The sequence below is a fragment of the Trachypithecus francoisi genome, unplaced genomic scaffold (genome assembly GCF_009764315.1).
Source record: "Trachypithecus francoisi isolate TF-2019V2 unplaced genomic scaffold, Tfra_2.0 Lachesis_group1, whole genome shotgun sequence".
In the NCBI taxonomy this organism is placed as follows: Eukaryota; Metazoa; Chordata; class Mammalia; order Primates; family Cercopithecidae; genus Trachypithecus; species Trachypithecus francoisi.
The window spans coordinates 151,538,841-151,683,019 of NW_022681454.1; the positions used below are offsets into that span (position 1 = coordinate 151,538,841).

General features: G+C 38.0%; 1 protein-coding gene and 2 long non-coding RNA genes across 3 annotated transcripts; 2 read left to right on the top strand and 1 right to left on the bottom strand.

Moving 5' to 3' along the window:
- Window positions 1–626: 626 nt before the first annotated feature.
- LOC117086056 lies at window positions 627–77,898 on the top strand. The gene is made up of 4 exons (XR_004438190.1): window positions 627–838; window positions 10,172–10,239; window positions 21,036–21,111; window positions 77,621–77,898. It is a non-coding gene; the product is annotated as an uncharacterized LOC117086056 (long non-coding RNA).
- On the bottom strand, window positions 51,907–69,340 carry LOC117086057. Its single transcript, XR_004438191.1, has 4 exons — window positions 69,278–69,340; window positions 64,650–64,757; window positions 57,675–57,915; window positions 51,907–51,979 (listed from the first exon to the last, which is right to left on the bottom strand). It is a non-coding gene; the product is annotated as an uncharacterized LOC117086057 (long non-coding RNA).
- A 47,241-nt stretch (window positions 77,899–125,139) lies between the features above and the next one.
- LRAT (lecithin retinol acyltransferase) lies at window positions 125,140–133,170 on the top strand. Its single transcript, XM_033215541.1, has 2 exons — window positions 125,140–126,489; window positions 130,610–133,170. The coding sequence occupies exons 1-2, from the start codon at window positions 125,950–125,952 to the stop codon at window positions 130,760–130,762; spliced, it is 693 nt and encodes a 230-aa protein (XP_033071432.1). The 5' UTR covers window positions 125,140–125,949; the 3' UTR covers window positions 130,763–133,170.
- Window positions 133,171–144,179: the final 11,009 nt, after the last annotated feature.

Consider the following 144,179-nt stretch of genomic DNA (forward strand, 5'->3'; position numbering starts at 1 on the left):
CAGTGGTCCTCATGTCCACAGCAGGCTTTGCTCCGATGGTTTTGCAGAGTAGGAAGTGAAAATTTCCAAAAGGCGGAAGAGCGGGATAAGAGAAGAAAAAGAGATAGATAAGCTAGCACAGGAACAAGGCGCAGAGCAGGAAAGTTACCAGGACAGAACAGGGAGGGACTGACTGTCACAGGGCAGGGAGCAGGAGGAAAGAAGCCACTTTTCAGTGAAAGGCATTTGTAATTACAAGAAAGCCAGGTTCTTCAGGGTCCTAGAGAAACAGAAATACAATTCCCTGGCGTCTGGGGAGAGCACTTAGGGGCTCCTATATACCCATCTTTTTGAATTTTCCCTTCTCAAACGCCAGAATTTGGAAAAAGATGGGGAGGGTCTTTAAATTATTTGGCACAAACTCCAAAAAAGTGGAGAAACTGTGAGCCAGCAACCCTCGACTAGGTTTTGCTGTGATGGCTGCTGAAATCACTTGCTCACAGGATGACATGAGCTGGGAACCTTAAGGTAGGTGAGGCTGCCAAGACGCGGGTCCGGGACTCGGCTGGGGCGCAGATGGAACCCGCCCGGTAGGGGGCGTGCGGGGCCATGTTTCCTGGGTTCCGGCCCCCAGCCCAGCCGCCGTAGGAGCGCGCGGCCAGTAGGTGTCCTTGCTCCTCGAGCGGCCTTGAACAGTGCCCAGCGTTGAGGGTGAGGCTCGTGCTCCGGGTCTCGCGGACGGCCGCCTCGGGCGTCGGGTCCCGGAGACTGGACAGACACCAGAGCCCGAGGACCGCGGAGTGACCGAGTGGGGCTGGAGGGCGGCGCCGCGCCTTCTGGGGAGACACGGAGGTATCAGGTAACCCCCGGCTGCCTGCGTCCCGGGATCATGCCCACCCGAGCCCGGGGACCCTTTTTACTTCCTCTTTCCAGGGAGGAAAGGCGGCAAAGGAGGCGTGAGGAGTTAGTTGCAGCCCCAGAGGCAGACATCGAACACCAGGCGATGCCATTTGGACTCTGGAAGTGGGCTCTTCTCTACCACGCGAACCAGCTGGGCTCTTCTCTAACACGCTAACCAGCTTTGCTTTTTCCTTCTCTTCAGAGGTAGAGAGGGCCCGGTGCCAACTCTTTGCTCAACTTCTCCCTGGAAACAACTTCTCCCTGGGAAAGTGGCTGCCTTCCTTCTTCTCCCTCCCCTGTGACAGTCCCTCCCTGCCCTGTCCTCGTAACTTTCCTATTCTGCACCTTCCCTTTGCTAGCTTGTCTATGTCCTCTTCTTGGCTCTTCCTCCCACTGGAAATCTTCACTTCCTAGTCTGCAAAACCGTCCAGCGGAGGTTTGCAACAGAGTCGGCTCTTAGTTTGGTGATGGTTGTGGATTTGAGGGCAGCAATAGGGACGATTAAAACTAGTTTTTAATACTTAAATTGTTTAGGGCTTACTTGTGCCTTTTTTTCTGCCTAAACATTAGTTTGATTTACTAAAATCCTCCCCTACCCCATTTTTGGCAACTTAGTAAAGAAACCAAGTGAAGGTAATCAGGCCTCGGTTATTTATGTAGAAACCATCTAGCAAAATAGAATGAATAGATCATTTCTTTTGAGGGGCCGTAAACTTTTTTGTATGTTGACGTGTGTTTTGACACTTGGGCATGCCCTGGTTGCCGTGGCTGCCTGTTTCATTTGATTTGAGGGTCTTAGAGCATTGTCTGCCATTGACATTCTGCTACTGAAGTTTATTCCTTTTGTTTAAAGTCTTAATATTCTTTTCCAGTCCCCCTAATGAATCACAGTTACCGTGAGAAGGATGACATCATGTTATTGAAGGAAAGTCCTGGTCTGGGATTCAGGAAACAGGATTCAGATGGCCTGTGTTCAGTGTTTAGTTCTGGACTCAGTTCTGCTGCTAATTGGCTATGTGATTTTGGTTGTTCAATTTATTTAACTTCTCGGAACCTTGGTTTTCTCATTTCAGGGAATCTGGGACCAATAACCTCCATCCATTGTCCTGTGACTGCTAAATTCAGTCTTCAATTCTTGGCTGTCTTCTTCCTCGATTACCAGTGGCATTTAAACAAAGTGATCATTGTCTCCTTGAAATGCTTTTTTCTTGAAGTCTCATGAGGTTTTCCTCCTTCCTCCTTGCCCACTACTTCTCAGTCTCCTTGACTGGTTCCTCCTCAACTCTAAAAGCTAAAGTTTGATGTGTACTAGGCCTCTTCTCTGACTCTGTCCTCTCTAAGTGCTCTCCATCTATGATATTTAACATCACCACCTTGGAAGAATCCCACACTTATACCTCCAACATGGATTTGTCCACCTCTAAAATCCATACTCAGGTATCCAACTGCCTTCTTGACATCTTCATAGGCATATCAAAAGTGACATGTTCAAAACGGAACTCCTGGTCTTTACCCCAAATCTGATTCTTCCCAAGTCTTGTTCACCTCATTAAATGGAATCCCTATCTTTCCATGCTCAAGCCAAAATCTTTGCAGTCAAACTTGATGTCCACCATCATCCTAGTCCACGCCACCATCTCCCTAGTTGATCTATATCAATAGCCTCTGATCTAGTCATCCTAGTTGCTCTCTCGCACTCCCAAAGTTTTTTTTCTCCACACAGCTGCAAGAGTACCCATGCAGGAGAATCATGTCCCTCATTGGATGAAAACTTCCCAATGGTTTATCTCATTTAGAGATCTGCAAGACTGTGATTTAGTTTCATCTTCCTTTCTGGTCTTATCTCTTTCTACTCTCTCCTTTGCTCACCAACACTGAAGGCACGTCATGTGGAACACTCTTTCCACAGAGTGCGTGGCAAGCACTTCACTTCCTTAAGGTCTCTACTCATTCAAATATTATCTTATCAAAGACGCTGTCCCCTGACCAATCTACATCCAATAGCTACAATTCTATGGGATTCTTCTTGGTATTATTTTTTTAACTGAGACGGGGTCTTGCTTTGTCACCCAGGCTGGAGTGCAATAGCGTGAACATAGTTCAAGGCAGCCTCAAACTCCCGTCTAAAGCAATCCTCCTGCCTCAGTCTCCCAAGTAGCTGGGACTACAGGTGTATGCCACCACACTTGGCTAATTTTAAGATTTTTTTCTTTTCTTTCCTTTTTTTTCTGGGTAGAGATTTTGTCTTGCTATGTTGCTCAGGCTGGTCTCAACCTCCTGGGCTCAAGTGATCCTCCCACTTGGCCTCCAAAAGTGTTGAGATTACAGGTGTGAGAGACACTGTGCCCAGCCTTCTTGGTACTTCCTAACCCCTTACCTGGCTTAAGTTTTCTCCACAGTACTTGACAGCTGACAAATATTTTGTTGTTGTTTCTTTTCCTACCTACACTCCAGAAAGTGAACTCCAAGGAGGGCAGAGATTGTGTCCATTTTGATCACTGCATTGTCTCCAGTGCCTAGAACAGTGCTTGGTGTGCAAGATTACCAATGTATCCTTATTGAATAAATTATATTCATAATATTTATACCATAGGGCCAAAGTGAAGATCACATTGGGAGGCCAATTTGTATACTGGAAAAAACCTTGGCTTTACAATTAGTGAAACCTGATTTCCAGTCATGGTTGCACACTCACTGGTAGTGTGAACTTCTCAGAAGGTCCATTTTCCACACTTTTGTGATAGATATAGTATCTTGAAGGTTTATTTTAGGCATAAGGTGGAACAAAAATGTTCATAAATGACTCAGCTATGAGGAGGCTAGAAAATGAACAGCTTTGAGAATATATGTGTGAATCTATTTTGTAAGCTACAAAGCCACATTTATATGTATAGAACTAATATTACTGGGGATAGTTGTGTGAAATGTACTGTGCAAAGCATTTCAGGGTGAATGGTTTCAGTGCTTGTAGCATACTGAAAATTAGAAAATGAATAATGGCTAGGATCTATACCTACATTTACACATTCTAATGGAACTGAATGTCTGACTTCCTATTGTTTCTGCATAATTTTCTGTAGTCCTGTTGTGCCTGAGAAGGCAATACATTATCTTATTGTATCTTATCTTATTATCTCAATCTGTCAAAAAAAAAGTGTGCACAAATTCAGCCACTTAACATACTCACATGAAACCCAAATAATTAGCTGGTGACAAGCTGCCAGTCACTACTTCCTCAGCATGGTCCTGCTAGATGAGTACTGACTGGTCTATTTTAGTTCAGCACACATTGCTAGGTTTTGGGGATTCAAAGGAAATATGTCCTTATTTTCAGGGTACTCATAGTCTCTTGCTGTAGTCTAGCCTAGCTTTACAAGGGGTATACAGTTCAGGCTCTTTGAGGACAGGAAGGAGGTCAGCTAGCATATAGGTACGTGTGAGCTTTTAACTGCCACGGTTTGAAGACAGCAGGAAGGCAGATAAATGCTATGCTGATTCCCCTTTTCATCTTGAGGTTTTCCACAAAAACTTCAAGGTATAGGCCATATTCTTTAGACTCTGAGTTAGATTTGAAGCCTTAGGACACAAAGAGTTGTGAGTTGAGGGTCCCTGAAATTCAGGTTCAGTTCTGTATTCTTGTTTGTGGAAGTTTAAGAATCATAGACTACAGGACTCCTAGGTAAATGCGGACAGCTTCAGAACCCAAGTCGTCTTGTCTTGGTTGTGATGTACCCTTTCCCTGGTTTGCAATCCCTTCCCCAATGACCACACAGGCTCAAAACAGGACTTAAAGAACCCAGATACATTGCTGATCTATCTTATGTCCACCTGCTCCCCAAACCCTTCTCACCAGCTGCCTCCCCAGCAGCCCCACCTCCCCAAATACTGTTGTGTTTCTTCCAGATGTGGAGGTTAAGGAGAAAATGGTGCAAGGTCACCAGAAGATGATCCCCACGTATGAGGGCTCAACCAGGGTAGAGTTGTTCTAGATCTGGATAGCAGAACAGCTTGCTTGACCGTGAGACAGTACACTTGAAGTTAAAAGAAATTCTTCAATGAAGAAGTTGGCTGTGGCCGGTAAATGCCTTAATTTCCCTATCAAGTAAAACAGCCTTGTAAGCACTCTTAGGACTGGGACCAGGATTTATTCATCCTTGCCTGGCACAGTATTATCAACTGTACAAAGATTCATTCTCCAGGAATATTCATTGCCTCACATTTATTCACCAGGAATTCAGATACAACTACATAATTTGAAATACGTAGATATTGTTTTGGCCTCACATTTACTTGGCAATAAATATTTCTTGAGCACTGTGCTAAATCTTGGGAGTACAAACTAGAATACGACCTATTTTCTGAACCCGGGATACTGTCTTGGTATATTTTTGTTTCCAGATTTATACCAAAATTAACACAATTTTTACCTTTTTAAAATCCATGGCTGGTGTACATATAAACCATAGAGAAATACTTTAAGATGATTACTTCTGTTATCTTCTCATCTTTATTTTTTAAAGCTCTGATGAACACAGCATATAAGCACATTCGTTCATTGGATTCTTTAGAAACCTTCAACCCCACAGTTGGAGTGAGACAGAGTTCAGCTGTGCTCCCCAGGGCTCCATACTTTGTAGAGAATGACTTGCTTTAGGGAGGGCACAGTGCAGCCCTTGGGAGAGGGTTGTCTAGCTAGACCTGTGCTGCTGCTGTATCCTTGAACCTTAATGGCTTGGCTTTGGACTGCTTGCCAATTCTTGCACACTGAAGGGAAGGAAGACTGACAGCCCATTTGACTGCTTTTTGAGTTTTCCACTGTGTCTTCAACTTATTCAAATACCTTTCCTGAAGAAAGCAGATTTCATGGACAACTCCGTTTGCTTCTGGACTGTTGAGACACTGGTAGATATGATTTAAGAATCTGAGCATGGAAACATTTAAAAATACATGACACTAATTTGCAGTGCAGTTTACATCTTCGTCTCAGATTTTACATTGTTTCTGGAACCTACAGCAGTCATTTGAATTATCCATCATTCACAAAGCCAGCTTTGTCTGATTTTTGTGGCATCCATTTGTTCTTGTCTTTCTTTTCTTCCTTTCCACAATATTCCCACGATCACTGACACAACTGCTGGTTGTGCCCTGTTTGAATTTCGCACTTGCATCCCTTTTACTAAACATCTGAATGTCAAATCCCAAAGTGAAATTTTTCTTCCTTCGCTGAAGCCTTTGAGGAAAAGTTACTGTTTTGCGTGCAGTTTGTAGAATTGCTTAGTTGGAGATTGTCAGAGTTTCACTGGAGGGTATTGCATCTCATTGTGAAATAGTTGATGTTGATTTTTCTGAGTTCAAGTGCTCTAAAAACAGATGAGCTATTTTTAAGTTATCGTTATCCATGAGAAGTAATGTATAATTCATTACTGGACCATTTATCTTTCAGTATTTCCCTTATTATATCTTAATGGTTTTCCATATGCATATTACATCATGTCTGAGTTTACTCTTTTATGATTGTAAAAACCATCCGTCTTATAGGGTATTGTGGTTGCATTATACAGAAAAAATTTGTAAATGTATATTTCAGTAATTAAAAAATACTTTTAATGCTGCATTTATTTTATGTATTTACGTAAGACTGCTATGCCAATGCCTCTGACCTAGTGGAAAATATTTCCATCTTTGGTAAATCTTTACCTAAAATCTTTCTGGTAGGTTTTAGGAATTCCAACATTTCAAAATAAAAGATTCTTTGGTAGTCAATAAGAAATTAGAGAAAAGGAATCTTGGAGTATGCCATGAGAGCTTATGAAAAGTGAGAGATATGAAATCAAGAAACTTAAGGTGAAGAGCTGTTTTAAAATATGCTTTCCTATTAATTCAACCATCATTCAGCCAACATCTGCTAAGTGCTCATCAGGTACAGTGAAAGAGACTGGGGACACACACGTCAAGACAAAGCTCCTACCTTTAAAAATACTGTCTTAGAAGAAAACACTGTCTTGTGATGGTACTTTTTCTTTAGGCTTTTATAGCCCTTTTTTTGTACTCTTGAAACTGCCTTTGCATAACATTTTTTAGTAAGGAAGTAACTTGAAGAAAACCAGTTATTTTAGGATTATGGAAAACTGGGAGTTTGGTAACAGCAAATCTTTCCTTTGAGGATGCTATTGACCCCTCATATTTACATCATATGTCAATAAGCAGGATCAATTTTTGCCTTAATTAATTATGAACTTGGAATAGCAAAGACAATTGTACATTGGGTAAAGGAAATATATGATTTGTTTTAAAATGAGACTTTTGCCATTGGAAGGAAATCATTCCTGGAGATCACCAGGAATAGGGAAATCTGTCACCACTGCTGTATTTTCCTTACTTGTCTGTTACCATATAGTAATTTACTTTTTGTCAGCATGATTAAGTATATGGATTACCACTCTAATACGCCAGTGGTTGAAATGTAAAGTACAGTGACAACTCATTAAGATAGAGAGGGTTGCCAGGAAGTACCTCCAAATGAATAGGAATATATCTACAACTTCTGTATTTGGATAAGGTACTGTAAAATAATGTTTTACTCATACATTATTTCAACTTTGATTAATTCATTGTTAAATTTAAATTTTAAAAAGTAAAATACACTTTGTGTTTTTCTTCCAGTTCCTCAGCTTCTGATATGGTTTGGCTTTGTGTCCACAACCAAATGGCATCTCGAATTATAATCCCCACATGCGTCCAGGAAGGGACCTGGTGGGAGGTGATTGGATCACCGGGGTGATTTCTCCCATACTGTTCTCTTGATAGTGAGGGAGTTCTCATATACTGTTCTCTTGATACTGTTCTCTTGATAGTGAGGGAGATCTGGTTGTTTGATAAGTGTCGGGTGTTTCCCCCTTCTCTTCTTTTCTCTCTCTCCTCCCACCATATAAGACATGTCTTGCTTCATCTTTGCCTTCCACCATGATTGTAAGTTTCTTGAGCTCTCCCCAGCCATGTGGAAATGTGACTCAATTAAACCTCCTTTGTTTATAAATTACCCAATCTCACAGAGCATCTTTACAGCAGCGTAAAAACGGACCAAGACAACTACTGTATGGAAAGAAGCTAGATTATTTTCTTTTCTTTTTTTTTTTTTTTTGTTTTTTTGTTTTTGATTCAAAATCTTGCTGTGTCACTCAAGCTGGAGTGCACTGGTGCTATCTCAACTCACTGCAGACTCTACCTCCCAGGCGATCCTCCCACCTCAGCCACCTGAGTAGCTGGGACTACAGTTATGAACCACCACACCTGGCTAATTTTTTTTTTTTTTTTTTTGTAGAGGTGGATTCTTTCTGTATTTCCCCAGGCTGGTCTCTAATTCCTGGGCTCAAGCAATCCGCCTGCCTTGGCCAGCCTGTTTGATTTTTTATTATCTCTCAGAGATAAACTGTTCCTGCTAACTGCTACAAAAGTAAAATCGCCTATAAGTTAACAATTGTAGTCACCTTAATAGCCCCCAGCCATACCGCTAAGGCTAGACCTTAAAGACAATACCTTAAAGGCTAATTATGCAAGGCGGTGTTTATGTAAGTGATTTATTGTAAAACTTTAAAAATATTAAGTGCTATTGTTGTTAGAAAAAAGGTAAGTAGTTTGGTTATTTATGATCTTTATATCAGAATATCTTAAGGAAATACAGCTAATTATAGAACTTTTGTTCACAGAGATGGATATGGTAGCCTTATTTATAACACACACACAAAAGGAAAGACCTAAATGCTTAACAATAAGGAAATGGTTAAATAAATGAGGAGAGAGTCAGGCAATAAAATCTTACATAGCCATTAAAATTTTATTTATGGAAAACCTTATTACCATGGAGAGCTACTTATGCTGTCACATATAGTACCTGATAAATGTCTTAGTCTTAATTTTGAAATATTTCAGTTGCTACAGATGGATTAAATTGTCTCATTTTAATATTTAAGGCCTAGAAATTGGCCTGAGGCATGGAATATCCCAGCAGAAATTCCATTTAGACAAGAGAACCATTCCAATTATTTAGCTTGTTAGAGAATATGTATTATTACAGCTATAGCATCAACTTTGTGATTTTTAGTCTATGTAAGAAGCTGCTTTGATTTGGTGAAATTAATTTAAAAAGTCCCCATCGTAACATACCTAGGTTAATTATCTAGTTTGTGCTTTAAAGGGCAGTTTGATCACAAAGGAGGTGCTTTTGAATAGCTGCATCACCTATGGTGACTCTTACTCCAATCTACCCTTTTGGTTTTCTGTATCTGTTTCTATAATCTATCAACTAAAGTGAAATCACTGGTTTTTCTAAGGAATAGTGTAGGCTTTTAGTAATAAGTGTTTAGGGTATTTATAATATTGGTAACTTTAGGTTTTAGTGAAACTTTGGAGTTAAAACTGCGGCTAGTTGGGTGTGATGGCTCAGGCCTGTAATCCCAGCACTTTGGGAAGCTGAGGTGGGAGGATCACTTGAGCCCAGGAGTTCAAGAGCAGCCTGGGCAACATAGTGAGACCCTGTCTCTACAAAACAATTTTTTAAAAAAATGAGGCGGGACGATCGCTTGAGCCTGGGAGGTTGGGGCTGCAATGAGCTGTGCTTGTGCCACTGAACTCCCTCCTGGGTGACACAGAGAGACCCTACCTCAAAAACAAGTGAACAAAAAAGCTGCTAATAGATCACAAAAGAGAAGTGGTTATTTTATTTAGTTGTTTTAAAGCCCAATTTTTTCACTTTGGTGATAATAAAAGTTTAGTGTGTCTTGAACATAATACTAGATCTTTCCATCAATTGATTTTATTTCAGATTCACATGGGATTAGTTCACATCAAGCAACATAAATATTACAATTTCTTTTTTTTTTTTTTTTTGAGGCGGAGTCTCGCTCTGTCACCCAGGCTGGAGTGCAGTGGCCGGATCTCAGCTCACTGCAAGCTCCGCCTCCCGGATTTACGCCATTCTCCTGCCTCAGCCTCCCGAGTAGCTGGGACTACAGGCGCCCGCCACCTCGCCCGGCTAGTTTTTGTATTTTTAGTAGAGACGGGGTTTCACCGTGTTAGCCAGGAATGGTCTCGATCTCCTGACCTCGTGATCCGCCCGTCTCGGCCTCCCAAAGTGCTGGGATTACAGGCTTAAGCCACCGCGCCCGGCCAATATTACAATTTCTTAATGTTCATTATAGCCTTGGAAACAATTAAAGGTTGACTAGTCTGCATTACTGCCTTTGATAGCCAAATATATCTAATAGTGAATAATACATTTCTTTTTATATTTTAGGACCTGGGCTATGCTCCTGATTTTATACAGACTGCCATGGCTCCAGATATAAAAGACCAAATAAAAAGGTAATTTGAAAAGTATTTTGTCATGTAGATTATCTTAATTTTTTTGTATTCAGTGGAATGTCAAATTTTAAGATGGAATCACACACACACACTTAGTAAAACTGTCTGACTTATAGAGTCACAAAAAGTAAATAACCTGATGAACATTTAAAAGGCCTTTAATAGACACATGCACACATATGTTTATTTTGGCACTATTTACAATGGCAAAGTCATGGAACCAACCCAAATGCCCATCAATGATAGACTGGATAAAGAAAATGTGGTACATATATACCATGGAATACTATGCAGCCATAAAAAGGAATGAGATCATGTCATTTGCAGGGACATGGATGAAGCTGGAAGCCATCATCCTCAGCAAACTAACACAGGAACAGAAAACCAAACACAGTGTGTTCTCACTCATAAGTGGGAGTTGAACAATGAAAACACATGGACACAGGGAGGGAAATGACACATGCTAGGCCCTATTGTTGGGGAAGGGGCAAGGGGAGGGAACTTAGAGGTCATGTCAATAGGTGCAGCAAACCACAATGGCACAGGTATACCTATGTGACAAACCTGTATGTTCCGCACATGTATCCTGGAACTTAAAGTAGAAATTTTTTTAAAAGGGCTTTATTGGCCAGGTGCGGTGACTCACGCCTGTAATCCCAGCACTTTGGGAGGCCAAGGCAGGAGGATCACAAGGTCAGGAAATCGAGACCATCCTGGCTAACACGGTGAAACCCCGTCTCTACTAAAAAAAAAAAAAAAAAAAAAAAATTAGCCAGGCGTGGTGGCGGGCGCCTGTAGTCCCAGCTACTCGGGAGGCTGAGGCAGGAGAATGGTGTGAACTGGGAGGCAGAGCTTGAAGTGAGCCGAGATTGTGCCACTGCACTCCAGCCTGGGCAACAGAACGAGACTCCGTCTCCAAAAAAAAAAGGGGTTTATTAGCCACCCTGTGGTTCTGATGAAAGAAGGCAGTTGCCATTGTGTGAAAGAATTTTTTTGTTTATTTATTTATTATTATTTTTTTGTTTCTTTTTTTTACTCTGTTATGTGAAAGAATTTTTAGAAATATAAAGCCACTTTTAATGCCCTAGCATTTTGGGGGGTGATTCCCAGTCAGAGAAAGTTAGAACTGAACTGTTTGTTTGCTCTCTGGCACTCGGGATATCCTGTGACTCAGGACAAATCATTTTATGATGACTCCCGGGAGTTAGTGTGAAACTTGAGGCTATGGAACCAATCAAAGCAGCTTCCCAAACTAGAACCAAATCCAGGACTCTGGCCTCATTATCACAGTGGTTTGATTTATTGAGCTAATGAAGAAAGTCTTTTGTAATTGAGTACTGAATATCAAATGATGTTACTGAATATCTCCTTTTGAAGTATTGAAAATATACTTCTGCTTAAGAAGGATCAATTCCTTAGAACGTGCTGTTGCTTTAGATCTACATGAGGAGCTTTGAATAATTAACTGTCTGGATGTTGTTGCTATGTATGACTTAGTTTTATTAATGACACATTTCAGAATGCACCATAGAGTTGGAAGGGCCGTCTTTAAAATATCGTTATCATCCATGAGGGGGAGCTGTACCCTCTTTTAAGAAATCACTTGCCCAGAAAAAAGAATAAAACTAGTTATAATATCTTGCAAAAAAAGAAAGCAAAGCTTCATTTGAAAAAGTAAATTTTGTTAAATTTGCAAAACTTCTTGTAACATCACCAGAATTGTTGCTAAATTTTCTATTTATATACCATCTTTCACTTTTTTTTCTATTTGTATGCTCTCTTCACTGAGATGTGAGAAAACCTTCACATGTCAGTTAATCCACATTTATACTTGCTATGTATGGATGTGCCAAATATAGAGCTGGACAATACAGGGCACAAGCTGTGTTCAAGTCACCAGTGCCTCATGGATGAGAGGGTGGAAATAGGAACAGGTTAGGGGGAGGAAATTATATTTAATAGAGGTACCTGTTGAAACTATTATTGGGAAGTATTTCTGTAAACAGGGTGAGAATGGTGTCAACCTAAACTGAGCAACAGGGATTAATTCTCAAGCTTATTAGGGAATAGCAAGGAACTGCAATCAACATAATACATAATATATGCCTGCTATGGAGGACCATAAGGGTATCTGAGGGAGTTGGGAAAAAAGGAAGCTTTTAAAGGCGAAGAGATATCCATGTACCTGTTTTGAAATAAAGAGCGCTGACTACAGGGTCTTGTTACATGCAGTCGCATTTGCTTATTGGTGGTACTGGCTGTTGGTAGGAGAGAGTTTTCATAGAAGTGGCTTAACTCGAAACTTCCAGTTGAGAAAGTCGTTTCTGGCAGTTCCTGGTACAGGCACACATGTGTTAGGGCCCTTCCTTCGTGGCCTCCCACTGCATTTTATTAGGGTTTGACGTAAGTGACTCCATTGTGGGTACTAACAATTTTCACAGAAGTTCTATTCAATAGAAGTAACAGTGAGAAGGTTGAGAATGGATATAAAGGAGAGTAGGATTGAGCTTTAGGGAACCCCTGGAGAGAGGAGAAATGGTAGCAGCTAAGGAGAGAGCAAATGGGAGAGGATACCAGGTGCAGGGGCTCGTGCCTGTAATCCCAACACTTTCAGGGGTGGAGGCAGGCTGATCGCTTGAGCCTAGGAGTTCAAGACCAGCTGGGAAACATAGCAAGACCCCTTCTCTACAAAAAATGAAAAACTTAGCTGGAACCGTGGTGCATGCCTATAGTCCCAGCTGCTAGAGAGGCTGAGGCGGGAGGATCTCATGAGTCCAGGAGTTTGAGGCTGCAGTGAGCTAGGATTGCATGACTGCACTCCATCCTGGGTGACAGAGCAAGACTTTGTCTCTTAAAAACACACACACACACACATGAAGGGAGGGAGGTGAACCCTGGAAGAAGTGGGAAGAATCTGAATGATCACAGGAACCCTGGAAGGAGGGAGTTTTAAGAAAGTGGTGGTGCTGGGGGAGGAGGCTAGGAGGATAGAGTGAGTTCACATGGACCTGAATAGGTTCAAGAGAGTAAACACAGAGAAGACGATTTTGTATTTGGTTAGAAAGAGGACTAGTGAGTATAAATTCTAATTATAGACACTTAGTAACTGTTCTTTGGCCAGTTGATAGGAGTGGTTTAGTAGAACATTTAAGTCCACATAGAGCCTGATGCAGCAGATGACAGCAGACAAGGAGCAGGAAAAGCAGGCTTTCCATCTCGCCTCTGTCACTAACAAGCTGCATGACCCTGGATGAGTCACTTTGTCTCTCTTCTCCTTAATTTCTTCATCTATAAATGAAGTTTCTTAAATTGATGTCCAAGGATGAGCTTCAGGGATTCTGAGATGTCTAAAGATTTTCCCTCTAGGGAGAAGGTCTATAGCTTTGATCAGATCCCCTAAAGTGATAATGCCTCCTAAAAAGTTAAGGACTGCTGAATTAGGTGATCATTAAAGTCCTGCTTAGTATAGAATATCAGGAATTTTTAATCTCTAACTTTCGTTTCTCTATTGTATTCCAAATGGCCTGTCTCCCAAATCACTCTCAGAGACCACTGTAAGATTAGATTTTCGGCCGGGCGCGGTGGCTCAAGCCTGTAATCCCAGCACTTTGGGAGGCCGAGGCGGGCGGATCACGAGGTCAGGAGATCGAGACCCTCCTGGCTAACACGGTGAAACCCCGTCTCTACTAAAAAAAAATACAAAAAACTAGCCGGGCGCAGTGGCGGGCGCCTGTAGTCCCAGCTACTCGGAGGCTGAGGCGGGAGAATGGCGGGAACCCGGGAGGCGGAGCTTGCAGTGAGCCGAGATCGCGCCACTGCACTCCAGCCTGGGCGACACAGCGAGACTCCGTCTCAAAAAAAAAAAAAAAAAAAAAAAAAAAGATTAGATTTTCTGAAATGTAATTGACTGTATCCGTCAGCCCCAAAGGATTATTTAGAAAATCCAGACAATTTTAAAAATTAAAGTTAATAATTTCTTTAATAGCCCACAGATATTTTTATTAGGACACAACCTTTGTATCACTATTTATATTATTTACTAGCCATGCATCTAATGATCATCAACACCAGAAGTGGCTGTAGCCACTTCAACATATGTGGATGTCATTGCCTTTAGTGTTTTCCCTCCAAAAGGAAAAAAAAAATTGGGAAGAAAAAGCAGTTTACTGAGTGTAAACTGGTGACTGAGCTCCCATCAGGGTGAGATCCAATCAGGGTGATTGCTCTTTGGTGGTTCTCTTCTGGCAGGCATGTAAGCTCTTAGCAGTGCAGGGGCACTGAGCCCCCAAGTATGCTACTGCCCTTCATAAGATGGCCAGGAAGGCTGGCATGGATTTGAATACAACAGTTGTCACTGTAGATAATGTCATGGGAGATGTTTTGACATTTATATTATATGCTCCTAAGCAAGAAGCCATCCTGCCATGCACCATATAATTATGATCATTCAATTTTGTGTAATTAATAGATAACTCTTAGGACTGAGCTCTAGAAATCCCTTTTTGGTCTCTTGTTACTTTATTCTATAAAATCTGGTATGTCAGCTGCCTTTACTGGTTAACAATTTATGTCTATAAACCACCTATGTGGATGGTATTCAAGATGTATTGTTTCACTGAAAGCAATGTTTAAAATAACCCTAGACATTTCTAATTCACACAGAAAATTAAGCTGAAATTGTGCTTCTTATAAATCATAAAATTATTTAGCACAATCCATTATCCACCTTTCTCATCTTACCTTGATTTGCTTCCATCTGATGGATTTTGCTGCAAGTGATACATTCTATGTGTCACAAGGCAAAGAGAAATGAAGTTAATAAATACTTTTGTTAACACTTCAGTTTGAAATGCTAAATGTTGAAGGCAAGTGTCATACTTTTCCTTGGAGCTGTTTCTTTAGCAACATCTTTAGCTCCCAGTGAAATGCAAGAGGTGGAAAATTCAACCTATGAAATCCAAACACAGTTCTTACTGGTCATGGATATTTGCAATATTGATACGAGCTGTCAGGTGCACAAAACACTAATTTGTTTGCGTGTAGACACAAGTGTTCTGCTAATTAATTTATCTTTCTAAAGCCATTGTCCTCCTTCACAGGGGCCTGCCAAATGTGCTGTTTATGCAGAAGGTTTAGATTTATGATTTGTGAAAATTGTTCTGGAGATAGCATTGTAGAGTTGTTCTGTTGCTGTGTAGATAGTGTATTTTGAGTTTATCTTTACCTTTCTTCTAAAAAGAGGTTCTTGTTTTTACACTACTGACATAGTAACTGGATGAGTGATTTCACTGCCATAGCTGCCTGTTGGTTTATTTTAAATATGGTGTTCATTAGCATGTGGCAGACTTCTGCTTTAATCATCACAATGTGTTGACAAAAATGCTAAATCTTATCCAGTGGAATTACAACGTGGGCCCATTTTTGCCTTATGGAAAGGAAAATAACCCTCAGAAATTTTAATTTGCTCATAAAAAGCAAATGTGGAAACAGTAACACCTTAAACAGAGAGGAGAAGTAGGAACCTGCCTGGGAATGTAGAATTTAATAGCTGAAATTCTATTTCCTGTTGTGATAGTAACTGAAGACAACATAAAATATACTTGTCAAAATAATAACACTCCTTAAAATTCCATATTGGTGACTTAAGGATGGAGCAGTTTCAGCTTTAATTTTTGGTAGGGAACTTGCTTTTTGACTTTGAGTGCTGTGGACAGGCGATCCACAGCAATCAGTCGATGCAGAGTAGCAGAAAATGTCCTTGGCAGCTATAATGGCTTGATAAGGTGATATGCAGTTTTTATGAATGGCTGTATCCAAGCAGCATCAGGTGATGCTACAGTGGCTTAGAAATTGTCAGGGGCTTTTACCTGTTTTCCATAACTCTAGCCATTGCCCTCCTTTTTGAGGCAATACAGAGATCATCCTTTATAAAAAGGTCCTCTCCAGTGCTTTGGCACTTAGCCTGGGAAAACATGCCTGCTTACCTCATAATTATAAGAGAGAACACTACAAAACTCATATATTTTCAGGAAATATATTGATAATGTTTATTCTTAACTTTGGCTTGATAGGAAGCATCATTCTTTACTAGACATAAACTACTAGCACCTTCGAAATATAGTAAATCACTTTGCAAGAGCAAGAAGAGATTATATCTACATGTTTATAACAACCCTATGAAACAGATACTGTCAGTATCCTACTTTAAAGATGAAGCAATTTCCTCCTTTTGTAGAGAGCTACAAAAAAAAAAAAGAAAGAAAGATGAAGAAACTTGGGTATAGGGAAGTCGGGTGAGTTGTCTAGGGTCCAGAGCCTATACTTTAAATCACCAGGCTTCACTTTGCATCATGTTTCTAAGGCCCTAACAACATGCTTATTGTTACTAGAGAATTGATGAACATTATGAAAGTGAAGTAGGAGACTGGCAGGACTTTTTTTCTGGTCGCAACCCTGCTGACCAAAACAGGATCTGATCCAGACAGGATAAAGTGAAGAAACTGGCAGGAACCAGCAGATGACAACAAAAGCCATCCCTAGCTGCTCTCATTGCTTATTGGCATAAGATACTTCCACCAGTGCCATCACAATGACTGGAAAGTGACCACTCATTTCCATGGCAATGACTCAGAAGTTACCACCCCTTTCTAGGAAGTTCTAATTTACCCATCCCTCAATTTACATTGACCCACTCCTTAATTTGCATGTAATTGAAATTGGGTTTACATGAATATAAATACAACTGACAGGAGCCCATGCATTGCTGACTCTGGACACACTTCCTATGTGTTAGCCCTGCTCTGTAACTGTTCAATAAAAGATTGCTGTCTAACACCACTGGCTTTCCCTTGAATTCTTTCCTGGGAGAAGCTAAGAACCCTCCTGGGTTAAGCCCCAGTGTTGGGGCTTCTCTGTCCTGCATCAAAAGGAAATGCTCAGAGAGCTTAGAAAATTTATAACTGGGGGTCCTACCCTGTTCTGAAGGGGATGAGGATGGTCTTTCAGCAGAAGTGATGTTGAAATCAAGACCTTCGGGGTGAATATAATTTGTTCTGGAAAAAAATAAAAGGTTTCCATTAGAAAAGACTACACTGCACATTTTAACCCCTGGAGGGAATATGCTGTTGGGATGCAGGAACTGAGAAGTCCAGAATGGTGACCTGCAGAGAAAGGAGGGTAGGAGATGAGCCTGGAGAGATAGGCGGGAGCCAGAGGGGAGAGAACTTCAAAGATCATGGTTCTGATTTTGTACTTTACTTTGAATACAAATAAAAAGTGACTAAAGAAAAGTAAAAGCAGATGAATTATATGATCAGATGTGAGTTCTGAAGGGATCGTTCTGGCTACAAAGTGATTGAGAGACAAGAGATGGAAATAAGGAGTCTACTGAAAGGCAATTGAGAGCTAGTAGCTTGGGCATGAGAAAGAACTGTGAGTAGTGTATTGATTAAATAAATTTTTAGGAGGTAGAACTGGCAAGATTTGATAGTAGAGGGAATATACAAGATTAGAGAAAAGTAGCTCCCAGTCTTGTACACCATGCTAAGCTTATTACATTTAATAAAGTAATATTAAAGAGACATAAACCCATACACACTTTAAAATCTCTAACAGTTAGGAAATGACTAAGCAAACTCTTTGCTCTGTTAAGTAATATGTCATCATTAATTAATATGTTTATAACAGTTATAAGACATACAAAAGATATATTATTTAATTTCAGATAAATAATAAGTGTATGATGATAAAAGTATTCCAGTAGTCTGATTTAAAATATGCTGCAAACATAAAGATATCAAAATCCTACACATAGGGAAGGATCAGGAAAGAATTTATACCAGTTGCTGTGGTTGATACTGGCTTCATGAATAATTTCTTCTTCTTTGCTTATTTATATTTATTTATTTATTTTTATTTTTGAGACATTCTGTCACGCAGGCTGTAGTGCAGTGGCATGATCTCAGCTCACTGCAACTTCCATCTCCTGGGTTCAAGAGATTCTCCTGTCTCAGCCTCCCAAGTAGCTGGGATTACAGGCATATGTCACCATACCCAGCTAATTTTGTGTATTTTTAGCAGAGAGTGAGTTTCACCTGTTGGCCAGGCTGATCTCAAACTCCTGACCTCAGATGATCCACCTGCCTCGGCCACCCAAGGTGCTTGGATTACAGGTGTGCGCAACTGTGCCTGGCCTTCTCTCCTTTTTCGAATTTTCACATTTTCTTTGATGACCAAGTATTACTTTTATAACAAGAAATTATTTTTACAATAAAATAGTACGGACAAGAGCAGCTACTTTAAAGAAAATTCATTTGTCATTTGCCGTTTGTTATTTGTATACTTCTGAATTTTTATTTGTAGCATGTTTAAAATGAGACAAGGCTGCATACCTTTTTTTAAGGAAAGTTTCATTATTCATTTCCTGCTTGTGTTACAATGTCTAAAAATAAGGAAATGGTTAAACCACCTGTTTGCTCTGTTAAGTAATATGCCATCATTAATTGTTATGTTTATAACAATTTTAAGACACAGGAAAATGACTTCTGCTAAGTGTTGAGAATTAACTGACTTTAGAACGTTTGAAATGGTTTTGGAATTGAACACCACTAGGCACCTCATATAATCCTCAACTGAATCCATGGAGGGCTGCTGCACATATTGTTCGTGAACCACACCATTTATACAAGCATGTGTGGAAGCCCTAAGAGATAGAGGAGTCTGGGAACCCAGGTCTACCAGGGTCTAGACCCATGCACGTTACCAGTGCACACTCAATGCTGTATCTCTATGGCCCTTCTGTACCAAAAGCTGTGTGCAGACAGTAGCTGTCTATTATTGTTCACTGCTGTGTCCTCAAGGCCTGAGCACATGGTAAGCTCTCAAGAAACTCTGTTGAACAAGTGAATATATTTGTATATCAGTATATACAATGATTTTCTTAGGTTAGTTTTAGAAATCAAATTAGTGTGTTAAAGGTTATGGACATTTTACATTTCTGAAGTCCTTATAATGTATTACCAAATTATTTTGTGGAAGGCCTGTACCAATTTATATTTATTCACCAGAAGTATTATTATGTTGGTTTAGCTATATCTTTACCAGCAGTAGGTATCTTTATTTTCTGAAGATTTTAAATGTTTTTGGTAAAAAACAGGTAAGGCCTGTTTTCTCAGTTTCTGAGTTTTAATCTAATTTTCATGGTTTATTTTATTTTATAAAACAAAAAATACATTTTGAATTTTTATTTGTAAAAGTAATGGAAGTTCATTTTAAAAATATGGTTAATAAAAAAGAAAATAAATGCATTAATGATCCAACTACACATAGCTACAGTCAACATTTTGGTATATATGGTTTCAACCATCTATATTTAGACTTATATACATATATTTCATATATAATCCATTATTATATATGTATAATAAAAAGTCAGACTCCATTTTTGATGTTTGACTGCTGGCAGTTTTCAAGCCCCACCACTCCCTCTTCCCCTGCTCCCCTACATTTGGGAAAGCAAGTAAGAAAGACCTGTTGCTTCCTCCTCTGGCTCCAGTGAGAGGTACACAACACACAAACCTTGGCCGACATCTGGGAGCCTTCACCCCAGCCTTACCCCTTCATTGCAATAAAATCTAAGCTGATCTCCTTTCTCTACTCTCTCAAATCATTTGTGAATCTGCTTGGGAGCCTTTCTTGCTTTCCCCAGAAAGCCTCATTATGCGAGTAGCAAATGTTTGCGTATCCTCTTGGTGTGTATGTAACATTATCATTAGTCTCTATATGTGACTCCAAGTCAGGTGTTTAGGCATGAAGGGAGTCTATCACATCTTCTTGTGGAGACCACAGCAATATGGATTATAAAAATGGAGTTTAACAAATATAACTCAAACAAGAATGAGATTATACTATGCATATTGTATAATAATTTGATTTTTATTTAATAATGTATTTTCAACAATATCATTAAATATTTTTCACCATACCATATTTAACAACAGTATATTATACCAGTATATGGTACAAATTATCTAACCAACTTATTATTGGATAGATATGTTGGTTCCAACTTTTTTTTGCTATTTTAAATAAGCTACAGTGAATAACCTTCCAGCTATACTTTTGTGTCTATTCTTGATGATTTCTGTAGGAGAGTTTTGCATTTAAGTATTAATGCATCATAAGCACATGAAGTAAACATTTATGGAGCATATGAAATGCACAATTTTTGGGAATCCTAAGCATAAAAGACATCACATTTTCTTGCAGAGAAGTCTCAATATAATAAGGGATCCAGAAAAATATTTACAAGTTAGAAAACTGAATTTTTGATTAAACCAATATTGATTTCAACTGTCTGCATTAAAAAAAATCACAATAGCTCTTTTATTTGAATAAAATTTTATTAGGTGTGAAGTTTACTACAGGGTGGCACTAATACATTTCTATTTGATTGTGGACATGTTAATGAGCAGTTTCTTCTCTGATCTATTTTTAGTGAGTTATAACTGGAAAAAAAGGTTTCATTTGACATTTTAAAAAATTAGATTACATTAAAATATAACCACAAAACAGGATTTTTATTTAACACTCAAGTATTACATATGTTTTTATAACCACAAATCCTGACAAGTGATTTGCTTTTTTGAAATCTGAACTCACATTACTGAACATAATGTGCATGTATGTGTGCAAATTTATGGACATATGAGGATGAAATAACTAATTTACAGAGTTAGGTTTACTTTCTGACCTAGTGTCTAACTGAAATTTCAGGTTCATATGTTTGTTTTTTTAAGAGATCAGTAAGAGGGAGGGACCAAGATGGCTGACCAGAAGCAGCTGCAGTTGGAGGCTCCCACTAAGAAGAAAAAGGTAAGTGAATCCTGCACTGACAACTGAGGTATCTAGGTTTTCTCACTGGGACTGACTAGGTGGTTGGTATGACCCACAGAGAGCGAGGAAAAGGAGGGCAGAGCAATGGTCCACCTGGTAGCCACATGGGGCAAGGGAAGCTCCCACCTCCAGCCAAGGTAGGCGGTTAGTGATTCTGCTACCCACCTTGGAAACCATGCTTATTCCAATGATCTGTGCAAACCACAGGTCAGGAGATCCCCTCATGAGCCCATGCCACCAGAGCCTTGGGTCCCAAGCACAGAACTGTGCAGATTCTCTATGGCTGCTCAGCTTGAGACTGTTTAAGGCTACCCAGTTCTCAGGGGGAGGGGCAACCATCATCACTGATGCCTAAGAAAATTGAGGAGACTGAGCAGTTTGGACCCAGGAGGAATTCCCCATAATACAGCACAGCAGTTGTGGCAGATTGTGGCCAGATTGCCTCTTTAGGCTAGACCCTGATCCATCCCTGCTCAATGGGTCGTGCCTCCCTGCAGGAATTTCAGCAACTCCAGCCAGGGATTTCCTGACAAAACTCTGATCTTTCTGGGACGGAATACCTGTGGGGAGGGGTAGCTGTGATCTCTACAGATCAGCAGACTTAGTCTTTCCTCCTGCTGGCTCTGAGGAATCCAGACAGTCTGGACAAGTGGGATTCCCCCCAGTATAGTGCACCCCCTCTGCCAAGGGGCAGCCAGAGTGCTTTGTTAAGTGGGTCCCTGATCCCATGCCTCTTGACTGGGTGAGACCCCTCAACAGGGTCACCAGACACTTTATACAGTAGCACTTCTGCTGGCATCAGGTTGGTGCCCTTCTAGGACAGAGCTCCTAGAGGAAGGAGCAGGCACCCATCTTTGTTGTTCTCCAGCCTCCTTGGGTGACACCTCCAGGTGTGGGAAGGACTCAGGTGAATAGGGTCTGGAGTGGACCCCCAGCAAACTGCAGTAGCCCTATGGAAGAGGGACTTGACTGTTAAAAGAAAAACAAACAGAAGGCAACAAAAACAACAGGGTCAAAAAATAGTCCCCACAAAAACCCCATCCAAAGGTCAGCAGCCTCAAAGATCGAAGCTAGATAAACTCATGAAGATGAGAAAGAATCAGTGAAAAGACTCTGCAAACTCAAAAAGCCAGAGTGCCTCTTCTTATCTGAGTGATCACGACACCTCTCCAGCAAGGGCACAGAACTGGGAGGAGGCTAAGATGGATGAATTGGCAGAAGTAAGCTTCAGGAGGTAGGTAAGAACGAAGTTTGCTGAGCTGAAGGAGCATGTTCTAACCCAATGCAAAGAAGCTAAGAATGATGATAAAACATTACAGGAACTGTTAACCAGAATAATCAGTTTGTAGAGGAACATAAATGACCTGATGGAACTGAAAAATACAACACAAGGACTTCACAATGCAACCACAAGTATCACTAGCTGAATAGACTAAGCAGAGGAAATAATTTCTTTTTTTTTTTTTTCTTTTTTTTTGAGACGGAGTCTTGCTCTGTCGCCTGGGCTGGAGTGCAGTGGCCGGATCTCAGCTCACTGCAAGCTCCGCCTTCCGGGTTTACGCCATTCTCCTGCCTCAGCCTCCTGAGTAGCTGGGACTACAGGCGCCCGCCACCTCGCCCGGCTAGCTTTTAGTATTTTTCAGTAGAGACGGGGTTTCACCATGTTAGCAAGGATGGTCTCAAACTCCTGACCTCGTGATCCGCCCGTCTCGGCCTCCCAAAGTGCTGGGATTACAGGCTTGAGCCACCGCGCCCGGCCAGAGGAAAGAATTTCAAAGCTTGAAGGCTGTCTTGCTGAAACAAGACAGTCAGACAAGACTAGAGAAAAAAGAATGAAAAGGAGCAAACAAAACCTCTGAGAACTATGGAATTATGTAAAAAGACCAAACTATGGCTGATTGAGGTATGTGAAAGAGACGGGGAGAATGAAACCAAGCTGGCAGGGAGTATGAAATCAAGTTGGAAAACATACTTCAGGATATCTTCCTTGGAGATACTTGGAGAACTTCCCCAACCTAACAAGACAGGCCAACATTCAAATTCAGGAAATCCAGGGAACCCCAGTAAAATACTCCATGAGAAGATTAGCCCCAAGACACATAATCATCAGATTCTGTAAGGTTGAAATGAAGGAAAAATGTTAAGGGCAGCCAGAGAGAAAGGCCAGGTCACCTGCAAAGGGAAACCCATCAGACTAACAGCAGACTTCTCAGCAGAAACCCTACAAGTCAGAAGAGATTGGGGGCCAATATTCAACATTCTTAAAGAAAAGAATTTCTAATCCTGAATTTCATATCTGGCCAAACTAAGCTTTATAAGAAAAGCAGAAATAAAATCCTTTTCAATTTATCACCACCAAGCCTGCCTTGCAAGAGCTCCTGAAGGAAGCACTAAATTTGGAAAGGAAAAACCATTACCAGCCACTACAAAAACACACTGAAGTACAAAGACCAATGACACTATGAAACAACTACGTTAACAATTCTTCAAAATAACCAGCTAGCATTATGATGACAGGATCAAATTCACACATAACAATATTAACCTTAAATGTAAATAGGCTAAATGCCCCAATTAAAAGACACAGAATAGCAATTGAGATAAGGAGTCAAGACTCATCGGTATGCTGTATTCAAGGGACCCATCTTAGTGCAAAGACACACATAGGCTCAAAATAAGGAATGGAGGAAAATTTACCAAGCAAACAGAGAAGATTAAAAAGCAGCAATTGCAATCCTAGTTTCTGACAAAACAGGCTTTAAACCAACAAAGATAAAAAAGACAAGGGCATTATGTGATAATAAAGGATTCAATTCAACAAGAAGCACTAACTATTATAAGTATATACGCACCCAATACAGAAGCACCCAGATTCATAAAACAAGTTCTTAGAGATCTACAAAGAAACTCAGACTCCCACACAATAATAGTGGGAGACTTTAACACCCACTGTCAATATTAGACAGATCAACGAGACAGAAAATTAACTGGATCAAGTGGACCTGATAGATATCTACAGAACTCTCCATCCCAAAACAGCAGAATGTACATTCTTTTCATTGTCACATGGCACCCTAAAATCAATCACATAATTGGAAGTCACATACTCCTTAGCAAATGCAAAAGACATGAAATCATAACAGTCTCTCAGACCACGGCACAAATTAGAACTCAAGATTAAGAAACTCACTCAGAACCACAGAACTACATGGAAATCGAACAATCTGCTCCTGAATGACTCCTGGGTAAATAATGAAATTAAGGCAGAATCAAAAGTTCTTTGAAACCAATGAGAACAAAGAGATAACATATCAGAATCTCTGGGATGCAGCTAATGCAGTGTTAAGAGGGAAATTTATAGCACTAAGTGTCCACATCAAAAAACTAGAAAGATCTTAAATTGATACTCTAACCTCATAACTAAAAGAACTAGAGAACCAAGAGCAAACAAACCCCAAAGACAGCAGTTGACAAGAAATAACCAAGATCAGAGCAGAACTGAAGGAAATAGAGACATGAAAAACCCTTCAAAAAAATCAATGAATCCAGGAGCTGTTTTTTGGAAAAAAATAAAATAAATAAACCACTAGCTGGACTAATAAAGAAGAAAAGTGGGAAGAATCAAGTAGATACAATAAAAATTGATAAATAGGATGTCATCACTGACCCCTGAAAACTAAACAACCATCAGAGAATACTATAAACACCTCTATGCAGATAAACTAGAAAATCCAGAAGAAATGGATAAATTCCTGGACACATGCCTTCTCCCAAGATTGAACCAGGAAGAAGTTGAATTCCTGAATAGACCTATAACAAGTTCTGAAATTGAGGCAGTAATAGATAGCCTACCAACCAAAAAAAGAGAAAAAAACAGCCCAGGACCAGATGGATTTACAGCTGAATTCTACCAGAGTTACAAAGAGGAGCTGATACCATTTCTTCTGAAACGATTCCAAGAAATTGAAAAGGAGGGACTCCTTCCTAGTTCACTTTATGAGGCCAGCATCATCCTGATACCAAAACCTGGCAGAGATCAACCAAAAAAGAAAACTTTAGGACAATATTCCTGCTGAACATTGATGCAGAAATCCTCAATAAAATAGTGGCAAACTGAATCCAGCAGCATATCAAAAAGCTTATCCAGCATGACAAGTCAGTTTCATCCCTGGGATGCAAGGCTGGTTCAACATATGCAAATCAATAAATGTGATTCATCACATAAACAGAACTAAAGACAAAAACCCTATCTCAATAGATGCAGAAAAGGCCTTTGAAAAAATTCAACATCCGTTCATGTTAAAAACTCTCAATAAACTAAGTATTGATGGAGCATACCTGAAGATAATAAGAGCCATCTGTGACAAACCTACAGCCAATATCATACTGAATGAACAAAAGCTGGATGCATTCCCCTTGAAAACTGGCACAAGGCAAGGATGCCCTTTCTTGCCACTTCTATTCAACATAGGCGTAAGTTCTGGCCAGGGCAATCAGGCAAGAGAAAGAAATAAAGCATATTCAGATAGGAAGAGGGGAAGTTAAACTGTCTGTGTTTGCAGATGACATGATCCTATATTTAGAAAATCTCATCATCTTAGCCCAAAAGCTTCTTAAGCTGATAAGCAACTTCAGCAAAGTCTCATGATACAAAATCATTTTGCAAAAATTACAAGCATTCCTATACACCAACAATAAACAAGCAGAGAGCCAAATGAATGAACTCCCATTCACAGTTGCTACAATGAGAATAAAATACCTATGAATACAGCTAACAAGGGACGTGAAGGACCTCCTCAAGGGGAACTACAAACCACTGCTCGAGGAAATCAGAGAAGACATAAACATTCCATGCTCATAGTTGGAAAGAATCAATATCATGAAAATGGCCATACTGCCTAAAGTAATTTATGGATTCAATGCTATTTCCATTAAACTACCATTGACATTCTTCACAGAATTAGAAAAATCTACTTCCAAATTTATATGGAACCAAAAAAGAGCCCATATAGCCAAGATAGTCCTAAACAAAAAGAACAAAGCTGGAGGCATCACGGTACTTGACTTCAAACTATACGACAAGGCTACAGTAACCAAAACAGCATGGTACTGGTACAAGAAAAGACATATAGACCAATGGAACAGAATAGGGACCTCAGAAATAAGGCCACACATCTATGAGCATCTGATCTTTGACAAACCTTATGAAAACAAGCAATAGGGAAAGGATTCCCTATGTAATAAATGGTTCTGGGAGAACTGGCTAGCCATATACAGAAAATTGAAAATGGACCCCTTCCTTACACCTTATACAAAAATTAACTCCAGATGGATTAATGGCTTAAATGTAAAACCCAAAACTATAAAAACCCAGAAGAAAATCTAGGTAATACCATTTAGGACATAGGCACAGGCAAAGATTTCATGAAGAAAAATGTCAAAAGCAATTGCAACAAAAGCAAAAATTGACAAGTGAGATCTAATTAAAACTGAAGAACTTCTGCACAGCAAAAGAAACTGTCATCTGAGTGAACAGACAACCTATAGAATGGGGAATGTTTTTTGCAATCTATCCGTCTGACAAAGGTCTAATATTAAGAGTCTACAAAGTACTTAAACAAATTTACAAGAAAAAAAAACCCATTAAAAAGTGGGCAAAGGACATGAACAGACACTTTTCAAAAGAAGACATTTATGTGGCCAACAAACATGAAAAAAAGCTCAACATCACTGACCATTAGAGAAATGCAAATCAAAACCGCAATGAGATACCATCTCATGCCAGTCAGTATGGCAATTATTAAAAAGTCAAGAAATAGATGCTGGCAAGGCTGTGGAGAAATAGAAATGCTTTTACACTCTTAGTGGGAATGTAAATTAGTTCAACCATTGTGGAAGACAGTGTTGTGATTCCTCAAAGACCTAGGACCAGAAATACCATTTGACCCAGGAATCCAGTTACTGGTTATATACCCAAAGAAATATAGATCATTCTATTATAAAGATACATGCATGCCTACGTTCACTGCAGCATTATTCACAATAGCAAAGACATGGAATTAACACAAATGCCCATCAATGATAGGCTTGATAAAGAAAATGTGGTACATGTACACCACGGAATACTATGCATCCCTAAAAAGGAATGAGATCATGCCCTTTGCAGGGACACGGATGGAGCTGGAAGCCATTATCTTCAGCAAACCAATGCAGAAACAGAAAACCAAACACTGCCTGTTCTCACTTATAAGTGGGAGCTGAACAGTGAGAATACATGGACACAGGGAGGGAGACAACACACAGCGGGACCTGTTTTGGGGTTGGGGAGAGCATCAGAAAAATAGCTAATGCATGCTGGACTTAAATACCTAGATGTTGGGTTGATAGGTGTAGCAAACCACCATGGCCCATGCTTACCTATGTACCAAACCTGCATGTCCTGCACTTGTATCTCAGAACTTAAAATTAAATTGTTATTATTATTATTTTTTTAAAGAGACTGGGGTCTGGGTATGTTGCCCAGGCTGGCCTGAAAGCACTCCTCTGGCCTTAGCTTCTTGAGCGACTTGGACTACAAGTGCTTACCACCACACCCGCTTTAATATTTCCTTAAATTAAGGATCCTCAGTAGTCCATTCTGGCTGTCTTATGCCCCATTAAAACCGCGGGGACAGGGAACTTTCAGCAAGTGTACTCTACCAGCTTCTTCCCACCCGTAAACATTCTGGTAATGCCCTTGTTGGCATTTCCTTACCTCCTGGGCAACCACTGGTCTAGGGGAGTGCCTGTTGACAGGGAGTGTCCTCTCCAGAGTGCCTGAATGAAAAAAAGGCTAAACGCCATCTCTTTTAGATATATCATTTGAAAATCATTTAAAGTGATTACCCTAAACAGTTACGGTATTTCATAAACTAATATTTAAAAACTAGTTAAAAAATTAAAAATATTTTTTAAAAATTGATGGTATATATAGACATAAATTCTTTAAATAGAATTGGATTACAAATTCTTCCTTTGCTTAATTTAAAGGAAATAAATCTTTCTGAAGTGGTTTTAACCTAGATATTTTATTAGCCCATCGTCAAGGATTAATTTTAAATGTCTTTAGAAACAAATTTGTTAATTCATTATTCTGTACTTTGCATTTCCTTTATTATAAGAAAAAATATGCCAAGAAAATGTTCATTGAGCTTTAAGTTAATGAATTGCACTGAAGGGTTATATTATTGGAGAGATGATTTTAGGTTAGTGCACATAATATTTTTTTCTTGATTGTCTTTTTTAAAAACAGCGTTGTTGACTGGGTGTGGTGGCTTACAACTGCAATCCCAACACTTTGGGAGGCTGAGGTGGGAGGATTTCTTGAGGCCAGAAGTTCAAGACCAGCTAGGACAACATAGGGAGACTGTCTCTACAAAAATTAGAAGTAAAAAAATTATCTGAGTGTGGTGGCTCACATCATTGGTCCCAGCTACTTGGGAGGCTGAGTCAGGAGGACTGCTTGGACCTGGGAGGTCGATGCTGCAGTGAGCTCTGATTGTGCACTGCACTTCAGGCTCAGTGACTGAGAGAGACCTTGTCTCAAAGATCAAACAAACAAAAAGCTCCCCAGCATTATTGAGGTATAACTGACATGCGGTAAACTATACATATTTAAAGTGTACAGTTTGAAAAGTTTGGACAGATGTATACACCATTTCCTCTAGTGACTTTTAAAAAGAAAGTTTTAAATTTTGATAAGAGGTTCGATTTATTAATTCTTTCTTTCGTAGATCATGCTTTTAGTGTTGTATCTAAAAAATCATTGCCTAACTCAAAATCACAAAGACTTTATCCTATGTTTTCTTCTGGAAATGTAATAGTTTTAGGCTTTACATTTGGGTGTTTGGTCCATTTTGATTAATTTTTGCATAAAGTGCAAGGTATGGATAAAATTTCTTTTTTTTCATGTGGATATTCAGTTGTTCTAGCAGTATTTTTAGAAAAAAAATCCTTTCTCCACTAAATTGCATTTCATCTTTGGGCAAAATCAGTTGACTATGGATTCTCTTTTGTGTTCCATTGATTTATTCATCATTGCAATGCAAATATTACACTGTCTTGATTAATGTAGCTTTATACTAAGTCCTGCAAGCACATAAGTCATCTTTGTCCTTTTTTAACATTGTGTTTGGTCTTTGCATTTCAATATGAATTTTAGAGTTGGATTGTTAATTTCTACAAAAAATGTTGATATTTTGTTTGAGATTGCCTGGAATCTGCAGATCTGTTTTTAAAGAATTGACATCTTAACAATATTGATTATTTGGGCCCTTGAACAGTGTGTACCTCTCCATTTATTTAGATCTTTAATTTCCCTCAGAAATATTTTGTAGTTTTCAGTGTACAAGACTTGCATATATTTTAATGGATTTTTCACCTTTTCATATTTTTATGTTATTGTTAATTATGTTGCTTTATGATTTCAGTATCTGCTTATTTATTACTACTATATAGAAATACAGTTGCTTTCTGAATATTGACCTTGTATCAGACCTGAATCATTGCTAAACTCACTGGTTAGTTTAGCAGTATTTTTGTAGATTTTGTGGAATTTTCTGCATAAATGATCATTGCCTGTGAATAAAGTGTTCTTTCTTTCTTTCCAATCTGAATGCCTTTTATTTTCTGTCTTGACTTATGACCTGGTTAGAACCTCCAGTACAATGTTTAATACAAATAGCTAAAGCAGTTATGTCAACAGATATGCTTTTCTTGTTTCTGATCTTAAGCTAAAGCGTTCTTATGTTTCATTATTAAGTATAATGCTAGCTGTAAAGTTTTTATCAGGTCGAGAGAGCTCCTTTCTATTCCTAATTTGCTAAGAATTTTTATCTTGAATGGATGTTTGGATTTTGTGAAATCTTTTAAAGTATCTGTTAAGATGAATATGTATTTTTTTGTTTTCAATCTGTTAATATGATGATTAATACTAATCGATTTTTCATCTTTTATTTTAAAATTTTAAATTATTTTTAATTGACAAATTAAAATTGTGTAAATTTATGGTATACAATATGATGTTTCAAAATATATATGCATTGTGAAATGGATAAATCAAGATAATTAACATATGCATTACTCACATACTTACCATTTATTTGTGTAGTCATTGAATTTTTTTCTTTTTTGTAGAGACAGCAGCTCCCTATATTGTACAGGCTGGCCTCAAGAGATCCTCTCACTTCGGCCACCCAAATTTTGGGGATTACAGGCATGAGTCACAATGCCTGGACTGTCATTGATTTTTGAATATTAAACTAATCTTCATGACTAGGATAAATCTCACTTGATTTGCCTTTCAAAAATTTGTATTATAATTTTTGTATCTATGTTCATGAGGGATACTGGTCTATATTTTTATTGAAATATCTTTGTCAAGATTTTGGTATCATGGTAATGCTTACATCAGAGACTTGGGAAGTATTCCCTCCTCTTTGATTTTCTGAGAGAGTTTTGTAGAATTGGTATTATTTCTTCCATAAGTGTTTGGTAGAATTTACAGTGAAGACACTTTGGCCTGGAGATTTCTTTGTGGGAAGGTTTCTAGCTACAAATTTAATTTTTAAAATAAAGTCATGGCTATTCAGATTATCTATTTCCTTTTTAGTAAACTTTGGTTACTTCTGTCTTTTAAGGAAATGTGTATATTGCATCTAGGTTGTCAAATTTATTAGCATGAGATCATATATATTTCCTTATTTTTCACCATCTGTAGAATCTTAGTTATATTATCTCTGTCACCCCCAGTATTGGTAATTTGTGTTTGCTCTCTTTTTTCCTACTCAGTTTGGCTAGAGGTTTACCAATTTTGTTGATCTTAGGAAATCAGCTTTGGGTTTCACTAATTTTCTCTTATATTTTTCTTTTTTCAACTTCATTGATTTCTGCTGTGATTTTTATATTTCCTTTTTTCTGCTTACTTTGGGTTTCATTTACTTTTCTTTTTCTAGTGTCTTAGAATGAAAACTGGAGGTCATTGACTTGAGATTTTCCTTCTTTTATAATAGCGGCCTTTGGATGCTATTTACCTCTAAATTTTACATTAGCAGTGTGGAGGCAGAATAATGCCCCTCCCCAGAGGGGTCTATACTATAATTCCCAGAAGCTGTGAATATATTACCTTACATGTCAAAAGGGATTTTGCAGAAATGATTAAGTTGAGGATTTTGAAATGAGGAGAGTATTCTGGATTCTCTAGGTGACGCCAATTTAATCTCAAAAGTTCTCAGTGGGAGGCAGAAGGGTCAGAGTAAGAGGAGACATGATGAAGGAAGCCGAGGTTAGGGGTGCAACTGCTGGTTTTCAAGATGGAAGAGAGACCCAAGATGAGACATGTGGGCAGCCTGTATAAGCTGGAAAAGACAAGGAAATGATTCTCACCTGGTGCCCCTGGAAGGGACACAGCCCATTTGACACTTTGATTTTAACCCAGCGAGACTTCTAATCTCTAGAAATGTATGACAATAAATTCATGTAGTTTTAAGCCACTATATTTGTGATAATTTGTTAGAGCAGCAATAGGAAACTCATATATGTGGCATCCCCCAAGTTTTGGTATGTTGTGTGTTTATCTTCAGTCAATTCAAAACACTTTGAAATTTCCCATTTGATTTCATCTGAACCCATTGATTATTTAGTAGTGGGTAGTTAGAGGGATTCTGTAGATTTTCCAGATATCTTTCTGTTACTGATTTCTTATCCAATTCCATTGTGGTCAGAGCACATATTTTGTATGACTTGAATCCTTTCAAACTTATTGGGACTCGTTTTATGACCCAGAACATAATTTGTTTTGGTAAAACATCAAGTATACTTGAAAGGAATGTGTGTTCTTTTGTTGTTAGGTGGAATATTCTATGCACATCAAGTTGGCTGAATTGCGTTGCTCAAATCTATATTCTTACTTATTTTCTGTCTACTGGTATCATTTATTGAGAGAGGGGTGTTAAAATCTCTGATTATAGTTTTAGATTTGCACAGTTATATTTACAACTATTTTATGTTTTCTGATTAAACGACCTCTTTATCAATATGAAATTACCTTCTTTATTCCTGGTAATTGTCTTTTCTCTGAAATCGACCCTGTTTGATACTAATGTAGCAATGTTAACTTTCTTCTGCGCTTACTTTTTTATCTAATCAGATAACCTCTCAATTGGGATATTTAGACCATTCGCTTTAATGTGACTGTTGATATTGTTAGGTTTAAATGTCATCTTGCTGTTTGTTTTCTATTTACCCTATTTATTCTTTGTTCCCCTTTTTCTGCCTTGTTTGGTTTTTTAAAAAATGATTCCATTTTATCTCAATTATTGGCTTATTAACTGTAACTCTTTATGTTCTTTTAGTTGTGGCTTTAGCATTTGTTGTCTATATCTTCAATGTAATAGTCTACTTTTCAAGTGATACTGCAATACTTCACATAGAGTATAAGAACTTTAAAATTGTATACTTCTCTTTCTCCCTTCTCATCTTTTGTGCCTTTGTTTTCATATATTCTGCCTCTACATAGGTTATAAATCCAACAATATGTTGTTTTTATTTAGTATTGCTATTTATAGTTTATTGGTATTATTATAATAAATTATCTTTTAAAATGACTTAAATGCTAAGAAAAAATCTTGTATATTTACCCTTGTGATGAACATTTATAGTGTTCTTCAGAAACCTGTGGATGAATATTTCCATTTGCTACCATTTTCCTTCTGCCCAAAGAGCTTCCTTTAACATATAACATAAAGGAAGTATTGTACATAGAATTTACATAATATATTTCTGCTGGTTTTAATTCTTTCAGCTTTGTATCCCTGGAAAAGTTTTTATTCCATCATTGTTTCTGAAAGATACTTTCACTGGGTATAGAATTCTAGGTTGATAGTTTTTTTTTCTTTCTTTCAGTACTTTAAAATTTTTGCTCTGGTGCCTTTTCACTTGCACTATTTCTGATGATAAATCTACTGTCATCCTTATCTTTGCACATATCTTCTTTTGTTTGGGCTGCTTTTGAGATTTTGTCTTTATCACTGGTGTTGAACATTTTATTATATGTGCCTTTTCTTCATGTTTATTCTTGTTGGTGTTTGTGAATCTCTTTGAATCTGAATTTATGGTTTTCATCAAATTTGAAAAAAAATTAGCTTTTATTCCTTCAAATATGTTTTCTTTTCCTTGTCCTTTCCTGGGACTCTAATTACACATTTTTATGTCACCTAAAGTTTTTGACAGCTCACTGATTCTCTTTTCATTTTAAAAATACATTTTTCTCCCAATGTTTCCTTTTGAGTAGTCTCTCTTGCTATGTGTTCAAGTTAACTGATCTTTTCTTCTGCTATTATGTATGTCTAATCTGCTATTATCACATTCCATGTTTTTTTCTTCTCAGAATTGTAGATTTCATCTTTGGCAGTTCACATTTGGATTTTTGAAATGAGATTTTGGTTTTGGATCTGTTTTATGGGTATGTTTTCAACTTATGGAATACAGTTATAGTAATGGTTTTAATGACCTTCTCTACTAATTCTAACATCTGTGTCAGATATGAGTGTATTGTAATTGATGGATTTCTTTTCCCTCAATGTGAGCCTCTTTTCCTGCTTTATTGCATACCTGCTAATTTTGGTTAGGAAGACAGACATTGTGAATTTTACCTTGTTAGTTGCTAGTTATGTTCATATCTTGAGCTTTGTTCTGGATTGTGATTAAATTACTTTGAAACTGGTCCATTTTGGTCGTGCTTTTAAGATATGTTAGGTAGGACCAGAGCAGCATTTAGTCTAGGACTAAATTCCCCACTTTTGAGGCAAAGCCTTCTGAGCATTCTGCCTATTTTCCTGTGAATGTGAGGTTTCCCTGCCTAGCTAGTGAGAATAGGCACTACTGTCAGACTTAGGTAGCTTCTTTAGACCCATGCACTGCTAGTTCTCTGCAGAATACTTCCGAGGAACCCTCTGTAGATATCCAGAATTATCTATCTGTATAGCAGATGTCTGTCTCTCTCCTGTAATCTGTCCTGTGAATTCCCTGCACTTTCTGGTAATCTGTTTGTGTTCTTTTTGGACTTTTAGTTCCTCAGCTCGGGGAATATGCCAGTCCCCACCTGAGTTCCTCCTCCTGGTGCATGACCTGGAAACTCAATCATATACACACTTCATTTGTTTTATATCTCTTAGGGATCACTGTTCTTGGTTTCTTGATGTGCAGTATCTTGAAAACTGTTGTTGTATATTCTTTGTCTGTTTGCTTGGTTATTTCAACCAGGAATATAAATTTGGTCCATGTGACTCCATCTTTTCCGGAGTGAAATTTCTACTTCAAGTGTTTATGAAAAGGTTTTTGTTAGTTTTGCCATATGATTTTCTATTTGAATTTAGGCAGTAATCTAAATTGTACTTTAGATTAAGAAGGGAATGAATTACTTTATGTCAAATACATATTTATATAAAGAAATATTTTACATACAAAAGGTGTATTGTAAATAAAATAATTAACTTTTGTATGTTTTCATAGTTTGGTTAGAAAAGTAATTATTTTGATTTATTAGCAGCTGTAAGTCTAATAATACTAGTAGCAGTAATTTTACACTTTTAACTATATTACAGTAAAAGTTATTTTTTGAAATTAAAATATATATGTCTGGAGGTCATGCTAAATACATTTTAAACTGAATATAATTATAGTTTTTTAATACTGCAGATTATTAAAACTAAATAAGCCTTATGCAAAGACTTAAGAAATTTTCTGAAACAAAGTAACTATCACTGAGTGTGTACTTTGTGACAGGTACTTCATAAAATTATTTTTTAGTCTCATAATGTATTTATTAAATAGATATCATTATCCTTATTTTAGAGATGAGGAAACTGATATCTAATAGGGTTATATAATTTACCAAAGTTACAGAGTAAGTTAAATGATAGAGCCTGGATTTAAACAGGTCAGATAACTAAAACCCAAAGTATTTTATTATGCCATACTGGTCAAAATTCTCAACTCTATAAAGAACTTCCAATTATTAAGATTAATTTTAAAAATGTGTTTTAATAATGAATTTGTTGGTTAGTTTTAGCTTATTAACATACCAAGCAGGAGAGTAATATTTTATAAATTTTATCTCCTGGAATGTAATGATCATTTAATGTCACACTTCAAGTCTGATTATAAGTCACGTTTTGAAACACTCTGCAGTTTCCATAGGGCTTCTGCATGGTTTTATGTATTAATTCTCATAGCCACATGGGTATGTCATTAACCTCATTTTGCTCAAACTTTACCACCTGGTCTAGGTTTCCATGATTCTTAGACGAGTGTTTTTTCTTTTTTTTTTTTTTTGAGACAGAGTCTTGCACTGTCACCCGGGCTGGAGTGCAGTGGCCGGATCTCAGCTCACTGCAAGCTCCACCTCCCGGGTTTACGCCATTCTCCTGCCTCAGCCTCCCAAGTAGCTGGGACTACAGGCGCCCGCCACCTCGCCCGGCTAGTTTTTTGTATTTTTTAGTAGAGACGGGGTTTCACCATGTTAGCCAGGATGGTCTCGATCTCCTGACCTCGTGATCCGCCCGCCTCGGCCTCCCAAAGTGCTGGGATTACAGGCTTGAGCCACCGCGCCCAGCCGAGTGTTTTTTCTATGACTCCAAGCTAGCCTTTTTATATCATTAACTTATTTTATTAAAACAAACAAGCAAAACCAAAATGACACTGATATAAAACCAAATCATTTTCCCTGCTTTGATCATAATACTTTTAAAAATAAACTTTTATTTGTAATATATTCTTTTTATATTTGAGCAGATATGAAAACATTTTTTCTTACTATAGTTATGCCAGGTTTTGATTTGCTTTGCAGTCTTGCAGACAATCTCACTGAATGTGGTACTCAGAGTACTGGTGGAATATTCACCAATTATCATTTGGTGCTAGACTGATAGGAAGCAATGAATATATATAATATATATGTATATACACACACATATATTTAATATCTACATTTTATAAATTTTATTGTTCATTTATTAAGCTGTATTTAAGTAGTGCCCATTTAAAAATATCTTTGTATTGTGAAACACAAGCAAATTTTATATCCTAGTCATTATTATCTAATTAGGATCCAGAACTAAGTTGTAGGAGAATTTTTTTTTTTTTTTTCCTTTGAGATGGAGTCTCACACTGCTGCCCAGGCTGGAGTGCAGTGGCATGATCTTGGCTCACTGCAACCTCCGACTCTCTGGTTCAAGCGATTCTCCTGCCTTAGCCTCCCGAGTAGCTGGGATTACAGACACGTGCCACCACGCCCAGCTAATGTTTGTATTTTTAGTAGAGATGGGGTTTTGCCATGTTGGCCAGGATGATCTTGATCTTCTGATCTCGTAATCTGCCCACCTTGGTCTCTCAAAGTGCTGGGATTACAGGCATGAGCCACTGCCCCTGGCCGTAGGAGAATCCTTTAAGGTGTCTTAAAGATCATACTTCCTCAAAATAATATGCAATGTTTTTGTATGCCTATTATAATATTATAATGTCTAACTTATTATCAGAGTTTATTGTTATTAGACCATTATTATATCTGTTATGGGTTGAATTGTGTCCCCCCAAAAGAATACAGTATGTTGAAGTCCTAACCCCCCAGTGCCTAAGAATATGACCTTATTTGGAGATAGGGTCTTTAAAGAGGTAATCAAGTTAAAATGAGGTCATTGGAGAGAGCTGTCATCCAATATGAACGGTGTCCTTATTAGAAGGGGATATTTGGACAGACAGAAGATGGGAGTGATGCATTTACAAACCAAGGAACACCAGAGATTGGTGGCAAACACCAGAAGCTGGGAAGGGGCAAGGAAGGATTCTTCCCTAAAACTGTCAGAGAGAGCATGGCCCTGCCTGCTGATACCTTGATTTTGAATTTCTAGCCTCCAGAACTGCGAGCCTATAAATTCATGTTGTTTTAAGTCACCCAGTTTTTGGTACTTTGTTATGGCTGCCCTAGGAAAGTAATGTAGTACCTGAAATAGAAATAGAACCTCTTGCTTTAAGGACTGAATACACTGAATATACTGAGACCTTAAATACCAGGACATGCTCATGATTTACTTTTTCTCTCACCCTATTCCATCCAAGGCTTCATTGTTAGAAGTAGCAGAAGGCCCTTGGTCCTAGAGGCTCCTTGCTCTCAAAAACTCCTGCAATATGCACCAGCAAAGTCTGGCTTCACTTACCGATATGAAGCTTACAATACACAGGCCTCTGCTTTAGTGTAAAACAGGAGCCTTTAGATGACATTCCAAACCGCTGTCAGTCTAGACAGTAGTTGCCTCCACTTTTACTCCATGAGCCTTGTCTATAGCCAAACAGGCACTGCTCACTCTTCTCTCTATCGTTTCTTCTTCCTCCTCCTTGGCTGTCATGTGGCGCCAGACTGGCAAGAAGCAATGAAAACACGAGTGTCATGGCACTGATGGGAAGTGTGGCTGGGGCCCTCTGCTGTTACGGTTCTGCATTGTCTCCCTCAGGGGGAGCATTTGCGGTCTCAGTGTGGAGAGCAGGTGGATCCCACACTTCACATCCAGTGTCCTGGCCTCTCACTGGAGATTCTCTGTCACAACTCCACTGGAAAGATCTGAATAGATTTGACTTTATTTATAATTTTATTCTTAACTCAAAATCATCCACCCCTGTTGAAGACATGTCCATTTCTGACAGTGACATGGTCAGTCTTCCACTAATCCAGACTCAGGCAATCTTTGTTCTCTTCCATGGTCTTCTTTGTCCCATCAATCACCAGATGAGATAAGTGTTTCAATCCCATAATATTTCTCATTTTGTTCCTTTCATATTCACTCACACTTGCCAGTTTCCTCATCTAGATTCTGCAGGCTACTATAATAGTCTCTTAATTGGTTTCCCTATCTCTTGTTTCTAGTGCAAGGGCTTTCCAACTCTGAAGTAGTTGATAGTCTTATCTATTCAACCATATTGTAAATTCTGTGAAGAGATGGATCTTTGCATATCTAGGAATTTATCATAATAGCATTGTCTCACTCAAAATAGCAATTAAAAACCATAAATTCTACAGACATTACCTGGAATCCTAGTTCTACCACTTATTAGCTCTGTGAGATGAGTCAAGCTACTTAACTTCTATTTGCCTCAATTCACCTATCTGTAGAATAAGGATAATCTATGCTCATCAGGTTGTAGAGTGGGAAGTTGGTGTGAATCAAATAATAAATGTAAAGCACTTAGGACAGTGCCAAAGATATGTAGTAAGTTTTCAGTAAAATGTTCACCTCTATTTTACTGTTTTGCACTTAGATGTTCATCAAATATTTGTAAATGAATCCAACTGATACTATATTAACACAAGAACAGACATGTGCTTTTACTGCATCTGAACATATGTTGCCTATCTTAATTATGGTGATGTAGTTCTGAGCTTTTTGAGATCCTCAAGCATAAAATTAGGATAACACCTACTCACAGGGTTGTTTAAAGATGAAAATAAATAAGCTGCCATTGGTAAGGGCTGAGTCTAGTGCCTGACATATAGTAAACACTAAATAAATGGCACCCAGTAGAAATAGAAATAATGGCAGTACTATTAGTAGTAAAGCAGTGGCAATAATAGTAGTGGCAATATATTAGTAGCAATAATAGTAGTAATGGAGTGGACAGCAGTATTTCATTTAGTTTCTTGTAACTGTGGGACATATAAGAAATTGAGAGCAGCTTGGGGAAATGTGAGGGAAAGACATCAAGATTTACTTGAGATTGGGTGAGCATTGATAGTTGAAGCCATGGAAGTGGATGAGGTGGTTTGGGGATGTAGAGGACCACAAGGGGAGAATCAAGGAATCAAGGGAAGGGAAGGACAAGGGGAAAGTTGAGTGTTTTGGGAGGTTGCGGGTTGGGTTTCAGTAAGTTCTTGTCCATCTGATTCAGAGGTAGTGGGAGGAAGCACATGAGTTCTAAGAGGGGCAGCTATGATAAGAAAGTTAAGGAAGACACCTAGGCCGGGCGCGGTGGCTCAAGCCTGTAATCCCAGCACTTTGGGAGGCCGAGACGGGCGGATCACGAGGTCAGGAGATCGAGACCATCCTGGCTAACATGGTGAAACCCCGTCTCTACTAAAAATACAAAAAACTAGCCGGGCGACGTGGCGGGCGCCTGTAGTCCCAGCTACTCGGGAGGCTGAGGCAGGAGAATGGCGGGAACCCGGGAGGCGGAGCTTGCAGTGAGCCGAGATCCGGCCACTGCACTCCAGCCTGGGCGGCAGAGCGAGACTCCGTCTCAAAAAAAAAAAAAAAAAAAAAAAAAAAGACACCTAGTAGGCTGTGCTGTAGTGCCTGCCCAGCCTGCATCTCCAGTCATTTCTCAACCATGTTCTCATCTTTCCACCCTTCTCTGACTTTGTCTCCTTTCCTTCTTAACATTTAAAGAATTAATTTCTTTATCCATATACCCATATAAAAGATTTATCATAAATGAATAAATCTGGTCATATTCCATCTGCTTTCTTTAATGTGGTTCTCTTATTATTTTTTGTTTGCCTCCTCTTTTCCCACTGTTCCTCTCTCCTACTTATAGGCACTGCTTCTGCCTATGTAATCATGCTATAGACCAAACACGTATTCTTTTGTACTTTATGTTAACCCTCAGATAATCATATATGGATGTGAATGCATATACACATATTAACATACTGGGGTATAATAAAATGTTCTCATATCTGATAAGCCAAGTCCTTCCTCATCCCCTTTTCTTAAAAAATATTTTTGTGACCGGGCACGGTGGCTCATGCCTGTAATCCCAGCACTTTGGGAAGCCGAGGCGAGCCGAGGATCACCTGACATTGGGAGTTCGAGACCAGCCTGACCAACATGGAGAAACCCCATCTCTACTAAAAATACAAAAAAATTAGCCAGGCGTAGTGGCTTATGCCTGTAATCCCACCTACTTGGGAGGCTGAGGTAGGAGAATCACTTGAACCTGCGAGACAGAGGTTGTGGTGAGCTGAGATCGTGCCATTGCACTTCAGCCTGGGCAACAAAAGCAAAACTCTGTCTTTATATATATATATATATATTTTGCTATTGTTTGGCATTTGTTCTTTCACATGAGCCTTAAGATTATCTTATCCAAAGGAGGAAGTTCTAATTGGATTTGTTTTGAGTATATAACTTGGTAGAATTGACATTTTTATTATAATGTCTTTCCATCTAAGAAAATGGTTTGGTTTTCCATTTTTATATATCTTGTTTTATTGTTCCATGTGCCATGGATCATATCACAGAATTGTCAACTTACTTCCACACTTTGCTTAGAAAGGATGGTATGAAGTTGGAAACAATTGCAGTTTTTTATGATAAAGACTGGAGTGTGTGTGCGTGTGTGTGTTTGTGTGTGTGTGTGTGTGTAGATGCAGCATTTAAGAACAAAACCATATTATTCATTGACCTGGAATTTCAGTAGGAGACACTTGGGAAGAGTCACAAATTACATCTGCTGAGGATCACCAACTTCATACGATAGCTGTTCAGCCACTGTACCAAAGGAGACAATCCCCTGAAAGTAGGGGGCTTGGGTATGAGGAACTGTCCATCAGAAAGCATTCCAGTATGAGAAATCATATATTGTGTATAGGTGAAAAACAGGGAAAACTATGGTTCAGAGTAGCCAGGAGGAAAACCAGAGGAAAAGTGACTACATTATACCAAATGATACATTTGATGAATAACAATTATCCAAAACTGTGTATTTTACATATTCAATTTCTATATTTAATATTACACCTCTTAAAATCGTATGATGACTTATCGGTGTGTGATAAGGACTAAATTCAGATGATGCCTGGGAGCCAAAGAGAGAGAAATCATACTGAGAGGAATGGATGTATTTAGTATAGAAATTCAGATAATGTTTTTCTAAACGCGGAAACGGCGTCTGACTCCTTGTAATGAGAATCCTAGCTGGATGGAGCAGGGATTCGAGGGAAGGAAGTCAGAGGAATAGGACTGCATGAGCTGTGAGGCCTGACAAGGGCTATGCATGATTGTTTCCTGCCCAAATTGAGGCAGGAGAGGAGTCTGGAGGCTGGGAACCTAAGGCTGTTTCACGCCGACTGCCTATAACTAATTGAAAGGAAAATCCTAACTTTCCAAGCCTAAGTAACAAAAGGACCAGAGGCTACTCCCTTTGTAAACTCCCCACCTTTTCTGCACTGGCAGATGGGAAATTGGCTGTCCACAGCAAATCAGACTGATTGCTGGTGGAGTCTTTGTTTGCAACTTTGTAACTTCACTCCAGCCTCTGAATGGTTGCTGTCCACAACCAATCAGACTGATTGCCAGCTGAGTCTTCATTTGCATAGAAGTATAACTTTGTAACTTCACCCTAGCGTCTGATTGGTTGCTTTGTGCAACTTCACTTCAGCCTGTGGTTGGCTGTTTTCTGCAACCAATCAGGCTGACTGCCGGCTACCACTTCATTTACATGAGGTGAGCATGAAGTGGCCAATGGGAAATTTCTAGGGGGTATTTGAACCCAAGACGATTCTGTATCTGGGCCCTTGAGCTGTTGCTCAGGTTGGCTCCCACACTGTGGAGTGTACTTTCGTTTTCAGTAAATCCCTGTGTTCCTTCTTTTGTTGCTTCATTTTTTGTTTGCTTTGCTGGGAGTTTTGTTCAGTTCTTTATTCAAAACGCCAAGAACCTGGACAACTTGCAGTCACGACCCTCTATCAGTGACAGAATTCCTGTGGTCCCTGGTGACTTCAGACTGATTCCAGGGCTTACTGTGTTGGTGGTCAGATTGATTTCCCACTCTCCTCTTACTCCTTGCAGTAAAAGGAAGATGGTTACGAACTCAAGCTGGCAGGACTTAGCCTCAGTTTTCAAATACCCCCTGTGATGTACCAGTACTTTATAGAAAGAAACTATTTTTAATCGTTGAAGCCATAAATTATCCCCTAAATGTATATGTGTGTTCACTGTTATTTTCCTTGAAAAGCATTCTTCTAAATCTTAAAAAATATTATGGTTTTATCCAAAAGAAACATTTTAATTTTTGCCTCAGTGATTCAAATCATATTGACGAATGCTGTGTGGTTTAGGTTTTTTCTTAATGATTCAGTGATTTATTCCAAATGAGACATATTTCTCCTGGCTGCCTACTTTTACTATAAATATCTCACAAATATTGTACCTTAAATAGCATTCTTAGCAACTGCGAATTAAAAATCATCTCTATTCAGCTAAATAGTAAGATGATATCCACTTATTATTTCTTATGTTTCCTCTTTTTTCTATGTCTCTATATTTCTGCATTTAAATGTGTGGTTTAAACAAAACATTCAATACAAAATGTAAAATATGACAGCTATTTTATTTTAAATAATATCTATAACAACCAAGATTTATCTATAATTTCTTCTCTAAGGATAGTCCCAAGGAATAGTATCTTTATCATCTTCTGTAGGGTCATTTTAATTGTAATTATGCATAGCATGTGGCCTTTTAAAATTTGTAATTTTTATGATGCTTAAAAATGTGGTGGTCATAATATAAAATAGCTTCAATTAGTATATTTATTCTTTTTCCACTGCAGTCTTTAAAAACGAATAATAAACTCCCAGTGAACTTTTACCCTGTGAATGACCTGATATGACACATTTGAACTTGCAGTGAACTTACACATGAACTTTCAGTTATCCTCTGAGAAATATAGCAGATGGAAAATAGGCAGATTTTTCAAATATTTTCAGATGCAGGACTTTGACATGCTCAACAGAGGCAACAAGGCTGGTTATCTCTTGGTAGTGTTTACTTTGCTGGCTTTGTTGTACTGCAGGCTGTTTAGTTACATTATAGGCCTGAACAGAGAGGTTCAGTTATATTTGTGTTTGACTGGCACCTTAATTTTAAACCAGTTCTTGCGTATATATTTAAAGACAAAATTAACTTTGGTAGGCCGAGGTGGGTGGATCACGAGGTGAGGAGGTCAAGAACAGCCTGGCCAAGGTGGTGAAATCCCATCTCTACTAAAAATAGAAAAATTAACTGGGCGCAGTGACAGGCGCCTGTATTCGTAGCTACTGGGGAGGCTGAGGCAGGAGAATTGCTTGAACCCAGGGGGCAGAGGTTGCAGCGAGCCAACATCGTGCCACTGCACTCCAGCCTGGGTGAGAGTGAGACTTTATCTCAAAAAAAAAAAAAAAAAAAAGGACAAAACTAATTGGGTCATAAAACATAACAAATTCTAAGAGAACTTTATTGAATCAATTGAAATAATATTGTTTCAAATCATTTAGATATTAGGGGGTTTTAAAGGTTCATTTCAGATTTTAGAATATGAATCAGCTATAATGTCTTTTATTTGAATAGTTTTCAGCTAGAAATTCATGTCAAAATGTATGTGGTTTCTGAAAGGTCACTTGGGAAAAGCAGAGGAGAATTAACTAACTATGCTACTATTACTGCTATGGTGTGAGATAGGCTTCTTAGAGTTACTTAATCCTGACAACTTTCTTCCAGTGTAGTTCATTTTACAGAAGACAAAATCATGCTCATTTTACAGAGAAGGGAGACAAAGATTGAGTAACTTGCCCGAGAAAACACAGCTAACTAGTATTCAACTTCAGTTCTCTCAGACACTCAAACCCTTGCTCCTTGAACAATTTCATGCTCCCAGAAACAAAATATTTTGTTTGATCAAATAACTGCTAAAGATCCAAGTGTGATAAACTGTAATATTTTTATAATCTTCATTTTGAGAATATAAAGAGTTTCTTTATAATATCTTTAAATAACTTAGATTGAATAAATTATTTCAGAAAACTCTCAGTGGTTTAAAGATAGTAGCTAAGATTTCTGCTTCTCTTGACAAAAAAACTATACATCTATTACATTTACCAAATAATGCAGTTGTATATACTATTTTCTGATATGCATCTCTTTCCTTAGAATCAATTATTTTTAACACCCACTTTATTCTCAGACCATAATTTATTCATTCTAAGTAGTGTTTTAGATGTTATTTAGTTGACAGAGATTATATTTAATGGACATAGATGTGTAAAATGGCACATAACTGCATTTATAAGATCAGAATGTGAACTGTGTTAAGCTATCATTAGTCTAGCTTTTTTGACGTTTGACTTAGTAATGACATTATCATTGGTCAGGCAGATAAATATCTTTCCATTGTACAAGGATGTGCTCACAAGCTTAAAAGACCTGTTGTGATCTTGTCAGTGATGAATTTAAATGTATAACAAGTTAAAATAAGTTATTATTCATTTTAAGGGACTTTCTAGTATTCTTCATTCTTTAATTTTTAGATTTATTCATTTATTTTTAAAAACAATTTTTTTCATTAAAAGTAGAAACAGATTTTACGTTAAAATAAGTGATGCTGTTTTTCTCTCCAATGTTTAGCTTTTGAAGGTAGAGCAGTGTAGGCTGAAAGAGCAAAGAGGGCCGGGCGCGGTGGCTCAAGCCTGTAATCCCAGCACTTTGGGAGGCCGAGACGGGCGGATCACAAGGTCAGGAGATCGAGACCATCCTGGCTAACACGGTGAAACCCCGTCTCTACTAAAAGATACAAAAAACTAGCCGGGCGAGGTGGCGGGCGCCTGTAGTCCCAGCTACTTGGGAGGCTGAGGCAGGAGAATGGCGTAAACCCGGGAGGCGGAGCTTGCAGTGAGCTGAGATCCGGCCACTGTACTCCAGCCTGGGAGACAGAGCCAGACTCCGTCTCAAAAAAAAAAAAAAAAAAAAAAGAAAGAGCAAAGAGGTCTACTCCTTCTTCCTTCCTTTATTTATTTATTTATTTATCCTAGAGATGTGATCTCTCTTTGTTGTGCAGGTTGGACTTGAACTCCTAGGCTCTGGCCTTAGCTGCCCAAACAGCTGGGACTACAGTCATGCGCCATTGTACCTAGCTCCGTCTTTCATTAATAAGATCTTCTATCCTGTTAAGAGTTGAGGGAGGAGCACACTAATTTCCCTATGTATAATACATAGGGAGACTTAGTTAGGGGTTAAATATTAATTTCCCATAGAAAGTAGGGAGAAACCTTACTTGGGGGATAAGTCCACAGACTATCTTTGGTTTCATGACATTAAGATTAATTGGTATATATAAACTCCAGATTTTATAGTTACTTACTCTTCCAAGATTTCTTAAAATATTACTTACTCTTTCAAATTTCTTAAATTTGAGGTTTTCATTGTTTATGTTGAACTACAGGTGTATACTTTGGCACTACAATTATAAAGCATCATAGAGGGGAAGTTTAGTTTGGATTTTGAAATTTTAATACAGGAATATATCTGCATAATACTCAAAATGATGTATTTTTTAGACATGATATGGAAATGGCAGAAAACATCAAATTTAAGCATTTTTTAACACTGTAATGAAATTTTTTCTTTTGTCCTTTTACTTTAACACAGGCTTCTGAAAACTACAAAGCAATGTTGTTTCAAATAGTAAAGTGTCAGCTAAAAAAGCTGACTGTTAATAGAAAGTTAACATAAAATTTTATAAATTTTCTATTAATAATCTAAAAATATATTAGTTTGGACTTTTTTATTTCAAGTGACAAGTTTAAACTAGCATAAACAAAAAAAGAGTGGTAGTCATAGGTGAACGTAAATACATATAATATTTGGATCATAACGTATGCCATTTTTGCATCTTTTAAAAAATTTTAACATTAGGAGTATTTCTTCAAGATTACATGCTCTTTAACATTGTTTCAAAAGTGCTTCATAGCATTTCATTATCCACATATATCAAAGTGTATGTAACCATGCTATTCTTGTTAGACATTTAGATTGCTTCCAATACAGTTTCCAAATTCTCTGCCCAAGTAGAAAAAAAAGCGTGAAATTTAAAGCCACAAAATATTTGTCTGAATTTAGAAATAAAACTCAAAGTCAGCTATAATTAGTTATTTAGTATTCAGCTAGTGATTTTTTTTGTTGTTGTTTGTTTGTTTTTGAGACAGTCTCACTCTGTTGTCAGACTGAAGTTCAGTGGCACAATCTAGGCACACTGCAGCCTCTGCTTCCCTGGTTCAAGTGATTCTCCTGCCTCAGCCTCCCAAGTAACTGGGACTACAGGCGCCAGCAACCACGTCCAGCTAATTTTTTGTATTTTTAGTAGAGACAGGGTTTCACTGTGTTAGCCAGGATGGTTTCAATCTCCTGAGCTCATGATCCGCCTGCCTCGGCCTCTTACAGTGCTGGGATTACAGGTGTGAGCCACTGCGCCCAGCCACTGGTGAATATTTTTAATTGTTTATTAAATTCAGTGTGACTCAAAAATAGTTTTTAACACATTTCTTATAATGAACTTAAAGTCTCAATTTACTTTTGGTCTTTTTTTTTGGGGGGGGCTTTTGTCAGTTTGCACTGTGCCAGCCTTTCAAGTTTTCGGATTATGATTTTAACCAGTATCTGTAACATTTATGATACAGTTTGCAGTTACACTTTTAGAGCTGTGAGTTACTTGAAACTTTGTTTTAGACATATTCTCTATATATGCCTTTGTTAAAAAATAAAGCCACGTAGGGTTAAAACAGTTTTTAATTTTTTGGTGTTTTTCCAATTTTCTATAATGAAATTATGTTTCTATTATAATCTCCCCACAATTTTTTTCAAACCTATATTTTATCTTTATAAATATTATTATTATTTCATTAATAACATAATTACTGATTTATATATTTAGAATAGTTTTTGTTTATTTAAAAAAGCTTCTCATGTACAGTAGTATGATCCATTCTAGGGCATATTATTCCTATATAATCTCATTGTTTATGTTTGTAATCTTTGACAATTTTAAATTGTTTATCAAAGTTAGTTTTGACGCAAAAATGGTTCAGGTGAATGCTTGTTACCATGATGGTTTCAGAGCAACTGCAGTCTGCATGGTAGGAGGGCCCAAAGCAACCGAGAAGGAAATGAGAACAGTTGAAAGTATTTTTTAAAGGTTTGTATGTGAAGCAAAAGACAGAATGTCAGTGTAGCTAACACTTTTTTTATGGGCAAGGTCTTGCTGTGTTGCACAGGCTGCTTTCAAACTCCTGGGCTCAAATGATCCTCCCATCTAAGTCTTCTGAGTAGCTGGGACTAACTAAATTTAAAGTGTGATAGTGATCAAATTATTTGACAGAAGTCATTATTACGCTCAATGTTTTTTCCTAGAGTATTTACATATTCACTCAGCACATTATATATTAAGCAACAGGTACTATTAGCAATACAAATCAGCCCTGTACTAACAACTTTACAGTTTAGTAACACACAGACCTATAAAAAAGTTAAGTATTAGGAAAGTTTTATAGATGCCAAATTTTACCAGAAAACCTGTAAATTTTTTGTCTTGACTTAGAGATTATGTTCAGAAAGGTAATGTAATGTACACAGGTGGTAGAATCAGAAGTAACAGAACTTCTGGCCACTTATATGGTACATCCCACTGTTTGGTGTCTGGAGAGCACTTCATTTGTTCCAGAAACTTCTCTTTTCCTTAAAAATATCCAGATAACGAAATTTTGTATTATTTCTGTGACCAAATTGAATTATATCATGTATTTAAAGTATGTTATGGAGTTAATCAAGAAAACCTAGGTTTAAAAATGCAAGCCCTATTAATAAAAATAAGTGTTGGTGAGAGATATTTAAAAAATTCTGTTTTTTCTTTACATGAAAAGAGACTCATATCAAATCATGTCATTCTTTATCAAAAACGAACATCATAAAACATTTAATAATACAAAAAATGTAAACAGCAAAATAAATGAAAACAGTCTTTGATTTCATCACTCAACAGAGAATCAAAGTGTTTTTAAATCAAAGATAATCACAGTTGAATTTTTAAGACTATCTATATCGTTAATTCATACATTCAGCCATTTATTATTTTAACTAACATTTATTGAGTCCCTTGCTACATGGCAACCCCTTCTAGGCCCTTGGTATATAGTTGTGAGCAGGACACACAAAGTGCCTATCCTCTTGGGATGTAGTGAGTAGATAGAAATTATACTAATAACCCCACAAACAAAGAATTACAAAATACTTTGAGGAAAAAATAAAGGATGCTGTGAAAAAGAATAATAGGGGAACATAATTTAGCAGCTAAGGAAGTCTTTACCTAAATGATTAAAAAAAAAAAAAAAAAAAAAAACAGGCCGGGCGCGGTGGCTTATGCCTGTAATTCCAGCACTTTGGGAGGCCGAGGCAGGCAGATCACGAGGTCAGGAGATCGAGACCATCCTGGCTAACACTGTGAAACCCCGTCTCTACTAAAAATACAAAAAAATTAGCCGGGCGTGGTGGCGGGTGCCTGTAGTCCCAGCTACTCGGGAGGCTGAGTCAGGAGAATGGCTGAACCTGGGAGGCGGAGCTTGTAGTGAGCCGAGGTCGCGCCACTGCACTCCAGCCTGGGCGACAGAGCGAGACTCCTTCTCAAAAAAAAACAAAAACAAAAAAACCCGAGAAACCTGAAAGATGAGTATGAGTTACCTTCTTAGGCACTTAAAATAAAAGCAATGAAAACGCAGTTATATGTCACAATATATGACATTTATTCTTCAGTTAATATTGTTGAATCAATAAATGGCTCTTCCAAAACATGAGAAAACAATGTGTTAAAAGAGAAAGCATAAAACAAGATTTCTCAAGTTAAATCAAAATTATAGTAGTGGAAATAAACAAATACTATAATGCTGCAAGACAAGTAATGTCTTGCTGTTGATTAAAATCACAACCCAACTAAGTGCTGAGAAGCACACTGGAACAAAGAATGCAGGAAAGTTGAAAAAGAAACCAGAATGGGCAAGGAACAAGAAGAAAAAGGTAGAGGAGCAAGAAGAGGAGGAGGAGGAGAATGAGAGGGGGAAAAATAGGGGAGATGGAGATGGTATTAATAGTGTGAAAGGAAAATAAATTTTGGGACCCCCAAATCACTAAGCTAAAGGGAAAAGTCAAGCTGGGAACTGCTTAGGACAAATGGGCTGTGTCACAGGCACATCCTTAACTTTGGCAACATAAACTTCCTAAACTGGCTGAGATTTGTCTCAGAAATTTTGCGTTAACAATAGTAAAGTTGGCTTCAAGTGGCGTAAAATATTCCCAATGAAAATAACGTGGTCATGCATCTTCATGTGCCAAATAACAGTATAGAGGCACTTAAATCAAAACTATTAGATACCAAAAGAGAAACGAAGAGAAATACAATTACTATGAAAGATTTTTAACAGATCTTAATATTTTATCAAGTTGATTTATTTTAATTTAATTTAATTTATTTATTTATTTATTGTTTGTTTGTTTGTTTGTTTTTTTGAGACGGAGTCTTGCTCTGTTGCCCTGGCTAGAGTGCAGTGGCCGGATCTCAGCTCACTGCAAGCTCCGCCTCCGGGTTTATGCCATTCTCCTGCCTCAGCCTCCCAAGTAGCTGGGACTACAGGCACCCGCCACCTTGCCCGGCTAGTTTTTTGTATTTTTAGTAGAGACGGGGTTTCACCGTGTTAGCCAGGATGGTCTCGATCTCCTGACCTCGTGATCCGCCCGTCTCGGCCTCCCAAAGTGCTGGGATTACAGGCTTGAGCCACCGCGCCCGGCCTTATTTATTTATTTATTATTATTATACTTTAAGTTCTCTGGTACATGTGCACAACATGCAGGTTTGTTACATATGTATACATGTGCCATTTTGGTGTGCTGCACTCGTTAACTTCTCATTTACATTAGGTATATCTCCTAATGCTATCCCTTCCCCCTCCCCCAACCCCACGACAGACCCCAGTGTATGATGTTCCCCACCCTGTGTCCAGGTGTTCTCATTGTTCAATTCCCACCTATGAGTGAGAACATGCGGTGTTTGGTTTTCTGTCCTTGTGATAGTTTGCCGAGAATGATGGTTTCCAGCTTCATCCATGTTCCTACAAAGGACATGAACTCATCCTTTTTTATGGCTGCATAGTATTCCATGGTGTATACGTGCCACATTTTCTTAATCCAGTCTATCATTGATGGACATTTGGGTTGGTTCCAAGTCTTTGCTATTTTGAATAGTGTCACAATAAACATACGTGTGCATGTGTCTTTATAGCAGCATGATTTATAATCCTTTGGGTATATACCCAGTAATGGGATGGCTGGGTTAAATGGTATTTCTGGTTCTAGATCCTTGAGGAATTGCCACACTGTCTTCCACAATGGTTGAACTAGTTTACAGTCCCACCAATGGTGTAAAAGTGTTCCTATTTCTCCACATCCTCTATCGCACTTGTTGTTTCCTGACTTTGTAATGATTGCCATTCTAACTGGTGTGAGATGGTATCTCATTGTGGTTTTGATTTGCATTTCTCTGATGGCCAGTGATGATGCGCATTTTTTCATGTGTCTGTTGGCTACATAAATGTATTCTTTTGAGAAATGTCTGTTCATATCCTTTGCCCGCTTTTTGATGGGATTGTTTGATTTTTTCTAGTAAATTTGTTTAAGTTATTTGTAGATTCTTGATATTAGCCCTTTGTCAGATGGGTAGATTGTAAAAATTTTCTCCCATTTTGTAGGTTGCCTTTTCACTCTGATGGTAGTTTCTTTTGCTGCGCAGAAGCTCTGTAGTTTAATCCGATCCCATTTATCTATTTAGGCCTTTGTCGCCATTGCTTTTTAACTGGACAGAAAATATTAGAATAATATAATATAATAGTATTTAATTCATAGCTGCAGATAGAACATTCCCCCATCAAACCACGCATACACCTTGTTTCCAAGTATCCTCAAAACTGCCTAAATCCTTTTCAGAAAGTAGGTATTTTATAGACCACTTTTTTGGGCATGTGTAGTACAATAAATTAATAATTAAACCTTAAGCAACAACAAAAATAAAAAATTCTAACCCATTATAGATATAAAAAGCACTGTCATATGTAACTATTGGATCAAAGAAGAAATGTTCAATTTTAGACTAATGACAAAATAAGAATATTGAGTCTATGACATATCAAATGTGGTTTGAAGCTAAGACTATACTACTGTATGACTTATAAACCTTAAATGATTTAGATTGCCCTGTTGCTTTAACTGTAATTGTTATTGAGATCCAAAAATGGGTGAACTGTATCAGGATCCCAAACTAAGGGAATGTTAGAATTGATCTACTACACATTCATGGATATACTTTATTACATATACTTTGGTGCAGAACTAGTGTCATGTTTCAAGAAGCTGGTTTAGATTATAGTGAGGTTCACATTCAGATTTCAGGATCTGAAAAAACGTATGTGGCATAAGCTACAGTAAATTTAAATGGAGTAAGCAGAACAGATTTCTTATTTCAGTATAAATGAATGGGTTGGAATATTGTTAATCACTCATGTGTAAAAATATTTATTGTACGGGCCAACCCAGTTATTTAATGGGTTATACATTTTGGACTACTTCTATTTTATAGTGTGTATTTTTTAAAAGATCTATATTTCTATGACAAGTTTATTATATATATATATACATATTGTGTATATTTTGAAAGATCTGTATTTCTATGACAAGTTTGAATTTTGTATTTGTCTATGGCAAAGCATACCCCAATTCTATTCTCTTCCTTTCTTGCTCCACCTTTATATTTATGCTATGTTCAGGCACTGGGGTGTCACGTGATTTTCTTAAAAAATTCTTAGGGAGTTGTGAATCTTTAAATTTTCAACTTCTACTTCTTAATATATGCTGTTCTTTATCAATAAAAACAGAAGTAATGTTTCTTCTATTTTTGCTGAAAGTTTTCTAGCTTTTCACTAGAAAAGGGATCAAATATTCAGAATTAGATTTTTTTTGCTTACCTTTAAAAAATTTTAACATATAAAGCATGTCTTAATCTATTGTGACTACCCACTAAAAATTAATTTCATTAATCTATTTTAATTTGAGGCATTTTGAGATTACTTTAAAAATATAAATGAGAGAATTAAATAAAGTATAATCTATATCTTATTACATTATGGATAATAAATTTCACCTTGTCTAGGTAGTTTCTTTCCTTTATCCATATATTTATTTCTAGCAGCATTATTACTCATGTGTCTTGTATTATTTATAAGCTTTCTATTCGCATCTTTTATCTGTTTGAATAATTTTTTAGAACTTTTAATGTCAGTAATCATATTCACAAAGGTTTGGTCATTTTACTAATTCTGGATTATATTTATAGACATTTTGGTCTATAGTGATTATTTTCATTTAGTAAGTGTTAACAAAGATAGGAAAATGTTTGTAAATAATAATGACAACAGTAACAATAACAATTAACACCTAAACTATGTATGTGTTGAATACCAGCTTAAATTGCTGAAAGTAATTGAGGTAGAAATTTGCTTTTAAAATAAACCATTACGTCAATTCCTAGAAACAGGTGTTAATTAAAACCATTGTTTTCTTGATTTGAGGTACAATATGTGATGGCTTCCCCTTAAATTACATAAATGGAAACACTTGCAGTGCAGAGGTAATTACCCTTCACCTGGTTGGTTATGTTCTCTGTTTTAATGGAACGAAAAGAGACTTTCTTGTTCCTGATGTGATGGATATAGAATGGTATTAATTTTTATTATTTTTTCTGAGGCTTCAACATCATATCTCCTAAATCACTGAATTGAAGCATAAACTCTTGTTTATTAAACACCAGAAACTGCCAATTGTATAAATGATCTTCTATTGTTTATCCTATGAAAGTTGATATTTTTAAAATGTAGGTAGGGGACATTCTGCAAATATCTATTATTTCTCAAAACTAAACTTGTTTAGAATTTACTTAAATTATATGCACTGATACCAGTTTAGTTTTTGTTTAGAATTTACTTAAATTATATGCATTGATACCAAAGTTAATTTGAGTTACATTTTACTAAAGTAATTTTTGCGGCTTTTGTGAAGCAGTTTACATTAGTATATGATTTACACTAGACAAAAATGGGTGAATGTCAAAAGGGAAAGGGTTAGAAAGGGGGAAGATCACTTTGTACTAGTTTCAAGTATCAAAAGCCAGAAGTGATTTCTGTAAAAACAAAATAATAATAATTATGCTCTTATAGCATAACAACAAATAGTATTATTTAAAAAAAATTATCACTAATTGAGGGATTAGTATGTGGCAGGCGCTGTTGTTAAGTGCTTTACTTGTGTTAAGTCATTTAGTGCTCCTGATAACTTTCTTTTAGGTAGGTTCCATTTGTAGTTCCTTTTAAAGATGAGAAAACAGGCGTAGAGATTGAGTCCTACATATATACATGAGGTTATAAGTCATATATAAGATGTTACAGCTAATGAGGAACAGGGCCAGATATTGAATCCCCTACAGTCTAGTTCCATTTATCACAAGTTTCATTTGGTGTAAAGAATCAATTAAAAATATATAAAACTGTTGTAGCTGAATTATTAAAGCTTGAATAACATGAAAAGATCACTTATTAAATTTTAGAAGAGAATAAAATTAAAATAATGTATTTTAGAGTCCTAGATATATTAAAGTAAAAATAACTCAAATATCTTTATTGAGACTTTTTTTCTATTTAGAAAATTTACTCTTCTATATAAGAATAAACTCAATGAAGTATTGGCTAAATATTTTACTTCGAAACACTTTTTGGAGAAAGGCTTCTTGTTTTCATAATTCTTGCAACCTGTTATTAATTTTATTTTATCAAGCTCTAAAAACGACAAGAACTTCTTGTGTTTTATTTTGTAGACCAGTGTGTGGTAAGGTCAAGACATAAACTTAGGGACTATTTAGAATTATATGGGAAATTTTAGATGCTTGATAAAATCCAGAAATAGAAAGTAGGTGTCACAGTGCAGATATTTCATGATACACAGAACTATGTGCTCTGTTAATTGCCTGGCAGTGTAACTGCCATATTTTAATTCACTGAATTAAAATTAGTAAATATTAAACTTAAAATGAAAGGTTATTGTGAAAGCAACTTATGGTATCTTGTTTAGAAGTTGCTCTTTATTAAACATGCTTGAAAACAGTAACGATGTCTATTTTTCATGGTCTGACTATAAACTCCAATTTAGTCACATAATTAAATTGTCAAATGAATTCCTTAAGTTGGGTTTTGAGAGACAGTGAGTGAGAATAAACATGATGGGAAAGGTAGAAATTTACTGTAATTATTGGTCTGATTAAAATAATTATATCTCACATTTGTACTTGAAGTGTTTCACATCTGATGAAACATTTTTTTTCATCATAATGGCTCTAAGAAGCACTTAGGAAGCCGATATGATCTATGTTTTGCTGAAAAGAAAAATGAAGTTATGAAGAAATGAACTGACTTAATTAAGGACAGGCAGGTATTTAGAATAAGAAGCAGAACTAGACCTCAGACTTCCACTCCTTTCCAGAGACTTTCCAAATGACTGTACCTTTCAAAGGTGATTGACAAGTTCTTAAAATGTTCAAATTAGATATTTTAATGTACATATTTATACCATAAGTCTGTTTCAAACTAGGAGAATTGATTCATTCTATAATAAGCTATCTATTTACTACAGACTATCTTTGTTACAGATATTCTATAGGGAAAATTGAACTGTCTCAGCTACATACATGTCATTTAAAATCAGCAGTCATATGAAACAAAGCAGTGGCTATCAGTTAAATAAAAGAGTAAAAAACAAGGGAATTTTACAAATACAATTTAAATGATTTTTTTCAAGCTTTTGTTATTATGTATCAAGTTGTATTCCTAAGATAAAATTAATTATTATTAATTTATAGGGGATCAAAAGGGTTATTCTCTGTTTTTAATAAATTGTTTATCTTGTGTGTACATGTGTGGCATAAGTACAAAAATTTATAACCTTCTCTTAGTAATCATACAAACTAGATGACCCAGAAAAAAATTCTGTTTCATGGTATGCAAATACAAATTTGTGCCTTATTTTGAGGTATGCTTTTGTTAGTTTCTATTATTTGTTATTAGGGTTCTTTAGAAGTTGTGTTTTGTCTTTTACTCCATCATAAAAGGAAGATGGCAGTGGAAATCTTTTCTAGAGAAACTGCACTAGCAGGGACTGGAATGGGTAACTACACATATTTTTACAGTTACAACTCTAAGAATCCCTCCTTTTTCTCACCATCATCAGTTCTAATACTCATTAGTTAGCCCTTCTGAGCTTGGCAATGTGTGCTAAGCTACATGGGTTATGCAGTACTCATAACCTGCTGCCTGTGAGCATGTTAATATCTTTAAGCATTTGTCAAGAATATACCCTTTTTTGTAACATTTATTTCAAGTTTATCAACATTAAAACAGTCCTGACATTAATTATAGCAGTATATATTTGTAGATTCTGTGTAAGCTGAATTGTGAATTTAGGATGATGATCCCAGACAAAAAAAAAAAAAAAACAAAAAAAAACTTGGTAAAATTCACTTTAGTTTCCTCTGCCCCACCTCCATCCCCATTCTATGTTCCAGTCTCCTCTACATTAGGATCCCATGTCTCCGCAAGCCTTTCTTCCGTCCTAGTGCCTTCTAACGAGGTCTCATGTGTCCTGGGCTGTGCAGCCCTAGGCCCACTGGGCCCTTTCCCACAGTGCCCTTGCTTTCCCCACACTACAACTGAAATGGACTTGCTTTGGATCTGATCATTAAGGGACCAGGCCTCTCAAGGCTTCAATTCAGTTTATGCAATGAACTAACTTTTCACTGCACCACAACATTCGATATACCTCCAGCTTCCATGTTTACGTATGGAGAGATTGAGGCTTAGAGAGGTGAAGTGGGGGATAGGAGAAGGCAGGAACCCTACTCTGACTCCTATGAAGAGAAATAACATTTCCTAGAAATACTGGTGCCATGGGGAAATTTTCTGTTCTATTTCCACTTCCCTCTTCCTCTCCCAATGATTAAAAATGAAGAGAGGCCGGGCGCGGTGGCTCAAGCCTGTAATCCCAGCACTTTGGGAGGCCGAGACGGGTGGATCGCGAGGTCAGGAGATCGAGACCATCCTGGCTAACACGGCGAAACCCCGTCTCTACTAAAAAACAGAAAAAACTAGCCGGGCGAGTTGGCGGGCGCCTGTAGTCCCAGCTACTCGGGAGGCTGAGGCAGGAGAATGGCGTAAACCCGGAGGCGGAGCTTGCAGTGAGCTGAGATCCGGCCACTGCACTCCAGCCTGGGCGACTGCGAGACTCCGTCTCAAAAAAAAAAAAAAAAAAAAAAAAAAATGAAGAGAGAAATAGAATGTTGGCTAAAATATAAGTAAAATACAAAATAATATTACATTTTAAAATTAAAACAAGAACCACATTATAGAAAGAGCAGAGGCATATTCACTGTAAAGCTAGTGAAACTTAAACTCCAGCCACCTCATTGGTACAGTCCCCTTCCAAGTCCTTACCATTGTGCTCACACAGTCAAGATGTTTTTGTAAGTTTTCTAAGGATAAGATATTTTATCTGCAGTTTTTAACAAAGCTTCCATAACTTGTATTAGCTTCAGGCCTCACAAAACCCTGGATCCATTCTATTTATGGTTAATATTGAGTCTAGTTAACATAATTTTTAATGTTGAGGAAGTTACCAAACTTTTTAAAGTCTCAGTTTCCTTGTGTCTGAAATGAGAAGAATAATAATAATGCTTGCTCAGATGCATGTAGGTTTGTGGGGTTGTAAAAGAAAGACAGCAGGGAGAAGGGGACAAGAGGAAGGAAGAAGGATAGAAAGGGACGGAGAGAGAATGTGAAAGTATGTTTTGAGCTGCAAAGCAATATACATGAGCAAAATACAAAGTGATCTTAATGAAATAAATATTTCTGCAGCATGTGACCTACTCCTCTCTTCTTAGCATATTACCCATCGTTTTACTTTTTAATTGATGATTTAGGATTGCTCTGTTGAGCACATGAAATGGATAGACTAATTCTCCCTTTAATGTCCATTATTCTACAGGTATGAGAAAAATAAACCCCCAATTTGTTTAAGTCACTGTGGGTTTTTGTGCTGTTGGCTGGTTGGTTTTTCGGTTTTTGACGTAGTTAAAAATAATCTAAATGATGCTGAATTTGGGAAGGAATTTGGGAACTCTGCGTACGAAGAATTATTTTCCAAATCCTGTTAAATATTTTCATGCTGGACCAAATTTTTCTTACTATTTCTTCTAACAGAACATTTGCAGCACGTGGTCTGCTTTCCGGGGGACAGGGTGGGACAGTTTGACACACTTTGATGTTACTGCATCACAAGAGTTACAGCTTTCTGGTTTCCAATATTTGTATCTTTGCTCAAAGCCCCACCTCCTTCAGTAATCCAGTTCTACATTTCAGGTGGCAGCACCCCATTTCTCAAAGTCCTTGGTCTCAAACAGCATTCTAATTAATTTAACCTGAAAGGGGTTTCTTGGAAGTTATTAGGTGGCTCACAGAATTTTGGGAGAGCCGTATCAACCGTTTTGGACACTTCAGTCAAAACAAAAACTGAAAATACCAGGGGTTCTAGGGAGCTACTGCTGCCCTCGGCAAGTCGGACACAGCATGCCAGAGTCCACCTCAGTTTTCTCAGAAGAACCACGTGGCTCCACCTCCATGCTCTCCAGAAGACACAAATTCTGTCTGATGCTTGTTTCTCATCCGAGTCCTGGGCAGATACCTCTGTTTGTCAGAAGCTTCGGCCGTATGCCTGCACTCTAGCTTCAGGAAGATGGGGAAATGTTTTCAGTTCCCAGCCCCTGGAGTACAGTAAGGCAAGCAACAGAGGAGTTAGAATGAGTGCAGAGTGAGCCAGCCTACAGAATTTGCCACAGTGTCTTGCTTCCTTACAGTTCATTGTGGGACTTGGGTCAAGATACTTAACCTCTCTAACTAATCCATGTTCCTAATACATAACATGAGGATTTGGACCCCATGACTTCCAAGAGTTCTTACAGTAATACAATTCTGGGTCTGTACTAGTTAGAATTCTGGCTTCTAGTGATGGAATCCTTACATGACCTTGTGAAATTAAGTAAGTAGAATTTATTGGCTCTCCTAACCTCACTGTGGAAGATCGGGGTGAAGCTGGCTTTGGGGGGTCTGGCCCATCTGGCCTGTCTCCCCTCTCTGCTTTCTCTGTGTGTGGACTATAAAAACCAGCTTGTCTTTGAAGCTGGAGAAGCAGCCGCTTATGGTACCAAGGCTCATATCCAAATAGCTCTGCGGTCAGACAGGAAAAGAGCTCCTCTTTCTCTGAATCAGTTTCTAAGGTTCAGAAGGATGCTTAGCTAAGCTTGGTTTCTGTGCCCAGTCCTGTGGTCAGGGAGTGGAGTTTTTAACTAGAGAAAGGCAGGCAACCAGAGGAGTGTTTTGAGGTAGTCAGCCACCCCAGTCTGTGACCAATGCAGATTCCAAAACGTAGTGTGCCACAATATGTAATGTGGGGTTTATTAATTTGTTTTCAGGCCCTTATGTATAATAATGTTGTGTGGGGCTTAATGGGCAGTAAGACATCATTGCAACCTACATTCAGGGAACTTAAATCGAATTCTGTACATAAAAGCAAACACAGTATGGAGTCTTATCTGCAAATAAACTATATAATAATGTTTTCAGGAAATGATCTAGATCCTAAAGCAGATGAATATGGAACTTGAAGGAAGAGACTAGCTTAATATTTTTTTGCCAAGGATTTTGCCCCAAGTCATATACCTAAGCCAACTTATATTTGACTTAAAAGATCACAGGTAAAATCTAAAATTGATTTTTTTTCCTTAAACTTTTTGCTTTTTTATCTTTTTTTTTTTTTTTTGAATGTTGACTGTGTTGGTATTTAGAGCCTTTTCCTTTGATAAGTTACGTTACTGTACTGGAATATGTTTTGCTTTAGCAATAAATATGACAATATAGCCTTTTGATCTTATGCTTTATCAACATAGCTTATATAACAGGAAAAAATATATATTTCCTCCTTGAAATCAAAAAAATAGCTAGCTCACCCTAAAATTTATCTGTACTTTAGTAGCATTTTGCACACTAGGTTATACTTTGTTGGCAATTACATTGTTGAAAATGTGTGAAAAGTTTCAGCTGATCAAAGTTTCAGCCTTTGGTTCATCATACAAATGTGCTTCTTAGTTTAATAATCTGAAGCACATGCATATTAAGTAGAGAAAACTAATTGCAGTAAATTCTGGAAATAAGCTGGATGTTTCAATAATGTCACATTGTTTTTTCTGAATTTACTTGTAACACTGTTACATAAGGGTTTTATTTTTACATTGTTTTAAGTCTTGTTGGCCTCTGCTTCTCTGATGATTATTAATAACTATGATTTAATTAGATTTTACATTTATATGTCATGTCAAGGCTCTTGAGTGCATTTTATACATTTTTCTACTTGAACAATGTCTATAGATGTAGTGAAATATACATCTTCTGTATAGTTATTCTTTCTAGAAATTTGTATTGCAATAGGAAATAACTAATTTATATACCTCAGGGATGATGGAGGATCACTTTTTGCTTTTAAACATTCCAGTAAGTGGAATATAACTTTTAATGAGACCAAAGTCATTTTTTTTTTTTTGAGACGGAGTCTCGCTCTGTCGCCCAGGCTGGAGTGCAGTGGCCGGATCTCAGCTCACTGCAAGCTCCGCCTCCCAGGTTCACGCCATTCTCCTGCCTCAGCCTCCCGAGTAGCTGGGACTACAGGCGCCCGCCACCTCGCCCGGCTAGTTTTTTGTATTTTTTAGTAGAGACGGGGTTTCACCATGTTAGCCAGGATGGTCTCGATCTCCTGACCTCGTGATCCGCCCGTCTCGGCCTCCCAAAGTGCTGGGATTACAGGCTTGAGCCACTGCGCCCGGCCGACCAAAGTCATTTTAATGACTATGTTTTCCAGCATTTTTGTTTCTTTTTCATTTTACAGTAAGTGGTTCTTAAATATAAATGGAAATCTTTCATATTCCATGAAGTTGATCAACAACCTTTGATGAGTGCCAATCTTATATAGACAGTTGTAGGCTTGGTGCAAATAAAATTAAAAGCCTAGCATTATAATCCAATTGGAAAGTCTACTGGAAGAGATTGGTTACTAAAGATGAAAAGTATCCTTGTGGAACAAAACAGAAACATTGATAGTGGGAGTCTAATATGTTATAGCAATACACAGCAGAAGCATCCGTTGCAGCCTCGGGTACCAGGGAAGTAATGCTTAAATTGAGAATGGAAAGATTATTAGTAATGACGCTGAGCCTTGTGGAAAGAATCATAGTTAGAGGAAATAACGTGTGTGAAAGCCCAGAGGTAAAAGAGAGGTTGGCAGCTATAGAGAAACTCAAATAAGTTCACTTCAGCTGCAGCAGAAAGATGGGGTCAAGCAAGAGAGAGGTGTTAGGGAACTGATAAAAGAAAAAGCCTGACCTGGGATAAGATTAGTGGCACTAAGCGAAATGAGCAGATTCAAGAGGAGGACCTACTGATTAACAGGTTTCAAGAAACAAGGAAGAGGAAAGGCATCAAGGATTTTTCCAGACACCTTGGGCAAATGGGTGGATGTGGTGCCATGCATGGAGAAAGACAGCACAGGAGAAGAAGCAGATTTGGGGGGAGTCTTTGGGACGTTTCAGGATGTCCAGTGGGGAGCTGCTTTGGTGATAAAGACTGAGGAGACACCAGCATAAAAATATTAATTTCATACCAATACCCAAAGGGTTTGCAAAAGAAGAGGAGGCTTAGAAGGATCTGCCAGAGAGGAGAAGAAAAACAAAGAATGCTTTTAAACATTCAAGGAAAGAAAGTCTTTCAAATTGGACTGAATGGTCATCATGCCAAATGCTACAAAGAGGTCAAATAAGATAGAACAAAACAGTTCCCATTGGATTTTGCACTGAGGATGTTGCTGGTGACCGCTTAACAGTTTCAGTCAAGTGGTCAGGGGTGAATCCAGATGCAGCGGGTTGAGAAGTGAATGGGAAATAAGGAATTGGAGATAGTGAATGTAGACAGTTCTTGTAAGAAGAATGTTAATGAAAGGGAGATAAAGATAAGGCTGTAGCTGGAGGAAGACGGGAAGCCAAGGGACAGTTTCATTTTTGTTTAATATGAGAGAGACCTGAGTGTGTTAAAGCACTGGTGATGTGAAATAACTGGAGGAGAGAGGAAGGCTGAAGATACTGAGGGGCTGGGGGAGGGTTGCAATCAATAGAAGGGGGCCTCTGAGAAGGTGGAGAATGATGGGATCCACAGTCCCATCTAAGGGTGCTCTCTTCATTTGTAAAGGGAGGAAAGCGTGAGATCAGTAGCAGTTAGGAGTGCTTTCACTTGCAAATAACAGAAAACCCAGCTACCAGTAGTGCCTCACTCAAGCAGATATTCATTTTTCTTGTATAACAAGCAATTTAGGGTAAGCAGTTGTTGACATTGCTTCTGCAAGTTGATGTCAGCACTAAGGGGTTGACCTCACTGCATTTGCCTTCATCTTTTCCTTTCAAACTGTGCTCAAGGCAGGAAATGGGGGAAAGGATGATATTGGCTACACTTGGTCATTTAATCAGGAAAGTGTTTCCAGAGGCCTCTGGGAGACTTGTGCTTGCAGCTTATTGGCCAGTACTGTGTCCCATGGCCACTTGTAACTACAAGGGAGACTGGGAAAGATTTTTTTTTTTTTTTACCCTCATAGTAGGAGAAGGCAAGAGAGTTAAGACTTGGGAATGACAGATTAGTTAAATGGCAGCATCTAGCATAGAGCAAGTGCAGATAATTTGTAAATTTGGTAGCATGTAGATGAAGGACTTCCCATCTGATATTTCTGTGTCTCTGAAATTGGAAATAAGATAATCTGTGAAGTCAGGAATAGAACTTTTGAGAGTAGTGAAAATAGGTAATGCCCTCTTTGGAGAACTTGAAAAACTGGGGACTGATGAAACAGTGATCTCTGAACTACACTGAGATTTCATTTGCGATTAGAGATTGATCGGGCACATGCCTAGAGAATTATGTGACTTATCAAAGAGTGATGACCAGACAATGAGAATCTTATTCTTCATTTATATTATACTTCTTGTGAATATAAGAATCTTATTCTTCATTTATATTATACTTCTTGTGAATATAAAACATCCTAGTGAATGCTTTTGATTTTGAACTGTTTGTATAAAATTCATATTGTAATTTTTTTAAAATGTGTTTATGCTGTATAAACCATTACCTACTTATTTTGTTATAGGTATGTCTCTTATATAAATTTACATATATATTTATGTGGATTTTTTCCCCACAGCTTTTTATTTTGAAAACTTTCAAATATATAGAAAACTTGAAAAAGTAGTACAGGGAACACCCCCCATGCCATTCACTGACTTCCACTAATTAACACTTCCTCACATTTTCCTTCCCCTCTTCTTTCTTTCTCTTTCTTTCACACACATCACATACTTTTTTTGAACCATCTAAAACTTTAAGTTGTAGACAATAAGATACCTCAGCCCTACATACTTCTGCATTCATCTGGCAAGAACGAGAACATTCTCCTATGTAACCACAATGCAAGAATTGCACCTAATCAGAATGAACACTAATATAATCCCTAAACTTCAGTGTGTTTAAGTTTTCCACTTGTCCTTAAGTTGTCTTTTGACCCAAAGAGTCTGAAGCAGAATACTTCTTTCGTTTTTTTCTTTTTTTTTTTGAGACAGAGTCATCACCTAGGCTGGAGTGCAGTGGCACGACCTCGGCTCACTGAAACCTCTGCCTCCCGGATTCAAGCGATTCTCTTGCTTCAGCCTCCCCAGTAGCTGGGACTACAGGTGCACGCCACCACACCTGGCTAATTTTTGTATTTTTAGTAGAGATGGGGTTTCACCACACTGGGGAGGCTAGTCTTGTACCCCTGACCTCAAGTGATTCACCCGACTCAGCCTCCCACAGTGCTGGGATTACAGGCATGAGCCACCACGCTCAGCTAAAGAAGAATATTTGAAAACTACATTTCTTTTTTTATAAATTAATCTAACAGGTTTGAAAGTGCCCTTTAGCAGTAGACTTAATGTTGAAATTTCGTTTCCATTTGTCAAGGCTTTTCCAGTCTTTCTAGATTTTCATTTTAGATGCACACACTAACAGTATCTGCCTGTGGGTATATAACTGAAACCTATATTGGCTTTTCTCTTCAGCAGTATCCTCTTACTTCCCAATGTGATGACCAACCTTTCCATCCTCCACTTTGACTGTGGCTGAGTACTGTGTGACAGATAAAAGATATCTATATTATCTCTTCCACAAACCAATTAAAGCCTCTATTTGAGTAGCTATTATAAACTGTTGCTTTCATTTTAAAATGGTAAATTTAACATACTTTTTATCCAAGTGGATAAAGTAGCTGTTTTATGGGCATATTAGAACTATTAATTAATAAACTAGAACCCAGTGACTGAGATGGAGCTATTTCATATGAAAATTAAATTTACTTTATATAAAATTGAAAATGCTGGTGATTAATGTTCCCTGGATGCAGGATACAGTAGGAAACACTGGGTTTTTCCAAATACAGACATGACTCCTTATCAAGGAACTGGAATTCTGAAACAACATTGAAACGAACATGTAAATAAAAGACTTGATAAAGAAATGGAGCATGTACACGGAGGTTATTTGCCAAATACAGGAATAAGATTGAAGATATTTAAACAGGCACAAATTTCTTGATGATTTATTTGTCTCTTTTAAATTTTCATACAGATTTAATCTGTTAATAAATTAAAATAGGATGACTGGGATTTGGGTAATTTTACAAGCATTTTCAAAATCGTGCAAAAGTATAAAAAGTTGTCAGATGGGGTGGTGTTTGTTCCTGTTGGACTGCTTTGATGTATGCTGTATTATATGGGACTGGCCATAAGCTTTTGGCCTCTGCAGTTCTCATTAAACTTGAAACTTCTATGTTCACACTCAGCTCCTTGCAGCATCAGCCACAGGAGCCCAAGGTGCACACACTCTCCTAATATGCGTCCCGGTTGTTAACAATGAACTTCTCTGCTGCCAGTGGACTAGTCAGTTTCCAGTGTTTGAATTATTTATAATTTAAAAACTAGAGATATAAAACTACACTGAAACAGACATGTCTCATCATCTTTTCTCGGGGCCTTTTGATGATAAATGCACGCATATGAACTTAGGTTGAAAGATAATTTAGATTGCCAGCCAACTGTGGCCAGCACCTGAGCAGCCAAATCTGACTGAATAAAAACATGACTGCACTGATGGGACCTTATTTTAATTTATGACCATGAATCTATGGCCTTTATGGGTGTGACTCTGTAGCTCAAATCCATTCACTCACCTGCAGGACTAGATCACTGTTTCTTACCTCCTTTCTGTTCCCTTTCACGCACTCCCAACTGGTGGTTTTGCATCATATTTCACTAAGAAAATGAAAACAACAGAAGAGAATTTCTTCCTTCTCCCATCATCGTCGTATCTACAAACTTACCTGGATCTACATCCGTGTAACTGCTTTCCTCTTTAAGCCCACATTTCTCCATTTTATTTACCTTCACTGACCCGGAGATGAAATTTAGCATTTCTTGCAATTGTGAACCTAGATAGTCAAACCATAGGAATATTAGCTGTAGCTGTGACTGTATCTCCAATTAAAAAATCTACAGATATTTGCATCTCATATCACTTCTTACAGATATCTTGAAATAAGTATGGGCATGATTTCTTTGAAGTAACTGTAGTTACTATGCTCACTGATTGATCTCATTATTTAATGTGTTAATTAAAAGTATGTATTTTACTATAGGGTAACTTTTAAAATATTTTGATGACATATTTTGTTATAATTTGTTTCCTTTTATACCAATTCTAGATACACCAAAAATATAAAAATGTTTTATTTTATACATTTAAAATATTATTCAGGCCGGGTGCAGTGGCTCATGCCTGTAATCCCAGCACTTTGGGAGGCCGAGGGGGGTGGATCACGAGGTCAGGAGATCAAGACCATCCTGGCTAACATGGTGAAACCCCATCTCTACTAAAAACAAACAAACAAACAACAACAACAAAAAACAATTAGCCAGGTGTGGTGGCGGCCACCTGTAGTCCCAGCTACTCAGGAGGCTGAGGCAGGAGGATGGCGTGAACAAGGGAGGCAGAGCTTGCAGTGAGCCAGGATCACACCACTGCACTCTAGCCTGGGCAACACAGTGAGACTCCATCTCAAAAAATATATATATGTATATTCAGAGAAGGAATCTGAGGGTTTTAACAGACTTTCAAAAGGATTCATGAAAGTCTGTGCCTCCTTGAAGTATATTTTCTGCCACAACCTCCCTTTTCAGCTTCTAAATTCATGTATGCAACTGCCTACTCAACATTTCCTGTTGGATATCTAGTTAGTACCTCAAATCTACCATGTCCAAAATCAAGCTCTCCATTCTTACCTACTCCCAAAACTTGTGCCTCTTACAGTTTTCCCCCCTCAGTAACAGGTGATTCCATTCTTCTAGTTGCTCAGACCAAAACCCATGGAATCATCCCTGACTCTTCTCTTTCACAAGCCACATCTGATCCAGTGGCAATTTTGTTGACTTTATCTTCAAAGTCAGTTCCACACTATCCATACTGGTCATTTGTTCAATAATCTTCTGACAGTACCCACTGCTTCCAGTACTGCCTACCCTGCCCCCCAACACACATACACACACCATACACATAATTGTGCTAAACCTCAGTCTAAATCCCTCTCCTCTCTTGCCTGGATTGCTGCAAAGACTTTTGATCTTCCTACAGTCACTATCTTTGCAACATCCTGCAGCCTGTCTCCACACAGTGTCCAGAGTGACCTTGTGGTGGTGTCCCACTGCCATTAGAACAGAAAACAAACTTCTTCCATGGCCACAGAGCCCTCCTCAGAGGGACCATGCCCATCCCACTGAGTTCACCTCCCACCTCTCACCCCTAATTAACTGCCTTCTTGCTATTTGAACATGCAAGCCCAGGTTTCTTGTTCTTGCTGCTGCCTCTTCTCCCTGGAAAGCGCTGTTCTGACATCTCATGATTGGATATCAGCTCAGATGCAACCTCAGAGAGGCCAGCCTCCATCACCACAACTACAGTAGTGCCTCCCCTAGTCACTCTCTGTCCTATTACCCTTCTTATTTTAGTCTGTAATTTACTACTTACTTGTTCATGTGTTTATTTCTTTCATTTAAAGTGTAAGTTCTCAGAGGGTAAGCTATTGTTGTAATCACTACTGGCTTTCCAGCACTAAGAATCATCCTGGCTCATAGTAGGTGCTCAATGCATTTATGGTCAATGGATGGATGAATTAACTAGGTACCAACGATGGCAAAAATACTATACAGAAGAATGTATCTCTTAGATGGGCTAAAGCTCATTTAAAGGGAACTAAATGGGTATATTCAAATACTGTTCCTCATTTGTCATGATTTTAATGCATAATTCTAAGCCCTTACTTTTTATATGATGGCTAACTTTTATAATAAAATAATTATGTTCAATTTACTATCCTGATGAATATTAGCTAATTTTCTTTATGGTCAGAGTTAAAAATTTAGAAAAAATCTCCAGGTAAACCAGGGATACATATTGGAAGACAAAAGATATTATTTTGTAATTAAATAATAAACTGAGAGAATGGGCTTTAAAAATAAATAACATATCTTTATTTTAAAGACCAAAAATCTAACAAAAATTGAAATAATATTTACAGTATAGGTTCTAGAATGGACAATGAAAAAGTATCCATGCCGTCCTATTTTAGATACATAGACAATTGAATTGATGCGGTGTACATACAAGAGGTTAGGCTTAGATGTACATGTGTCATTATAATCAGTGCCAAATATGTAAAGGCTTGTATGTTTGGCTGTTTGTAATACTTTAAATACTAATTTGTGTTTTTACTTTTCTTCTGTGTACTTTGTTTGTGAACAATCATAATATTCCATGTGACCTAGATAACAGGAGTATGCACTAGTGACTTTGTTGGGAGTTTAAGCAGAGTTCAGTAGCTATAAAGGATTTCACTAATAGGAAGAGAATAAGAAAAATTCACTGCTGACCTTTGTCTCACATTAAAATGACCGAAGTTTAACACCAACATGACAGCTGGTTAAAACAGCTTGAGATTTCAAAGTGCTTGAGTATATATAAATATTATGACTGATTCCATAAGTGTGTTGGAAGACACTTTAAGAAAGGTCCTTGGTTTAACAGTTTTCTGCATTCTCCCAGTTTGGTTGAAGGGAAGTATCACTCAAAAAAAGATTTTGTCTTCTGAATTTAGATAAATAGAATAATTTAAAACATGTAGCTGAACTCAACAGAACCAAAATTGAAGGTTAATACTGTGGACGGAAATTACTACTTTGTGGAGAGTGCTAAGCTTCAGATTCCTGTAGTTTGATAATATGATAGATACTTCTGTAGATTAACTTTAGGTAATGAGATGCCAATAGTATATATATTCTCTGTCTCTCTCTCTCTATATATATATATAGAATGCATCATTAAAATGTGTTTTTGCCGCTTCCTTTACTGCAACAGAACATGTTAGGACAAGGCAGTTTCTCAGGGATCAAAGGTACACATGGTCAACTCATTCCTGCACTTTGGTCTCATGGTCTTTCAAAAGGCGCGTTCCTATCAAGCCTCAACTCTAAAATTATCTCAGCTTTACTACTGAAATTTAAATCAAGTTACTTTTTATCATAAACATTTTATAATAGTTACTTACAGTTTTCAGTTTTCCATGGGCAAGGAAAACTTGGGATGACAGAATAGAAAGAATAGGAAGCAAGAGTGATATACAGAAGTCTGAATGATGTAATTTGTTATTAGAATAAATTAAGATTATCAGCAGGATAGAGTTCAAGCAGAAGCTTTCCCATGAGGCATGTAACATTTCTAAAAGGGATTAACATCAATTGGTGAAGAATTAATTCAGAAAGTGGAGGTTGGCTAGGGTCATGTAATCAGGGAGTGAGTGCAGATTTGAGGGTGGAGGCAGCACAGCAGGCAAAAGGCTGGGCCAGCTTCCCACAGGCAGGTGAATGGAACAAGAGGCAGACAGCATGTTTGGAAGAAGCTGGGAGGAATGATTTTCTTTATGTGTTTACTTTCTAAGCTTTTAAAAGGCATGCACATAGCACAGATTCAGAGACAACGGAAAATCGAATGAGAATTAAGTCAGCTTTCCACCCCAACTCCCAGTCACTGATTCCCCTCCCAAGGGTCAACACTGTCTTGCATATCCTTCCAGAGGTACTCTATGCATGGGCAAGCATTTATGTACAGTTCTTCCTTTTTTTTTTAACCAAAAAGTAGCATTCTATACAATGCCTCCACTTTTTACACAGGTGGCTTGCAAGGCATACCATTCTACACTGTGCATTCCTAACCAAATAGAGTATAGACTTCATTCCTCTTAATTTCCCTTTTAACAGCCACATTATATGCAGATGTGCCTGTCTCCAGCTGATGGACATTTAAGTTATTTGGTCCAGGACAGAGAACTTGGAGGTTGTAGGACAGAAATAAGAGGGAGATAATTTTTAATGTATACTATTTTCCTGACTTTGATAATGTATATGTAGTTTGTATATTCAAGGGCAAAAAAATTTAAAGAGTCAAAATATAGTCACATGGCGCCTTTGCTTAACATCCTTCTGTGAATTTTTTACTGTGAGGATAAACCCGGTCCAGGCCTACATGGTCTGCTTGGGCAGGCCTGTCTGTCTCCCCAAAGCCTTTTGGGGACTCTGTCCTGGTCCCCACACTCCAGGCCATCTTTCAGTTCTTCTAACATGGTCTCTTTTTCACCTCAGCAGTGAGAAAGCTCATGCACCTTTGCATTCTCCCTGCTCCCTGAACCGCTTATTTCCTTTACTTAGTCTTTTTGGTCTGCAGAGAAAAGTTCTCCAATCTAAATTGGGTCCCCTTATTAGTCTCTGTCATAGAAGGATGAAATTATTTATTTATATGTCTGGATTTTAGTCTTTGCTGTGGGTACCACTTTTTACTTCATCATTCTGGGGTAGTGGGAGAAACATTTTGTTGAGATTCAAGATATCTGAATTCTGATCTTACCACTGCATGACTGCAGCCTTCAGCAAATCACTTAACTTCCCTGGGCTTCAATTTTCTTACCTGTAAAATGAGAAAAACAGACTGGTTGATTTCTGAGGCCCTATAATTTGTGGTATTAGAACACTGTGAATACATAGTATAAAGTGAAATACATATAAATGTTGAATGCTAGTATACTCTTTATATAACACAGAATGCACTTAAATATTGAGTGCTTATATAAGTATTTTATGTTACAAATGAATGTTTAATTTCTCTTTTCAGATTTACATAAGTTTATGATTATTCCTCAGAGAATAGTTTCCTAATTTCTCCCCTAACTTTTACAAATGTGTCAAATCCACAGATACCCAGACAACATTCAAAGATAAACTTAATATGCAGACTAGTATATTCTAATATGCCAAACCCTAATTTTCATATAATGCCCTCCTTGCAATATTTTTATAAGGCATTTATAATTTTTGATTATTATGGATCTATATTAGTTGTATGTATTGATGGGGTACTTGTGATATTTTGATACAAGCATATAACGTAATAATAAAATCAGGGTAATTAGGATATTAATCACCACAAGCATTTACTATTTGTGTTAGGAATACTTCAATTCCATTCTTTAGTTATTTTTAAATATACATTAAATTATTATTAACTATAGTTGCACTATTGTGCTACTGAACACTAGATCTTATTCGTTCTATCTAACTGTATTTTTGAACCCTCTAACCAACCCCTCTTTATCAACCCTGCCTCCCAACTGCACTTCCCAGGCTCTGGTAACTATCATTCTACTCTCTATCTCTATGAGTTCAATATTTTTTAGCTCCCACATGAGTGAGAACATGCGATGTTTGTCTTTCAATGCCTGGCTTGTTTCACTTAACATAATGTCGTCTGGTTTCATCCCTGTTGCTACAAATGACAGGATTTTATTCTTTTTTATGGCTGAATAGTATTTCATTGTCTTCTTCCATTCAACTGCTTATGGACACCTAGGCTGATTCCATATCTTGGCTATTGTGAATAGTGCTGCACTAAACATGGGTATGTAGATTTGGCTTTGATATTCTGATTTCTTATCTTTTGGATATGTACTTAGCAGTGGGATTGCAGGATCATATGGTAATTCTATTTCAAGATTTTTGAGGAACCTCCAAGCTATTCTCCATAGTGGCTCCACCAATTTACCTTCCTACCAGCACTGCATGAGGGTTAAGGCATTCTTTCTATCTAGAGTCTATAATTCGAGTTATTAGCTCATACAGTTATTTCTCATTCTTTTTTTTATTAAATTCTAGAACCACTAGAGGGTGTATATGTTCAGAGAGAACAAAAAGTTCATTTTTTTCTACTCTCGACATAAAGAGCTCATGTGAAAAGGTTCTGTTTGAGGAAAAGACTAAGAATATCTGATTGCATTTTGGTTTTTGGAGCAAGGGGAAATTCTTATCAAAAAAGCAACCAAAAAAAAAAAAAAGACTTTCTTCAACACATTTTAAGATTTTTGTTGTCTGTTAAAATAGTTAATTCTACAAAGTGAATACTTAAATTGAAAGAATGTATCCAATAAATACTATTCAGTTCTGTAAATGTGATGAAAATTGTCTGCCTTCTTAGCTCTTTCAGCTTTCTCAGCTCTAACAATAATTCGCTCATATTCCATAAGAATTTTTAATTGTAAAAGTATTCCTTCCTTTACTGATTCCTACTGAAAAATTCTGGACAGTTTTAACTTGTATTTTCTGAAGAGCTAATAGTGCCTTATATTAGAAAATTAACCCTCTGTTATAATGGACTGCACTGGGGTTATATTATAATAGCAAACTACTTTATTGTAAGAAGGAAATTGCTTTGTCTATTCTTTTTTCTTCAGCTCTTGGTCTGACAGCAGCTGTTGAAGGGTGTCCAAAAGTGTTTCTGATGATAAGCTAATGTCAATCTTTCACATGTAAGTCTTTCCCCTTAGATAGTGGCTGAGTAAAGGTGAGAACAGGCAGGTGTAGGGGTCGGAGGCCTGTCCTTCTGGCACATCTTGTTTATTAACTCTCCTGAGCTCACCGGGGGTTCTATTTTTTTTTTTTTTTTAAGAGGCAGGGTCTTGCTATTTTGCCCAGGCTGGAGTGCAGTGACTGCTCGCAGATGCAGTCATTGCACAACTACAGCCTCAAATTCCTGGGCTCAAGAGATCCTCCCAGCTCTGCTTCCTGAGTAGCTGGAACTACAGGCATGCACGACCACACTTGGTTTTCTGTCATGATTCTTGAACATTAAGCTTGACTTATCTGAGAATCATCTGTATTGGTCCTGGATAAATCAACAAGTTAATTGGTCCCTGAGGTTATTCTCATGAGATAAGTGGCTTTTCTAGCAAGTAACATAATAGAGCTGAGCTAAACCATTTTTCCAACCACTAATGTACAAGTAGGAAAATCTGATTCAATGACAACTAAAGGTGGCTTATTTAGCATCACATAAAATTAGAGAAAGTTGATCAACTCACTTAGGTGAGTATTTCTTCTACCAGGATCCCTAGTTCAGACAGTTTCTCTGGGTGGTTCTTTTTGTTTCTAGAAAGTGAAGAAAACTCTTATGCTTAAGTGAACTTTTCTTGCTGCTTTGTGTTCTATCCTTTTGAGATAAGATATGATATGTTTAGATTTCTGGATTCCAGTATGTATTGGCATCTGTTTAGTCAGGAATACATGGATTCTCTAATATGACTAAAGTCATATTAGTCAGAAAATGGCCTCAAAAGAGTTGTCTGTCTTTTTATTCCTTTCTCTCCTGAGCCCTGTACAAGAAGAGTCTCACACCCCCTGTACCACTCCTCTAGAACTGCCCAGGCCAAGGTCCTCCATAACCTTCATTTTGCTTAATACAATGGTCTATTATTGTCATCATCTTAAATCCTGAGCATAATTTGACACAGTTGGTTACTCCTCCCCTCCTTTAAGTACTTTCTCAACTTAGTTTCCAAGGCACTGCCTTTGCATGGATGTCTTCTACCTCATTATCTGATCCTCCACCCCCTCCTTTTCCTGACTTCTATACATTGATTGCAGTGCTTCAAGACACGACCCTTGGTCCTCTCTTCTTTGCTAGCTACAGTTACTCCCTGGATGATCTGATCTTATTTTTTGCCTTTAAATACCACCTATATGCCAATGGCTCTCCAATTTATTCCTCTAGCCTCTATGTGTCCCTTGAACCTCAAGCTCGTATACCAGCTATGTACTTAGCAACTCCATTTGAGTGCCTAGTAAACATTTAAAACTTAACACTTCCCAAACTGAACTGCACTTCCAACCCCATCCAACCAGCTCCCTGCCTCTTCTCAGCAAATGGCAGCTCCAAGCCAAAAATCTTCCTGTTATCCCTGAGTGCTCTTTTTTTTTTTTTTCCTCGTACCCTGGATACATGATAGCTGTGCCCGCATCTTCAAAATAAGCCAAGCATCTGACTACTTCTTATCACCTCCTCTGTTGCGACTCTGGTTCTAGCTGCCATCATCTCTGACTTGAATGACTGTGATAATATCTTAATTGGTCTCCCTGTTTCTACTTCCCTACCATCACTCATTCTCAAAAGAGAGTGATTCTTTAAACATGTAAGCCAGGTGATGTCATTCCTTTGCTGCAAATCCTCAGTATTACGTAGAATAAAAGCCAAGTCCTTACAGTGATTTAGAAAGCTGTGCCCAGTCTCTGACCCTCTCCCAGGCATTCAGACTCCTTCTGCCCTACTGGCCTCTTTTTCCTAGCAGCCACTGCCTTGAGGTCTGTATACACTCTTCCCTCCCACTCAGATGCTCATCACCCCCTCCTTCACTTCAAATCTTAGCTAAACGGTCACATGTTCAAAGAGAACAACCCGACTACCCTATTTAATAGTGCCTAACATCTAACATTTTCTCTTTCCCTTCCCTTTCCAGCTTTATTTTTCTTAAGGGCACTTGTCTCCATGTGACTTATTATCTACTGTACTTATTTTTTCTTTATTATCTGTATTCTCTCCCCTGCCATATTTAGTTAGTTTATGTTCATTGTTGTACCCCTAACATTGGAGGAGCTCCTGCCCTATAGCTGGCCCTTAATAGATATTTGTAATTTTAATGTATGATTAAGAAAATGTTTGTGATCAGACATGGTGTCTCACACCTATCATCCCAGCACTTTGGGAAGCCAAGGCGAGAGGATCGCTTGAGGCCAAGAGTTTGAGACCAGCCAGGGCGACATAGTGAGACCCTGTCTCTACAAAAATAATAAGAATAATAATACAAAAAAAATAGCCAAGCATAGTGGCATGTACCTGTAGTCCTAGCTACCTGAAAGTTCAAGTGGGAGGATCATCTGAGCCCAGGAGTTTAAGGCTGCAGTAAGCTATGATTACACCACTGTACTCCAGCCTGGCAACTGAGTGAGACCTTGTCTCTTTAAAAAAAAAAGAGTTTATGTTACTGGATACCCTGATTGGGTGAGATGGAAGCACATTACATCTGTGTTAGAGTCCAAACTATAATATGTGAAGTTTTACTTTATATGTTTGACTGACTAGTCAACAAATATTAATTGAGCATCTACTCTGTGCCAGGCACTTTGCTTGGCATTAAGGATAGAACCATGAGCAAAACAGGTCTCCATGCTCTTAGGAGCTCATGAGTGTTCCTTCACTGAAAAAATTATTTTGCAATATCTAATATATAAAAATACATTAAAACTTATATTCTTTATATCAAAAATATATAAAGAATAATGAATTTTTGTATGCCTTCCTCACCCAGGAAGAAATGAAACATTACCATTGCAGGTAAACCTCCATTTTACTCCTCTCCATTTCCTCCCTTGCTGCCATAGGTAACTGCTAACCTGAATTTTTTATTTATCAACCTCATGCATTTTAAAAATATCTTTGCTACATATGGATCCCTAAACCACATATAGTACTATTTTATGTTTAAATGCTCTAAAAATGCAGGTCTTCTTTTTGCTTTGTTCACTCATTGTTATTTATGAGATTCATTTGTGTTGATACACGTAAGCATTCATTTTCATTGCTGTGTAATATCTCACTTACTCATGCATTTCCCTGTCCCCTGTTGCCTTACTTATCCGTTCCTCCATGTCCCCTGTTTCTTAAAAGGGGAATGGATAAGTGGGATATTTGTAGGTTGTTTCCAGTTTTTTGATACCCTAAATATTGTTGCCAACTGTCCAAAAGAACTTTCTGCAATGATGGAAATGTCCTATATCTGCACTCAACAAGACTGTTGCCACTTGCCACATGTGGCTATGGAGCACTTGAAATGTAGCTAGTGTGACTGAAGAATCACATTCTTAGTCTGTTTAGTTTTAATTAATGAGATTAATAACTATTGTATTGGAGAACACAATTCTACCTAATGTTATCTTTGGGTACTTATGTGAATTAATCTTGGGCTGTAGTTCTTACCACAATCAGACCTGATATACTCTTTTATTAATAAATGTTTTGTATCACCCCACTTACTATCTTGAAATGAAATTTATAACTTATCTTCACACATTTTAAAAAATCACTGCGATACACTTTCTATGATACAAAGTAAAAACGTAAGAACAGTAATTTTAATAAAATAATATGTATTTCAATATGTCAGTAACCACAAATACACTACACTACGTTAAGAGACATGATGAAGCAGTTCACAGATGAAGAGTGATAGAAGATTGTCAAACTGGTAACTCAAACACTGGAAGTGATACAACTATTGGTGATGTGAAGAACTCTTGGTAACGTTCTGAACAAAACACAATTCAGGCTGCCTTTATCTAGTAGTTGCATCTCTGAAAAATTTGGCATACAATTAAGACCTTACAGAGTACTTATTATTTATATCTAAAACAGGGTTATGTTATACTCTTAGATAATTATAATCAGGTTTCCCATCTATATAAATGTTCTACTAATCCTTCTAAAGTCATGAAGGACCCAGGACAATTCTTTTTTCAATGAGACCATCCAAATTTCAGGACATACAGGATATCTGGCTCTTACCTACTAAATGGCAGTAACACACACACACACACACACCCTCCATCACTATTATAAGCAGACCTGCCTCCCAGGTGTGGCACCAGTCCTATTGAGACCCATTGGCCTATGGTACATACCCAGCAGGAAAACCACTGTCTCATAAGATATGATCTTCTTCAACTTTACCCAATATGTTTGTTCTCCCAGTTACTCCAATGTTTTCCAAAGGGTTTAGACCAATTGACATTCCCACTGCAAACATATAGTGTATCATTTCTCTAAATATATGCAGTTTTTACCTCGAAAGTGACACTTTTCCTAGGTTATAATTTTGCTGATCTCAACAGTTGGCTGTTAAAAACATAACTTACCTATGTTCTAAAATAACTCTTTGTACATCTCCCTCAAAGGAGGACATCCCGTTTTTTTAAGTAAATGCAGAACAGCATGCCTGCTAACCTGAATGCAGGTATAGTCTCTTCCACCATTTTTCCCATTGTTGCTATGGCCCTAGAAGTTCCAAATTCTAGCTGCTCTTCACTAACCCCAGGGACACCCATCTCTGTCTCCTTCCACCTCCCTTCAGATTTCACAGGGATCTGATGGGGATCCCCTGGGCCTTCAAGGCACTAAAACACCTTGAAATCTGAATCCCTAGTTTCATAGAGCAGTGCAGAGTGAGGTAAATGGAGCCAAGTCCATTACTATTAGAGGAGTCATAGCAACCTGACCTTTACACTTCTGATTATAGCTGTAAAACAGTTATTGCCACCATAATGGCAAAACTCGCCACAGCTCAGTGGCTCACAATAGCAAGCATTTATTCTCACACTCACAGTCAACTTCAGCTGGGCTGATGCAGGTTCAGCTGGGCAGGGCAGCTCTGCTTCAAGTTACATGTTGGCTGGGTTTGGTTCTAGGTTTGGGGTTGGGTTTGGGTCACCTCCACATTTTTTATTCTGCAACTTAGGATGATGGGACAGAGGCCAAAAAGGCCCTGCTCTCCAGGCAGATCACTGGAGAACAACACAATGTGTCCACCACTCAATCATATTGAGGGCTGCTGCTTGCGTCACATCTGCTAATTTCCAGTGGCCAAAGCATGTCACACAGGTAAGCCCAAAGGTAGAAAAATATATTCCACTCTGAGGAAAAGGTGGGAGGGAGTGAGTGTTTGCTGAACAATAACTCAGTCCAACTCAAAACAGTAAACTTTTTTTTTTTTTTTTTTTTGAGGCGGAGTCTCGCTCTGTCGCCCGGACTGGAGTGCAGTGGCCAGATCTCAGCTCACTGCAAGCTCCGCCTCCCGGGTTTACGCCATTCTCCTGCCTCAGCCTCCTGAGTAGCTGGGACTACAGGCGCCCGCCACCTCACCCGGCTAGCTTTTGTATTTTTAGTAGAGACGGGGTTTCACCGTGTTAGCCAGGATGGTCTCGATCTCCTGACCTCGTGATCCACCCGTCTCGGCCTCCCAAAGTGCTGGGATTACAGGCTTGAGCCACCGCGCCCGGCCTCAAAACAGTAAACTTTTGTAATGGGATAGAGTTTGTGATTAATAGAACTTTTTTTGTTTTATCACCAAAATATAGCAAATGTATCTTAACTATGTTGTTTATTTGATATAAAAGAGGAAAAACTCTCAGTGGACCGGCTGGGGAATGGGTCACTCTAATTATCTGATTGTTGCTACTAAATGGAGGTTAACCCTTCCTGTGAATTGCATCTGCCTTGACTCTGGACCATGTACATGACAACTCAGATGAGGTGACCATATGTATCACATCTGAACTTTTTTCTAGGATCATAAGGTTGTTTTGGATATTGTCTTCATTGTCCACTTTCTAAAAATTGCACTTTGCCAGTCATCTTTAGGTTAGGAACAGGATGGTATTCATAGTGACAGTATACTCATAAAAATACAAATGTCTCTGATAATTGTGTTTTGTTTCAATAAACTTTATTCCTTAGAGCAGCTTTAGGTTCATGGTAAAATTGAGCAAATAATTATTAACTATAAGTAATCAATTACATAAATGAGTTAATTTGCATGTTTTACAGAATTTATATACTATATCTAAGAAATGGCAAAGAAAAAATGGAAGTATATAACCGTGAATTATACATAGTTCTGCTTTTTCTCTGGCATTACATACTAAATTTTATGACAAATCAGTTCATGACTATTTTTTGAAAGATAATCTCCCTATTTTTCTTTTTGACTTTAGTTACCTGCCAGACACTGACTATGTTAAACACCAAAGCACAAGAATGCTCCAAAGAAGAGGTCTATATTGCTTGACTCATATTAACTTCTGTTTATTTTCTTAGGATTAAGACCCAAACGTTGTTGAAAAATGCTCAGATCCTACAAGACACTGACATGCCAGTTCCTCAGCTTTGATGGAGAAACCAGCTTTCTCTTCTTGCAGAGATACTCTTCATGAAAAGTGGAGCTCCAAGAAGAATAGACGTGAGGAAAATATGTATTTTTACAAAAGGAAATGTATGGTGCAATTATAAACTGTAGCATGAACCCATAATTGGAAGTCTACATCTCACAGTTATAGTCAAGAATTCTGGTACATATAAAATAAGTTCTTTCAAAATGGGATTCAGGTATTATTTAGAAATGCATCTACTGAAAAGAAGCATACCACAAAAATTTATGCTGATTATGGATGAGATCATGGACAGTTTCATCTAAATTATGAGCTGGATTTGTCAGATGTAGAGTCTCAATCAGGTCACTTGAAAGACCAAATGATTTCCTTTTCATCTGAAGGGTTCAGAGAGGCAGCTTTTGAAAAGGTGCTATTGAAATATTCAAGGTAGCTGTTCTTAGCACAGCTTTGATTTCTAAAATAACTAGAAGGACGTAGAACTACGTGAGGGGAGAGAAGAGAAACTGAAGAATTGTTTGAAAACGTAAGTATTCTTTCTTGTGGTACCACTCCATGCTTTGTGAAAAAAAAAATTATTTTATGAAGTCAAGAAGTAAATCAGAAGAAAACAGCAGGGAAAGTCAACACAAACTGGTTTATCTAATACTTTCTCAGTGTCCAGTTTGCAATGCACTGAGTTCCTTGCTTAACTATGTCTATATACTGGGGGCAGGGAGAGGAGTAGGTTAAAAATAAATATGAGTTGCAAGTCTTTCTCCTCAGGCTGCTAATATTAATATACCTGAATTTTATGTTTGTTGTTGTCTTCCTTGTCTCTATAGATTTTGCAACTAGTGTATATATGTCTAAACAATCTATTGCTTAAATTTACATAATTTTCAACTTTACATATGTAGTATCATGCTGTTTGTTTTCTTCCATACCTCGGTTTTTTTCACTAAAAATTGTCTTCTGAAAAAAATTGGAGGTATCATACTTCCTGATTTAAAATTATATTACAATGTTATAATCAACAAATCAGTATAGTACTTACACAAAAACAGACACAGTGTAACAGAATGGAGTCCAGAAATAAATTCAAACATGTACAGTAAACTAATTTTTGACAGAGACACCAAGAGGATACAGTGGGAAAAGGATAGGCTCTTCAATAAATAGTGCTGAGAAAATTGAATTTTCACACATATGCAAAATTTATAAAATGTAAGGCCTAAAACTATAAAGTTCCTTAAAGAGAACACAAAAAGCTCCTGGACATTGGCCTTGGAAATAATTTTTTGAATATCACACCAAAAAATGAAAAAAAAAAAAGCTCAGACTACAAAAGCAAAAATACATAAATGAGACTACATTGAACTACAAAGATTTGTACAGCAAAGTAAATAACCAACAAAATAAAATGACAGCCTATGGATTGAGAAAAATATTTGCAAACCATGCATCTGATGAGGGGATAATATCCGAAATTAATAAAGAACTCATACAACTCAATAATAGGAAATCAAATAGCCTGATTTTAAAATGGGAAAAGAGCACTTGTCGACATTTCTCCAAATAAGACATAAAAGTGGCCAACAGATACATGAAAAGGCACCCAACATCATTAATTGTCAGAAGAATGCAAATAAAAACCATTGAGATATCATCTCACACCCATTAGGATGGCTGTTATCAAAAAAACAAAAGATAAATGTTGGTGGAGTTGTGGAGAACAGGGAGCCCTAGTACATTGTTGGTAGAGTTACAGATTGGTACAACCATTATGAAAAATAATATTGAGATGTCTAAAGAAATTTAAATGAGAACCATCATGATCTGACCCAGCAATCCTTCTTCTGAGCATAGACCCAAAGTAAATGAAATAATCACCTCGTAAAGACATCCACACTCCCATGTTCATTGCAGTACTATTCTCAAAAGCCAAGATATGAAAAGAGCCTAGGTGTCTGTTAATGGACAAATGGATAGACTGTGATATACATATACATATACATATAGTTCTCTTACACTGAACGTATATTATTCAATATTGAAAAAGAAGATTCTGCCATTTGCCACACATAGTGAACCTGGAGGATGTTATACTAAGGGAAATAAGCCAGATGCAGAAAGAAAAATATTGCGTTATCTTGCTTATTTGTGAAATCTAAAAGAAAAAGTCAAATATACAGAGATAGAGAATAAAACTGTTGTTATGGGCAGGGGATAGAGAGAATATAGGCAATAAAATTGCACTGTATTGGGGATACCTGCTGAGTAGATTTTAGTTACTCTTGCCACAGAAACAAAGAAGAAATAGGTACCTCTGTGAGATTATGGATATGTTAATTTGCTTCACTATATGTAACTATATGTATCCCATCACATCGTGTTGGATACCTTAAATATATGCAATAAAAATGTATATTAAAAAATTATCTTTTGGGATTTGTTCATGTTGAGGCATGTAGGAATAATTCATTTTTCATCACCAAAGAGTATTCTATTTTATGAATATGCTATAATTTACAGCATAATTTATTTTTGCTTTGGGTGAGTATTGAAATTTTTATAGACTTTTATTTATTTGTGTGTCTGCTTGTCTCTTACAAACATGCCTGCCTTAAACATTCTTGTATATCTCCTGGTATTCATATGCAAAAGTTTATCTAGGTTTATCTACCTAGAAGTAGAATTGTTGCGTTATTGGACATGGGCACCTTTAACTTTATTTACTGGATAATGCCAACTCGTTTTCCAGAGTACTTGTTTATACAGTTATCCTTCAGGATCTGTGGAGGATTTGTTCCAGGACTTCCTATAGATATCAAAATCCACAGATACTAAACTCCCTTATGTAGAAATGGCATAGCATTTGCATATAACCTATGCATACCCTTCCATATACTTTAATCTTTAGATTACTTAATATACCCAATACAATGTAAATGTTATGTAAATTGTTGTTATGCTGTATTGTTTAAGAAATAATGATAAGGAAAAAAGTTGGTACTTGTTCAGCACAAATGCAAGCACCCTCTTTCCAAATACTTTTTTTTTTTTTTTGGTTGTTTGTTTGTTTTATTGCCAGTTTATCTTTGAGATAGATTTCTAGAAGTGAGAGTACTTAGTTAGAGAACAAATGCATACATAATTTTGGTAGATATTTCCAAAAGCCACTTGGTATTCCCACCAGCAATGTATGAGAGTGATGTTTCCCCACAAAGTACGTTATCAAACTTTTGGAGTTTATTCTGTCTATCTATCTATCTATCTATCTATCTATCTATCTATCCATCCATCCATCTATCTATTGTATATCTACTTTTGTCTTTTACAAATATAATATTTCATTGTGTGGTCTATTTTACTTGCTTTTGATATATTTTTTGGAATTTAGGAAGCTGTATTTTCTTTTTTTTATTAATTATTGAACATTTATTTTATTAAATGTTCTGTTTTGTGAAGTGTTTTTTAAAGATATTTTCCCATTTTTCCATTGTATTATCTTTACTTTTCTTACTTTATTTTATTTTATTTTTTTATTTTTTATTTTTTATTTTTTTATTATACTTTAAGTTCTAGGGTACATGTGCATAACGTGCAGATTTGTTACATATGTATACTTGTGCCATGTTGGTGTGCTGCACCCATCAACTCGTCAGCACCCATCAAGTCATCATTTATATCATGTATAACTCCCCAATGCAATCCCTCCCTCCTCCCCCCTCCCCATGATAGGCCCGGATGTGTGATGTTCCCCTTCCCGAGTCCAAGTTTCCTCATTGTTCAGTTCCCACCTATGAGTGAGAACATGCGGTGTTTGGTTTTCTCTTCTTGTGATAGTTTGCTAAGAATGATGGTTTCCAGATGCATCCATGTCCCTACAAAAGATGCAAACTCATCCTTTTTTATGGCTGCATAGTATTCCATGGTGTATATGTGCCACATTTTCTTAATCCAGTCTGTCACTGATGGACATTTGGGTTGATTCCAAGTCTTTGCTATTGTGAATAGTGCCACAATAAACATACATGTGCCTGTGTCTTTGTAGTAGAATAATTTATAATCCTTTGGGTATATACCCAGTAGTGGGATGGCTGGGTCATATGGTACATCTAGTTCTAGATCCTTGAGGAATTGCCATACTGTTTTCCATAATGGTTGAACTAGTTTACAATGCCACCAACAGTGTAAAAGTGTTCCTATTTCTCCACATCCTCTCCAACACCTGTTGTTTCCTGATTTTTTAATGATTGCCATTCTAACTGGTGTGAGATGGTATCTCATTGTGGTTTTGATTTGCATTTCTCTGATGGCGAGTGATGATGAGCATTTTTTCATGTGTCTGTTGGCTGTATGGTACCAAAACAGAGATATAGACCAATGGAACAGAACAGAGTCCTCGGAAATAACACCACACATCTACAGCCATCTGATCTTTGACAAACCTGAAAGAAACAAGAAATGGGGAAAGGATTCCCTATTTAATAAATGGTGCTGGGAAAATTGGCTAGCCATAAGTAGAAAGCTGAAACTGGATCCTTTCCTTACTCCTTATATGAAGATTAATTCAAGATGGATTAGAGACTTAAATGTTAGACCTAATACCATAAAAACCCTAGAAGAAAATCTAGGTAGTACCATTCAGGACATAGGCATGGGCAAGGACTTCATGTCTAAAACACCAAAAGCAACGGCAACAAAAGCCAAAATTGACAAATGGGATCTAATTAAACTAAAGAGCTTCTGCACAGCAAAAGAAACTACCATCAGAGTGAACAGGCAACCTACAGAATGGGAGAAAATTTTTGCAACCTACTCATCTGACAAAGGGCTAATATCCAGAATCTACAAAGAACTCAAACAAAAATACAAGAAAAAAACAAACAACCCCATCAAAAAGTGGGGAAAGGATATGAACAGACATTTCCCAAATACTTTTTATCCATGGTTGGTTGAATCCACGAATATACAACCCATGGATATGGAGGGCCAACTGTACTCATACTTGCCTTCTGTTATTGCTTGAGAATCTATCCAACACTTGTTACTGATCCAACTTTGTAATTATTGCTGATGTGATTGGTACAAGTAGTATTTTATGTTATTTTAATTTGCATCCCCCATATGTTTGTTGCCAGTCCCGCTGTCTTTCTGGAAAATGCCCATTTGTGTCTTTTGCCCATTTTTTTCTATTAGGTTGTCTGTCTTTTCTTCAGTGATTTTGAGTTTTAAAAATTATCTTTTGAGTTCCATATATTTTGGAGACTAATCCTTTGCTAGGTATATATGTCACAAATTGGGGTTGATTGTTGAAAAGAATTCTTCATTTTAATGTAATTCAATGTATTAACCTTTTTCTTTATGATTGTTTTAGATGTCTTGTTAAAGAAATTCCTACTTATTATGAGGTAATTTATTCTCCTCTATTTCCTTCTAAAAGTTTTAAAGTTTTGCCTTTCACATGTAAGTCCTTTGTCCAACCTGAAACTCGATAATGCATTTCCAATTAATTTTTAAAATTTTCTCCATAATTGCCTTACATATTGAGATAATTGTATGTTTTCTTTCTTCATAGTTTGTTAAGGTAGTATTAGAGTAATAAACTTGAGAACGTTTAATCAACCTGCATTCCTGAAACAAACTCAGCTTGAGCCTGATGTACATTGTGTAGTTTATTTTGTGAATATTTCCTTGGTGACTTTCATATATATTCATAAAGGAGATTAATCTGTAATTTTGCTTGGTTTTGCTCTCACAGTTATTTTAGATCAAGAAAATCTTTTAATGCTTTTATCCTTAAAGTGTATTTTTTTAATATTAGAATATCAGCATTACCTAAATTTTATTAGTGTTTATGTATATGTGTAGATATATATATATATATATATATATATATACACACACACACATATTTGTTTGTGTGGTCATTAAGCTGTACACTTAGTATTTCTGCATATTGCCATATGTAAATGGTACCCAATAAAGTACTATTGTTGTTTTTAAAAAGAATATAATAAGCAACCAAGAAAACATGGACTATTCAGCTACCACCATCAACTTTCAGTAATGGAGAATGGCAGGTGAAACAAAACAAAGACACATAAACCAAAGCAAAATTCCAAAATTCTTTCATTTTGGAAACAAAAATCTTTCATTAAAAAATTTCTTTGACATAAGTCTGTTGGTAGAAATCTCAGTTTTTGTCTTCAAAAAATTTGTTTCTGAGAAACTAGAAGCTTTCCTGCCAAGATCAGGAACAGGGCAAGAATGTCTCTTCTTACCACTCACATTTCAAGATGACACTGGAAGTTCTAACTAATGCAGTAAGATGAGAGAAGGAAATATATATACAGATTGGGAAGGAAGAAATAAACTGTCTGTATTCACACATGACATAATTGTTTATCTAGAAAATCTGAAAGAATCAACAACATCAAAAAAAATTCCTGGGGCCAGGCACATTGGTGCATGCCTATAATCCCAGCATTTTGTGAGGCTGAGACAGGAGGACTGCTTGTGGCCAGGAGTTTGAGACCAGCCTGGGCAACAAAGCAAGACCTTGTTTCTATAAAAAGAATTTTTTCAATTACCTAGGTGCAGTGGTGTGCACCTGTAGTCCCAGCTACTTGGGAGGCTAAGGCAGAAAAACCACTTGAGCCCAAGAGCTTGAGGCTGCAGTGAGCTATGATTGTGCCACTGCACTCCAACCTGGGTAACAGAGCAAGACCCATCTCTAAAAAGCACAAAAAACAAAAATGACGACAACAACAAAACAAATTAATAGATTATAGTAAAGTTACAGTATAGAAGGTTAATATATACAAATCAATTGCTTTTCTATACACTAGCAAAGACCAAATAGAATTTGAAATTAAAAACATAATACTATTTATATTATCTCCAAAAATAAAATGCTTAGATATAAATTTAATAAAATACGTACAAGATCTACATAAGGAAAACTACAAAACTGCAATGAAAGAAATCAATGAAATAAAAAGATGGAGAGATAGTCCGTGTTCAAGTATAGGAAAACTGAAAATTGTCAAGACATCAGTTCTTTTCAATGTAATCTATAGAGTCAATGCAATCTTGGTCAAAATCCCAGCAAGTTATTTGGAGGATATCAACAAACTGATTTTAAATCTTATAGGAAGAGGCAAAAGACTCAGAATTGTCCACACAATATTTAAAAAGAAGAATGAAGTCAAAAGACTGACATTACCAAATTTCAAGACTTACTATAAAGCTTTGATAATCAAGACAGTGTGGTATTTAGCAAAACAATAGACTAATAGATCAATGGAACAGAATAGAGAGCTCAGAATTAAACCCACACAAATATAGCCAACTAATCTTGGACAAAGAAGCAAAGGCAATTCAATAGACAAAAGACAATCTTTTCAACAAATGGTGTTGGAACAACTGAATATCAACATGCAAAAAAAAAAAAAAGATATGGGACAACTTCACACCTTTCACAAAAAATTAACTCAAAATAGATTATAGACATAAGTGTAAAATTCAAAACTATAAAACTCCTAGAAGATAGCATAGGAAAAAGCTTATGACTTTGGGTATGGTGGTGACTTTTTAGGTACAACACCAAAGGCCCAATTCTTGAGAGAAATAATTGATAAATTGGGCTTCATTACAATTAAAAACTTCTGCTCTGAAAAAACAGTATCAAGAGAATGAGAAGACAAACCACAGACTGGGAGAAAAATATTTTCAAAAGACCTATTTGATAAAGGTATTGTTATCCAAAATATACAAATAAATCTTAAAACTCAACAAAAGAAAATTAACAACTCAGTTTTTAAAAAATGGGCCAAAGAACTAAGCATTATCTCACCAAAGAAGTTATACAGAGGGCAAATAAGCATATGAAAAGAAATTTCACATTGTATGTCATCAGGGAAATGCAAATTAAAACATTGAAATACCACTATACATCTATTAAAATGGTCAAAATTCAAAACTCTGACAACACCAAATGTTGGTGAGGATGTGGAGCAACAGGAACCCTCATTCACTGGGAATGGAAAATGGTACAGGCCCTTTGGAAGACTGTTTTTCAGTTTCTTACAAAACTAAACATACTCTTAACATATGATCCAGTAATTGTGCTTGTTGATATTTGCCCAGAGGTGATGAAAACATATGTCCACGTAAAATCCTGCACAGGAAGGTTTATGGCAACTTTATTCATAAGTGTCAAATCTTGGAAACAACCGAGGTCTCCTTCAGTAGGTGAATGATTAAATAAACTGTGGTATCTTCCGACAATGAAATAGTCAGCACTAAAAAGAAGTGAGCTACCTAGTCATGAAAAGACATGGGGTACATTAAACCCAGATTGCTAAAATCCAATCTAAAAGGCTACATATTGTATTGTTCCAACTATATGACATTCTGGAAAAGGCAAAACTATAGAGATAGCAAAAGATCAGGAGTTGCCAGGGGTTAGCAGAAAAGGAAGGCTGAATTGGTGGTGCGCAAAGGATGTTTAGGGCAGTGAAACTATTCTGTACAGTGGATATGTGTCATTACGTTCGTCCAAACTCACAGAATGTACAACACCAAGAGTGAACCCTAATATAAACTATAGACTCTGGGTGGTAACGATGTACCAACTTAGTTTCATCAATTGCAACAAATATGCCATTCTGATGCCAGATGTTGATAGTGGGAGAGGTTGTACGTGTGTAAGGTTGAGGGATATATGGTTACCCTGTACTTCCTGCTCAATTTTACTGTCAATTTTACAACTGCCCTAAAAATAGTCTTTAAAATTGTGTTTATTTCTCCTTTGTTTTTGAAAGATAGTTTCACTAGAAATATCTGAAAAGTTAAAGTTGTAAACACTTTGATTACAGCTGTCAGTTTGGCAATGTTTTGATGGCAATATCTTTTTCTGGCTTCTTTAAAGGCTCTTTTTATTGTTGGCATTCTGCAGTTTCACCATGTTCTTTCTAGGTATGCATTTATTCTTATTTGCTTTGTTTGGAATTCACTGTGGTGCTTGTTTGTTTGTTTTTGCATCAGAGAGTTTGCTCTTTCATTCATTCTGAAAGATTATAAACCACTGTCTCTCTAAGTATTTTCTTTTCTTTTTCTATTGTCTCCTTTAACTCCAATTAGAAATATGTGAGACTCCACCGGTTAGAATGGCAATCATTGAAAAGTTAGGAAACAACAGGTGCTGGAGAGGATGCGGAGAAATAGGAACACTTTACACTGTTGGTGGGGCTGTAAGCTAGTTCAACCATTGTGGAAGACAGTGTGGCAATTCCTCAAGGATCTGTAACTAGAAATACCATTTGACCCAGCCATCCCATTACTTGTAATCCATGATTACAAAGGATTATAAATCATGCTACTATAAAGACACATGCACATGTATGTTTATTGCAACACTATTCACAATAGCAAAGACTTGGAACCAACCCAAATGTCCACCAATGATAGACTGGATTAAGAAAATGTGGCACGTATACACCATGGAATACTATGCAGCCATAAAAAAGGATGAGTTCATGTCCTTTGTAGGGACATGGATGAAGCTGGAAACCATCATTCTCGGCAAACTATCACAAGGACAAAAAACCAAACACCGCATGTTCTCACTCATAGGTGGGAACTGAACAATGAGAACACTTGGACACAGGGTGGGGAACATCACACACAGGGGCCTGTCGTGGGGTTGGGGGGAGGGCGGAGGGATAGCATTAGGGGATATACCTAATGTACATGATCAGTTAATGGGTGCAGCACACCAACATGGCACATGTATACATAAGTAACACACCTGCAGGTTGTGCACATGTACCCTATAACTTAAAGTATAATAAAAAAAAAAATGATGAGACTCATGGTCTTGTCAAAAACACCTTCCTAGGATTATTTCATGTTTGTCAAAAGCCATAGAAAATATATCCTACATAGGAGTTTTTGAACTTGCCCTTATAATCTGCCTGAACCCTAATCTTCCTGAATTATCTTCTGCTGTTAAAGGCCAATTGCATAGAATTTGAGAGGATACAATAACAAATTATAATGTTTTATATTGATGAATTCATTTGTGGGGGTCACATCAACTTGATTATTGACAATATGGATGCTAAGTTTTGGGTTTCTATGATGTTATTGAAATGTGAGGTGATCCAGTCTGCTTGGTCATGAAAAATGATGAAAATATGCCATGATGGAAAAGGAGTGGGTAGTGCTACTGATCAATGCCATCTGCAGATTTTTAAAATAGAGTTTTTAGAAATTTAGGCCATACAAGGACTTCATGTCTAAAACAACAAAAGCAATGGCAACAAAAGCCAAAATTGACAAATGGGATCTAATTAAACTAAAGAGCTTCTGCACCGCAAAAGAAAGTGAACAGGCAGCTTACAGAATGGGAGAAAATTTTTGCAACCTGCTCATCTGACAAAGAGCTAATATCCAGAACCTACAAAGAACTCAAACAAATTTACAAGAAAAAAACAACCCCATCAAAAAGTGTCTAAAGGATATGAACAGACAGTTCTCAAAAGAAGACATTCATACAAATGCTCATCATCACTGGCCATCAGAGAAATGCAAATCAAAACCACAATGAGGTACCATCTCACAGCAGTTAGAATGGCAGTCATTAAAAAGTCAGGAAACAACAGGTGCTGGAGAGGATGTGGAGAAATAGGAACACTTTTACACCGTTGGTGGGACTATAAACTAGTTCAACCATTGTGGAAGACAGTGTGGCAATTCCTCAAGGATCTAGAACTAGAAATACCATTTGACCCAGCCATCCCATTACTGGGTATATACCCAAAGGATTATAAATCATGCTGCTATAAAGACACATGCACACGTATGTTTATTGTGGCACTATTCACAATAGCAAAGACTTGGAATCAATCCAAATGTCCATCAGTGACAGACTGGATTAAGAAAATGTGGCACATATACACCATGGAATACTATGCAGCCATAAAAAAGGATGAGTTCATGTCCTTTGTAGGGACATGGATGCAGCTGGAAACCATCATTCTCAGCAAACTATCACAAGAACAGAAAACCAAACACCGCATGTTCTCACTCATAGGTGGGAATTGAACAATGAGATCACTTGGACACAGGAAGGGGAACATCACACACTGGAGCCTATTTTTGGGGGAGGGGGGGGATAGCATTAGAAAATATACCTAATGTAAATGATGAGTTGATGAGTGCAGCACACCAACATGGCACATGTATACATATATAACAAACCTGCACATTGTGCACATGTACCCTAGAACTTAAAGTATAATTTTAAAAAACTTTAAAAATAAAAAAAAAAAAGAAATTTGGGCCATAACAAATTAATAAGGAGTTTCTAGGGCTTCCAGTGTATGGCATGGATGCAACATTAATTTTTAAAGAGATTTACAACTCTTTTTTATTATTTGATTTTAAAAAGGCTTTTCTTTACTCATTTAATAAAAAGTTAGAACCACTCATCTGTTCCTCATAGGCATAAACAATAGGGAAATGGATAACCTTATTCACTGCTGCTGAATGTCTTCATCTGGATATATTTGATAGTATCTCAGGGCAAATATTTAAATGCTGCTGCCTCAGTATGTTTCTTAACATTTGGAAAGAGTACATCCTAAATGAGACCCTGTAGGCAAGTACCTAGTAATAGTATTCAGGACTGCTGCCTCTGTTTTTGCCAGATCACCTTGTAAAATGAATAAAACTTATTATGCCAGGAATCTAAGCTTTGTTTAGAACTTCCAATGGCAGATTCTCTGTATATAAAAGTACAGTGGTACCATTCAATCAACCACTTTTGCCTTAGTAACATTAAGCAAGAAAAGCTAAGTAGTTGTTTTAAATAGAATGAACAGCACAGGAGGAGAGTGAAGATACTATTTGTTTAAGTGGAACAGCTCGGAAATAAAAATTGTCCTGTCATATATACAGAATGGTAAGATGAATGATTTGATAAATGCAATTATTTATTGCCTGCCTACTCTGCGCAACTTGGTTCCAGTTCTCACAGCATTTGCAGTGATCAAAAGTTAATTGCAAGGGTCAGTCCTGAAACACAGCAAACAAATAAAAAGTATACAGTTTAGTATAACATTTAGTAAGAGCTTATATATGTTGGAGGCACTGACTGTGCTAGATATTAGGACACAGAAGAAAAAAGACATGGTTCTCCTCTTGTATAATTATATAAACTAATGCAGTCATATAAGTCACTTTAGAAGACATGCTATTATAGATTCCTGTCACCATGTGAGTTGACTGTACATCAATGCATGAGTCAGGTTCACCACACCCTGACAAAAAGATGAAGCTGACATTGCTTTTGGCACAGAAAGCTCCATTGTGTGGGCCTGGCACATGAGAGAAGGTGTGCCTCAGACGTGATTGAATTCTCGGAGGATAGGGTGAAGAAGCTGGAAATGCTCTTCCTGGGAGACTGTACTGATGAGGCAGGCATCAGTCACCAGCCCACGAGAAACAAAGAGTCATTGATTCTGGTGTCAAGCTCAGGGCTTCTGCAATAGAGTTTGTCCCAGACTATCAGATAGAGTTTATTGCCACTCTTCACCATCAGCAAGCAGAGTCAGGAACTCCTGAGAAAGGAGTGCTTGTCCAGAAGCAGAAGAGAAGAGGTTGAATGCAGGTTATTTTATTTTATTTTTTTTGACACTAAGTAGAATGACAGAGCAATATACTCCATGTGATTTCATAAAGCTTCATAAAGCTTTTGTGAAGTTTCAAAAACAATTAAGAGTGAAGAACTGATCAGTTAGTATTCCAATGAAACTAAATTATAGGTGCCAACCTTCTTATTCATAAAATCTTCTTTTATTCCCATTTCTTAGCTAGGAGATGGGAGCAAATGAAATTTTTAAACATTTTGTTTTCTAGGTCATTATCCACATTAATGGGGAACGTGCTGAATTCTTTCACGAAAATCTCACCTTTACACTGGAGATATTGGCTTCATACAAATTCTCCCAGGATAGATGATGACCTAAAAAGTATGTTCCTTTTCTCTACCTGATATTTTCTGCAAAATCAATTATTTTTCTCATTCTTCATTACTGATTCTATCTCCTAGTATATTGTTGGCAGACATAAATATGATATGGGAAGTATGTACACTACTTTGACAGGAATTACTAACATAATTTAATCTGAGGTATGTGATTGATAAGAACCTGAGTGTAGCATACATGTGTGAGCTTGGAGTTGAGTTCATGGAAGATACTGACTAAACTGAGATTCATGGGGAAAAAAATGATGACCTATATTCCCCTTGGTCAAAGCAAATATAAAGGTTATTGTTGCATAAATCAAAGATAGGCCTACATAACTGGAAGTCTAAAATTTTAGGCTAGATTTCGAGAGATAGACTTTCAGGGAAATGATCTTATCCTAGCTAGGGGAGATCTAACTCTAGAGAAGGTGGGAAGGGTACAGAAAAGGCAATCATCATTGTGCAAAGTAGTCACGAAATGGAAATGTTAATGTCCATTAACATGAGAAAGAGAGGGAGAACTTTGCAAAGCTCTCAGCCTTTACAGTCAGCTTTAGGTGGCTAAAATAAATCCACAGATCCACTCTGACTTTTCATATTCCTTTCCACATTTGGATCCACTTCCAACATTTTATCCTCTGTGCTTTTAAATGTTGTGAAATATCTCCGAGAATTCCTTTAATGTGAAGCTTTGTTTGTTTATTTGTTTTGGCTAGCATCACTACCTCTGGAACATCTTCATCCTTTTAGTCACAATTACTTTCCTCATTTACATGGATAAACTTGCCTTCTCTAGTCTCTAAAAGGTCAGCAGTGTCAACATTCTCTCTGTCTGCTGTTTCTTCTATAATTCCATTTGCAATGGGTTCGGATTTTACTTCCAACGTTTCACGTAACATTCAGTGGTGCAGTTTCGTCTTTCTTGGCCAGTTCTCTGTTGCATTTTTGTAAAATGTCATGTGAGTTTATCACTGGGAGACAAGGAAGCAACACAGCTACATGGTTTGCTGTGTGTGCATGAACTGTAATAGTTATGCAATTATACCCAGTTAATATATTATGGTAGCTGAAATAGGAATCATGTTTTTGGGACCCTAGTATTATTCAACTAATTTGTAATAACTAAAATTTGTGCATATTTGAACTGTACAAAGGGAGGGTTGCCTACATATTCAAAGGACTTACATTGTAATTGTCCATGAGCTTCTTAGCTTAATTTTAATTTTTGTATCCCTACGAAATTTGCTCTAAGGATATTTTATAACTGCGAGTGGCTTTTTTCCACTTGTTTGGAATGGTTTTCTTACTAATTCAAAATAAGGAGGTCTTACTGGTTTTGCATATTTTTTTGTCTTGTGAACTGGTATTCATTGTATGTTTCTCTGCATAAGTAAATGCTATTCAACCTCAGTGAGAATTTAGAACATTTTAGTCTCCCATAAAGATGAGATGTGAATTTAGAATGCAAACAAAAGGTAATTATTTCCATGAATTCATTATAAAAAGAAAAATCCTTTTTTCTTTTTATAATGAAAAAAATTATTTTTTGTTTTTATAATGGTAAATGGTAAGCCATTTTCTTACCAACATAACAGACAAGAAATGTATGCTTCAGCGAAGCTGGGGCTCTGAATATAATAATTCATTTTGGCAAAAAAGAAATATATTAAACATATGTGAGATCAGAAAATCTACTCTCATTTCATAAAAGAAAAAAAAGAAAAAATGTTAAGCTTCCCATTTGTTTACTTGACATGATAGATCTCTTTTCCTTTCTAGCAATTTTGCAGGGCTATTCATAAGAATGGTACAAATATCTCAACTAACATTTCAGCTACTCTCATTTTATTATTGGCTTTACATAAAAATTGGACTTTTTTTCTTAAGCAAAACACATAATTATACCTCATAAATGTTAGGTGTTTTTGAAGGGCTAAGAAACATGTCTTTTATGTAGTGTGCTGAGAGAAGATCCCTCCAAAAAGGGATTGTCTAACTTTGACAAACTAAGCTGCTCTCTGTAACTTCAATGTTAGAACAACCACACTCCATAGGACCATCTTTTTATTTTTTTGTATGTCTTTAATTGTCTTCCATTCAAAGATCTACCAAGTGGCTCACTCACACAATCACTTGGAAGATCTGGCCCATGCAAGAAACAGGACAAAGGCAACTCTGCACAAATACGTGTGTTTTTGCTTATCAAAAACACTTTTGCCCATCTCTAAACTTGATTGCAGTCATTTAGTGTTTTCATTTGTATCAAACAATTAAATAAAATCTGTGTTTACTGTATTCAATAATATTAATTAGTCCATTGCTTCAAAGCCAGTTTCTTACCAACATAACAGAAAAGAAATGTATGCTTCAGATAATCTGGGGCTCTGAATATAATAATTCATTTTGGCAAAAAAGAAATATATTAAACATATGTGAGGTCAGAAAATCTCCTATTTCATAGTATTAATTTATTCATTCTATTAATTGGTCTTTTATTAACAGCTCCCTTTTTCTTTTCTCTAAGTGCTCTCTAAATAGTATAGTATTTGTTCATTATCACCATATTTCTATTTTTTATTCACATATATTTTCCTTATTTATATATACTTAAAAACTATCTTTCCCTCTTAAAATGTCTTCTTTCTTTTTCTTTCTAGAAATTGTCAGATCCTTCCCTTAGAACTTCTTCCTCCTTTTTAACTTCACTTATCTTGTTACTGAAATCCCGAGACTAATGAGGCTATCTTCTAGTAAATGCCTTTAGGTGGACTGTAAAAGCCACTTTCCTTCTGTAAAATTGATATGTAAAAATCAGAGTGGACCTAAATTTCTATTGTCTAGTGAGTTTGTAAGCTGAAAAGAATGAAAGTGTACAAATTCTTATTAAAGGTGCCCATAATTGTATTTTTATAAACAGTGGCTCCATGTACACTTTATCTACACCTGGAAAGATATCTGGATTGTGGCCAAAGCCAGTTTGTGGACTTCAGCTTCACCAGTAGCTGCTGCCAAGTTATTTGAGGTGAGGTAACTAAAAGAATGGATTAGCCAGCCATTTATTGCTGATGATAAAAGAGAAGAATTTGCATTTTCTAAAAACTTAAGATATGTATTTCTATTATTTTTCACTCAAAAATATTTAGCCTTTACCATTCCCTAGAACATTGCTTTGAGTGGAGTTATATCAGTGAGCATGATAGTCAAGTTTCTTGACCTCATAAAACTTGGAGTCTATTGAAATTAATATCCTAACACTATTCATTTGATTTTCTGTTAATTTTTAATCCTCTCTTTGCAAGTTGCACCTATACAGCATATGCTTAGTTTCAAAAATTAAAAGAATGAGAATGAATGTTATTAGAGTTTCATAATACCCCTTGAGATACTTAGAGTTGCCAGAAAAAATATAGAACTCCCTGTTAAATTTGAATTTCAGATAAACAATAAGTAACTTTTTATACATAAGTATGTCTTGTACAATACTTAGGTATATCCTAAGTTGGATATACCTAAATCTGGAAAGTCTAAATTAGAGAATCTCTGGATGTCATCAAAGCAGGAAGAGTGACATTCACTATCAACAGATTCACTGTAATGGCAACAGCCTGTCCAGTCTACATCCCACAACCCCTGCCATTCTCATCCCCAACCCTGGCCACCCAATAAACAGTATCATCTCAGAATCAGATTGACACTGTACTTCAAACTAGCTAGTCATCTCAATCCATCTTCAGCATGTGTGCTTATTAATGTGATGTTTTGTATACAGCACACCAACATGGCACATGGGCACATGTATACATATGTAACAAACCTGCACGTTGTGCACATGTACCCTAGAACTTCAAGTATAATAATAAAAAAAAGATATCATACACAGCATCTTCTTTACTATCCATACTTAAAAAATATGTCTAACTGATCAGGTCATAGAAGATTACTTCCAAAATATTGTGCATAAAGAGCAACCTGAAGGAAAATCGTAATAAGGTATGGCTCAATTTAAGTGGCTAAATTGTCACATTTATATTTTGGGTTTATAAATAGTCCTGAGTATTGATTTTGAATTAGGAGATCAAATGTTTTTATTCCAATTCTAGGACTTTTACCTTTTGTCCACATTTTGGAGGATACAGGAAAACAGAAGACATGATCATTATCCTCCAAAATGAACTGGTGGTCTTGCTTAATTGACATTCTTTGTACACTTGTGAAATTGACAGGGTTTGCAGCATCTAGAAGTCAATAGGAGACCCTTTGGGGATAAATGCTCGATTGGATGTTTCAAATATTAAACCTAGTAGGTGGGAGAGACATGGGTTGGGAAAAACTTTGTAGAAATGGTAGGACTTGACAGGAAGAAACATGATCTGCCATGTGATTAAAATACAAAGTGTGACATATTTTAAAGAAATACAAGTATAGAAAAACTAAGTTTATATTATAGGACTAAGTGTAGTAATGTTGCACATGATATTATATCACCTCTTTAGACGTTGCCTCAGTGTCAGAAATCCTATTATCATTGAATCATATGCTGGAAAATTTATATTAATGAAATTGGAGTCTATTTCAGTTGCTCACAAAACAGTCTGATTTTCTTAAAATTAAAGAGTTTTTAAAAAAGTATAAGAAATATATTCAAGACCAGGCATGGTGGCTCACGACTGTAATCCCAGCACTTTGGAGGCTGAGGCAGTCGGATCACCGGAGGTCAGAAGTTCAAGACCAGTCTGGCCAATATGGTGAAACCCCGTCTCCACTAAAAATATAAAAATTAGCCGGGCATCGTGGTGGGTGTCTGTAAGCCCAGCTACTCGGGAGGCTGAAGCAGGAGAATTGCTTGAACCCAGGAGGCAGAGGGGCAGAGGTTGTAGTGAGCTGAGATCCCACCACTTCTCTCCAGCCTGGGCAACAGAGGAAGACTCTGTCTCAAAAAAAATAAATAAATAAAATAAGAAAAGAAAAGAAAAGAAATATAGGCAAGGCGCAGTGGCTCACGCCTGTAATCCCAGCACTTTGGGAGGCCAAGGCGGGCGGATCATGAGGTCAGGAGATCGAGACCATCCTGGCTAACACGGTGAAACCCTGTCTCTACTAAAAATACAAAAAAACTAGCCAGGCAAGGTGGCGGGCACCTGTAGTCCCAGCTACTCAGGAGGCTGAGGCAGGAGAATGGTAAGAACCTGGGAGGCGGAGCTTGCAGTGAGCCGAGATCGCGCCACTGCACTTCAGCCTGGGCGACAGAGTGAGACTCTGTCTCAAAAAAAAAAAAAAGGAATATATTCAAAATATGGGATATTATGTGCATGTAAAATTCTAAATTATGTATCTGTTGTTTGACATGAATATGTTATATTTTTGTTAAAAATTAACATTTTCAATAAGCTACATAATTTTTCTTTTAATCAGTTTATTATTTTGTAATTATTTAACTTCATTTTCTGATAGCTGACTTTAGAAATTCATATACCTTAGCAGTTTGAGAACAGAAAATCAAATAATTAAATGAATTTATTTACACTTCAAAATCAACAATTAGAACATTCAAACCTAAAGGTAGTATGATAGATGCTACTATTTCTTTATAAATAATCTTTTCTGAATGAAGTCTTTTTGATTTTGGAATATGATCCTACTTAAGCACACTGCAAGTTTTCTTTCTTTTTTTTTTTTTTAGCTCATTAGCATTTTGTACTTAACTAAAAGCAACAATGAAGCTATACTTTATACTTGGCATTTCTTCACATAAAATAAAGCCATGGAAAGCCCCATCTTCACATTGATGTAGGTCTTATGGAATGCCTTGGTTACTTTAAACATTTGGAAATGTCAGATCAATAGTTACGGGGGCTGGAATGTGCTACTTCACTTTAACAAACAAAAATTAGAAGGCAGGGCATTGCATTAAGAAGCTCTATCCATGAGTTTTGGGAACACAGGCAAAGACCAAAACCACAGAGATCACCATCAGTATTTTGAGTGAGAAAAGTGTTTGAAATGGACTGAGGTAGCAACTGAAGAAACACTGGCAAGCTTAATTGAGGGCCATAATTCAGTACACTAGGGTCAAAATAGGGCAAAGCTATGGAGGATGAAGCCCATTGGCTTAGCTATATAGGACGAGGTCAGGGAAGGCCATCGTCATCATCAGACAAGTTAGCAAGGCATACTGAGACTTTCTTAACGAACATAAGAAAACCAGATAAGCAGAAGCTGAGGTCTAGCTCTGAGATAATACTATCAGTCCCCATGAGTTATTTTGATAATAGGCTATCTTAAACCTTTTCTCTGCATGGACTGGTGAAACTGTTCCATCGACAGCTCTGTTACTATGTCAGTATTTCTAGGAGTGTGTTTGTGGAGGCAGGTCAGCAGCAGCATTTTCAAACTCCCAAAACCTGACCCATGTTTGTGTTGGGTGCTAGTGCTCTGAGCTGAGACCTTAGCAAGGAATCTCCACGAGGCTAAGTTCTCCAGTTTCCTTCATGGTACTTTTACTCTGGTCCTCCCTCCACCCGCCAACATCAGGGTTCAGATGTACATTGCCTATAAAAATGTCTCTGAATTGGCAATAATTACTCTGTGTAACTGTATTTACCTCTAAAATGCTATGTGTGCTTAGGGATTGTTCTTACTGGAAATAGGCCTAGAGAGATAGATTGGGAATGACATAAATATTCTCAATGAATGGAAAAGCACATCTAGAAATATTTATTTTACCCTTACCTTATCAAAGCTTTTAAAATGACTGAACTCTGATCTTGGGTTCCGAAGTGTCTCTGGGGAAGGTCATTTGAATCTGCTGTATTGTCAGGCTGTCTAACATCTGCAAGGTGATTCTCAACCTGGACTCTTGGAAATTAATGTCAGTGTTTTTTGGTTATCACAATGACAAGGGAGTAATACCAGCATTTAGTGGTGATATGGTTTGGATCTTTATCACCCCTAAAACTCGTGTTGAAATGTAATCCCCAGTGTTGGAGATAGGACCTGGTGGGAGATGTTTCGGTCATGAGGGTGGATCCTCCATGAATATTTTGGTACTGTCCTCCTGATAATGAGTGAATTCTTGTTCTGAGTTTATATGAGATCCTAGTTGTTAAAAAATGGAGCGCCTCTCCCACCTTGCTCTTGCTCTTACTACCTGATGCACCTGCCCCCTCTTAACCTTCTGCATGATTGTAAGCTCCCTGAGTCCTTCCCCAGAAACTAAGCAGATGGCAGCACCATGCTTCCTGTACAGTCTGCAGAACCGTGATTCAATTAAACCTCTTTTCTTTATAAATTACCCAGTCTCAGATATTACTTTATAGTGATACAAAATGGACTAACACAAGTGGAGAAGAGCCAGTGATGCTAAGCTTTCTATAAATGCGCAAGACAAAAATCCCGCACAACCAAGAATTCCCCCAGCAGTACCATGATTGGCAATACCTGTAGTGATTTCTAGTTGACTCCCAGGGGCATTGGCACTGGCATTTGTATGAAACTTTTTCTGCTCTTCCTAAATACACTGGGGATTATCTGCTGTTACAATTTCATATTTTTGTTTTCTCAGACTCTTCATATCAGTCAACAAAAACTTGAATTCCCTCCCTCTTCCCTTTACTATTCTTCATCTGTGTTCACCCTGTTCTCTTTCCTCCACTCTTACAGAAGGAAATCTTTCATCTTCTTTCCAAAGATAACAACAGCTCCATTCAAAGGTTTGGTAACATCCCACTGCATCTCATCCCCAACTCTGTCTCTTGCATCTTTAATGCCCTGCCAGTCCCTTCTTCTCCTTAGACAAGTGCTTAAGTGTTCCTATGCCAAATACCAAGTAAAAGCAAAAACCAAAACTCTTAAACCTGCCACTTAACTCCTTAAATTAATGTTCCTTATCATTTCTTCAGCAGAAGCCTCAGAGTCTATAAACTGCTTTGTGCAATCACTGCCTCTAGTTCCTCACCATCCATTGGCTTTTAAATCTCTTGTAATCTGATTTCTACCCCTCTAATTCTGCTCTCTTGAGCAATGCCCAGTTGCCAGAACCACTCTCTCTCTCACTCTTCAAATTCCTTGGATTTCTCTGCAAAATTGGATCTGTGATAAATCCCTTGTTAAAGATCATTTATTCTCACTTTGCTTTAGTTTACTCCCTGATGCTCCTAGGAAGACTGAGACCACACCAAATGAGCCCCTTCATTTTCTTGAATTCCACTTTAATATTTCACTGTCTGCATAAATCCAAGATTCTCACTGTTCCATCTTTGGGGCTCCTAGTCCTCATCCTCTTCCCATACACTGGATAGTGGGCTTGGGTCCCCTCTGCTGACTGCCCTTAGCCTTCTTCTCATCTAAGTGAGTGTTCTGAAAAATACAAACATGGCTAACCATAACCCCTCTCTTGCACTCCAGGCCAAGCTGCCAGCTTCCTGACAGATAACTCCACTTGGATGCCCACTGCCACTCCTGAAATTCAACAGAATGACATTCAAAATATTTTGGCATATTTCTTTTATAGTATTTTGTGTTTAGTGATCATTTTTATACATGACTGTTTCAACTACCAGCCTGAGAACTCCTTAAAGACAAGGATGGTTTCTTATTTTATTTCTTTTTGCCCCTAGCATCTAGCATAGTGCTTTAAAAAATGTTAATTGGATGATAAAGAAGAGTGAAGACTTGATGTTCTTTTAGAAAATGGATTGTGTCATATCCATGGCCCAGTGCCCAGCACAGGTATAGCACAGTGCTTAGCACAACTGTATTAAACAAATATTTTTTGAGTGAATCTGTCATCTCTTCTTCCAAAGCCACCTCTGTTTTCTTTCCTATCAATGTCAATGATACCATCATTTTCCTAGTAATCAATGTTACAAACCTCAGTCTTCTCTGATTCTTCCCTGGTCCCTAAATCCAGAGTCAAGTCTCATAAGTCTTCCTCAAAAATGTTAAATATTTCTCTTTTATTTCGTTTCCACTGTCACCATGCTAGTGTGTGCTTTCACTTAGACCAGTATTTCCAATCTGCTCTCTTGCAGTCTATCAAAGGTTCATAGAGGCATACAAAGAAAATGAAAAGAGTTCTTCAGGAGCAAATATGTTTTGGAGGTAGACGCTGGGTCAGATGAAAGTAACTAGATTTTATTGCTGAGTATCCTCTTTGAATCTTTGATTTAAAAAATATAAATATCTTTTAAAGGCAATATAATATATAGGGGTTTACAAATTTATTTTACAATGGAAGCATTTTTCTGATGCTACATCAATTAATATCTCCTGAGTGTTCTACAGAACACAAGTCTAGAAAATCTAGAACTAGACTACTAAAATAGCATCTTAATTGCTCTCCCTGGCTTGAGCGACTATTTTTTCCTAATCTATAATTTAAAATAATGCTTAAACTAGACTTCCTGAAATCCAGCTCTGATTGATAGATTATTATTTTCTTGTTTATCCACACCGCCAAAAAGGAAATTTGTAATGACTCTCAATGACTTAACTAATAAACTTTCCAAATGTCTAGTTATTTTCAGTTTTCTGCCTTTTATAAACACTTCTGTGCCCAAGGAAATTAATTTGTATCATAATAGAAGCATTTTGTCAAAAGAAAGCATTGGGGCTTAGGACGCTTCACCCCAAAATGTGACTGTAGGTGACCAGAATATGCTTCTTTGGCATGTTTTGAGTGGTTATTCTGGGAAATTGCAGACACAGGAGTAGCTCTGAAAAGCTGCCCTTTTTAAAAGAAACTTACACGTATGAAGGAAGTCTACATTAGTAAAAGTATCTGTACCAGGAAGAGAGCTGCTGTGAGACAACTTTTATTACCTAAGAGACTTTTTATCTGCATAATAAGACAATCTTTATTCATCATACATTTCCTCCCCTCACCCTCCTGCAACCTCTCTCTACCATCCACTAGAAGCCCCATGCCCCTATTCCTTTACTGTAGCTCAAGATGCAATAGAAGCTTCAATCGTCGGTACTTCTTCAAGTCTCATATTTTGTGGGACTCTTGTGTGCACATAAGAAATTAAATATGGTTTTTCTCCTGTTAATCTATCTTCTGTCAATTTAATTTTTACCTCATCAGAAGAACCTAGGAAAGTAGAGGAAAGCTATTTTTTCCCTCACCAACAAAAGCAAACCTTATACGTTTTATTGCTCTTTAGTTTCCATTTTAGTGAGTATTCAGTATTTGAACAAAGTATATTTTCTGTAAGAATATAATAGTTCCTTAAGTATTTGGCATTGAATGATGCTTCTTCTCGTGTAAGTAGGACTCAGAGATAGAGATTGATGACCACTTTTAGGTTTCTGAAGGAGATGGTTGTACAGTTCAGTAAAACATAGTGGACTAAAGCCTGTGTCATCTAAACCTGCCCACTTTCTAACTTGAGTATTTAAGCAGATGTGATATATTTATTTATCTCTAAGGATATTGATAAATTTCCACCAGTTAGTTCTACTTTCTCACCCTGTCCCATTTGTTATTTGTAAAATGCATTTTTTGAATGTCCTGAGATTAGAGCCATTTGTACAAGGTACTGAAAAACTAATTACCCTGTGTGATTCCACTTTGTACTCATTAATAACTTGCTCTAATCAGCTGGATAACTGGCACCAACAGCGTGGGATGTTGAACTGAATCATTACTCCAGAATACAATAATTTAAAAATAGAATGGCCGTTTTCAGTATCTGGATAATTTTGGAATCTATACTTGAAAAGCCAAATCCTGGGAAATATCTAGACCTAGAAATACACTTTCTGATTTTGTCAACCAGAGAAGCATGTGGCCACCACATGGCTTACCTTCTAGTCAGCAATATCACCACCATCCACCCACCTCACCCCTCACACACACATTGCTGAAATTCTCCAGAGAACAAAGAGCATGGTTTGTTATTTTTCTTAATAAACTCACCGTAGAAAGAGTAATTCGCTCTTGATGTTTTCTATAAGTACCAGGGAACAACACATAAAGCATCTTTCTGAGTATCTTTGAATGACTCACTTCCTGGGTGTGCTCAATCATGATGCAATCAGGAAAGCTACAATACTTAAATTTAAGATTTTTATTTTCTGGATAAGTTAAATTGGAGAAAAATCATATTCTTTTCGGAGGGGAGAGCATCTGGTAACTTCACTAAGAAGGAAGGAGTAAATGTGTTTCTAGTTGCTTTGAGCAAGCCATATGGTGCCAATCAATACCAACACTGGCCAGTGAAAGGGGTGAATTTCACCTGTGTGTTTCAAGACTTAGTCTGATCCTGTATCGTTGCCATTCCTAGATTCTACAGAGATCTATTTTCTTTCTTGTATTCTCATTTAATACTTTCAAAAGATTATCTGCTATCAGTTGATATTTTCTATTTTTCTGTACATTTCATCAATAATTTAGCCAAAACTAACAAGAAATTCTCCTGAAAGTCTGATCTCTAATGAATACTGAAACCAAGTTCAACGCATTAAAGGAAGTAATTAAGAAGGCACCCTGTTGGGTTTAGGTATGCTAGGTCAGCCAAAACAGAGGATTTTTTTTTATCTTTATGAGATTTTGTCAAATTTAAAGTATGTCTACATTAAAAAAAAAAAATTTAATGAAATTTGTTTGTAGCTATGCTACTCTATAAATATTTATTTTTAAAATTATTCTTCACGTAACTTAAAGATGATTTTTTTTAAAAAAAGGCCTAGACATGCCAATAAAAGTACCTATTCAATTTGCAAAAAAAGTATTACATACCACAGGTATTTTCTACATAATTATATATATATATATATACACACACACACACACACACAGTGGTGTGTGTGCGTGCATGTGTGTGTGCGTATACGTGCTGTGTAGCATACTAGCCATGTAAGAACTGTTAACTGAAAGTTTGTAAGAGGTCAGTCATCTGTTTCATCACCTTACTTCAGAAAGGGGTGTGCCTGTATTAACCATGGGGCATGGCTAACTAATGTGGTTTCTTACCACTTACTCTTTCACCCCTTTTTTTTCATTGAAGTCACAGTCATAACTAGCCCATATACAGTGCTTACTGTTTGCCAAGCATGGTTGCACTTTACACATACTGACTCACTTAACTCACAGCATTTCTATCAGATAGGTTTTCCATTACTCTTCACATATTACCTTTAAATTCCCTTTCTTTCCCTTGCTTCTCATTTAACCCAATTCTGACTTTAAATAAGCTCACCTCTTTTTATTCTTCTATTCTCATATTCATATTTCTTATTTTAATTTTTTTCTGACCCATTTTCCCTACTTGTATCACACTTTATCTTCCTGACATTTTGTTTTATCTCCCTCTTTCTATCACAGGTTTCAGTACTTTTGCTTCTCCTAGAATTTTTAGCTGACAGCCATTGCTAAGCAGTGAGCTCTTAAGGTGCTCAAGACTCCTGATACTGAGCCGCTCACTTGTTCCCATATCATAGGAGCAGGTGAGGCTGACAGGCAGGCTGGGTGCCTGGGAAGTCCAGGGGTGTCAGGCAAGCAACACTTCTAAAGAATAGAGCACTCACTGTGTTAGATTGGGTTCAGAGATAATCACTCACTCAGTCAGATTGCTGTTCAGATTAGCAGTCTTGTGAAAAGAAAGGCCCAACCTTCCCTGATGAGTATTTCAAGTGCACCCTCCCCAGCAAAGATTCTTTAGCGCACTGCTTAAGAACCTTGCACTTACATTAGAGTCACCTGGAGAGCTTGTTAAAACAGATCTGTAGGTCTGGGGTGGGGATCACAAGTTTGCAATTCTAACTAGCTCCCAGGCTACAAAGATGCTGTCTGCCCACAGATCACTGTTGGAGTAGCAGTGTTTTACAGTTTATATATTTTTCTAATTTTTGGTTTAAACAACTCTGTATATAGTTTAAAGCTAATCACCTCTTTCCAGTGGAAATGATCTGCCAGACAACTCCTGTTGAGTGACATCCACTCATTAGATTCCATTTTGTGGCTAAACAACAACCAGTTTCTTTAGCTTTTTATAAAAATCTGTTTTGTAAACCTTGCAGCACTCTTACATCTCTCTTTCATGCCTCCTACCAGTTGTCTACATCTTCCTCCAGTGTAGATATGCAAACTGAACTGAATCTCTATATATTTTAAATTGGAAAGAGGTTTGTTTGATTCAGACTTGGTTTTGCAGAATAAATTTTTTCCTATATATTATATTTATTAAACAAAATATGTATTTATTTAGCACTTACGTATAAAATGTAAGGGAATTGATCCTACCCACAGTTCCATCTCTGTAGCTAGAATACCGTCTCTTGCATTATTTCTTTGTGCAGAGTTGGACATTTAGCACTTACATATAAAATGTATGTGCTAAATACCTATAGTGTACTGCACAAAGTGAACTGGAGATTTTTTTAAAAAGGAACTTAGACACAGATTCAGAACTCCAGTTGCTTTGAAACTCAGTAGGAAAATAAAACAAAACAAGACAATCACAAAACAAATCACAGAGAAATAGAATTTTGGGCTAGAGTGGACCAATTAAATACCAAGCATTGACTAATAATATAAAACTGGAACAGCAATTCCAGGAAAAATAATTGAGTCAGTCATGTTTAACTAAAAAAAAAAAAAAAAAGGACACAGATAACAACTTTTCATTTGTATATCATTACACATATAATATACTTTCTATCTATGCCATGCAGTTATCACTGGATACATAGCCCCTTTTTCATTCTTATTTATTATGTCCTATCTCGTCCACTACAATTTAAGGCCCTTCAGGGCAGAGACGATGTCTCACACTTCATATTACCAGCACTTAATATAGCATAAGTATATATTCCCCACTTACTATTGATTAAATATGTGAAAGTGAGCACACAGGACATAGGCTTATTGGGAAATAAAATGGTCACTCTATCATATTTTTTAAAGCTTATCAAGTAATTTTACCTCAACCATATTAAAGATCTTCATAGGAAGTAGTGTCTAAATCCAAGCACAGTATTCTACATGTAGAAAGACCTTATTAGCATATATTGAGCTAATCATTTCATTCAACAGGTATTAGCTATTGAAAGTCTATCTGACCCAGTCATAGCTTTTCAGCACTTACTAATTCACTTATTCCTCCTGGCAACATACTTAGGACACTGGGTAGGAAGTACAGCACACAGCGATGAGATAATCTGCCTAAGGTCACAGTGGTTGGCTGGGATTCAAACCCAGGCGATGCAGCTCCCAAGTCTATGCTCTTGAGCACTGTACTGCATCACCATGCTTCTGGGAAGGAATGCCTGTTACAGTCTCTCTCCCTGCAACCAGCTGACATCCTACCTTCCATTACTTCTTTGTGCAGAGTTGGACATTGATGCTTCCCAGGTATAAGTGAGGTGGTACATGTGGGTTTTGGGTTTTGCCCTCACCTAGCACTAAGTTGAAAGTGATTCAAATTTGAATAGTGTGGATCTACTGAGCTTAGTTTGATGCTAGTTTGAATAGAATACTGGAACTTATGTACAAAGTCTCTGTTAAAATATGTTTATAGTTTCTAAATATTAGATTGGATTTCCATACTTCATTACTTGACATTTGGTTCTGTTTTTGTAAGGGAATTGATCCTACCCACAGTTCCCTCTCTATAGCTAGAATACTGTGTCTTGCATTATTTCTTTGTGCAGAGTTGGACATTGAGGCCTCCAAGGGATAAATGCGATATGGGGTACATGTGAGTTTGGGGCTTTGCTGAGATCTAGCACTAATATGATTAAAGCAATTCAACTGTATACATATGAATCAGTCTTGGCCACATTTTATCCTTCTTTGAACTCCTAAAGGACTTTATATTATTCCTGTCACACACTGACCTGGATTGTTAGGGAAGGCTGGTATACATCCAGCACAGCAGGACTGAAATATTTGTCCAGTAAATAAGGAAATTAATGAAAAAATCTGGTAGACTTCTGTGTCACCTGAAATTCATAAGCAGACTTTTCTTTTTAAATATAATTGCAGTAATTATGAAAGTTGATTAATAACAGTTCTTATACAATTTTCAGTCTCCTCATTAAGCCCACATTCCTCTTGGTTATATGTGCGAGGAAAAAAATAGTTCAAATTTATATTAACAGCCATCAACTTACAAAGAAAATAGTAAACCTAGAAACTTACAAAGAAAATAGAAAACCTAGGTCAGGTTTTCTTATTTAAAATTAATCTCTGCTTGAAATAACATATTTAGAAATTGCTCTTAAATATAGCTTGTATTCATTTGAACAATAATGAATGTATTTAGTACTACGTAGCAAAAATTGCACAGTAAAAAAGGAAAATATATAAAGTCTAGCTGTCTCAGTTCCTTGAAGGTAAAAAGGTTGACAGGAAAAAAAATTCCTTCCTGATACAGTCTTATGATACAATATATGCTCTGTGAAAATGTGAAAAAAAGATGAAAAATGTAAAAATTTTAAAAATGTGAAAACAGTATTTGAAGAAAATGGTTTCAAAGACAGATGATGGGCCAGGAGCGGTGACTCACACCATGCAATCCCAGCACTTTGGGAGGCTGAGACGAGTGAATCACAAGGTCAGGAGTTTGAGACCAGCCTGGCCAACATGGTGAAACTCTGTCTCTACCAAAAATACAAAAATTCACTGGGCTTGGTGGCATGTGCCTGTAATCCCAGCTACTCAGGAGGCTGAGGCAGGAGAATCGCTTGAACCCAGGAGGCAGAGGTTGCAGTAAGCCAAGATCATGCCACTGCACTCCAGCGTGGTGACAGAGGGAGACTCCGTCTGAAAAAAAAAAAAAAAAGATGATGAAGCTGTCTTCTGCCAATCTTAATGCTAGAATAAATGTTGAATGTGTAATGTGTAAACTCTTGTTGGTGCCTGTGCAATTAATCAGGATATTTATTCTAAATCAATTTTTTGCTTCTATACATCCTTTGTATATTTTCAGTTATACTCATTTACATATTCAAGAAATAACAAGAACAATGTTTAAAATATCACAAGTAAAGGAAACCATTAGATTGGTGCAAAAGCAATTGCTTTTTTTACCATTAAATTCAATTTAATTAATTTAATTTCCCATTTCTACCTCTCCTCCTTTCACAGTTACACATATTAATCACAATGCCCTGTTTCACACTTCCTTGGTCAGCACTGATATTCTCTGAACTACTTTTCCTGCACAAGCACATATACCCATAAACATAAATACACACGCATATTAAACAATCCATCACATGATGGATAGCACGGCAGCTGGTGACACTGTGGGGACGTGGCTGCACATGGGCTCTGACCCAACTGGCCTTTTCTTGGTGTTGGAGGCCGCCTCTTCCGAAGTTGCAGCGCAGGCGGCTGGAGGTGGCAGAGTGTGTCGGATGGGCGGTGGTGTGCATATCCAGCCCGGGCACAGTTTCCCCAGCTGACCAGATCTCAGGTGATCTAGGCTGAGGTCCTCAGTGTAACCATACCGTTCTGGATTCTCTGGTGCTTTTGTCATGACTCAGATGCTGTACGGGTCACTTTCTATATCCAGAGGCTTCCCAGTGGACAGATGATGAATTAGGCATCCTTTTTAATGATGAAGACTGAAAGTGTAGACTCAACTCTTTACAAGAGCCAGGTGAGAATTTCAAGAGATCACAGACTAGAAATTGAAGTTGTTTGGTCAAGAATAATAATAAAGCTGGGTGTGGTGGCCCAGCACTTTGGGAGGCCAAGGCAGGAGGATTGCTTGAGCCCAGGAGTTTGAGACCAGTCTGGCAACATAGGGAGACCCTGCCCTTACAAAAATCAGCCAGGCACAGTGACACACACCTGTGTTCCCAGCTACTCAGGAGGCTGAGTTGGGAGGATCTCTTGAGTCCGGGAGGTTGAGGTTGCTGTGAACCATGATCATACCAACCAGGAGACAGAGTGAGACCCTGTCTCAAAAAATACAATAAATAAATAAAAATAAAACAATCCATTAGGACATACTATTAATGTGTGTGTGTGTGTGTATGCGTGTAAATACGCATAATTTTTTCTCATGGTGTAAGTGCAGTGAGCACTGAACAGAAGGTATAAAATAGCTTTGTCCTGTACTCATTAGTAAATCTTCCTGTGAATACTTTCATGAACCTCTATTGAGATATTTTGACTTCTGTGCATACTTTGTGATATCCAGGCTAGTCTCTGATCAAAGGATAATACAGATTGAAGGTAAAAAATTTTGGAGGAAATAATATCCACTCTGATACCACTCTCGTGATTAATATGCTATGTGCAGACTTCTTGTTTTCTGCCACCAACTTTGTGTCCTGGCAAACAACTTTGAATTCCAAGGCTGACAGCAGAATGCTAGTGATAGTCCTGCAACTGTAGCAAAGAAACAAAAAAAGATGTTTCTGTGTGTTAAAATGCAAGTTTTACCATGACTTCAAACTTCTTCAAACTGATTGTCAGTGAAACAGTGAGCAAAAATCAGTTTAAGGTTGGTGGAAGCCCATTGCTGATATGAAGGGGACTAGTACTGTTGCTGACATTTGGGAGGACTGATCTCTAACTTTTAGGAAGGTGGCTGGAAGAAACTATTGCTAGACAGTAAGCAGGGCTTTATAAAGAGGAATTACCAATAGACAGTACTGGACACACACATGGCCATAAGGACCATACTAATACCTGGAAAATTCTCTTTAGCCTTTTAAAATGCTCTTCAGTTAAAGCTGCCATTGTTGGGGACATGGTTTTTTGCCTACCATTCATGATGTGCATGTATACTTAAAATGCCTTTCAACTGTAGAAGGACCCCTGTGAGGTCAGATTACAGGTATTAGGATAAATTTATAGTTTAGCTAATAAACCATGACCTTCCAAGAGATAGACATGGAAATAGATATAAATGTATGCATGCATGAGTGCATGTATGCATGTGTGTGTTTGTATGTCATAAAGCTATTTTCTACTTCTGTTTGCTAAGATGATCTAGAAACAATGGTACCCCACTACCAATTACACACAAAGTGTCCAGATTTTTATTTCTAAATGCCATTCTATACACTAAAAGGAACAAGGGCTACATAAAAAAAAAAATATTGATTGTAGAATTGGGGTTGGGAAAGAACAAGATGAGCCTGGAACATTTTATGGTGGCAACAAGTAAAGAAGTGCTCAAAGAATGGTAGGGGCTGGGTGCAATAGCTCATGCCTGTAATTCCAGCACTTTGGGAGGCCAGTGAGAGGATTTCTTGAAGCCAGGAGTTTGAGACCAGCCTGGGCAACAAAGCAATACCCCCATCTCTAGAAAAATTAAAAATTAGGCAGTTGTAGCTACTTGGGAGGCAGAGGCAGGAAGATCACTGGACCCCAGGAGTTCAAGGCTGCAGTGAGCTGTGATCAGTCCACTACACTTTGGCCTTCCAGCCTGAGTGACAGAGACCCTGTCTCTAAAATAAACAAACAAGCAAACAAAGAATGGTAGGGACAAGTCAGAAGAACACACAGGCCAGCCTGAAGGAACTTTCACAGGACAAATTGGAACAACCTGATCATCAGAACAAATAAAAATATTAATGGATCTAATCCATTGAATAACATAATACAATGAAGTCCACAGCAATATTAATAGGCAGGAGATAATAGAAACCTTTTTCTTATGATGGAAATATAACTCCTTACTATAGAAAGAATTACTAGAATAATTACCATTTGGCAATCATCATTGTAATAACTGATTCAGACAAGAATTATCAATGGATGCTAAAACTAATGGTAGAAACTTTGAGGGGTACCAGGATATGTACATAGTCTCAAAGTATTGCCCCACAAGAAACATATTAATTACAAAAGGAACATAGTAACTTTGCATTGCATAAACCTGGCAGACATACTTTAACCAACTGATCAATATTATGATCACTAGTGTCAATGCCTTGTGGCCTAAGACCAACAGGAACACACCTGCAGTTGAACAAGATGTGTTATTAATTATTGTAGTGACAGAGAATGCACCTCATGAGAAATCATGGGGACATCTCAGTAAGAAGGTGTTAGACAGGAATTATAGGATTTGGGCTTGTGTTAGATAATTTGTGGAGGACTTAAAGAATTTCTGGATTGGATGTTCTCGGGAAGCAGGGGTAATTCTATGGTTGGAATAACTTATTAAAGCTAATATAGAAGGAAGGAAGATCAGACTGAAGCTCGAGCTGTAATTGGTAAAGAAGCCACAGGCATACATATTAGCCAGGATCGAGGGATGATTAGTCATTTGTATGATGATGACAATGTTTATGGTTTTGTCTATGCTCAGACTTGATAATGAATGGTCTTGACACAAGATCACAGAGTGGCCTTGACTGATTGCTCTGGTTCAATAAAACGGACCTTGACTGGTGTTCTGGTTAATAGAGACGGGCGGATCACAAGGTCAGGAGATCAAGACCATCCTGGCTAACACGCTGAAACCCCGTCTCTACTAAAAAATACAAAAAACTAGCTGGGCGAGGTGGCGGGCGCCTGTAGTCCCAGCTACTCGGGAGGCTGAGGCAGGAGAATGGCGTAAACCTGGGAGGTGGAGCTTGCAGTGAGCTGAGATCCGGCCACTGCACTCCAGCCTGGGCGACAGAGCAAGACTCCGTCTCAAAAAAAAAAAAAAAATAGTTTATGTTCAACAAAAGAACTTCAAGTCTCAGCTGTGAATGCCAGTGTATCTCCTAGCAACACCAAGGTTACTGTGGTATTCTCAGATCCCAGATGTCAGGGACAAATCAACACCACTTGCCTACTGATATGATGCATTGAAAATGAAACACCATCACTCCTGTGAAATTCCTGTCCAAAATTCATAACCTGGATCTAATCATGAGGAAATATGACACAAATACAAATTGCTGGATATTCTACAAAATAGCATGCCTGTATTCCTCCAAATGTCAATGTCATTAAAGAAAGACAGATTGAGTAATTAATCATTCCACATCAAAGGAGACTAGCAAGACATAACAACTGACAGCAATGCATAATTTATAATTTACTTTTACTTAAAAGGACATTACTGGGATAGTTGGCAAATTCTGAATAAGCTTGTAGATTAGGTAATTGTGTTCATGTTAAATGTTCTGATTTTGATAATTATACTATGATATGTAAGATAATATTTTTACTTTTAGGAAATGTATATTGAAGAATTCAAGGGTAAAGGGGCATTATATCTGACCCTTTCTCAAATAGTTCAGAAAAAACATATATTTGTATATGTATATACATGTGTGCACATACACACAAAGGGAAGAATAAAACGAGATTTTGAAAATCTGGATAAAGAATATATAAGAATTCCTCACACAATTGTTGCAAATGCTATGGATCATCTGTAATGATGTCAAAATTTAAAGGAAAAAGGAAAAAATGTCTTCCTCTTCTGGTGAATTCAACCTTGCTGTATGACTTATTGCATTCTTAGGTAAAATGTCTATTTATATACATATTTACATCGAAACCTCCTAGCTTAATTTTTATGGCCATCATAAGGCTGATGACTGTGGGGTTTATTCAGATGTATATACTTCCTTTAGCAGTCCTTGTATTTGGTAAAATGTGTTGTAATTCATCTTTTCTTCTGTAGATATGAATTGCTGGCAATACATGCACTAAACTTTGTTTTGAAAAATCCCCTTGATGCCAATGCATTGCATCACTGAGAAGTGATCCACAGGTGAGCATCTAAGCACTGAACATTTTCTATTCTGTGTTTTTTTCTTTTGTGTGTTGTTGATACCAGGCTGTTATCAACATATTCTATAAAACAGGACCCTAAGTATATGCACTATAACACACAACTCATTATAACACAGAGTAGAGAATTAGGGATAAAATAGGAGTGAAATCATTTTTGATAGCTTCTTAGTGAAACATAATTGTCTTTATTTTAATGAGTGTTGTTTTAGAGGATTTGAAGATCATAGAGCACAAGAGAAAACATAGTGCCTTTACATTTAGGCTCGTGTGTGTGTGGTCATTAATGACGTAATCTTAAAGCTAAAGATTATTTAATATTCGATAGATTAAGATAAGTCATTATTTGAGGCAAAGAAAGTTACTATCTTATTATTATATGGTCCAGAATCAGCTAAAGTCAGATACTATGGAGGTGGGTTGACATGTGCCTGGGTCATACTAAGAAGGAAATAAAATCAGGACTTGAGCTTAGTCCATTGTATCACTGAGCCTTAACATCTGCAAATGATTTTGAAACCTTGCTATATTTAGCTCTTCTTAATCATAATTAACAATCGGCGGTGACTATGTAATTTTTAATAAATACATAGGAACAATATCTTATTTAGTAGGAGTATCTCTTAGGTTCTCATGAATACGTCAGGGGGACTGCCTTACCTTCAGGACTATACCATCGATCTCACTGGGCCCCATTACCTTGTGGCAATGACCTGAGGTTTGACAAAATTGTAAGAACCAGCCTCAGTAACAGTGTTTCTGCAAGTGTGAGGACTGCCTACCTCAGAATCAACTGGGGTGCTGATTAGAATGAAAATTCCTGGCTCCACTCCAGAACTACTCCATTGAAAACTGATTGTGAGACCCAGGAATCTGCTTTTTAAATAAGCTCCCTCAAGTGATTCTTAGATGCCTAATGTATGAAAAACATTTGCAGAACTTGCCTTAAATTTTAAAAAAAGAATGCACTTTATGCTCCATCTCTCTTTCTTTCCACATCACATACTTTATCAATACCTCAAATTAAACACATAAGAAACCACAGAAATAATTTTGTTCATTCAAGATCTTAAAGTCCAGAACTACCTAAGATATCCTCAGTTCAGCTCTTCTGTAGTTCTTCTCTCAATTTATTATTTGAATATATATAAAATCTGAGTAAAGAATATATGAGAATTCCTCACACAAGTGTTCCAAATGCTATGGATCATCTGTAATGATGTCAAAATTTAAAGGAAAAAGGGAAAAAAGTCTTCCTCTTCTGGTGAATTCAGCCTTGCTGTTTGACTCATTGCATTCTTAGGTAAAATGTCTATTTATACACATATTTACATATAAACCTCCTAGCTTAATTTGTATGGCCATCATAAGGCTGACAAATATATTCAAATATATATATTTGAATATATATATTTGAATGTGTGTGTGTGTATATATATATACAAATTGCAAATGCTATGGATCATCTGTAATGATGTCAAAATTTATATATACACACACACACATATCCTGTAGGCATCTGATGAAGATGTTCTTTTTTCTGTAGAGCATATACTTAAAAACTCTGATAAACTGTGATTTGTTTAATATATTCACGTTTACAGTATCTTTCTCTGATGCTGAAATCCAAACTGAACTATTCTTGTCCTCGTTTAAGAATATCTTACTCTCCTTTATAAATGTATCGATATCTTGTTTACCACAAGCAATTTGTATATGTAAGCTTATATTATACATTAAGTTCACGTTCAAAGAAGCAATCTAACAATTACTTACACAATTTTAACGCTTTCATAAGATTCTTGTACTAAATTTGGAGAAATGAGGAAATCTGAATATTTTATCTTTCTCAGAGTTAAAAAAATGAATGGTACAGTGACCTAATACTTGAGCTCAAATTAAATTCAAGGTGTGCTATAAAACTTTCTGCGTTTTAGCCCAGAGGACATTTAACCACTTTTAATTAACTACACGTATTTTCTGCTCTGTAGTACGTACTATAATAATGATATTACAATTATTTTATGCAATAACAATGTGATTACAAATTTTAATAAATTACTCTGAGCCTAATTTTTCCTAGCGTCTATCATTAATATGATTCACCAGCATCCTGCCACATACCTAGTTTGATACTGAAGATTGACCTACTACTATCACTCTGTCAATTCATTACACACCAATAACTTCCATAAATTTCCTGGTTACATCAAGCTTTGAGGCATCTACATGGGCTGGTAGATGACCTCACCAACTGGTTGGGTTTAAGATTTTACTTCTTCAGAATCTATTTTACAAACTAAAGTGGGTGGGAACAAACCCTTTTTGACTTCACTTCCACATGTTTCTGGAGCTACAATTCTTAATCTCCTTCCTCCTTTCCTGTCTCAGAGGAACAGAAGTCCTTCCTCCTCACCAGTTCTAACTTCCATCGGTAGCTTTGATCCCATGGCTTCCTACATCATCTGGACTGATTTCCATCAGATATTTATTTATTTATTTATTTATTTATTTATTTAGCTGTGTTTTTCCTCTCCATCAGTTCTCCTTTTATGTACAAATATCCTTCTGTGTTCTCCATTTAAAACAAATTTTAAAATTAAAAGCAGGCCAGGTGCAGTGGCTCACACCTGTAACACCTCCAGGCACTTTGGGAGGCCAAAGGCAGGAAAATTACTTGAGCTTAGGCATTTCTGACCAGCTGGGGCAACATAGTAACATCCTGTCTCTACAAAAGAAAAAAAAAAACAAAATACCTGGTTTTGCATGCCTGTAGTCCCAGCTACTTGGAAGACGGAAGTGGGAGGATCACCTGAGCCTGGGAAGTCGAGGCTGCAGTGAGCCCAGATTGTGCCACTGCACTCCAGCCTGGGTAACAGAGAGAGACCCTATCTCAAAAAAATAGTAATAAAAAAACATAAAAAATATAAAAAATGAAAATTGAAAAAATGAATAACAATAAAAAACTTTCCATTTGATCCTCTATTTCTCATTTTCTTTACTGCAAAGCCTTTTGAAAAGCTTCTCTATTCTTTGCCTAGCCCTTCCCTTTGCCTAACTCACTCCCTCAACCCTCAGCAGTCAGGCACTTATGAAACTATTTTCACACTAGTGCCTTCCTTATTGCCTTATGAAATGGTCTCTCGACGCTCTTGCTAACTCCTCTGTGTTTGACATGACCGAACATACCTCTCCTAAGACTTCGTTTGGCCTGGCCATCTCCTACCTCTCATTCCTTCCCCAGCATCTTGGCTGACTCCTTAGTGCTGCCTTCCTTTTATTCAGGGCTCCATTCTGGCTGCCTTCTCACCACGTTCTATGTGTTATCCCTGGGCAGTTTTGTCTACTCCAAAGTAGTAGCACCCACACACTTCTGACTCCCAAATCTGTATCTTATGGCCATACTTCTCTCCAGAGATCTGCTTAATCTATGTATCCACCTACTTAACACCCCAACTTGAAAAGCCATAGATTCCTGAAACTCAGCATGTCCAAGAGTGAACTCATTTGTTCCTCCTGTAAAATCTGCTTTTCCTCCTACCTTCCTCATCCCCATGAAGAGTTTCACTCTTTGCCTAGAATCATCCCTGGTTCCATTTTATTCTTCTTCCCACTTCTGCCACCACCACTACATCCAGTTGGTCACCAAAAAAATCTAACTTTTTTCCATGGCCCTCCATCTCATTTTCCTCTGGCCCCTTTTCATCTTTTCCCTGGACTGCTAAGTGTTCTTCTAATTGGTCTGGGCTCCAAAGTTGCCTTGGATCACATTATTCCCCTTCTTGAATGTCTCTCATGGCTATCAACTACCTGCAGAATAAAGTCTGAGCTCCCCACATGGCACAGGAGGCCCTTCACAACCTGGGCCCCATAAGCTCCCCAGTGTGGATCTGACCCCTACCCTTAGAGAGGTATAAACCTTACATTCTAGTTGAGCTGGACTATTTAAATCTCATCTTTGTTCATGCTGCTTCCTTTGCCTGGCTTCTTGGTACCCACCTGCCTACCCCTGTAGATCTAACAAGCTCTGACTCCTCATGGTACTGCTTAGGAGCTACTTATTCTCTCACATTCCCTACCCCAAGTAGATGAATTGCTCACCTTTGGTGCATGATGCTTTTCCAACACATCATACAGAATTATGAAAGTTTATTCAGGTCTGTTTCCTCCTTACCAGGCTCTGTGTTCTATTAGGGAGGGGACTGCATCTAATTCACTGCTGTATTTTGGAATGTCCACATGGAACTTGAGACTAAATGTTCCATAAATAACTGTTGAGGTGGATTCAAGACTAGAACTCTCCCATCCCCATTTACAGAATTTCCTACTGCCCTATGGCTCTTTGCCACCTTTTGCAAATTTACATGAGAGTTATAGGCAATTAAGAGATTGCTCTATGTATTCCAGAAGAAAAATATTACATAGCCATCACTTCTTGCATTCTTACTAGGTGCTACTTGTAAGTAATATATGCATATTAATTCATTTAATTCTTACAACAACCTTAGGAGGTAGGCTTCATCTTTATCATCATCCTCACCTTAGAGAGGAGGTAACTAAGACAGAGTAGTTAAGTAACTTGCCCAAGGTCATAAAGCTAGGAAGTAGAAGAGCCAGGATTTGAACCCAGGCAAGTTGGCTACAGAGCAGACATTCTTAACCATCACCCCACACTGTTTCCATTTGTAGTGTACCGTCTCAGCCTACCATTTTGTCTTCCTTATTTAGTAGCAAAGACACATGTGATTTCAGGAACAGATAAATATTATGTCAGTATGTTTAAATCTATTTGGCTATGTAAGTATGAGAATGTTTTATTGATATAATTGTTATACATAATTTGTAATTTTAAAATAGTTAAATAAAATATGTATTGCTTTTGACTTTCTCGAAGAAGTGTAGAATTTTTTAGTCAAAAGGGACTTTGAAGGTCACTTGGAGAGATGACTCCTTACCCAAGGTAATAAATATAAATTTTAAATAGGAATAATTTTGGAATGTAAGCCAATACAGTTAAAATTCTTAACTAATCCAAGTAAGTGTAACTTACAATATACCTGTTAGATAAAATCGTAAGCAAAACTTTATTGAATGCCCACTGTGTACTCAGAACTCATTCTTACGAATATGTTGCCTTACTCAAGGAAGATCCATTTCTAGATAATATTGCTAAAATTAGCTATATGAAGTCACATTTTTGGTAAAGCACATTATTAAAATAGCTTCTTGACAATTAATCTTTCTTTTGTAATATCAGTAATTACTCTTTATTTATTCTTCTTGAATTTGGTTTTCTGAAAAAAGAATAAACCTCTGCTAGACATTTTACATTGGAGGATTCATAAACAAGTAGAGAGAAATCTTCAGGATTTCTATCATTTCACCTATAAAGCAAAATACTTGGTTAAATTATAATTAAGCACCATGTACTTTTTTTAAAAAAATGATGAAAAATAGAAAAATTGTTATTTAGAAACCAAATGGTGCAGCCCTAAAAAACATACAAGAAAATCCAGTCCCTTTCAAAAGAAATAAATGTAAGAGGAGACATAATTTAAGGAAATAGAGAGTTTGGACTTTGTCATCTTATATTGGACTTGGCAGTGAGATGTGAGTATGACCATCTACAGCTATCACTAGATTAAATTCCGGGAAGGTTCAGAAGCTGAAGAGACGATGAGAGTCACCAGCAGGTAAGTAATGGATAGTATCTATTGCCTTTTCTGTGATGAGTGGACCAGGGTGCAAAGAGTTCAACTGATTTACTTAGAATCATGAAGTAGGTTGTGCCAATATTCTGGGTGACACAGGACTAAAAGGAGGAAATCTAATAACAATCTAGAGGATGTCTAAGTCTGGCTAAACCTTTGGGCCTGGCTCCATGGGCACCCTCTACAGACCCCTCTACTGGCAAGGACCTGCTGAGTGTGGTCTGGCACCCTGAGGTTCAAAGCATTATTGGTTCAGTTACTTGCTTTTCTGTGGGAGGCAGGTCACAGTTGGATAAAACTCATGATCTAAGAGACTCCAGGTCACTCTCCCACTGATTGTGAGCCTGATTTCCTAGGTTCTAATGCTTTTAGGGCTGATTTTTGAGATGCCATTTGGCCTCTGAGGATTAGAACCAGTCATAATAATATCTGATATGGTTTGGATGCGTCCCCACCCAAATCTCATCTTGAATTCCCATGTGTTGTGGGAGTGACGCAGTGGGAGGTAACTGAATCATGGGGACAAGTCTTTCCCATGCTGTTCTCGTGATAGTGAATAAGTCTCATAAGATTTGATGGTTTTAAAAAGAGGAGTTCCCTTGCACAAGTTCTCTCTCTTTGCCTGCTGCCATCCATGTACGACATGACTTGCCGCTGCTTGCCTTCCACTATGATTGTGAGGCTGCCTCAGATATGTGGAACTGTAAGTGCAATTAAACCTCTTTCTTTGTAAATTGCCCAGTCTTGGGTGTATCTTTATCAAACAGTGTGAAAATGGACTAATACAATGTCCGTAGAGGATAATCACAGAAAAAAACTAGAGCCCTCCCTTCCAGATTCCAACACCCTAGAAGTAAATGAGATAAAAGAATGATAGCTGAAAAAGAACAAGTGTAATGTATGTTACAACATGAAATAATTATGACCAAAGGGCAAATATTCTAGATTATTCTCTTTGAAAGTTAAACTAAGTTAACATTTAAAAGCCCTGTGATTTCTGATTTTAATTGCTATGTATATTAAAAACTTTATAGATTTTTAATTTATCTTTAAAGAAAAACGTTGGGTTGAGCACAGTGGCTCACACCTGTAATCCTAGCACTTTGGGAGGCCAAGGCGGTCAGATCACAAGGACAAGAGATTGAGGCCATCCTGGCCAACCCCGTCTCTACTAAAAATACAAAAATTAGCTGGGCATGGTGGCGTGCACCTGTAGTCCCAGCTACTTGGGAGGCTGAGGCAGGAGAATTGCTTGAACCCAGAAGGCGGAGGTTGCAGTGAGCCGAGATCATGCCACTGCACTCCAGCCTGATGACAGAGACTCCATCTCAAAATAAAAAAAAAAAAAAGAAAGGAAAGGTTACTGAACTTTTTAAAATTAATCCTATGTGATCCAATTTCAGTTCCACTCACATTCTTTATAGGTAAAGTCTGGATGTTAATAAAATGAAAGTAATTTTATGTAATCTGACTTAAAGGCAAGTCATTGTAGAGGGCAACCAGAATGAAAATAAGTGTTCTTAAGTCAAGCGTGCAGTTTGTGCCTACAGAGGCAAACACAGGCAGCTTAATTCTTAAGAGAGAGCTGCCCACTTGGAGTTCTCCCAATTAAGAAGTTGGAGACAAAAATCCATTTTTTTCTATAGTTGCGTGAGACTTTTAGGTATGACTCAGCTTCATTTGAACTACCTTGAGTTTTTAGCATGGTGTAAGATAAGAGTATATTTATAATACTGTAGGATGACTATAGTTAATAATATTACGTAGTTTCAAATAGCTAGAAGGAGGATGTTGAGTGTTCTCAACAGAAATGGTAAATGTTTGAGATGATGGGTATGCTGATTTCCCTGATCTGATCGCTATGCATGATATGTATCAAAACATCACTATGTCCCCCGTGATACTGTACAATTGTTATTTTCAACTAAAACATTTTTAAAAATTTGAAAAAGTAAATGTAGCTACAAAAGACCAGAATGACATGCTAACCTCCTTTCAAATTAACTTTAGATATTAGACATTATATTTTCAAAAAATATATCAATAAGTATTGTGACAAATCATTGATGAGATAGTGTGCCTATGTCACTCAAAATTTCTCTGCAATTGAAGATATATTATCAAAGGAACCATTGATTTTCAACACCAATTGCTGCCAAACTCTTAATCAATCTCTTCTTGTTTTCCTATGGAATTACTCCTTTACTGCAGTATGAATGACTTATTTTTTCCTTTTAAAACAGTTATTATGGATCCTGTTAGGTTTTCTAAGTACTAGACAGTGATTAATCTTCTTTTGTCTCATAATTACTCCCCCGAAAATGGACTAGCAGTTAAGACACTCTGAAGGGCCTGAGTAATTTGATTTTTATAGGCTGGTGCTCCATGAACCCTTAGAGGAGTTTAGAGAGCATCTCATTCCAGTCTAGTACAGGCAGGACACTATACACATGAGGTCTCTGAGGCCTCAGGAGAGTCAGCAATCTCACAGAGCATCAAATATGAGTATTTAAAGCAAAGCATGATATTAAAAGTTATTTGTCTTTTTGTCTCTAGAATGTCTAACTATTTAGGATTTTTGAAATATAATAACAGCATTCATTGCTGCTCTGGTACTTGATAGTACTGATGCTTCTCAATGCCGTTCTGTTTGATGATAGCAATACCCAATTTCTCAGTACATTTCCTATATGAATACAGTGGCACTGCAGCGGTCTTCTGCATTTCTGAATATGTAGCCAAAGGCTATAGTCATATTTCCTTTTGTTAACAATCCTGGGTCACCCAATATTCATATCTATTATTGTCTCATAATAATAAATTGGGATCAATAGGAAACAAGATTAACTTATAAAGTAGTTGCTATATTTCTTCCAAGTGACGAAGAAGTAACATGGCTTGTTTATTGTTTATATGTGAAAGTGAAATATGCTTTATGTTTTCTGGGCACATCAAATGTTTTACTCATTTCTTGATATCATTGTATCATTTCTGAAATAGACATTTGGGGTGTTTTCTGCTTCGTGAGAGGCATTTTTGAACAAATGACAGGTTTTTAGTCTTTGTTTTTATGATTATAAACCACCTCATTAGTGAAGAGCCAGAGGAACTGAGCTCTGAGAAAGCTCCCAAATCTGTGTGGTATGTGCTGGCTGCCTAGTGACTGTCTGTGTCCATTTTACTCCACTCCAAAACACTTGCCTGCTTCTTGCTCACCCCTGTGCCCTGTGCCAGTACTCAGAAGGGGTCTGTGAGTAAAGGTATGTCCTTTGTCTACACTGCGTGCTTGGATGACTGTGCTGTCAAAGAAGAAATGGAAAAGCCTCTCTGCCTTACTTTGTTTATCTGAATAATACAAATGATTACATAATGTGATCATCTGCATCACATTATGAATTTTCATAGAATGCTGCAATGTATTTGATTCTGTTTAATTCTCAAAATAGCCCTCTAGAATATTATTTCCATTTTAGAAAGACGGAATTGAAGCTCAGAGGTGGCAAGTGACTTATCTGAGTTTATTTCATTGTAAATGGCACTTCCAGGCCCTTAACTCAGAATTTCTGCCTTTCTGTCGCCTTCCTCTGATCACAGCTGCCTCAATTTGTTGTTAATTTTATATTAAGCTGTATTAATTGGGGCTAGGAGTCTTCATAATGCTAAATGTAAATTCTTTGTTTTGTTCAATGTTCTTATTTTATGGTTGGCAAACAAAAACAACAAAACAACACTGACAACAACAACAGAAACAACCAGCTGAAGCTGCAGCTTTTAATCTTTCTAAAGACAATAGGCTAAAGTGAGGTCCTCATAATAAGGTGCTAGTCACCAGGAAGGAAGCCAGGGAAAATCTCCTCCTAGGTGGTAATTGATCCCTACTGGCCTAACACTGCAAGTAGCACTGAGTTAGGAGGCTCCATGGAGAAATGTCTGCTTATTTTCCTCTGCTGTCAGAACAAAGTTCACAAACACCTTTGTTTTCCCCACACCCTTGGTGTTAGCTAGTTAGGGCCCCTATTTATGTCCAGGGGACAGGACCTGGACGTTCGTAAAAGAACTGAATATAGATGGATAGCTAAGAAAAAACCAAATGTTAAGATTACCATTATTTATAGCCCAATGATTTAGTATTCTAAAAAAAAATCCAAGAACAACAAAATAATCCCTAAGAAGGACAAGAATTTTAAAACATGCAGTTTAGAAAACCAAATTAATCAGGCCTAGGGCTCTAGTAAAAGAAAATCTAAGATATGAAGTCTGGAACACTGGGTCTACATTCTGCTCCTGACTCTGTGCCCTTGGGTAAGACACTCAACTTCCCCACCCCAGATTCATGTGTCTAAGGAGGGTGTAGGATTTCATAGCCTTTCTAGTGATGGCATACTATTAATCAGAACCTTAACCAGCTCTATTCTCACTATCCCAGTAAAATGATGTTAAAAATTAGACCTCGTGACATAAGAGAAGAGGAGAAATTAATTACAGATTACAAAGAAAATGTGGGATCTAAGTTTAGGGTGAGGTGTTTTATTGAACCTTTAGGGTTGGTCATAACACCTGCCATATAGCAGGTATTCAATAAATGTGGTTTAGACTGATGGAAAGGCAGGCCTTCCCAGTGATGGTAAAGGACCTGGGGCAAAAGAGACCTGTGATTGAGTCCTGATCCCCACACATTAACACAGTGACTACACAAAGTTATAAGCCTCAATTTCTTCCTGTGGAAAATGGAGATAATACCTCATAGGGTTATGAGGATTAAATAAGAAAATGCTTAGCTCAGTGCCTAGTACATAGGAAGCACACTGTGAATATTAGTTGTTATTATTACTAATACTGTGATCATATCTTCCATCCAAAGACTTCTCTGAGGAGCAGGGAGGATCCAGAGATAAGAAGCCTGCAGGTGAGAAATCTATTAGCCTTCTAGGACTTTAGACTTCTGCGGAACTCTGCACCTCCTCCCTCTCCTAATTCTTCAGAACAGAAACTCTCCAGGGACCTGCGGTGAGGTAGCCCGTGGGAAGATGAGGGGCAGAAGTAAGGTGGGCCCTGCCAGCCTCAATTTCGGCCTCTTCTGCGCTGAGACCCAGGCGGATCTTGCTTGGCCTGTATGCGTTACTGGGGGAAATGGACGTGGGCCTGAGCGCCGCAGGCGCTGCCCCCAGGCCGACCACCCAGCGGGGACCCTGTGGCTGTCATTACTTCTTCTGCAGGTGGGTAGGAGAAGCGGTGGCCAAAGTGGGAGTCGACCGCTCAGCGCAATCTGAGTGTTGGCCGGGAAAGTCTAGGCTCTTTCTAAATCTCGCAGCCAGACCTGGTGACCCATTCGCATGTATTTAAGGCGTTTGCACACAGAACGTTATCACAGAATGCAGCCACCTTTCTTACGACCCGGGAAACCAGAGGTCTCTCCAGCAACTCAGGGTAGAGGAATTTCTCCTATCTCCATGTGACATCTTCTGATTTAGAAGAACTAATGTTAGATTTCTCTCGGGCCTTTCCACCTACAGCGATAGTCTTCCCTTTGTTTAGCTAAAATTGAGGCAGGCAGGAAAATATTATTGGGGGCATGAGCCTATTAGTGTGTAAACGTATTTATATGAAGTGTGCCTCTAGGGAGCCATTCAAAACCGACCTCTCAACCACAGAAATAGATGAGATTTTGAGAACATTGAGAAGCTGCCTTTTGCAAAGTAAATTTACCATGGTCCTTGACGAAAGGGGGTCGGGGGCGGGGAGAAGTCCAGCCGAGAGAGGAGCTCATTCCGTGCTATATTTTTGCAGTTGAAAAGCTGCCTAATCATCGCTAACCGCTTCCCGCATAAGAGTTCTGGGAAGACTTCAGAAAAAAGGCAAATGAAGACTTTCAACTGCTTTCTTTGGGCTGCTGCTTCCGGAAGCCGAAGCCCTAGCACGCAGAGCAGCAGGAGAGGGCTGCTTTCAGGCAGTTCCACTGAGCAAAACAAATTCATTTAATGGCATAATGTTCTGGCTTAAAATTTGGAATTTATCAGAGGCAAAAATATCCTTCAAGAAACGATGGACACTCCGCGCCCTCATTCATTTCCATGGCAGCAGGGTATCTGCATCTTGAGCAACCTATAGAGATTCATGCCTCGTATCGCTCTCACCTCCTTTCTTTTTAAAGTAAAGCCCTTTCCAAAGAAGGCGGCCAGAAAATGGACCCCACCGGGGGAAAAAGAAAAATGAAACGCAAACCACCTTGGCACTGCTTGCGTCTTCAAAAACGCGGTGGGAACAAGGCTATTGAGAGTCTATAGGTAATTCTTTTATATATATAAATGTATACATATGTATATATTTTTATATACATAAATTTTATATATATATATATATATATAGTTGTATGGAGCCGTGAAGCAATTATCCATGCTTTTGTCGCCCTCAAGTTCCCCAGGTGGAGGCAGTCATAATCATTATAAGCCGCCTTAGTGACCACCAGGGACGGAAACCGTTAATTACCACGTCTCCTTTGATCTCCACACAAGATGCTTTGGTATTGGCGCTTTCCAAGAACTGGACCAGAGGAGCCAGTTCAGAGTCTGACGTCGGTTCTGCATTTAACGTACACACCGAGGTCTGGATCAGACTCCCCCGATTTTAGCGAAGTGTGTTAACCGCTGTGCTGCTAGAGGCTAGCAAGCTCCCTGTGCGCAGCTGATTAGTTTCAGCAACTCGCCACCTGGGCGCTTTTCTTTAAATGTGGGGAGTAAACTGCGAAAACAAACAAAAAAATCTCCACGTCCACTGGCTCTCTCCCCTTCCCCAACTTCCTCTCTCGACTCGTTTGTGGGAGTTTTCTCCTCTTTGCTGGAACTATAATGCGATGCGCAATCGTTTGTGAATGAACAAAAGTCACCGGCAAGCAGGGCGACGGGGACAGATCGCTGACGGCAGATTAAGGGTGGGAGCAAAGGCCCGGCCTCCAAGGATAATGGGGAGCCGTCTTCCCCCACGCCTGGTCTCTATGGCCTCCTTCGTCTTCCAGGTAAGATGAATGTTCCTTCATCCATCATCCGCAGAGTACCCTCCCTCAGGCGTGTGTAGAATCTGCTGATGAAACCTATTGGCCCCTACTGGGCAGCTTTGTGGAGCCAACCGACGCTCTCCATTGTGGTCTTTGTCTGCAGAATTTAAGCATTTACATAATGCATTAGCACGGAACTCAGCACCGGGTGGGGACACCGCGTGCCGAGCCTGGCGGGGCTAACGCTTCAGCGGCTCCCTCACCCGGCAGCGCCCTAGGACCACCCTCGAGGATTTACTGGAGTTGGGCTGCAGGCGCGCGGGCGAAGAACTTAGCATCTCATCCAAGTACTTCGCCTTCCTTGGCCATCTCCGGGATGTTATGCTTAAAAACATAAAAATAAAAATAAAAATAAAGGAGGGGGCAAAGTTTCGGTGGCTGAACTGAAGCTGGGTCCATGTGACCCTGAAGCCGGAGAAATAAACTTAACAGGAATCTTGCTTTCCTGGCGGACGTTGGGACCTCACCGTTTTTCATGCAGACCGTTGGAAGCTTCGTGCTCAACGGCCACAGGTGCCTAGGAGCGCAGAGAGGCCTCGGGTTCGAATCGCCGGCAGGCAGGGCCTGGACTCGCGGGTAGCGACCCCCGCCCCCCTCCCCCACGCGCACCGCCTGAAATCATGGGGGATTCAGGGCATTTGAAAAAAGAGGGGCTGGGCGCGGTGGCTCACGCCTGTAATCCCAGCATTTTGGGAGGCCAAGAGGGGTGGATCACTTGAGGTCAGGAGTTTGAGATCCGCCTGGCCAACACCAGCCTGGCCAACATGGTGAAACCCCGTGTCTACTAAAAATACAAAAAGTAGCCGCGCGTGGTGCCTGTAAGCTACTTGGGAGACTGACGCACGAGAATCGCTTGAACCTGGGAGGCTGAGGTTGCAGTGAGCCCAGATCGCGCCACCGCACTCCTGCTCTGGGTGATAGGGCAAGGCACTGTCTCAAAACAAAACAAAACAAAACGAAAGATTCGGTCAGGAAAGAATCCGCAGGCATTCGAGGCGCTCACACTTTGCAAAGTAAATTCAATCTCTTTATTAAGCTGAAGTCCCGGATATCCATCCTTTCAGAGGGAGGTGGTCCAACTCAGAAATCTCGCCCAAGAGGATTTTCCACCGAATACGACCCCGAAGTGCCAGGAACTCGCCCCAGTCGCGACAGGTGCAGGACTTTTCGTCCCGCCACACCTTGGGACTCTACCTCTCCAAATAGAGCGCTTAAAAGCCGGTAGCGCAGCCAGGATCCCGCGTCGGGAGAGAATCACCCAGCAGAACCCTGGAGGTAGAAGGCGGCCCGCCCCCCTTCCAAAGAAACCGGGATCCCGCGCCCTCCCCGCCGCGAGCGCCGCGCGCAGGCGGCGTCCAATCAGTGAGCTTTCCGGGTCTGTGACGGCCTTCGGCTCCGCCCCCTCGACGGCCATAAAAAGTCACAGCAAAGCCTGCACCTCCGAGCACCGCGCGCAGTCCTGCCCCCGGCACGGTTCCCAGGGGCGCTTCTCCGGCTGCTTGTAGCACGGGTCTCACTGTCCCCGCCGTCAGCCACCAGTTCCTTATCAGTCTCATTCCCCATTGTGGCTTGGCTGAGCCCGTCGCCAGTCCTCGCTGTCTTCTTTGCCTTCTTCCTCTCTCCTCCTCAGCGGCCGTACTTTGCGCCGTACCTCACCTGGCCTGCAGGTGAGCAGTAGCGCAGCGCCCCTGTCCCGCGAGCTTACCTTGCCCAGCCCGGCCCTTGCCGGAGTGGCACCGGCACCTCTCCAAGACTCCCTCTTCCCAGCAGGATGAAGAACCCCATGCTGGAGGTGGTGTCTCTACTACTGGAGAAGCTGCACCTCATCTCCAACTTCATGCTCTTCAGTTCGGGCGCCACGGGCGAAGACAAAGGGAGGAACAGTTTTTACGAAACCAGCTCTTTCCACCGAGGCGACGTGCTGGAGGTGCCCCGGACCCACCTGACCCACTATGGCATCTACCTAGGGGACAACCGTGTTGCCCACATGATGCCTGACATCCTGTTGGCTCTGACGGACGACATGGGGCGTACGCAGAAGGTGGTCTCCAACAAGCGTCTCATCCTGGGCGTCATTGTCAGAGTGGCCAGCATCCGCGTGGACACAGTGGAGGACTTCGCCTACGGAGCTAACATCCTGGTCAATCACCTGGACGAGTCCCTCCAGAAGAAGGCACTGCTCAACGAAGAGGTGGCGCGGAGGGCTGAGAAGCTGCTGGGCTTTACCCCCTACAGCCTGCTGTGGAACAACTGCGAGCACTTCGTGACCTACTGCAGATATGGCACCCCGATCAGTCCCCAGTCCGACAAGGTATGACGTGTGACTCCCAGGGAAGTGGGCTCCGCGGGATGCCCCCTCCCATCCCTGACCTTTTCTCTTTCCCGCGAGTAGGGATCTAATTCCTGGACACCTACACCACTACTTCCATACCATTCTTTCTTTTTTTTGAGACGGAATCTCGCTCTATCGCCCAGGCTGGAGTACAGTGTCGCGATCTCGGCTCACTGCAAGCTCCGCCTCCCGGGTTCACGCCATTCTCTTGCCTCAGTCTCCCGAGTAGCTGGGACTACAGGCGCTCACCACCACGCCCGGCTAATTTTTGTATTTTTAGTAGAGACGGGGTTTCACCGTGTTAGCCAAGATGGTCTAGATCTCCTGACCTCGTGATTCGCCCGTCTCGGCCTCCCGAAGTGCTGCGATGACAGGCGTGAGCCACTGCACGCAGTCTTCCATACCATTCTTAAAGTTCTAGATTAAGTAAGGAAAGTTCTAGTATTCCTAAGGTAGGCTAAGTAAATAAACAAATGGCAACATGCCTTGCAGGATATCTCGAAATGCCCAGAGAAAGGGTGTGGCAATCCAGGACCGCTTCCAGAGATTCCAGAGCTGCCCAGTATTGCTGCAGAAGTCATCAGGTGTCCACCCACCATGTAGTTCAAATGACAAAGGGCAAGTGACGGGGGCGGGGTATACAAGAAATCAGTCACCGCTGCTTGCAACTTTAACCAAGAATTTCACTTGAAAGGAAGAGGTCCGGAGTTTATATTTAATCCATAACACTATAAAAACAAAGTGTGTGACTTTAAAATAAGGAACCACGCAGTTTTCTCCCTTTGAAAGCTGCATAGAGGGATTTTTCATTGCTTGCTATAAGCTATCAAAATTCACAGTAATAGGGGCTCCCTGGTAGGTCCCTTATTCTTGTGTTGGTGCTTCAGAGTTGTATTTTCCTTGGTGTGCTGAATTCTTTCTGGGTTGGCTTTAATCCCCATCTAGACTTCCTCATTGTTAAGCATCCTTTACCCATTAGCCCTAAAGGTAGATTAGAGTCTTTATGGATTCCCCAGAGATCAATACAATTAGTTTTCAAGAAGAAATGTTAAACATTAGAAGGTAATTTTTATGAGTATTTTGAAAAACAGTATTAGAATTTAAGATTAAATTAGCCACAAATCCAAAGGGAAAAATGGATTTTTATTTCCTTTTAAAACCTCTTAATTTTTAAAGATAGTTAAGATTTTAAGCCTGAAACTTTATTTACAATTGGAAACTTTCTCAGCCTTCATTGTACTTGTTAAAGAAGTCATTGTTAATGTTCAGTCTTTATAATGGAAACCTGGGCAGTAACATAATGAGCTTTAGTGTTACTCTTCAAGTTTAGATATTTTTGGGACCAGAAAAATCTGAGTCAGTTTTTTTCATGTAACCAGTTCTTAACTGCTCCACATCTTGGTTAATTTTTTTGACCTATTTGGGAACATCTTTCTCTATCCTCTGTGGGAGAACATGGAAGTATTTTGCTTTTATAGATCGGTGTATGAAACTCCTTGTAGATTTTATAGAGCCACAAAAGACTCAATCTAGGAATTCTTTTCCAAGTAAAATAAAAATACAGTTAGAGCACTGTGCAGCGATTCAAGAATCACAGCTCTAGTCCAGGCCTGTTTAGAAATGAACTCCACCACATTTACAAACACTGGCTCCCAAAGTGTACAAAAGGAAACATGTCAGATTTACTTAGGAACCAAGCAAATCATTTCTCTAAGGAAAAACGGTATTTCTATCAGGTAATTAGGAGTTACCCTTTCATGTAACACATATAGTGCTGCATTATATATTTCTACAGAAAAACAGTAACTAAGGCTTTTGTAAGGTAGTAAAATATTTAATCTGCATAAATAACTAGTTGGAGTAGTTTTTCATCTTTGGAAACTTTGTCAGGGTCTACAGAAGTAGAGAAGTGTTTTAATTGCTGTTGCTGCATAGCACCTCTTGTGAAACTGAGTTTTGTCTTCACTTTGAATGGTCTAACAAACAATTTGGCCACAGAGTAGATTTCCCGGGAGAAAAAAAAGTTTTCATCCCAAATTTCCTAATTCTACAAACTGTTTTTGAACATGCACTGAGAGAAGTAGGTCATTAATACTGAAGGAAGGACTGGTATCTACCTTTTGGAAATATAAGAAATTATTTGATTCTGGGTCTGATTGTTGAGTTCTTCATATATGCAACTAATATTAACATGAGAGTTACAAAGTTGCCTCTTTCTTAAATTTGAGTTAATAAAAACTCTCAAGAACACACTACCCCTAAGGAAAACACTGCAATTAGTTTGCAAATGAATGAACTGGAAAAGAACATTTACTCCTTTGTGGTAATACTCTTTTTTTTTTTTTTACAAGTTTATAAGTCATAAAATTATGGGATTTTTATAACGCTGTTGACAATCAGTATTTTGTAAACTAGAAATTCCTTTGGTTAATAACTATTACTATTCCTTATGCTTTTACTACTATGATTTTTTTACTTTGTTAATACTGCTCTTTCATTGCCAAAAATGATGGCAAATGCCCCTTTTAATTTGTGTGGATTGAGTGCTCACAAAAGTGTTCCTACAGACTTATTGACCCCTTCTAGAAATTTCCTACTGTTGAGCACCACTAAAGATGCCTGCTGGTCTGCTGACCAAGTGAACAGGAACAGGGCATTAGACATGCGATGCTTCTTGAGAAAAATCTGCGTTTGTGGGAAATACAGTCCAAAATGATTCCAATTGGCTTAATTATAAATTATCAAGGAAAAAAAAGGATAACTGTATTTACAACTTAGTCATTTACCAAAATATATGTCTTCCATCAACCTCCTTTTCTCTCTGTCCTGAAAACTTTAATTTGATCTTCACTACCTTAAAATAGTATACTTCTCAATACCTTAATAGTTTATTAAAAAGAGACAAATAGTATGATAGAAAAATAGGCCAACATCTAGATAAGAGTTTCACACTTGTTTAGGTATTGTGTAAAAGTATGGATAGAGATAACCATACTGTCAGGATGGTGTATTAAAACTTATTGAACTTGTTCATTGTATCCCTTAAGAATTTGGAAACCTAGCTGCCCAGTCCCATGTAAGCCACTGTAGAAAACCCTAAAAGCACATACAATGCCATGTCTAGAAAAAGAGCTTAAAATTAGTATGAATAGCAAAACCCATATAGATATGACAATCACTGCATTCTGGCATCGATGGCAATATGGTAGAGATAATTGTCAACAAAGACAGTAGTAATAATAATCAGTGTAATACCTTACATTTATACAGCACATAGAAGAATACAGAGTAATTGTGCATGAAACATCTCAGTTAATCCTCAGAACAATTTGAGTGTTCCCATGGAGGAGCAGAAGAGAGTAGCCTGGACAGGTTAAATGACTACTTGAGGCGACACAGCCAATAAGAGCTGGAGCCAGGACTCAGACATAGGCCATCACTTCTGAGTAAAATTATTTTTCTAAGGAAAACATTACACATATTAGAAGGATGCATTCCTCAGGGGTAGGGACAATATTTATCTTTTTTTCCAGCAGCTGGTTATGTGTCACATAATCGATCCTGAATTTAGCATATTTAGTCAGGAAATGGAATTTGACAATAAAATTAGACTTTCTATACCTGTAGATTTTGAGACTTATAAAAAAGTTATTATTGGTATCATTAGATTTTAGAATGGCAAATTGGAGGAATTGAATCTACCTTTAATTGGCCAAATTCTATTATTTTTACTCAAGATTAGAGATACCTCTTTGCTCATCTAATTTTAAAATATGCTATTGTTATTGATAAGCACTTTGATGTTTCAAACCTTTAGTCCTGAATAACTATGTGGTTACACTTTCTATAGTTTTCTATAAATGCTGTATTTACACAGGCAACTGCCATTATTAACTTAATTGCCTAAGGGATCATTTCTACTACTATATTGTATAGAATCAGAACTGGCCTCTTAACATTGTAAATTTTTTTGTAAGTCATAAGAGAATTTCTAATTCTTCTGGTAGACAGAAAATAGCTTCAAAAACTGATTTACTGTTTGATATATTCTTCTTGGATTTAGCCACCTTTTCTAATTTTCCGAAATTTTATTTTCCAGTTTTGTGAGACTGTGAAGATAATTATTCGTGATCAGAGAAGTGTTCTTGCTTCAGCAGTCTTGGGATTGGCGTCTATAGTCTGTACGGGCTTGGTGTCATACACTACCCTTCCTGCAATTTTTATTCCATTCTTCCTATGGATGGCTGGCTAACTTCATACCCCCATGTCAGTGTGTGTATTCTGTATGTAAATATTTTTATATTTATAGAGCATCAATCAGTATAAGCATTATTGAGAAAAATGTGACCTGTAACACTGTGTTCTGGATAAAAATGTGATTAGGAATCACGCAGAGTGCTTACTGTGTAAGCCCAAGAACAAAGGCTTTCTGAATCTTCTCAGGCAGTTCAGATTTAAAGCACCATCCAAGCCTTGGAAATATGACAGGTTATGGTAGAATTCAGCAATATGAGAAAACCAGCCCCTAAGATGATAGCCACAGGCAATTAATTGTGTTTTTTTTTCTCTTGTAATCCTTGTGTTGTTAGGCAGAATTTGGAGATTGGAAGACTTATATTGAGACCAGTAACTTTACTGTAAATTTACTTTGTTTCATTGAAAAAACAAATTGGTAAACTTATATTAAACTGGAAGAACTTTCCTTATTCAAATGGAAACATGTTTGATGACTGGTCAAAAAATAAGCTCATAATCTATTTTTTTCATGTAGTATATAGGTCAAGAATGTTTTATTGTCATTACGTGAAACCAATATTGACAAATAGTACTTTAATGATACTGGCAAATAGTACTTTACGATAAAGTAAATGACCAGAATGATAAAGTAAATGACTAGAAAGTGTAGAAATCTGTGTTTTCCTGTAAAAACAGCACCATAGTATCACTTGAATAATTGGATTTGGCTTTACTTACTAGGAAGCCTGGAATTCATCATTTTTTTCCTTTTATGTGCCACTGTGGTTACTTTAAATCACTCTGAGAGGTAAATGGATATAGGATTGAAGTTATGTGGGTATTTGGCATGTGTGTGTGAAATAAATATGTGGATAGTCACATATACACAGACTGAGAGACAAATTGTTCTTGATTGCTTTATTATCATAATACTAGTGTGGTATAGAGTATCTGTAGAAGTGAATGTAAAAGTAAGTCCAATCTATTTTCTTATGTCCTTGAATTTGTAGTGTTAACTTGTATATATGTTATTGGATGGGTTGTCTTTTAAAGCATTTACTAATGTACTGTGAAATTTTTAAAAGCCTTCAGATTTGTTTTCTAGTCACTTTTCTCCATATCATTTCTAATTATAGTTTATATCCTTAAAAGAAGGATGCCACAGTAGTATGTAAAATCCAAACAAGTAGAACCCAAACAAATAAAATTGTTTAAAATAATTTTAAAGTGGCTTAGTACTGCCAGTCATGTAAATTGATTTTGCTGAGGGTCTTATAAGAATTGAGATATAGCAATGGTAAAACAAGTATTCAAGCACTTTTACAAAATGACCAAATTCTTAAAATGAAGCCACAGTGAGACTTGCATTTCTTAACTGTCTAGAATCACAAAATAACAAATCATATTATGAGTGAATATGGGGAGGGCGGGGCCCGTCAATGATAATCTGAACAAATTTTAAGAGCAGATTTTAGATTAAATAATGTTTTATCACCACTAATTTGCCCACAACAAACTTAGTGTTTAATTTTTCAAATTAAATATTAAATGATTTAAGTCTTATAAATAATTAAAACATTAAATGGCAATATCACAGAATATAGGTGTTCTCTGGACCTATTCCAACCACTTAAAATTATCTTAAGTATGCATATATAAAAGCAACAACTATGAGAACTACTGTCTTAGTGGTTTTTCACTTACTGTATATTACCCTTGTAGGAATAGTTTAAGTAAATTCATTTCTTAAAAATATAGTGTCCTCAAATAATTAATTTTTTTGCAAACTTTAGTTATTACAGGCAGCAAAAACCACTGTCTGAAATTAAATCTGTGTTCAAAGACCCCTCATTAAAAGCTAAGGACGTTCTTAAGATTGGAATTGAAATAATTAGTCTTGACTTACTTCATTAAAGCAAGATTCAATTCCTTGTTCATTTGAGTGTTCATTATATGCCAGGCATTGACCAGTTGCAATTTTATGATCCAGAATTAATATTATTATTTGTAAACTAGCTATAATAGAGTATGTACAGTGCTGTGGGAACAGAGGGGAAGAAGCAATTAAATCTGCCAGAAGGGTAAGAGAAATCTATATGCAGGAGGCAATGCTAGCATTAAGCCAAGAAATAGTGTGAGGTGATCTTACCACACTGATGTGTTCAACTGTTTATGGGAAAAGGAAACTAGGATGGTTTTATTTGTGAAATGTTCTACAACACTAGAACGGTTGAACTTCTTGGGAGAAAAGGAGAGTCTTTGTTTTGTTGTGCTGAGTTTGATTAGTTGCTTAACAAAGTAGAAAGAAAAGCATATCTTCCTGATCACAGTTATAAAAGAAACCCTGAGGCCAGGCGCGGTGGCTTACACCTGTAATCCCAGCACTTTGGGAGGCCGAGGTGGGCGGATCACGAGGTCAGGAGATCGAGACCATCCTGGCTAACACAGTGAAACCCCATCTGTACTAAAAATACAAAAAATTAGCCGGGTGTGGTGGCGGGCGCCTGTAGTCCCAGCTACTCGGAAGGCTGAGGCAGGAGAATGGCATGTAACCCAGGAGGCGGAGCTTGCAGTGAGTGGAGATCACACCACCGCATTCCAGCCTGGGCGACAGAGTGCGAGACTCCATCTCAAAAAACAAAAACAAAACAAAAACAAAAACAAAAACAAAAAAAACCCCTGAGCCATTAATGTGTCTCCTAATTTGAGGAAGTTCACGAATTGCTCTGGGCTTCATCAGTTAAGATTCATCCTTATGCTTCTGCAAGTCTCTTGTATTTATGTATTTCTATCCTGATTTCTGAATTGATAATCTAGTAGTGTCGGATGAAGTTTTTTTGTGCTTATTTTATTCTTTGTCATAGATGAAGGCAGAATAGGACTAACTGGGGCTAAGATGAATTAATGTAAGTGTCAGATACTAGGCAGGTGTTAGGGATGAAATGATGAATGAGGCATGGACCTGTTTCTCAGAGTTTATGGCCTAGTAGACATAATTGTATTAAGATTTTCTGCAGTTGACATTTGCATAAAGCTGACTGACTGAAGGAACAGAAAGTGTGACAGTTGATTTTAACAGATACGACCAAATTTATACAAACCATGTACCAACACTTGAAAGATGGGTGGATATCTTCCAGGAAACAGATTTCGGGCAGGACATTCCATGCATTGGAAATAGCATGAGCAAATGCGTGAACACTGCCTACAACATGCCTGGACATAGCTGTGAGGTACCGTATGAGTTGTTGACTTGAAAACATGGAACTGCACAGGGCATTCAGGCAAGTGCAAGTGGTTCAGGGGCCAGAGCAGAGCAAGAGTGATGAGTAAAGATGTCAGAAAAGGAGAGCAATGGTCTGGTACAAGTCTTGTGTAGAACAAGAAGTTTAGACTTTTGAACTGGCAATCGAGATTTGGGGTTAAGAAAAATCCCAAAAGTATGGAGGACAAAGGGACTCATTTTAAAGGACTAGCTAAGATGCTGAATCTCTAAAAAAAAATAAAAGGGTCTGTAATCGTGAGAGTAGAGAGAAAACTTGTTAAGGAAGAGTCAACAGACTTTAGCAAAATCCTTTTATTTGATTCATGCATAACTCTTGATGGAGTGTCAAGGAAGAGTTATTCACTTTTCTTTCCTGCCAGAAAGTTGGTTCTTACAAAATAGATTAACTTGATGACTATGTGTATATTGGATACTCCTAATTTTAGCTCTGTTAGATATGTTTCTTTCTAAGGACAAGCAAGTATGTATAGATTTGTTGTTTAATTTTTTTTCAGTATATATATGTTTCTTGTTTTTCCATTTTTCTACTTCATACTGTTAATGTCAAATATCAAAAGTGTTTTCCAGCAATATCAAGTTATGGCAATGGCAAAAGTCCTTGTTGTAGATGAGAAGCATATAAGAAATGGTTGCCAATCTTAGTTTCGTATGATCTACTTAGAGTTTTAACCAACCTAGATCTGTCAGCTAAGCTAATTTTATGTTTGGTATACATGTATGTCAAATAAAGTGAATTTTACATACTATCCTCTCTTGTCTTTGAATTTTAAATACATAAATGTAGATCACAAACTTTTTTTTCAGCATGGTAGCCTGACGAATTTTGCCTCTCCAAGCTTCTTTTACAGATTACCAAACATAGTTTTATGCATTTGAATTTAAAACTTTATGTGGACTGGTCTTCAGACTGATAAGATCTATGTTATCCATATCTTGAAGCCTACCTTGATTGTGTAGGAATAGGTTCTGTGTAATGTTAAATAACATATCCCTTCTCCATTGCACAAAATTAAGTAACAATGACAACAAATAATTAGTCATAACATGAACTCTATACAGTTGACCCTTGGGCAAAACAAGTTTTGTTTGTTTGTTTTTTGTTTTTGAGACAGGGTCTCTCTTTGTCTTACAGACTGCAGTGCAGGGACACAGTCCTAGCTCACTGTAACCTCAAACTCCTGGTCTCAAGTGATCCTCCTGCCTTGGCCTCCGAAGTAGCTGGGACAACAGGTGCATGCCACAATGCTCAACTAATTTTAAATTTTTTTCACAGAGAGGAGGGGTCTTGCTATGTTGTCTGGGCTTGTCTTGAACTCCTGGCTTTAATTGACCCTCCCACCTAAGCCTCCAAACGCACTGGGATTATAGGTGTGAGCCACCAGGCCCAGCAACAGCACGGGTTTTAACTAGGTGGGTCCACTTACACGCAAAACTTTTCAACCAAATGTGGACAGAAAATAAAGTACTCCTAGGATCTGAAACCTGCTTATGTAGGGAGGACCAACTTCTGTATATGTGGGTTCCAGTTCCTGCAGGGCTGACTGCCAGACTTGACTATGTGTGGATTTGGGTGTATGTAGGGGTCCTGGGCCAATCCTCTGAAGATATCGAGGGAATACTGTAACCAGATTTACGGGTGAGGAGGGGATGGGATGTGAGTAGAAGCAAATTCCAGGGCCAGTCTTGAAATGCATTCATAGCAGTGCCAAGGACTATAGAGGTTACTGAGCTTAATGCTTAGCCATCCAACGACAGTTAAGATGTGGAAAATCAGGCGCACTTAGGGGTTGAGGTGCTTCAGAGCAAGACCCAGAACTTTGCGCCAGATTTCATTCCATTATACCATATGGCTCCCTGAGGTCTCCCAGGGATTAGACAAACTTTTCTCCAATGAATGTATTTATTTCTTGCACACCTTCTATGTACTTTAAGCAGGATCACACAAGAATAAACTGGTTAGAATCCTAGTCCTGGAATTGCTCAGACTAATGTAAAAGAATGGCAAGATTTTAAAATAATGGTAAGCTTGTACAAGTGTCAGGAGATATGAAACCCTTACCTGTCTGATGGGGACCAATGAAGGACAGGGGTGTCATGTCACAGAAGTCTTCATTGATGCCTTAACTGACCTGTAAAGAATATGAACACTTAAGGTGAAAAAGACCTCCTTCTTCCAGGTCTTTCAAACGCACAGGGAGGAGCAACTATTACACAAAGGGATGGAGTCAGGAGAACCCATATTGCAGTTGGGTTACAACAGGGCGTTAAGAACAATCACTTGAGATTATATTGTTGCTTTGAGAGAAAGGTGCCAGTCCTGCCACAAAGAACTCACCATTCCTTTGGAGAAGAACAAATCTGACTCAGATGATGCTGGAGACAAGAGGCAAGTTCACAGAGGACTTTGCATTGTGAAAGTTTGGAGTGGAAAGAAAGCATTTCCCAAACTTTTCAACTGGCTCCGGTGAGTATTAGGAGCATGTGATTTTCTGAAACACAGAAAGAAGAGGTGTGTAGTTAGTTTGTGAGGAAAAGAAACACTTTTTTTTTTTTTGATGGGGTTTCATTTAAAGTTACATGAGAAGTGGAAAGTAAAGAAATCACTTTAGCACTCAGCAGATGAATGGTCACTGCTCCCTGCTCAGCTCACAACTGTTCCTGTGTCCTCAAACAACTCTAGTGATATCTTCTTGGGTCTAGATTCTGGTGCTGCTGTTTGTTCCCATTTAGCTTATGATGGCTACTCGCATGGCAGCCCACCTACTGCCACTAACTCACACTGCACCACTGTTTCTGCTGCCTTGTGGTTTTCATTATACTTCTACCCTGTTACTTTTAGCTTCTGCTCCACTCTACCTGGTTGCTGTCTTTCATTTAAGATTGCAAAGGGATCTAACCAAGCTGACCAGTCACTATGCAATATTTGTGGTCACAGTAAACAGTTTCTAGCCTGGCTACTGCATGGACCATTGATTCCCCTGATGGCCTTTAGGTCTGGTACCTTCAGATCAGGTGACATCCTTGGGCTAATCACTTGTTGCCAAATTGCATGACCATGTGTTCCCAGGCCATGGAGATCTACTCTTATTCTTAAGGAGCTACTCATAACTGATGTCACTTGGAGGATGGCTGTCTGCTTTAGTTTAAATGGGAGAGCTTTATCTGATGATCACTTTAGAGAGCTTATTCTGTAGCAATATACAGAATGGATAGAATGAGGAGATGTAAATTAAAGAATATGAAGTCTATTACCAAGATGCAGAAGGGAAATGATGAAGACTAGATGGAAGTCAGTGTCAGTGGAGATGGAGGGGAGAGAATGGATTGATTTGAGGGGTGTGAAAGATGGAGAGTGTTTCATATAGGGTCCAACCAAGGAAACAAAAACCATTCTAGGTACTGTCTGGTGGTGTGTGTGCATAAGAGATACCCTGACTTATTTCCTTTCCTCTTACCCTCCAATCTCCTGTGAGGACTTCACATCAGGTAGCTAATGCAGAAACCAGCTAACAGGAGAGCCTGGTTTCTGCTGAGCAGGGCAAAAAACGTATCTGAGGGACAATAGGCTGAGGCAGGCACCAGATTAGTGTGACTGATTGTACTGTGGCATCATGGCTAATTTAGGGAAATTTTTTAAAAATGAGGCTTGGGAGAAGTGTGCATCTGGATTTGGATCTATGATGTCTGAGTAGCCCAGGGTCTCACAGTTCTCACAGGTAGACAATAGGAAATCGGAGTCTCATAAGACAGAGTTCAGGGATAGGAATGTATTTAGGAGTTATTATAACAGTGGTGGTTCAGGCCAAGGATGTGAGTGAGCTAGACCATCCTGGGGAAGTTTAGGAAGAACTTTTTTTTTTTCTTTTTTTAAGATAAGGATGGAAGACTAGGGTTACAAACAAGGGTAAGGAAGAATGATCCAGAATAGTTCCAGGAGAAGACTGCAAAATAATGGTACAAAAAGTTAGAGCAGATCTCATACAGGAGAGATTGTATGAAGAAGCCAAGGAGGAGTTAGCTTTTGAAGGTATGGGTGTGAACAGCATCAAGATACAGAAATGAGGTAAGAACTGATTAGTGCCCACATTGGATTTGGCAATAGGGAGACTGTGAGTGACCTTGATTAATAGGCATTCCACTAACTTCAAGTATGGGGGTGTTAGGGATGTTGTGGTTGCGGGGAGAAGGCAGATTGTAGGTTGATATGTAAATGGAAAACGACTGAACTTCTCTTTGTAGCAGTTTGGAGGGAGAAGAAAGAAACAGATAAAGCCCAAAGACTCAGAAAGCAGTATAACATGTGATATCTCTTACTACTTCAGCATGCTTTAGAACAAAATGTACTGTGACCTGTCGCAAGTTAATTTTTGTAATTATTTTCTGAGGGACAAACACTCTCTTTTGTGACATTATCACAATTGTACTTTTTTTCCAAGACTGATTACTATCAGAGGTTCAGTCTAATCAATGAGCAGTCCCATTTCTACTGGCTTCTTTGAAAGTAACACATATTCAGATTCAGAGTCTAACAGGCTCAGAGGATCGGGAAAGGGTAGAGATTAAAACCACACTGCACAGGACTCTCGATTCTTGGGGTTTCATTCAAACAACCTGTTAAGGAAAGTCCATTACCATTCCTTCCCTTTCACGGAATGATAGAATAGAGCGATCAAGACACAGTGCAAGACTCAAACTCTTTCGGAAACTTTTTGACCAGCATGACCTCATAAATACTTCAGATTCTTTATAATTATTCATTGAAAAATATAATTGAAGGTTAAATAAATCCAGGTGGCTAACAGAGCCAATGACAATCAGATAAAGTAATGGTTTCTTATCCCCCCTTTTTCCTATACTAACCCAATTCACGTAGCATTTTGAGACCACTTTATCTGGCAATTGACTGAATCACCATCCTTTGAAGAAGAATATGTTAGTATTCCTGAGAAAACCTTCTTGTTTATCATGAGCCAAACGATGATTCCAAATTGAAAAATTTATCAGATAAACAACACTTGTCTGCTAAGCTTGGCTCAGCAGCAGCTGCCCCCAAGAATCTGTTCAGGCAGAAGAATCAGAGCTTTTTAAGCTTTATCTTGGTGCAGACACCTGATCTGACCAGGTGTCTCACTGCTGGGTAGAAACCTAAAAGGCAGCAATTGCTACTTGCTTGATGAATGTCAAGATTTATTTCTTCTTCAATCCCCCCATGCCCCCAATTCTCTTCTTCACACATCACATCCACACACATCTTTCTCTACTTCACCTCTGACAAGTCACAGAAAAATGACTGCCAGGGAATTTAACCATGGTAAATTTATTGCACACTACATGCAATTTTTCTGGATGGGAAGTTGAGGTGACAATAAACTTTACATTTAAAAATATAAAGGCATTTAAAGAATAATTCAAGATGGGAGAAAATCTGAAAACGAGATTGAAGGCAGTGGATTTGCACCACCTCAGTATGTTTGAGGGGCAACTCCTGTGTGAAGTGAAGCAGCAGGCAACCATCAGGGTTCCTTTCACTGCTGCAGCAGCAGCTGGTGCATCGCCACAGCTCAGCCAGATTTCTCCACTTTGCTAATGCTCCTCCTGACCACCTTGCAAGCCAGTGCAATGGGGATCCTCCCACATCAGAGACTTCTGAGACAATGTTCATTTTGCATTTATTCTCGATACACCTCAGCTGTAGGATTTCTGGACTTCTGAGGTGGAGAAACAGACTTCCTTTTAGAGCAGTGACTCTCAAAATATGGTTCTTTACTTGGTTTTCAAACCAAACTTATCCCCGCAAAAGGAAGTCCATTCTTCAATTTATACTAGAAAGTGGGGATGAATGGCGTGGATTGCAGTCTTTTTCTTCTTCTAATAGGGCAGAAATACAAGTTTCAGTCACTATTTTGGGGTACTGTGGTTTGAATGGGCATCACTGAAAGAACTGTTATCATGGCTTCACCTGAGAGTTTGGACGTTTACCCTCGTACAGTGTAATTAATTACATAAAATTTGTCAACTTGCCGGTTTCCCCTTTATGTTTTATTATATTTTATTTTTATTTTCTTACTTAGAGAAAGATGAATCAATCTTTATTCTCAGAACTTGGTCTTTATTTTTTCCAATGTAAAAGAAAACTTTGTGCTCATGTTCCCATCGCGTCTAGGCTCAGGTGCCTTAGCTCTCAAGGACTTCACCTGCTCTTCTGGACTTCTCCATGCAAGGTGAACAGATGCAACATGCAGAATGAGCACTCTGCAAGAGACCAGAACATGAAAGCTTTATTAATATACTGAAACTATGGAATGTCACCACAACCTTGCCAAGCTGATTTATGATCAAAGTGCAGTGAAATGCAAGGCTATCTTGTAGTTATGTGCCCAATGCTGAGTATCATTCATAATAGCACAGAATGGGATCACAAGTTTCTTGACGAGCCATGGATGCCCAAGTGTAGGAGAGAATCTTTAGATCATGAACACTCCTGAACTCTAGTAATTATCAGTCAGAAGTAGACAGCCATGGCAACCGTTGGTGTGATCATCTACTGAAACAGAGATGATAACACATTTAGAGCTCCCAGATGATAGGTCTAGAGAGGCTTAGGCCAGAACCAATCTAATCCCTTCTCTTCATATGCAAGTTAGAGACCTATAATAACATAGGAAACTCCAGGAAATTTCGTAATAGAACCAGAGCAAAAATCTGATTTTCCTGACACTTATTCCCCGTTCTGCTCTGGAGATTCTATATGGATGTATTGTTTGCAAGCTCGCCAGCTGGTAAGATTCTTATTCCACACTGGTAACATTAGTAGCTTATTTGTAGAAAAAAACTTTGATTTCAAAGTTATTGTCCCACCTAGACAGCGGGGCAGACTCTTAGAAAAGTAGAAAAGGTCAGTTTTTATCCCTTCTGCCCCTTTTTTGGATTGCTTGATTCTTTTCCTTGCCAGGCTCAAATAACTTGTACAAATTTTGCCTGGTATGGAAGAGACCTGGTAGAATCAGGGAGTTCTTCCAAGAACCCAGAGGATCTGTAAGGTTCCACATATATAGCCTTAAAGCATTAATTTTTTCCTGGCAGGGCAAGAGAGCCAGCTTATTCCCATGACAGAGGATCCAGTTCCTTCACTCCTTTCATTCAGTTCACATGTATTCACTGTCCACAATATGCTAGGCATTGAACTTGGCAGTGGGGTTACAGAGGTAAAGGACAAAAGTTTTCATTCTCATGGAAAAGGTATGTTGTGACCACAGTGTTATAATTATCTGAGTTGAAAACAGCTTCAGAAAATATATAGCATTTTAAGATTTATTATTTCGTAACATACTTTCACATAAGTTTGCTCATTTAATAACTGTCACCCCATAAAGCAAAGAAGAAACTAAGCCTATAAATATCAAGTGACTTAGCTTTTCATATAGCCATTTTAACCAACAAGGTAACTGTGATTCTCATTTTACAAACAAGAAGACTGAGGCTAAACACACTAAATGTTTTATTCAAGATCCTATAGTCAGTGATGTTATATTAAGACTCACACCTCAGTATTTTCACTCAAAATTTTGTAATATATCACACTGCCCTATTTGCAGGGAAACCAAGTAAATATAGTCATTACTTTCTTTCCAAGATCACACGGTTACATTTAGCCAGTGGCCACTTGACATGATGAGAAGGCAACACATTTATTTCCAATAAATAAATGTGCTTTTTGGCTCACCTCACCTGTGCTTTTTGGCCATAGAGTTTAAAGTTCAATATGATATAACACTTCTTAATTTCTTAAAATCCTCACCTAGGGAAGCAGTATGGAAAGATATGGCAGTGTCTGCCCCTGGAGCCTGAAATTTAAGCTGACACAATTAATGTCTGGTTTTAGTTTTATTAATGTATCTGTTATGGGCTAAATATCTGTGCATCCCCTGAATTCATATACTGAAATCCTAACACCCAATGTGATGGTATTTGGAGGTGGGACCTTCGGGAGGTGATAAGAGTTAGATGATATCATAGGGTGGTATCCCATGATGGTATTAGTGTCCTTAGAAGAAGGAAGACCAGAAATCTCTCTCTCTCCCTGCCATGTGAGGACAGTAAGAAGGCCTCCACCAGGAATGGAATCTGCCAACACCTTGGTCTTGGACTTCTCAGAGTCCAGAACAATGATAAATAAATGTCTGTTAAGTCACACAGTCTATGGTATTTTCTTATAGTAGCTTGAGCTAAGACAGTAGCCATGCAAGACGCACCCAGTTACACCACACACTTTTCATGTTCAGCAGTCCCCAATGAGGACAGTATGGGGTTTATGAGCTGACACCATTATGAACAGTCTATATTCCACAGTGAGCTGTTTGAAAAGCAACTTCCTTTTGTGAAGCAATGTCACAAAATGTATTAAAACAAAAGCCTGTAATAGTAAGAGATGTGTCCCTGTATCTTGTTTGTTGTTATACATACAGATGTACACATAGGTTCCTAAACTGGGCATCTTGGTAACTGGGATTTACTCTCTAGGTTTATGAGGAAAAGTTATTTCTGGGCAACAAAATTTGCATTCCAAATTATAGTACTGAAACTCACCTGGTCCAATGCTGAGAAGCTGGGATGCAGTGGTGGCAAATGGACCACCCTGGCTCTCCACCAGTGGGGAATGGTGCAATCCTTCTCAAGGCCTCCAGGCCTATTGCAATGACAGGCCTGGTTACAAATCAAAGGACATCATTTACATGACATGTGATGTATGTAATGTTGATTCAGCAGAAATCTGTCTTGGCCATTTTCTAAGAATAGACAGGCCTTAATCCTCTTATAGTTTTCCCTCAGAATCTTTAGCATTCAGAAACCAAGCGCTGGAATCTTTGCTGATGTTGTTGAGAAGCCAAGAGCGAGGCTACTGTCAGGTCAGAAGGGTGAGGTCCTGAAATTAAGAAATTAGCCTAGGAGATGGGAAAGTGGGAGACAGGCGTGGTTCATGACAGTGCCTGTTGGAAGGCCATGTGGTCCAGTCTATTCTTATACAGTCCTCACAGCTTCACGTGGCCCCTCTAGGCACCTGCTAAGTGCCAACCAGAATGTTTGCAGCAGTGTAGAAAAACAGACCACACCAAGTGCCTTCTGCAGATGAGGGATCAATTGGTGGATGCAGGCCCAGTACCCTTCTTCTACCAGGGATTCTAAAATGGGGGATGGGAGGCTGAGCACAAAGGCTGGTTCCTGTAATCTCAGCTGCTTGGGAGGCTGAGGCAAGAGGATGACTTGAGGCCAGGAGTTTGAGACCAGCCTGGGCAACATAACAAGACATGTTCTCTAAAAAAATTAAAGTTAGCCAGGTGTGGTGGTGTACCCCTGTAATCCCAGTTGCTCAGGAAGCTGAGGTGGGAAGATCACTTCAGTCTGGGAAGTCAAGGCTGTAGTAAGCTATGATTGCATCACTGTCCTCCAGCCTGGATGACACAATGAGACCCCATCTTATAGATGATAGATAAAATGGGCAGTGGAGGGAGGCAGAGCTCAAGAGGCTAAGCCATTCCAAAACACCTCTGTGCTGAAAGTTTGAAGTTGATGAGTTTGCCTTGTTTACAGTTTGTCTTACTCCTTAACAAAATTATACACTTTTCAAGGGAGTTTCTTAGTGTCTAGTAGTCACAGTGTATATAGCGCTCATAAATTATAAAGCGTGAATACAATTTCACGGTCCCCCAGAATTATTTTATTTTTTAGAAAGTTCTATAGACAGGCAATCAAGGTAAGGAAGATCTTTCATTTCTAGCCGCTCAGGAGACTTATGTTCAAACATTTAACCAACCATTCTTTTTCTTTTTTCTTTCTACCTTCCTCCCTGCAACAAGTTAATACTGAGTACCTGAGCACAAAGCAGGTGCTGTGCCTGTTTCTGCTCTGGTTTGGAAGAAGAAACACCAAGTCTTCCTCACAATCAGAATGCAGAGGGTAGGTCTGTGTGGTCTCTCAATCTTATGCCTGACAGTATTAGTGGTGATATTATTCAGGCTGTGGCTTACATGTGTGCATAAACTTTGCACTTATCTCCATGCATTGTAAATTTCCTATTTAACCATTTGCTTATCTCTACAATCTTATCCCAGAGTTTGCAATCTCTATTCTTAAGACTGGCTCTGGGTTT

Excerpts from the sequence above, each read along its gene's own strand:
- LRAT (XM_033215541.1), top strand. The coding sequence starts at position 125,950 with ATGAAGAACCCCATGCTGGAGGTGGTGTCTCTACTACTGGAGAAGCTG. Across the intron at positions 126,490-130,609 it reads TCAGTCCCCAGTCCGACAAG|TTTTGTGAGACTGTGAAGAT; the intron begins GTATGACGTGTG and ends TTTATTTTCCAG.